At 43.8% G+C, this 144,179-nt stretch overlaps 2 protein-coding genes across 3 annotated transcripts in view; both read right to left on the bottom strand.

Annotated features, from left to right (window-relative positions):
• Positions 1-9,335, bottom strand: part of LOC309569088 (SLAM family member 9-like) — a gene marked incomplete at its 3' end in the record, with an annotated part of 23,886 nt that extends 14,551 nt beyond the window's left edge. Inside the window, exon 1 of the mRNA XM_082274852.1 lies at positions 9,267-9,335. Within this exon, the coding sequence (XP_082130978.1) occupies positions 9,267-9,315 (49 nt within the window). The 5' untranslated portion in view covers positions 9,316-9,335. The remainder of the gene's footprint in view (positions 1-9,266) is intronic.
• A 25,810-nt stretch (positions 9,336-35,145) lies between these two features.
• On the bottom strand, positions 35,146-107,502 carry LOC309569708 (SLAM family member 9-like). Of its 2 annotated transcripts, XM_082275670.1 has the most exons (3): positions 107,190-107,502; positions 44,908-45,171; positions 35,146-35,500 (listed from the first exon to the last, which is right to left on the bottom strand). In XM_082275670.1, the coding sequence occupies exons 1-3, from the start codon at positions 107,497-107,499 to the stop codon at positions 35,355-35,357; spliced, it is 720 nt and encodes a 239-aa protein (XP_082131796.1). In that variant the 5' UTR covers positions 107,500-107,502; the 3' UTR covers positions 35,146-35,354. The 2 variants fall into 2 exon arrangements, 1 of the variants encoding a protein (XP_082131796.1); XR_014226092.1 differs by lacking the exons at positions 35,146-35,500; positions 44,908-45,171 and adding an exon at positions 103,229-103,486.
• Between the last annotated feature and the right edge of the window lie 36,677 nt (positions 107,503-144,179).

Consider the following 144,179-nt stretch of genomic DNA (forward strand, 5'->3'; position numbering starts at 1 on the left):
TTGGCTCTCAAGTCAGTGACAGGCGAGTGACGTACCCATACGTCGCTCTGCCTGGCCGGGGCTGACCGCCGCAGTATATAGTCGTGCGGCGGTCGGCAACCGGTTAAGCCAACAGAATGTAATGTGATTGACTTGCTCTCCAAACATGTCTTCCTACCTACATGTTTGTCTAAATAAATATAATTTTCCATCCGGCTTCAACAGTCAAAATGTTACTGAAACCCGTGAGTTTTGGGGTTACCCTTACAACTGTCATCAGGAGGTGACAAGGATGGGACATTATTGTCTATGTATGGGTGTAAAGCATAGTGGATAGAAGAGACTATATTGATTTAAATAGAACCTAAGGCAAAACTTTTTCTCATTTTGGGGAGAGTAAGAGAGGGTATATAACCCCTGTCAGTTTTTTGTCATCTGTGTCACATTGGGGGAGATATACTTACACTTCTTGTTCCATAGCCGCAAGAGGAAGTGAGAAGAAATCCCTCTAAAGTGAGGGAATCTCTGGTTGTCACCAGAACTAGTATTGGAAGATTTTCCTATTCCTATTCTGGTTGTAAGCAGGGGCTTCCAAAGGGTTATGTTTTTTTTTTCTGCTGTGTTGGCACATGTTCTGCCATCATCTGAGTCAACTGTGCTATTGTTCAGCTAAACTGTTACAATTTTATTGTGTGTACTGTGTCCTTAGGTTGATCTGCTAGGTTGGTGGATCTGGGAGGTATTGGTTAGCATTGCTGGCCACGGTTTCCTGCCATTTTTCTGAGATCCACCTCCCTTTGCAGGTCATCCCAGGGCCATCTTACCGAATGGGCAGGCTGGGCAGTTGCCCGGTGTGCCCCGCTTACCCGGTGGGCCCCACCTCCCAAGCGACCCAGCCAAGCATTAGTCCTGATTCCCCTGTGCATCTCGCCGCTGAACTTAGCAGGTGGCATGCGACTGTCGGCCCTGCACTGCTGTCAGGCCACTTGGGCCATGGAGGGGGAGCCCACAACTGTCCGCCTCCATGGGAACAGGCACACACAGGACAGTTGAGTCTGACTCCCTTCCCTGTGTGTGTTCCCCGGACCCAGCCGCCCAACTTGGAAGCTGTCATTGGCCTGGCACTGCTGTACCAATAAATATCGCCTTATCGATAATTTGCATTTTTATTCTTGTGGGTTATTGTGTAGGCAGGGCACTGCATTGCCCGGGGGCCTATAATGCTCTTAAGATGGCACTGCGTCATCCCATAAGTAGAGGCTTTTCAGTGCACCTAGAGCAGCCTTTTTCAGGTTTCTTCAGGGGTGCCTTGGCAAAATGCCTAAAAAATAATCAAAAATTGTATACCAGCCAGCAGGTGGATGAAGCTTGCCTTTTAGTTACACAAAGCCACAGGTTTTCATTATGCACCATTACGACTTTCTAGACAGTGTGATTCTAACAACCAATGACATCATCAGTTAATAAGGAGGATGTCTGTTGCCTCCACAGCATCCTTGTTTGACCCTCCTCTGCCCATCTTCCTCTGCACCGGGGTGACAATAGTTGACTGATGGAGAGAAATTGAGTGGGAAGAGAAACATTGGAATACTAGTCAGTGCCAGTGTGCAAAAGTTTATTTGCTTTAGAAGAATAGAACACCTCGAACGTTAGTGTCCTCGTGTGGATGTTGCTGCATTGTGTAAAGCTTTTAGAATAGATTTTACATTTTAAACTGGGGCGCCTTGAGACTGTCCATAACTTTAAAGGGTGCCTTGAGATTGAAGGAAACAATAAAAATGACATAAATTTTTCCCCTAGTTTGTAGACGCGATAACTTTTGCGCAAACCAATCAAATTACTCTTATTGCGATTTTTTTTTTTACCAAAAATATGTAGCAGAACACAAATTGGGCTAAAATGTTAAAAAATTTTGATTTTTAAATTATTGTTATTGGGAATGTTATATAGCTCTATTTGTAGGAAAAAAAGGACATCAATTTTATTTGGGTACAGCGTCGCACAACCGCGCAATTGTCAGTTAAAATGCCGAATCGCAATAAATCGCCTGGTCATTAAGGGGCCAAATCCTTCCGCTCCAGAACTGGTTAATGTTGATTTCACATGACTGCAGCTTGCTGCCTAAGCTTAGGCATTAGTGAGTGCAATTCCACTGTGTCCCCACTAGGGTGTCCCAAGCCCCGCCCACATGGGGTCCACCTAAAATGTGGGATTTTCTTTTAGGTATAGGTTAGGTTAAAGTGGCCATGGATTAGAACACCTATTAGGTTTTTATTGTGGTCTGTGCCCCCATTAGGGAGATTCCCCCCTCTCTATTTGTCAAGTTTACCATGACTAAGGCACCCCAGATGTAATTATCACACTTAACATAACCGTTATCCCAAAATCCCAACCCCTTACCTAAACTTCCTGCAGTAAATAAGCAGACACTGTTATTGGAGTAAAATTGGCCAAAATGGCCATTTATTAACCAGTAACAAAATATATATAACACATTCCTTAGAATAGTATAAAAAGCCGGACCTTCGACCTATCACCATCCCTGCTGAAGAAGTCTACGCCCACTTGACGTAACGCGTACGGGGGATTGGTCAATTGGTCCTATGGCTGTCAACCAAGAAGGAACCAGGCACCATTCAGCACGCTGCACGCTCTGCAATCGTTATGCCTGTTACTTTTGGATACAATGTAAGTGCAATATCTTTGAGTGAATAAAGTTCAACTATTGCAACAGAGAGCACTAGATTTCCCCTTTCTATTTATATGTCTTGGGACGGATTTGGAAACGAGTGTGAGCTGTACCCTCTGCAGTATATGATTGCTACTTATATCTGTGCTGACAAGGGCTGGAGGCTGTGGTCCTGTTGTATATTGGAACAACATATGCTGTGTACCGTGGAGATTGTTTATGCTTTTAGACAGTGGTGGGATTCAAAAATTTTAGTAACCAGTTCCAACTTTCCCAGCAGAATGACCAGCGTGCCCCCTTTCAATGCACAGTGACCAGCGTGCCCCCTTTCAATGCACAGTGACCATCGTGCGCCCTTTCAATGCACAGTGACCAGCGTGCCCCCTTTCAATGCAGAGAGACCAGCGTGCCCTCTTTCAATGCACAGTGACCAGCGTGCCCCCTTTCAATGCACAGTGACCACCGTGCCCCCCTTTCAATGCAGAGAGACCAGCGTGCCTCCTTTCAATGCACAGTGACCAGCATGCCCCCCTTTCAATGCAGAGAGACCAGCGTGCCCCCTTTCAAAGCACAGTGACCAGCGCTGCGTGCCCCCCTTTCAATGCACAGTGACCAGCGTGCCCCCCTTTCAATGCAGAGAGACCAGCATGCCCCCTTTCAATGCAGAGAGACCAGCATACCCCCTTTCAATGCACAGTGACCACAGCATTGCCCCCAATCATTGCAGAGTGCCAGCCACAGCATTGCCCCCAATGATTGCAGAGTGCCAGCCACAGCATTGCCCCCAATCATTGCAGAGTGCCAGCCACAGCATTGCCCCCAATGATTGCAGAGTGCCAGCCACAGCATTGCCCCCAATGATTGCAGAGTGCCAGACACAGCATTGCCCCTAATGATTGTAGCGTGCCAGCCACAGCATTGCCCCCAATTATTGCAGAGTGCCAGCCACAGCATTGCTCCCAATGATTGCAGAGTGCAAGCCACAGCATTGCCCCCAATGATTGCAGAGTGCCAGCCACAGCATTGCCCTCAATGATTGCAGAGTGCCAGCCACAGCATTGCCCTCAATGATTGCAGAGTGCCAGCCACAGCATTGCCCCCAATGATTGCAGAGTGCCAGCCACTGCATTGCCCCCAATGATTGCAGAGTGCCAGCCACAGCATTGCCCCCAATGATTCCAGAGTGCCAGCCACAGCATTGCCCCTAATGATTGCAGAGTGCCAGCCACAGCATTGCCCCCAATGATTCCAGAGTGCCAGCCACAGCATTGCCCCTAATGATTGCAGAGTGCCAGCAACAGCATTGCCCCCCCAATGATTGCAGAGTGCCAGCCACAGCATTGCCCCCAATCATTGCAGAGTGCCAGCCACAGCATTGCCCCAAATTGCAGAGTGCCAGCCACAGCATTGCCCCAAATTGCAGAGTGCCAGCCACAGCATTGCCCCCAATTGCAGAGTGCCAGCCACAGCATTGCCCCCAATTGCAGAGTGCCAGCCACAGCATTGCCCCCAATTGCAGAGTGCCAGCCACAGCATTGCCCCCAATTGCAGAGTGCCAGCCACAGCATTGCCCCCAATGATTGCAGAGTGCCAGCCACAGCATTGCCCCCAATGATTGCAGAGTGCCAGACACAGCATTGCCCCTAATGATTGTAGCGTGCCAGCCACAGCATTGCCCCCAATTATTGCAGAGTGCCAGCCACAGCATTGCTCCCAATGATTGCAGAGTGCAAGCCACAGCATTGCCCCCAATGATTGCAGAGTGCCAGCCACAGCATTGCCCTCAATGATTGCAGAGTGCCAGCCACAGCATTGCCCTCAATGATTGCAGAGTGCCAGCCACAGCATTGCCCCCAATGATTGCAGAGTGCCAGCCACTGCATTGCCCCCAATGATTGCAGAGTGCCAGCCACAGCATTGCCCCCAATGATTCCAGAGTGCCAGCCACAGCATTGCCCCTAATGATTGCAGAGTGCCAGCCACAGCATTGCCCCCAATGATTCCAGAGTGCCAGCCACAGCATTGCCCCTAATGATTGCAGAGTGCCAGCAACAGCATTGCCCCCCCAATGATTGCAGAGTGCCAGCCACAGCATTGCCCCCAATCATTGCAGAGTGCCAGCCACAGCATTGCCCCAAATTGCAGAGTGCCAGCCACAGCATTGCCCCAAATTGCAGAGTGCCAGCAACAGCATTGCCCCCAATTGCAGAGTGCCAGCCACAGCATTGCCCCCAATTGCAGAGTGCCAGCCACAGCATTGCCCCCAATTGCAGAGTGCCAGCCACAGCATTGCCCCCAATTGCAGAGTGCCAGCGATCCCCCCGCGAGACCCATGCACTTACCTCAGGGACGGTCTCGCAGTCGCAGCTTCTCTTGCCCCCAATGATTGCAGAGTGCCAGCCACAGCATTTCCCCCAATGATTGCAGAGTGCCAGCCACAGCATTGCCCCAAATGATTGCAGAGTGCCAGCCACAGCATTGCCCCTAATGATTGCAGAGTGCCAGCCACAGCATTGCCCCCCCCAATGATTGCAGAGTGCCAGCCACATAATTGCCCCCAATCATTGCAGAGTGCTAGCCACAGCATTGCCCCCAATCATTGCAGAGTGCCAGCCACAGCATTGCCCCCAATCATTGCAGAGTGCCAGCCACAGCATTGCCCCCAATTGCAGAGTGCCAGCCACAGCATTGCCCCAAATTGCAGAGTGCCAGCCACAGCATTGCCACCAATTGCAGAGTGCCAGCCACAGCATTGCCCCCAATTGCAGAGTGCCAGCCACAGCATTGCCCCAAATTGCAGAGTGCCAGCCACAGCATTGCCCCCAATTGCAGAGTGCCAGCCACAGCATTGCCCCCAATTGCAGAGTGCCAGCCACAGCATTGCCCCCAATTGCAGAGTGCCAGCGATCCCCCCGCGAGACCCATGCACTTACCTCACGGACGGTCTCGCAGTCGCAGCTTCTCTTCAGTCCCCGGGTCCCCGCGTCTCCGAGTCCTCAGTCCTCCCGTGGCGCCTCCTCCTCGTCCAAAGGCACGGTGTTTGCCTTTCGGCCAATCAGGAAGCGGGAGGACCCGCTCCCTGATTGGCCAGGAGGAGGATCCGTGTGACAATAGCGAATTCTCAGTCGCTATTGTCACAGAATGGGCGGGTCGGGGCGCACTGCTCCGCTCTGCGGCTGCGCGGTCCGAGCGCGGGACATTCAATTTTACTGTGCGTCCTTAGACGCGCAGAGGGATTCAGCCGGTTCTGTGAACTTGCAGAAAGTTAGTAACCGGTTCTATGGAACTGGTGCGAACCGGCTGAATCCCACCACTGCTTTTAGTTCTTGAGGTGAGAGGCAGATAATGCTTGATGGTGGGAATTTATGAGCACCGGAGTCACACCTGTTGTCATTTCACCGGATCACAAGTGGACTTTATTTATTTAAAAAAAATGTTTTCCCGTCTGTTTACCCTTTATCACCTCAAATTATGAACTGTCTCTTTTACTTATGAATTGGTTTTAATATTTTTTTATTATATATGTATCAATATTGGTTTAAAGTGATTTTACCTAAAGATTGTTATCCAAAATTATTTGGATTCATTAGACTGCGCTACACTATTTTTTATTAAGGAACCAAAATGATATAATAAAAGATAACATAAGGTTGCCGATCTTTGGAAGCCCCAAATATCAAGTACCATTTTTGTATCTGTATAACTCTTAACTGAGAACGACCTCAACACACAGCAGATACCTCCCAATTTAAACTACCAGGTAACCCATCTATTAACTGGCATTCCCCAGGTGACTCCATACCTTAGATGGGTCCCTCAGCTAATAAGCACAGCAGGTTTTACCAAAAACACCTCCAAAGACCCCAACCGCCAAATCTGAAAAACAAGCGCATTATACAGAAATCCCAATGTAGGGGCGGGCGGGCGGGAACGATTCCACACTGTTTTGATGCCCCGGGACTACAGGTCAGCTAACTCCCCCCTCTTCGGCCCCTCCCCAGCAACTAACAGGGGCTAATAGGGGAGAACCCACATGATGTTCATTTATTTTTAACCCCTTCTAGGCCAATTCCACTGCTGGCCCAGTCATGCTCGCCCTGCACTTATTCTTTTGTTGTTTTGCTCCGAGCTGTACTTTATCATTGAAAAGTGAAAGTAAAAGGAAATACCGCTTTTTTGGGTTGTCCGCAGAAGAATAGAGGGGAAATCTTCCAATGAGGACACTAGTTCTGGTAAAAACTAAAAAAAAAGTTTTGTCTTTAATTTTACTTTAACCCCTTTGTGCCAGGGCCTCCTGACCTTTTAGGAGGTTTCAGATGCCGGGAGCGGTGGGGTGGGGTTTATGGTCATGTGACCGCTGTGATTGGCGATCACATGATTGGAAAGCTCCCAACCGCAAGAAGCAATTGGGAGCTTTCTGTTAGCCGCTGGTAACTGTACCGGGAGCGTAGAGGCCATGCACTCTCGGCACGGCTGTGTCGGCTAATTTTTACGCAAATATGCGTCCGCTCGGCGCCAAGGCCTACCCACCGAGAGGTTGCATTATTGTGTACTGCCAGCGCCTAGGAGTTAAGCAGACAACATACATAACCTGTACATTGACCTGTTAGCACGAAAGAAAACCTGCGAGACATTCTGCTTATTTAGCAAATACAGCGATGGCTTGGTTTATTTTCATACAAATACAATTCTGATCATTTAAAACATTAAGCAATTAAACTTTGAAATAACATCACCTGTAAAAATCCCATGTAGCACCCTCCTAGGTAGGTGCTAGAGAGAGAGTATAGTTTTTGGCTCTGTCTGCCTATCAGAGGAGCAGCAGGCTAATCTATATTGCTTTCTGCCTAGCAGAGAGCAGGATCTGTGAGTTAGGTCTGCTCAGTGTGCTCAGTGTGTGATTCATTGGGTCTAGAGAGTGTTTCACACTGGTCCAATAGGGAGGCATGTTGGAGAGTGGGAGGAAACCTGACCAATGGGTACACAGGCTTTGATACAGTCCCAGTGATTGGTAGAGACTGGCTGTCTTAGTGTATTGTGGGATACTGTATAAAAGCCAGGAGCACATGTGCTGCAGGGTCTTTGACTGGAGAACAGAGTCCCAGAGGGAGGGTGGCGGCTGTCTCCTCCTCTGTAGCAGTGGCACGTGGTCATAGGCATTCGGCCTTGGGAACCAGAGGAACGGAGCTGAACCCAGGGTTCCAGGAGCTGACTGAGTGGCGAGACACTGGAGACCCTAGAAAAACAGTATCATGAGTACAGAGGATCATGTCAAGGGGCCTGACCTGAGGGGAGCACCCCAAAAGTAGGATAGTCAGTGGACAGGTGTTAGCAGTCCAGAAAGGGGATACTAAGGAGAGTGTCCCAAAGATAAATGTAGTTCATCAAGTCTTCTGGCAAGAGACTTAAACACAAATCTACCTAAGTGGCACGGTGGATCAGCAGCCTGGCTGCTTCTTCAGATAGGAGTCCTCACTACTTGTGAATAGTTTAATCTGGAGTATCCCACTTTCTCTTACGTCCTATGACAGTCGCTGCCCATCCATATTAGCCTTCACTAGTGGGTAATGGCGCCCTCTGCAGGAGTAAGCTAGGCAGTTAGAAATGTTAATAAAAACTTTTCTATACTTGGAAACACCTCTAGGGGGCTGACCCCAGCCATTATCCTGATCCAGTTACCACTGGTCCTCAGTTTTATGCTGCCTAGCGTTAGGAGTAGGCTAGCTCTTCCTGGCCGGGACCTAGCGTCTCGGTTTTTCTTAGTTTTTTTCCCACAATGTGTGCTTTTTCTTCTGAAAATAGGTTTTTATTTCTCTCACTATCACTAGTTAGTCTGGGACTTTTTCCTGGAGGACTACAAGTGACTGCAGAGCTGGGCCTCGTACTGGGTAATATAGATCTATATGAAGTCCCAGCCTGCCAACGAGTGTCGCAGGTTACTGGTGCGCCCAGGCCTCGCAATGACAGTGCCCCTTCTCCCATCCCTATTTAAAATAAAACACCAAAAACAACTACATACCCCTGGACTTATCATTGACTGAGCCAAGAAGTAAAGCGTTAATCTGTGAATGCCAGTATTGCTAAAGGTAACCCAGGGGGACCCGAGAGTGTATTATCCAGCAGTCCTCAAGGGGGCAGTGTTATACACAGAAATTTAACTATATCTCTCGGCCAACCTTTATTCTTCAGTTTTGGATATAGTGGGGAAGGAATAGACCCTCTATCAAGTTTTGATTGCTTTCTCCATTGGAGAGATTCACCTTCTCTATTTGAATTGGGGACCATTGTCACCGAAAAAGAAGTGATGGGAAATCCAAAATTATAGACTTGTCCCCAGAACAAGAGGTGAGGGGGATTCCTTCAATAGGGACACCTGTTCTGCTGACAACTGTCTAAGTAAATCATCCTCACTTTGGGAGATTTCTACTAACTTTCCACTTGTGTCTCAAGGACAGAAAATACAAAATAATTTCCCTGATGGTACACAGACAGCAAAAATAAACTGACAGGGGCTTTAACCCTTTCCTACTCTATCTAAAAAAAAAGTTTTGGCTATACATAATGATGCTGTTAAAGAAATTATTGAAGTCGTTCTTACATGTCTGGAGGTTCGACAGCACAAGGATCCAGAAGTAGAAACGAGACATCTTCTTTCTTTGGGTCAAATGGTCAAAGTCAGAGGACGTCTCACAGATTTATCTATGCTGTACATCCTCTATAAGCCACAGGAAGTATATGTGAGCAAGAACGAGAAAAGAGAAGTTTTTTATTTAGAAATATTAGTTTAGCTGTGAAGGATATCGTAGGTCTGATATTCTAAAGTATGAAGCGAAAGGAAGCCATCTTACCGTATTTTCCGGCGTATAAGACGACTGGGCGTATAAGACGACCCACTAATTTTCAAGTTAAAACATAGGTTTTGGGCTATACTCGCCGTATAAGACTACCGCCCTTCCGAAGCAAGTCAACACCATTGAAAAACATCCGATTTCTAATAGATCTCCAAGGTAGCCCAAGTACTGTAATACACGTAATCTCTCATAATATCTCCAAGGTACCCTAAGTATAAGTATTACCAGTAGATGTAATCTCAAGACGCTGGCTGTGCGGGAATCCTGTACCGGTATACCGTAGCTTCGGCTACATAGAGTATACCGCGCTGAGCCAATCACAGTGAGCGATGTATTCTATTATTGAATGCAAAGCCTTCTCGGATTGGCAAAGTCAGAGAGGCGGGCTGATGTTACTCCGCCAATCCGAGCAGGCTTTGCATTCAATAATAGAATACATCGATCTCCCTGATTGGCTCAGCGTGGTACACTGTATGTAGCTGAAGCTATGGTACATAACGGTATCCCGGTACAGGATTCCCACACAGCCAGCATCTTGAGAGATTACATCTACCGGTAATACTTATACTTAGGTTACCTTGGAGATATTATACTCAGCATATAAGACGACCCCCCATTTTTGGGGGATTTTTTTGAGGTTCAAAAGTAGTCTTATACGCCAGAAAATACAGTACTTTAGTAAATCAGGTCTGTTGCCTTCAAAGCCATTTCATCCCTGTAAGCTGGGGAACAGGTAGCAGGTGCAAAGCTCCCTGGGATGAGCAGTCTTTCAGGCACAGATACCAAATCCACTGAGGGAGTGACAAACAGTGCAGTGTTTATTGGTGCTATATACAAGTTTATAAACAGGTGCTGTACAGTGCTTTAAGGAAAACAGGCAGGAATAATAATAATAAACAAAAGCCTACCCGTGTCCCGGTGCTTACTACACACAATGCAGTCCCTAACTAACATAGACCGAGCAAGCCTACAGCTTGTCAGCTTCCAAAGACACACACTGACAGTGTTACCAACCTTCTGCTCTCCTAGACAAACATTGTCTGTGTTCCCAGGCTGAGAGAGCACTGCTGTCTGTCTCAGGTGAGATTAAATTTGCCTGGTGAAGAGGACGAAGATCCGAACTGGATCTTGGCTCCGAGATCCCTAAAGGTATACGAGAGATGCCTGGGTGATGTATAAACCCCGAACAGGACTTTTCCTGGCTCTCTCTGGGACACTCTGCTACATCCCCTTAATGTTTGCAGTACTCTTTTTCTTCTGAATTTACACTGAATATTTAAAAAAATGCATTTCATGATATAAAAATTAATTACAGAGCTGTGTTTATTTGTGTCTTTTATATCTGTCTGGAATTCAGATTTAAGATGAAGTAATTTGTCTTTACGTTTTATGTAAATACGGATATACAGGAGTTTGGTGGTTGGAGAAATCCACATCAATGAGGACATAATAAAATTGTTTAGAAAGTCAGGTGCTCCTCATTTCTCTAGGTGATGGAAGTGTTCTGGTTAGTGATGGTGTTGGCAGAAGTGAAGTCCTTACAAAAGGTTATGGTTGAATGGCTGAGGCTTGGACCAAACAAGATCACCTCATCTAAGGGAACCAGATTTGAGGATAGATGATAAGACTTGAGAAATGGTGTCCAGATGCAATGAATTTTATGATGGTGTGGTGGTCAGGATGTGGGAACCACATCAGGGGGATTAGGAATATTATGATGCAATAGAGGAGGAGGAGCATAAGGAAAGCTTTTCCAAATGTATACAGTTTTGTTATTTCATCTTTTATACCAATAATGATTCCATTAGCCCCCATTCACACTACCGCGACTTGTCAGCCTGACAAGTCGCGGTCCCTCGCGGTCCATTGACTGCTACAGGACCCGTTCTAATAGGAGCGACACAAGTCGCTCTGACTTAGAAAAAGGGTCCTGTACTACTTCGGGGCGACCTCGGAGCGACTTGCATAGACATTCATTATATGAAGTCCATGCAAGTCGCGCCGAAGTCGCGGTGCACGGGACTTCACAAGTCGCCCCCTAAGTAGTACAGAGTTGTGCCGCGCTAGTGTGAATGGGCTCTTAATCAGAATGACTTTGCTTTTTTTTATCAATACAAACCTGTTCAATACACAACACAATTGTCATTAGAGTTGGAGACACCAACATCACCAGTGCTGAAAAGGAAAGATACTTTGTTCTCCATATTCTCCACCACCAAGCCTGGATCTTCTTAACTGACCATTGCCACCCTGCTATCCTGCCGTAAATTCAGAAACTTGGCAATTGCGCTGCTAAGAATATATGTTTGAAAACATCTGAATTCCATGTAGACCAGGCATGTCCAACCTGCGGCCCAAGGGCCGCATGCAGCCCGGGACCGCAGGCAATGCGGCCCACTGCCCCCTGACAATTATTTTTTTTTTTGCTGGGGAGAGGAAGGAAGTCGAGTCAGGGGCACAGCCACAGTGGCTTTCACCTAACTGTAGACAGAGGCTGCCTCGGAGGGGAGGGAAGGGGGAGCGCTGCCTGATTAAAAGCAGATCGGGGATCTACTGCTTACCCAGGGGCCGCTGTCATACGAAGCCCCGCTTCCTGGACCGGCTCCTACGATAGACAGGGGGGGGGGGCGGCACAGGAAGGACGTGGCGGCGTTTTATTACTTACAGTATATATCTTAATATAGTATATATTGTATATGCGGCCCTATAAAATGTATCTACACTCAGTGTGGCCCAGAGAAGCTTAAAGGTTGGACACCCATGATGTAGACTGATTGCCTTTATTTGCAGGCCCATCCACTACTAATATTGATATGCTTCAGCAGTCTACTGTTTTTCCATGCCAGTCCTATTATACCCAATCTATTTCCCTGCATCTGGACTCTCCGACATAAGTGTCATTAGATGGCTACTGTGACAAACAAGCATGCCCTAACATAAAATACCATTGAAGTAGAACTATAGGCAAACCTTTTTTTTTTTTTGCCATCTCTGTCCCATTGCGGAGATTTCCCTTCACTTCCTGTCCCATAGCCAAACAGGAAGCAAGAGAAAATCCCTGCAAATTAGGAACTAGAACTAGTGTCTCCATTGGAAGACTTCTACTCTATTACTTTTTGGTGGACGACCCAAAACGTTGTATTTTCTTTTACTTTCAATTTTAATGATAATGGTGGTAAGTAGAGATAGGCTCGGGTGTGTTCGAGATTCTAGTCCCAACCCACCTGCCTGATCCAGCCAGGAAGCGGACACTGCACACCGCTAATCACAGGCAGTGAGACATTTCCCGGTCGGTGCACCTGCGGCCTGGGAAAAGTTTCAATGCCAGTGATTAGCGGTGTGCTGTGTCCGCTTCCTGTTGGGATCAGGCAGGTGGGTTGGGGCTAGGATCCCAAACACGCCCGAGCCCAACTCTAATCGTAAGCAGAAGAAATAGGGAGGGAAAATCTCCCTAATGGGGGCACAGACAGCAATAAAAATGAACAAGCGTTCTAATCTCTCCCCACTCCATCCAAAACTAAATAAAAAATAGGTTTTGCCTTTAGTTATACTTTAAGATAGCAACTCAATTTGTAGATCTTTCAAACTGCTGGACAGACATTCACTTTCACTAGAAGAAGTTTCCGGAGCAAACCCTCACAATCCCTCAGTAGAATATTATTCTTCTCATTCCTGTTTATATCAGCTTTTAACTTGATGTTGCTGAGTGCTGTTCTAAATCATGTTCTAAATTACATCGTTACTGATTTTCACGCTAGGGGATCTATTTCCAAATGGTTTTTTTCCAGCAGTATCCAGCTGGATAATGTGTGAACCTTGGGTGAAAGCTATGTGAATCTTGGGTAAAAACTTTTATAAATAGCCAGTGATGTTAGCACTAAGTCAAGTGTTCTCATTTTCTAGAAACATGATGGGATTTGGTTGTGTGACGGTGTTCACCGTCACTGGAATTTAAGGACAGATGGGTGATGGTTTGGATTGCTTCATATTTGTCAGCAAGGTCTCCATGTAAAAATATTGAGATTTGTTCCCATTTGCCATGAGGTCCCTGACCAGGAAGTACAACTCCTAATATGGTCATTCCAGGAAGTTCAATGAGGAGACTGACTGTCTAACAATGTTACTTTTGTCTGAGGTGGCTTTCCATTCACCTATTGTCGGGTGTGCTAATGAACCCACCTGTTGTCTGCTAAGGGATGTATTGACACTCAGAGTAATGTGTATTATGGAACCATTGTTCTGTGTCTGGCTATTATGTACATTGATTGTCCCCTGGGGCTTTCTGTCTCATTACACATAACAGTCCTTCTAAACAAGCTAACGGGCCAATCCCTGCTGACTCATTTTCAAGTCCTCATTTGCATGGCTAAGGAGGACCTGAATGTACTGTGCAATTGACCAATGGGAAAGCGGTTGTTGGGGGCAGGATGTTCCAAATTCTGTATAAAAGTGTACTGTGTACTTCCAATAAATTGTCTTCCTGTTTGAACTTACATACAGCCTGATTGGTGTTTGTTCTAATGGATTCCGAACGGCACATAGCTGTAGTTCGGATCCCGGAGCCTTGGTTGACCCAACCATCAGACGTTGCGATCTGCATGCTGACTCACTAGAAACAGAGGAGTATCGGGAGAGCGGAAGAGAGCGAGCAAGGGTCTGGTCACAGGTTGTTATATGCAGTACACTATCTTTTTTCAAACCAGCACTAAAATGTTTGAATGATCAATTAATTTTTACACTGTTAGCACAGATGGCGCCACCATGGAACTCTACGGTTCCTACACAGTTATCCAAAAAATATCTCATAAAATTGATCTATTTTATTAACAATGCATTTAATATTCCATGAATAAAACATAGGGCTGGTACATATATCAATATCATACTGCAATATGTAGTAGCAGCAAGTACTAACACTTATTCCACATGGACCCAGTTTTCTTACTTTTGCATAATGTTGGGGTCAGTTTAGAACTCTGATAAGTTTTATAGGCATAAAAGCCTACTTCTTCAGGAGATTTGGAAGGTAGCAGGGTAGACTTTCCTGCCAGCAGGTTCTTAACCACTTAAGCCCCGGAAGATTTTACCCCCTTCCTGACCAGGGCCTATTTTGCGATTCGGCACTGCGTGACTTTAATGGACAATTGCGCGGTCATGCGACGTTGTACCCAAATTAAATTGATGTCCTTTTTTTTCCACAAACAGAGCTTTCTTTTGGTGGTATTTGATCACCTGTGCGATTTTTTGATCATGCGCTATAAACAAAAAAAGAGCGACAATTTTGCAAAAATAACAATATTTTTCACATTTTTTTATATGAAATCCCCCCCCAAAAAAATGTAAAAATCAAAATTTTTAACATTTTATGCCAATTTGTTTTCTGCTACATATGTTTGGTAAAAAAAATCGCAAAAAGCGTATTTTGATTGGTTTGCGCAAAAGTTATTGCGTTTACTAACTAAGGGAAAGATTTTTTGTCATTTTTATTGTTTTTTTTTTAACGAGTAATGGCGGCGATCTGCGTTTTTTTTTTTTTGCGGGACTGCGACATTGCGGCGGACAGATCGGACCCTTGACTGACATTTTTGACACTTTTGGGGTTACCAGTGACATTACTACAGTAATCAGTGCTATACATATGCACTGTTAATGTAAAAATGACACTGGGAGGGAAGGGGTTAACTTTATTGGAGAGGGAGGGGTTAAGTGTGTCCCTAGGGGCGTGCTTCTAACTGTGATTGGATGTGGCTGTGTGTGTAACAACAGAGATCAACTGTCCTACATAGCAGGACCGTATGATCTGTGCTGTTACAGAGGGGGGAATGACAGGCGGCTGTGTTTACATTAGCCGCCTGCCTTTCTCCCGCTGTATCCAACGATCGTAAGTGACCGGCGGACATCGGGTCCACCGGTCACACGCGCGGGCAGCATAGTGAACGAGCGGGGGCGGGAGCACGCCTCCGGCGGCGCGCGCTCTCCCCCTATTGGCTCCCAGGCTAGTGACGTACCGGTACGTCACTTTGCCTGGGAGGGGTTGACCGCCACCGTATATAGTCGGGCGGCGGGCGGCAAGTGGTTAACATGGACTAAGGGTGGCCAAAAGTGCAGAGATCTTGGTGGAATTTAGTCCCTAATACAACAAGATAGTGAGAGCAAAAATGTGCCCATGGGACTTTTTGGAGTTGCGCCAAGAAAAAAGTTAATACCACTTTACATGAACTTCTAAATCTTTTACATAGTTACATAGTCTGGTTGAAAAAAGACACAAGTCCATCTAGTTCAACCAATAAAAGGAAAAAAATGTACAATCCTATATACACAATCCCATACCCACAGTTCATCTAGAGGAAGCCAAAAAAAAACAACAAATTTTATTGGGTCAAGTTAAAAACTGACACGATGAACAATACATAGGTCATGATTTAAAAAATATAAGCAGCATTGCAGAGATAGGCAGGTAGGTACATGTTGGACTATATCTCATCATGTTCCGTGAAGCAATGTTCACTTCAGGAGATTCAAATTCAGTATATCAACATAAAAATCTGGGGGGTAACAAGATCCAGAGGCTTGTTCACAGATAGTGCAAAGGCATAGCGGGGCATCCAAGGTGTCCAGGTCCAGGTATGTAGGAAAGTAGGGCGGGCCAACCAGCCGGGGTGCACAGGGAGTCCCAGGGGTCCCAGGAAGACAGGGCCAAAGTAGATAATGGACGTGAGAACCTGTAGTACAAGCAATAGCTGAGAAGTGGCATCAAAATGGTGTGTCAGGACTCAGAAGCCCAAGGGAAAATGTAAGTGCCTTTTTCCTCTCCCTATCTCCCTTCCTCTCCCTGGAGTATTCTGAGTATTCTGTCCAGTTCTGATTGCCGGTCCTCAGGAGGGATGTGTTGGAGCTGGAGAGAGTCCAGAGAAGGGCAACTAAACTGATTAGGGGATTGGAGGACCTTAATTATGAAGAGCGTCTGCAATCGCTTGATTTATTCTCCCTGGAGAAGAGACGTCTGAGGGGGGACATGATAGCAATTTATAAATATCTCAATGGGGATCTCAGCTTAGAAAAAAAGCTGTTCAGTCGAAAGGGATTGCATGAGGACTCGAGGGCATACAATGCGATTAGAGGAGAAGCGTTTTAACCTCAGGCAACGTGGGGGTTTCTTTACTGTTAGGGCTACAAGATTGTGGAATTCTCTACCACAAGATGTGGTTTCTGCGGGAAGTATGGTTGCTTTCAAAAGACTCTTAGATGTACATCTCAAGGATCAGAACATTCAGGGGTATGAGAGATGATTACAGCCACACACACCTACACAGGTTAAACTGGATGGACTATTGTCTTTATTCAACCTCACCTACTATGTAACTATGTAACTATGTAAGGTTTGAACATGAATCTATCATTTGGATCAGCAGAGCAAGAATGTTAAATTGGATTTTAACTGTGGAGATTTTTATTGTGTTGATGTTTATAATAAAAAAAAAACCTTAAATTGTACTTCAATGCAATAGGGATATCACTGATGTACCTTTGGTGGCTAACAACCTTTGGAAAAAACGTATTAGGCAGACTTAAGCCTCGTACACACGCAACAAATTTCCGCCGACCGGTCGTCCATCTTTTGTCCAGAGTGGTGTCTGTTGGTTGGAATGTGCTCTAGACTGCACACGAATTTTCCCGCACGACAGAATTCTACTTCAGAAGTGATGTCATGTGTTGGATTGCTTTCTATGTGTTCTTTCATCTCTGAGCATGCCTAGTCTTGCTCATAAGATTTTTCCCCATTGAAATCTGTACTAATGAGACGAAAATCGGACTTGTTTTGATGGTCGACAAAAATTATATAGCCTGCACACCAGGATTTTTTCGGCCGAGTCGGTTGTCGGAAGCACCATACTAACAAGCCGAAAATCGGCACATCGGTCGTCGGACGAAACATTCCCGGCCGAATTTCTTCTCGTGTGTACGGGGCTTAAGTCACAGAGGCGAGGACCAGTAAGTGGGTAAAAATATACTAGTCACTGGAAAACAGCAGGTGTCACAATTCTAACACATTATCCTCAGTCAAGCAAGAGGAGCAATAGTTTGATTTTTCATGGCACGGCACCCTCTGTACATACCCAAAATGTGTTCACAAAGCCAAGGCTGTTCTAGCTAAAACCTCCAAAGCATTGTCCTAAAAATGTCAGTTCTAGGGACTGCACAGCCTCCTTTTCTATTATAAGTAATATGAATAAGTCATCTTTCACTTTGTATTTTAGAGAGTGCTGTTTAATAGACATGGCATTGACTGGCATTCCAATACCCCTTAATATGAATCTCCTCTTTACATACAGGTAAAGTGCAACACAAAACCATCAGATATTCCCTACAGTTAGTACTGAGCCCAGTGTACAGTCTTTAGATAACGTCTGTCCTTGGACGTTGTGCGATCACCTCAGTCTTCATGTGATGGATGAATATACAGCAGGAGTTTAGCAGGACACAGGCAGATATCACCAAACGTATGAGATTCACCCTGGTATAATCTGCCATTGGTGTGTTTTTGGTGTTCAATCCTAAATTGAAGGTAGAAGAAAAGGTTATAAAGCTTTATCAAATGTATAATTACTTTCTCCTGTGTTATATGAACTATTCTAGTCAGACCCAAAGTAAATAGTTAACCACTTGCCGACCGCTGCAAGTACTGCGGCGGTCAGCCCCGGCCAGGCAAAGTGACGTACCGGTACATCACTAGCCTGTCAATCGCTTGTGAGCCAATAGCGGGCGAGCGCGCTCCCGCTGAGGCGCGCACCCGCCCCGGCTCGTTCCCTAACAAGTCAGTGCGTGTGACCGGCGGACCCGATGTCCGCCGATCACTCGCGATCGTTTGCCGGGAAGGGAGAAAGGCAGGCGGCTAATGTAAACAAGCCGCCTGTCATTCTCACGGTATGCCACAATTTAGCCGCAGCGTCCCGCCGCCTCGGTGGATCAAACTTGTGGTATTTACTGGTCGATATCTCTGGAACCGTAGGTGGCAAGGACCTGAAACTCGGTGGGCCGGGGGGTCTAGACCTCCTCTAGGTCTGGTAAAAATCTGGGGTCTGTGAACGCGACTGGTCCAGAGATCAACCTTCTGGAAGTCATCTAGGAGGCTGTGCTTCAAGGCACCCGGTGGCTCTGCCTTTCTGGGTCCAAAAAAGAGTCAAAGTCCAGGTGCATCCTGGGATTGATCATAAAAGCCAAGGGCACATGTGACAGGACATCTTTGGCGGGAGCAGAGTCCCAGGAGGAGGGTGGCGGCTGTCTCTCCTTCTGTATGCTGGGGAAAGTGGTCAAAGGCAGTCGGGCTAGTGAGCCAGGTGAGGAGCTGAGCCATAGAGGTCCTAGAGAAGCTGACAGTGGAGCTGAAGGCAGAGCTACCTGGGAAAAACAGTGTCTGTGAGTACCAGGGGGCTTGCCAAGGGGTCTGCCAAGGAAGGGAGACATTGACTGTTCGAGGTTCGGCTGAATTTAGAACTTTTTGCTGAAAAAGTTCGGAATTCGGCAACCAGAACCGACCAAAATGCAATGGGACAGGAAATGGGCTTTAAAAGCCTGTGATTGGACCAGAACCATTAGTAAAAGCCAATTGAGGGGGCAGGAGAATGCTAGGAATGTGATTGGAGTGACTAGGGGGTCCCAAGACCAATCATTAGTGAATACGCCCCCCAGTATATAAGATAGCCCCGGCAAATTCCTAGCATTGTAATACAGGGACGTGGAAGAGAGTTGAAGCAGTTCTGTTAAATGTGCTTCAAAAGTGTCATTTAGCATTTATTAGTGTGAGGAAAGGGATATCTAGTGTAGTTAGAGTGCTCCTTTACACTTTAGTTAGATGCAAAAAAATTGTTTCTGTAGGGAAAGTGTTAAGTGCCAGGGTGACCGTAATGTAGCGTAGGGTGAACTGACACTGATTGCTATGGCAGGGTGACCAAACCCTTCCATATCAGGGTGACCGCTATAGAGAAAACATTGTTTCTCTTAAGTCACATTCAGAACACTAATATGGCTTCTCACCGGTCAGCTTGCTTTTTGGCTGCAGGCGTTGATAGGGATTTTTTGAGGACATGTTTGGAGTCAGGCATGACATCTGAACATGTGTATAGGGGGTATATATACACACCCATGTATGTATATATACACCTAGACATATATAGGTGTGATAGTAGCAGAAATATATGCTTGCGCTAATTAAATAATTAACATTAATATGGCTCTGCTCCTATAACACCTACATATGTGTAAGTGTAAAATACATATAAGGGTGTGTGTACATATATACCCCTATACAGAAGTTCAGATGTTTTGCCTGCCTCCAAAGAACCCAAAAAAATTACCAAAAAAAAAAGCTAGCGCCAAAAAAAAAAAAAAAAAAACGCCCAGGTGTGTTGTTGCAGGCATTTTTTTGGAGGCAGGCAAAACATCTGAACTTCTGCATAGGGGTATATATGTACACACACCCTTATATGTATTTTACACTTACACATATATAGGTGTTATAGGAGCGGAGCCATATTAATGGTAATTATTTAATTAGCGCAAGCATATATTTCTGCTACTATCACACCTATATATGTCTAGGTGTATATATACATATAAGTATGTGTGTATATATACCCGTATACACAAGTTCAGATGTTTTGCCTGCCTCCAAAGAACCCAAAAAAATGCCCAAAAAACGCTAGCGCCAAAAAAAAAAAAACGCCTAGGTGTGTTGTTGCAGCCATTTTTTGGGGGTTTTTGGAGGCAGGCAAAAAATCTGAACTTGTGTATAGTGGTATATATACACACATACTTGTATGTATTTTTACACTTACATATACTGTATATAGGTGTTATAGGAGCGGAGCCATATTAATGTTAATTATTTAATTAGCGCAAGCATATATTTCTGCTACTATCACACCTATATATGTCTAGGTGTATATATACATATAAGTATGTGTGTATATAAATCCGTATACACAAGTTCAGATGTTTTGCCTGCCTCCAAAGAACCCAAAAAAATGCCCAAAAAACGCTAGCGCCAAAAAAAAAAAAAACGCTCAGGTGTGTTGTTGCAGGCATTTTTTTGGGGTTTTTGGAGGCAGGCAAAACATCTGAACTTGTGTATAGTGGTATATATACACACATACTTGTATGTATTTTTACACTTACATATATATAGGTGTGAAAATAGCAAAGCCATATCCCTGTTCTATAAGTGACATAATACAAACAATCTTTTTTTCTGGTTCTGGACATGCTACAGAGCTGAAACTTCACAGGTACACTTTTTAGACCCCACAGACACTAAATCCAAAGTCAAAATCAAAAAATCCCATTTTTTTATTTTTTTTTATTTTTTCAATAATTGGCTCTCTAAAGAACTAGAACTTTTTTTTGTGTGATTAATAGTCCCTGGGGCATGACCCAGAACCCTAGGCACTTTTTAGGGGCATTTATTGGGTTTTAGGGCTTCAAAATTGTGTTTTTTGATTACCGAAGTTCGGGTCCCATTGATTTCAATGGGGTTCTGAAATCCGGGCAGAACTTTCGGGAAGTTCGGATGTACTGGCCGAACCGAAATTTTGAAAAGTTTGATCATCCCTAATGAAGAAGTGGGAAGAGCGAGAATGAGGAAATGTGAGCTTTCAAGAGAACCTATCAGTTTGCAAATTTTGGAAAAAGTGATGGATAGTCTTTGAAGTCTCAGTCAACACTAATAGCTATGGTGGGCCTCTAACATATGAAGGTGATAATAGATGCCCCAAGCTGGTATGAAGGAAGAAAAGATGTTCTGGAGACATTGGTCACACAACCATGTAACACAAGGAGACTGTTATTGGGTTAGGTTGGGTTGGGTTGAATGTCATACAAACCGACTGATAATATTTCACTTAGAAACAGAAAATTATCTTTAACTTTTTAGAAATGAAGAGTCTTGGAGACACTCTCACCTCTCTCGCAGTATCTCCAGGGTTGCACAGCTTTGGAGACATTACTGACCGGATTTTCTGCGGTACATATATAGGTGAAGGTGACATTACTGGGAGGTACAAACACAACGCTCTGTGTCCTGGTAATGTCACCGCTGTTTACACTCTTCCAGGTGATGGTCACATTTCTTCCATTTACTGAACACGTCAAGATGACCTCACATGTCTTATTATCGGTCACATTGGAGCTGATGGTGACATTTTAGTCTCTCCAGATTTTAGTCTCTCCACTATTGCAACTCCTGATTCCCATTGCAAGACAAGAGCTCCACCCACAACTACAAAACTCAGCATTTAACAAGCCCGCCCCTGCAGAACCCTACTGCCCACCAACTGCTCCCCTATAAGCTGCAAAGACAGGGTATTTACAGATGTCACAGCTGCAGCAAGTGCAATCCCCCTGCATCGCTTGATGGTGAGTACCAACCGCTGAAGGTGACCCATTCATCCAGTGGGGCTGCACCGCAAGCAACTCCTCAAACCATGTGCAATGCAAGTGTTTGTAGCACAATGGTTTAGGCTTGTAAGGGTTAAACAGGAGATGACGAGGCAACATCTTCACCACTTGTAAAATGCCCTCTGAAGAGCGATCCACAATTAATAACTTTTTAGAGGGCTAATGATAGTGTAAACAAGTCCTTAGATAGGAGCCAAAGTCACTGCAATAGAAATTTTAGTTTTGGTGAAATACTGTACAAGGGTTAAATATTTCTATACAGTCCTTGCGGATTCCTCATCAGAACACTGAGAGTACACCAGGTGATTATATTGAACCAGACCCCCCCCCCATTCAGAATCAGTATCCAAAGGACATGGTGACACAGACATGTAGGGATCTATGTAGGAATCTGCTACAATGTTTACTTTACCACTTACTGATCGCCCACAATACATTTACTGCGGGTGGGCGGGGGAAAAATGTTAGAAAAAAAATGTAATAAAATAGTTTTTTTTCAGTTTGTTTAACATACTGTCACCAGTCAGTATCCCTGATCACCACCACATCAGTCATTTGATAACACTGTACTGCACTGGTGACAGTATGTAAAATAAAATGTAAATATATATATATATATATATATATATATATATATATATTTTTTTTTTTTATTTTATTTCTTCATTTTCCAAAAAATGTGACAAAAAATTACAACCTCAAAAACTGTGATTTTTTTTTTTTTTGTAAACTGCTTTAATATTCACGGCAGGAGGTGGTTGGGGAACATGTGTGTCCCTAATCCCCCTGTGACTAATGAACCCTGAAATTATGTATAATATGTCACTTCTGGGTTCAGAACTATCATTCGCCGACTACTGTAGCCAAGGAAGCAGCTAATCAAGCATTTTCTGTGCTTGAATAGCTGCAGTGGAGAGCGGGTTATTACACCTCTTATATCTACATAAAGACTACCTGTCACCTGCCCCCTGGTTAGCCCCCCTGTGATAGTAAAAAAAGGTTAAACAAAGGAAGAAAATTAAAAAGTGTTAAAAAAAACTAATTATAATATAAAAAAAATCAAAAGCACCTCCCAGTACCCCAATGCCAACATAAGGCGCATACACATATACACTATATTACTGGTCCAAATCATTTGGTAGAGGGGGGATTATGGTATGGGGTTGTTTTTCAGGGGTTGGGCTCGTCCCCTTAGTTCCAGTGAAGGGAACTCTGAAGGCGTCATCATACTAAGACATTTTGGACGATTTCCTGCTCCCAACTTCATCCCAAAGGTGTTCTATCAGGTTGAGATCAGGACGCTGTGCAAACCAGTCAAGTTCCTCCACCCCAAACTCGCTCACCCATGTCTTTATGGACCTTGCTTTGTGCACTGGTCCAAATCATTTGGTGTGGGGTTGATTTTCAGGGTTTGGGCTCGGCCCCTTAGTTCCAGTGATGGGAACTCTTAAGGCATCAGTATACCAAAACAGTTCCTCCACCCTAAACTTGCTCATCCATGTCTTTATGGACCTTGCTTTGTGCACTGGTCCAAATCATTGGGTGGAGGGAGGATTATGGTGTAGGGTGTTTATCAGGGGTTGGGCTTGGTCCCTTAGTTCAAGTGAAGGGATCTCCTAAGGTGTCAGCATACCAACACATTTTGGACAATTTCATGCTCCCAACTTTGTGGGAAGAGTTTGGGGATGGCCCCTTCCTGTTCCAAAATGACTGCGCACCAGTGCATAAAGCAAGGTCCATAAAGACATGGATGAACGAGTTTGGGGTGGAGGAACGTGACTTGTCTTGACCTCAAACCGATAGAACACTTTTGGGATGAATTAGAGCGCAGACTGCGAGCCAGGCCTTATCATCCAACGTCGGTGCCTGACCTCACAAATTTTAATAATAACAGGTTATAAAAGTTGACACCAAATAAAGGAAAACTTTATTTTGTACACAACCCCTGTAAGAACCTGCTTACACCTTTAAGTATTCAGAGATTTATCATAGAGATCCCACACATTACAAAGACAGCCAGATTCCATTGATACTTACTAAACACGGTGAGCTGATATTCGCAGATCTTTATCTCTGAATCTATGAGGATATTTGCTTCATAGGTCCCTTGGTCTTCCAGTCTTATTTGGTTTATTATTAAGGAACCGTTAGGTGTGCTGCTAAATCTTCCTCCATGCTGGTAATCTAGAATATCAGCGGATTCTCCCGGTATTGTTCTGGCTATAGCCACTTTTTTAAAAGAAAACCAAAATATGTAGCTGGCCTCAGTGTGATGGACATTTAGTATAACAGCTCCTCCTACAGCGCCATTTACATCTCTCTCTCCACACGGTGCCTCATTCATCACATCTGATGAAAAATTAGAGTTGAATTAAGCGATAAAGGGGGAAAAAAAATGAATCACACTCATAATATGGAAAGTTAGAGGGATCTACCTTTGCCAGGGGGTGACATGGATGGGGCATTGTCAAGTATTTGTTATGTCGGGGTGTAAGTCACAGAATAAGCCATACCAGTGGTGGCTGGTGAATATTCATTCGCTATTGTCACACAACTGGGTGGGCTCAGGGCGCAGTGCTCTGCGCCCCGAGCCTGCCCTTTTCATGAAGACTATTAGAGCCTCTGGCTTTAATCCCGTGCTTCAAAAAAAAAAAACTCCATTGGAATCCATGCGTTCGCCCTGCATGTAGATTAGGGGGCCGGATGCATGGCTAGGGGGGGCAGCGCCCCTGCGCCCGAAATGGACCTGCAAGTCTTCTTCTACTTTTGTTCATTAATCATTCAGTTATACTGCGGTAGGGCAGCCCTCCTGCGCGAAACGATGTAGACCTACGTTGGTCGTGCACCTGCAGCTAGGGGGCGAGCGCGCGCCGCCGGCAGCGCAATCCCGCCCCCACTCGTCAGCGGGGACTCCGATGCACGGGGCAGGTGGCTCCAATTGCCGCCTGACACCCTCGATCGTTCCCTGCTGAGAGAGGACGGTCGGCTGTTGTAAACCGTTCTTCTCCCTGGAATGATCACAGAGCGCCTGTGATCCTTCTATATAGAACACAGGTCTCTATGGTCATTTCACAAGCCACGCCCCTATATAGTTAGAAACATTCCCCTAGGTACATATTTAACCCCTTGATCACTTACTGTGTTAACCCCTTCCCTGCCAGTGTCATTATTACAGTAACAGTGCATATTTTTAGTACTGATTACTGTAGTAATGTCACTGGTCCCCCCAAAAGTGTCAAAAATGTCAGTTAGAGGTCCGATTTGTCCGCCGCAATGTCGCAATCCCGCTAAAAATCGCAGATCGCCGCCACTAGTTAAAAAAAAAACAATAAAAATTACATAAATCTTTCCCGTAGTTTGTAGACACGATAACTTTTGAGCAAACCAAACAAAATACGCTTATTGTGATTTTTTTTTACCAAAAAATATGTAGCAGAAAACAAATTTGCCTAAAATTTTAAAAAATTTTGATTTTAAATTTTTACATTTTGGGAATGTTATATATAAGAATGTGAAAAATATTGTTTTTTTTTTTCAGAATTGTCGCTCTTTTTCTGTTTATAGAGCAAAAAATAAAAATCGCACAGGTGATCAAATACCACCAAAAGAAAGCTCTATCTGCGGAGGGGGGGGGGGGAAGGACATTGATTTTATTTGGGTACAGCATCGCATGACCGCGCAATTGTCCATTAAAATAACTCAGTGCTGAATCGCAAAATATGGCCTGGTTATTAAGGGGGGAAAATCTTCCGGTCCAGAAGTCGTTAAAACATAAAAATCAGTAAATGGAATCTCGTGTGATAGTCAAAGTAATATATTCAATTTATGATAGAAAAAAAATGATGAAATCCTTACAGTTCTGAAGAGTCGACAACACAGCGATCCAGAGGTAGACCCAAGACATTTTGTTTCTATGTGCCAATGGTCAGTAGCCAGCGCAGGCTGATCTATCTCATACATCCTGCCACAGGAAGTCTATGACATGTCATCGGAGGAAAATAATATTCTACAGTTAAAATATTGTTTTTTGAGTGCCAAAAGACCACAATGGGGTTTATTTACAAAGAGTGGAGAGGGCAAAATGAGTCACAATTCTACAGCGAAACCACTCACTTTCTAAGTTTTATTGCTAAACCTTAATGAAACAAGCAGGTAGCTGATTGGTTTCTAGTAGTGATCGACCGATATAATTTTTTTTAATGCCGATACCGATATTTTGGTCATCGGAAATCAGTATCGGACAATATTTTCAGGCATTTAAAAATTGTTTCATTTATTTATTTATTTATTTTTTACAGTTACTCTTGTGGAGGGATGTGGAGGTCTAAAAGACCCCAAACCCCTCCTCTGCACTTAGAAGCATTCAAAACGCCAAGTTTGGCTGTTTTGAATGCTGTCATTTTTTTTAATCGGGTGCAGAGTACCCGGAAGTGATGTCATGACATCACTTCTGGGTTTTTACACGGAGACCCGATCAGAGCCGAATGCGGCTTTGATCGGGTCTTCTCTCCGGTGGCCATGCAGGCTCTTTGCCCGGGTCTCCCGGTGGGAAGAGAGACCCAGGCGAGCCGCAGAAGGCGGCAGGAGGGGGGGGACATCCCCTCCCGCTCCTTGTAATGACAGCCGCATTGGTTGTCATTACAAGACAGCCGACCGTTGGCTATGGACGCCGGTACCGGGGTGATGCCTCTAGCTGCAGGCATTACTCCGGTAAAAACACTCTCCTGGAATATCAGCAATATCGGTAACCTCAGGGGCCGAGTCCGATATATCGGGGAAAGTGCATATTGGCCCCCGATATATCGATGGTGCCGATAATCGTCGATCCCTAGTTTCTAGGCAGAATTGTGACTAATTTTGTCCTCTCTAGCTTTAGTAAATAAACCCCCATTGGTCTTTTTTACCTAAAAATGAAGAAAAGTCCACCTTGGTAACATTCGTAAGACTCCTTTCACATTTCACATTTCACATTTCTGCGAATTGGGATCTGACTTGTGAGACCTCAAGTCTCAGGAGATTTGAAAGTCAATGTATGTCTATGAGAGTCGTGTCTACTGATACTACTGAATTCGCTACAACTTCAGAGTGGTTTCCGCCCTCCTTTGGTCGGACTTGATGCAACTTTGGTCCAGAGAATGTAAAGTCAGATCAAAGTTGGCGTCTCACAAGTGTCAAAGAAGCCCAACTCAAAACAATTGCCCATGATTCAATTTTATTTCCCGAACTTTCGAAGAAAATCATTGTAAAGATCCTCTAGTAATGCTCATGCACTCTGCAGTGTAGTTGAATATCATGGGAAATGTAGTTCCAAAACATCTGGGGTGTCAAGGTTTGCCATCACTGCCCTAGGCAAAACCTATTTTTTCCCAAATTGGCTCCGCCCCTGACTCCACCCATCCACTCCACCCATCAACAGGGAGGTAGAGAGAGACAGTGGGGAGAGAGAGAGAGTGGAGCTGAGAGAAAGAGTGAAGCTGAGAGAGATATTGGGGTGAGAGAAACAGTGGGGCTAAGGGAGAGAGGGGGGATGAGAGAAGGAGGTTATTGGGGTGAGAAAAAGATTGGGGCCAAGAAAGAGAGGAGGGTTGAGAGAGAGAGAGAGAGAGGGGGGGCTGAGACAGTGGTGGTGAAAGAGGGGGGCCAGAGAGAGAGAGGGGGGTGAGAGAGACAGTGGAGGTGAGAGAGATGGGGCTGAGCTAGGGAGGGAAGAGAGAAGGCTGAGAGGGGGAGGGCTGAGAGAGAGGGGGGTGAGAGAGAGGGGGTTTAGAGAAAGGGGGCTTAGAGAGGGAGGGCTGAGAGAAGGGGGACTGAGAGAGGGGGGCTAGAGAGAGAGAGGTGGGATGAAAGAATGAGAGTGGCTGAGAGAGACAGTGGGGTGGGAGAGGAGGGCTGAGAGAGATAGTGGGGGTGGGAGTGGGGGCAATAGAAAGAGGGGGAATGAGAGAGAGGGGCTTAGAGAGGAGGGCTGAGAGAGGGAGGGCTGGGGAGTGTTGAGAGAGGGGGGCTGAGCTAGGGAGGGAGGAGGGAAGGCTGAGAGGGGGAGGGCTGAGAGAGAGGGAGGGTTGAGAGAGAGGGAGGGTTGAGAGAGAGGGAGGCTGAGAGAGAGGGAGGCCTTAGTGAGGGAGGGCTTAGAGAGAGGGGGGCTGAGATAGGGAGGCTTGAGAGAGGGAGGACTGAGATAGACAGGGGCTGAGAGAGGGGGGGCTGAGAGGGAGGGGGGATGAGAGACAGGGAGGGGCTGAGAGAGAAGTGGGTCTGTAAGACGAGGGACTGAGAGAGAGGGAGGTCTGAGAGAGAGGGGACTGAGATAGGGAGGTCTGCGAGAGGAAGGGCTGAGAGGGAGGGGAGCTGAGAGAGGAGGACTGAGAGAGAGGAGGGCTGAGATAGGGAGGTATGCGAGAGGGAGGGCTGAGAGGGAGGGGAGCTGAGAGAGGAGGACTGAGAGAGAGGAGGGCTGAGATAGGGAGGTATGCGAGAGGGAGGGCTGAGAGAGAGGGGGGTTGAGAGAGGAGGAGGGGCTGATAGAGGAGGGCTGAGAGAGAGTGGGGTTTGAGGGAGGGGGTTTAATGAGGGGGGGGGGGGCTGAGCAAGGGAGGGAAGAGAGAGGGCTGAGGGGGGGGGGGCTGAGAGAGAGGGTGGTTTGAAAGGGGGTGCTGAGATAGAAAGAGAGAGGAGTGAGGGAGGAAATAAGAGACACTCCTAGCCCTGTCCCTATCTGCAGTCCCTCCACTATCCCATTGTCCAAGTCTCTGTATGCACATCTGCAGGCAAGGTCTGTGAATGATGACCGTACCTATCATATTGCCAGTCTGTCTCTTTCTTGATCTGCTTTGATCCTTCCAGCAGCCTATGCCTCCAATCCGTCCTCTGTGCCCCCTGTCAGCCTGGGCTCTAGGCCTCACGTAAGATGCGCCCGCTGCCTCTCGCCTCTTCTTTGGGCAGAGTCAGGGGGCGAGGTCAAGGAGGAGACGATGGAGCTCTTCTCTCGAGTCCTGGGCTCTCGCTGATCACTGTGCAAACAAAGAAGTTGGACCGCACTTGGAAAACGTGAAATCAAAGAAGTTTTGCTTTATTCCTCATACCGAATCCATACAGACAGTGCATAAAGAGACATGACAGGTTGACGCGTTTCACGATATAGATAATCGCTTACTTATAACCACACGTCTGTCATGTCTCTTTATGCACTGTCTGTATGGATTCGGTATGAGGAATAAAGCAAAACTTCTATTCGAATAAAAGATGGTTATATTCTTCCTATTTTATTCTATTCTTTTTTCATTCTATTCTATTCTATTCTGTTCTTTTATTTTCTATTCTATTTTGTTCGGTTTTACTCTATAGTATTCTACTCTATTATTTTCTGTTATATTTTTTTCTGTTCTATTATATATATTTTTTTCTATTCTATTCCTTTATCTTCGTTTCTATTTTATTGTCTTTGGAAATTCGAAAACAAATCAAAAATTCGAAAACTTTTCCAATTTCAAATTTGAAAACTTTTCGAATTCAAAAAATATTCAAAATTAATTAGAAAACGAAGCGAATTCGAATTCAGAATATTCAAATCGATTCGAATATGAATAACCTAAACTAATTCTGAAAACGAATCAAATGGATTAAACAAATTTAACTGAACTAATTTATGCAAATAACAAATCTAAACAAAATTATACAATTTTTTTAGTTCTGTACATGTCTAGAACTGAGACATTTTGTTTGTCCAGGTCGAAGATTTAAGTCGATGATTAGTGAACAGCTCAGGCTGATCTATATCATACATCCAGTATGTCTCATTTCTAGACATGTACAGAACGAAAAAAATTGTATAGTTTTGTTTAGATTCGGTATTTGCATAAATTTGTTTAGTTAAATTTGTTTAATCCATTTGATTCGTTTTCGGAATTCGTTTAGGTTATTCATATTCAAATGGATTTTAATATTCGGAATTCGAATTCGCTTCGTTTTCTAATTAATTTCGAATATTTTTCGAATTCGAAAAATTTTTCAAATTTGAAATTGGAAAATTTTTCAAATTTGAAATTGGAAAAGTTTTCAAATTTGAAATTGGAAAAGTTTTCAAATTTGAAATTGGAAAAGTTTTCAAATTTGAAATTGGAAAAGTTTTCAAATTTGAAAAGTTTCGATTTGTTTTCGAATTTCCAAAGACAATAAAATAGAAACGAAGATAAAGGAATAGAATAGAAAAAAAAAATATGTAATAGAACAGAAAAGAATATAGCAGAAAATAATAGAGTAAAACTGAACAAAATAGAATAGAAAATAAAAGAACAGAATAGAATAGAGTGAAAAAAGAATATAATAAAATACACAGGAGGATTGTGAGAGCTCAGCATTAAAATTGGAAAGTTCTATACTGTATGTACTGTCTTCTATTTTCTTTTGTCTAGTATTGTGTGATGGGAAGAGGCACATAGATCGAATTTACTAAAAAGTAACGATCCATTCCCTACAATGCAATTTTATTTCCTGATCTTTTGCAGTGCAGACTCTGGTAATCTACCCACCTCTGTACTACTAGTGGTTTGTTCATTTCATGTGTCTTGTGTGGTGCTTTGCTAATTGTATTTTTTACTCTCATAGTTACATAATTACATAGTAGGTGAGGTTGAATAAAGACAATAGTCCATCCAGTTCAACCTGTGTAGGTGTGTGTGGCCGTAATCATCTCTCATACCCCTGAATGTTCTGATCCTTGAGATGTAAGTCTAAGAGTCTTTTGAAAGCCACCATACTTCCCGCAGAAACCACCTCTTGTGGTAGAGAATTCCACAATCCTGTAGCCCTAACAGTAAAGAACCCCCCTCGTTGCCTGCGGTTAAAACGCTTCTCCTTTAATCGCATTGTATGTCCTCGAGTCCTCATGCAATCCTTTCGACTGAATAGTTTTTTTTCTATGCTGAGATCACCATTGAGATATTTATAAATTGCTATCATGTCCCCCCTCAGGCGTCTCTTCTCCAGGGAGAATAAATCAAGCGATTGTAGACGCTCTTCATAATTAAGGTCCTCCAATCCCCTAATCAGTTTAGTTGCCCTTCTCTGGACTCTCTCCAGCTCCAACACATCCCATCTGAGGACTGGCGACCAGAACTGGACAGAATACTCCAGATGCGGTTGGACCAGAGTTTTATAAAGTGGAAGGATTATAGTTTTATCTCTGGAATACATCCCTTTCTTTATGCATGCTAATATTCTGCTGGCTTTGGCAGCTGCCGCTTGACATTGCATGCTATTGCCTAGTCTATCCTCTACCAAGACTCCCAGATCTTTCTCCATTTTTGATTCCCCCTCAATTTAAAAATATTAGTAAATAAAATAATAACATAGAAAACTGCCAAGAAATTGGCATACAGTGCATCCGGAAAGTATTTACAGCGCTTGACTTTTTTTTATTTTTAATATATTTGCAAAGATTTCAAACAAACTTCTTTCACGTTGTCACAGAGTGGCAGAAGTGGGGGACTTGAGTCACATGACTTGACTTAAGTTAGACTTAAAGCGGAGTTCCACCCATTTTAATAGGTTGGATTACATAGATGTATGTAATCCCCCCTTTTTTTTTTTTGCTAGTAAATACCTTAATTTCTGCTTTATTCCTCCTCTCCTCACTTCCGGGTCCGATCGGCGATGACGTCATTCGGCGATTCGCAGTGTGTGCTGGGATGTATTCCATTCCATAAATCTCGCAGGATCTGAGCTGTACTGAGCCGTGCCTGCCCCGCCTCCGCCCCGCCTCCTCTCAGTGAGTTGTACTGTATGCATTGTATTCAGGCCATTCTCTGCCCCGCCTCCGCCCCGCCTCCTCTCAGTGAGTTGTACTGTATGCATTGTATTCAGGCCGTTCTCTGCCCCGCCTCCGCCCCGCCTCCTCTCAGTTAGTTGTACTGTATGCATTGTATTCAGGCCGTTCTCCGCCCCACCTCCGCCCCGCCTCCTCTCAGTGAGCGAGGACTGAAAGCATTATATCCTTACTGAGCTCACTGAGAGGAGGCGGGGCAGAGCAGGTCCTGAATACAATGCATACAGTACAACTCACTGAGAGGAGGCGGGGCGGAGGTGGGGCGGAGGCGGGGCGGAGGCAGGGCAGGTCACGGCCTGAATACACACAGTACAGATCAGCTCCTGGGTAATACTGCGAGATTTCTGGAATGGAATACATCCCAGCACACACTGCGAATCGCCGAATGACGTCATCGCCGATCGGACCCGGAAGTGAGGAGAGGAGGAATAAAGCAGAAATTAAGGTATTTACTAGCAAAAAAAAAAAAAAAAAGTTTCCATTGGTAAAAGTCGTTTTAAAGGGGATTACATAGATCTAAAGTTACGAAAATGGGTGGAACTCCATTTTAAGTCACCAGTTTCAGGACTTGAGACTTGCTTGACTAAAATTAATAAAAAGACTCGACTTGACTTGGACTTGGTATTCATGACTTGAGACTTGCCTTTGACTTGAGACATATGACTCGAAATGACTTTACTTTTTTAAGTTATTAAATATTTGCATTTTCTCAAGATGTGGTAAAGCAAAATCAATGTGCCTGTTATGTTTCTGACACCACAGTCACTTAAAACACCTCGGTGTGTTCTGATTTTTAGGACACTGGCTGTTTAACAATGGAAATACTTAACATGTTTTTAGTGACTGTGGTGTTGATGACCGAACGAAGGATTTTGAGCTGTTTGGGCATTCAAAGTGTTTCTTTAATATGCCAAGAAAAAAGCACTAAGCAGTTTTGTTAATGTTGAAAATAAAACAAAACCTTTCATGACCACTGACTTTTAACTGATTTAAAGGTGAAAATTGGGGTAGATCGGTATTTTGACTTGATTTGTGACTTGACCAAAATAAATGACTTGACTTGACTTGCTTGACTTCTAGCAGGGACTCGACTTGACTTGCTTGCTTTTTGCCATAGTAACTTGGGACTTGCTTGAGACTTGAAGGTTAATGCCCCATACACACGTGCAGATTATCTGCAGACTTTTGTCTGCAGACTTACCTTTTCTATGTAGTGCAAGGGCCTGCCGGATTGCATACAAATTGAAAGTGTTTAGGTTTGACCTCATATTATATGGTTTTGGTAAGTCTGCAGACAAAAGTCTGCAGATAATCTGCACGTGTGTATGGGCATAAGACTTGAGACTTGTTTGTGACTTGCACATGTGTGACTTAAGCCTCGTACACACGCAACGATTATCGGCCGACTGATCGGCCGTCTTTTGTCCAGTGTTGTTCTGTTGGTTGGAATGGGCTCTAGACTGCACACAAATTTTCTCGGCCAACAAAAATCAACTTCAGAAGTGATGTCATGTGATGGTTTACTTTCCGTGTGTTTTTTCTTCTCTTAGCATGCCCAGACTTGCTCATCTGATTTTTGTCTGCCGAAATCTGTACTGACTGACGGAAAATCGGCCGTTCTGTTGATGGCCAACAAAAATTTTATAGCACGCACACCAGATTTTGTTCGGCCGAAAAGTCGGAGTCGGTTGTCGGAAGCATCATACTAACAAGCCGACAATCGGCCGATCGGACGTTGGCCGAAAATTCACGGCCAACAATCGTTGCGTGTTTACGAGGCATTACTCCCATGTGTGCAGAGTGGGGCTCGGGGTTACCGCATTTGGTACCGAAAGTTAACCCTGGGCCACACTCAGGAATACCGCCAGGGAGGTTAAACAAGAACTGGAATGTTTGAGTAATCTGTAACTTTGTGGTATCCATTTTACCCATTTTGGCTCTGGTATGAGTTGGTAAATGGATGAAACATATAACTTTTGTACATGACGTAAGGATGGTCTTACTGCTACTGTTCTAAAAATATGGAAAAAAATATAAACAGACCATAAATAGTTTATGTACCACTGGAAGTGTGACCAGGGCGTACTTACCAACATATTCATCCCAGTCCCCTGGACGCTGTAACCCCAACCCACAGCCCACATTTGATATGCCCACCTTCCACATCGTCCCCTTCAGATCATGCCTAATTTCTGGGCAGACCCCTCAGATCACATATACTTCTGAGTGGTTCTGGCCCTTTTAATGCAGAATCTGCCCATTTGCAACTGTGATCCCCTCCATTGTTACCTTTTTTCGAGTTACTGTGCATGCTCTAGACTCAAAATTGAGCAATGCTGCGAAGTGGGACTGTCCCAGCAAATCCAGGACAGTTGCCATTTGCTAGGGGTGTGTAGGTTTATGTGTTTTGTTTAAAATACAGTACTTGAAGCACAAAAACGCATCCCTCATTCTTATATATAAAAAAAAAATTGGGAGCTATACATCTGAAATAACAAAGACACGACTGTATATAGGAATAAAGACACAGTTACGGTCAACAGGACTTGAACATGGCTTTATTAGCTTAACAAGCAGAATGAGCAATGGCAACAACTTCAACAACTTTGATGATTGTCAGACCATGTAAACAGACTTATGAAGCAGTGCAAGGTACGGGTGGGGGGGGGGGGGGGGGGGACTAGGGAGGACCGGTGAGGGGCCCCATTTCTAAAACTGGTCATTTGGAAACAACAGGTCCTGGGGTTCTATCATGTTAACATAAGTCATGAAAGATGGATCTGAAATTCTCAGTGGTTTTAGAACACAACTTAAGGTTTGGCAGTGAAACCAGACCTGGAAGGAGTTTCTCCAAATCACTGGAGTTTAAAGCTTGAAGCCCTTTGTATATACTAAATATACCTACAACGTAAGGACTGTTCCAGCATCAGCAACACCCACTGCCGTTCTGAACTAGAACAGCTTTAGCTTGCACTTCTACATGGGCATATCACTGATGAGTCCTTGATGGCTATCAGGCCACATAAACTTATGAAGAAGACTTAGGTATGGAGGCATTGGGAAGGACATATAAAGGACCCCAAATCTAAAAACTGACTTGTGATTTGGAAATTGCCAGTCCTTCATTTCTATGTTAGCATGGGAAGAAGGATTTGAATTCTTTAGATGTTTTAGAGTGTACTGCCAAGTTGGCTAACAAAACAAAATGGGCTTTCTCTAAATAATTGCCTGGTGTTTTTAAGGCATGGCACCCCCTGTACATACCCCAAATGCCAAATGCCGAGGTTGTTCCAGCTACATCCACCAAGGTTATATACTACAAATTACAGCCATTTGAGTGGCACAGCCTCCTAATATCTCTTGGGTGATCTCAATGCATGGTCTTGTAGGAAAGACAGTTTAGATTCCTATTCCAGTGAGTTTTATATATGGACATAACATTGCCTGGCACCCCAATGCCCCTCAGTGGGACTTGATCTCTTCACTTATGGGTAAACAAACCCAACCACCCAACAAACAGATATTCCTTGTAGTAAGCATTGGACAGAATGGATGGTCTTCAGATGGTGTCTGTCCTTGGACGTTGTGTGATCACCTCCGTCTTCATATGATGGATGAATATACAGCAGGTGATCAGCAGGACACAGACAGATATCACCAGACGTATGAGATTCACCATGGTATAATCTTCCATTGGTGTGTTTTCTGAAATTAGAAGAGGTCATATAGTGTTATTATACTGTAAATGCATTCAGTTTTCCTGTGTTCTACCAACCATTCCAGTCATACCAAAAAAAATGTAACTAGTAGAAGGGTTTGCATGACCAAGTCAGGTTACAGAAAAAGCTTTCCTTAACAAAAATATGGATCTGGCCATTGCTGAACTCCTTCTGAAGATGTCAATTTCCTTGCTGCTCCATGTTTAGTAAAGCCTCGTACACACGCACCGATCGTTGGCCGTGAATTTTCGGCCAACGTCCGAACGGCCGATTGTCGGCTTGTTAGTATGATGCTTCCGACAACCGACTCCGACTTTTCGGCCGAACAAAATCTGGTGTGCATGCTATAAAATTTTTGTTGGCTGTCAACAGAACGGCCGATTGTTCCTCAGTCAGTACAGATTTCGGCAGACAAAAATCAGATGAGCAAGACTGGGCATGCTCAGAGAAGAAAAAACACACGGAAAGTAAACCATCACATGACATCACTTCTGAAGTTGGTTTTTGTTGGCCGAAAAAATTTGTGTGCAGTGTAGAGCACATTTCAACCAACACAACAACACTGGACAAAAGACGGCCGATCGGTCGGCCAACAATCGGTGCGTGTGTACGAGGCTTTCGTTTTAACTTTGATGGAGAGTGCGTTCAATCAAAGTGGACCTCTTAGTAACTTTACAAGTCTGTTGGAATAAAATACCTAGGTATCACACATACCGCAACAATATTTTGTTTTATAAAAGCTATAACTTTTCTGATTAAGAAGTTTGCCTTGAGCTTTAATCGGGGTGCCTTTGCCTATCTTGGGATGATGTGATTAGTCTGCTGTGGGCAGAAGAAATAATTATCTTAGTCTCTCCTGCCCCAGTGAACATTTGTATCAGGCTTTCTCAAGCAGGGTTCCATGGAACCCTATATTTCTAACAGATTTTCTAGGCGTTCCTTAAAATGTGACTGATCGATCTCTGATGATGCCTACATAGTTTTTTGGTCTGATCTATATAGTTAAAATATACAAAACTTTACAAAGTTAACAAAACAGAGAAAATGAAGACACTTTCCATAGGATATAGTACCCCTGGATGATGTTCACTCTCACCTCAGACTACGACACTCTCATGAAAACCTAGATCAAAATCAGTCGGCCATTTTATTACCTTTGGTCATTCTAAAACACTTGTTTTAGAAGTTCCCCCTCCTTACCTTCCACTCTTCTATTCTAACTACACTTCCTCTTGTTATTTTCCTTTTCTAGAATTTAAGAAACTCTGGTACTTTGGTGCATTTTTATTTACCGCTTCACAACAACTAAGTAAATCTATTTCATAAATAATAGGTCATTTTCGAGACGAGATTGAATTGAGAATAGAGGGTTGGTTGCTCTCAATCTCCTTATGTTTAGCTTGTTTATAAACATGTACCTTTGTATGATATGCTGATAAACTTACTTTGTTCTTCTTGTTCATTGAAACAATGTTCATCTATCAATGTTTATACATTTACCTATGTTATGTTTTGATAGACTTTTTAATAAACTTTTAGACTCGGTTCACACTAGCGCGACTTGTCAGGCGACTTGGTCGTCTGACAAGTCGTGGTGGGTCGCCTGCCATTGATTAGCACAGGACCCGTTCTAATAGGAGCGACACAAGTCGCTCCGACTTAGAAAAAGAGTCCTGTACTACTTTGGGGCGACCTGGAGGCGACTTGCATTGACTTCAATGATATGAAGTCCGTGCATGTCGCGCCGAGGTCGCGGTGCACTCTGTGCTCCGCGACTTCACAGGTCGCCCCAGCAAGTAGCGTCGCCCCTGTGTGAGCAGGGTCTTATTGTGAAAAAAAAAAACAAAACAAAATAAAAATAATGATGTAAGTCCACTTTAAATACATAAAATGAGCAACAATCCCAATCTCATGAAATGAGAGCAACAGCCCCAATCCAATAGAATGTCATCCTTTGTGACAGCAATAGGAATGTGACAGGTTCTCTAAATGGAGGGATTTGTGGTCTTTAAGACCCCAAATCCATCTTCTGCTCTTAAAAGCATTCAAAACACCAAGACCAGTTTTTTTGAATACTTTAGATTTTTTAAAAATGGCACCAATGACATCCAAGTAAACCGGAAGTGATGTCATGTCATCGCTTTCAGGTTACCATCACGAACAGCCAATCCCAGCTATTGCTTGGCTGTCTGACCAGCACCGGCTGGTTAGTGTAAGCACCGGCTGGTCGCTCAGGTCTCCCGGTGGGATGGGAGAGCCAAAGCAAGCTGCGGAAAGCAGTGAGAGAAGGGGGGGGGGGGGGCGTCTGCAGGCATCATCCCGGGATAACCACTGAAAGTCCAGCGATGTACAGGTACCTCACTGGTCATTAAGTAGTTACAGTGTCTGCAAGGTGGACTTTCTGACCACCACTGTAAGGGGATATTCTTCTCACTGATCATTTTAGAAGGGGTTCCCTGAGATCTGAAAATTATTTTAAGGGTTCCTTTGGGGCAGTGCTTTAGGTGGCCCAAAAGAGGTACCGGTACTCTTCTAAAGGGGGGGCAATTGAGGGTGCAGATGTCCAAAATGAGTGTACTGGTATGCTAAGGCGCACGGAGAGGTGGCGGTATGCTCAAGAGCCATATTTGGAAGTGGCGGTATTGAGTACCAGTGCATACCGGGCCACTTAAAGCACTGCTTTGGGGTAAAAAGGTTGAGAAAGGCTGGTTTAGACTGTACTTTGTGGTTTTGTAGCAAGTTACAAGGCAAGAGCCTGCAGCAGAGCTAAAACTGGGATTTACATGACTGTGTCATCTCTGTGCTGGTATCTCAGTCCAGAAAGTAGGTAGTGACCCTGGATGATGCCTGATCAAAGAAGGTGCCCTTTTTCCAGAGAGAAAAGTAGATGAAGGCACTGCCAAGGGGAATGCTGTAATCTCTGTGCGATGTAATAAATATCAATAAGTGTTACTCAACATCTTTTACAGTGCATGCTACTCATTTCTGATGATAGGTCCTTTTCATAATGGCAGAGTCGGTGCTAGACTATTTTGCACCCTAGGCAAGACCAGCTCCTTGCAACCCCCCCCCCCCAAAAAAAAAAAAATTGTACACATTGCCCCCCTTCCTGTACATAATGCCTCCCCTTTCCCCCTTTTCTCCCCTTCCTGTATACACTGCCCCCTTTAATCCTACACCCCCCCCTTCCTGCGCACACTGCCCTTCTTTAATGCTACACCACCCTTCCTGCACACACTGCCCCCCCTTTAACCCTTCACCCCCTTCATATACACACTGCCCCCCTTTAATCCTACACCCCCTTCATTTACACACTGCCCCCCCCTTAACCCTACACATCCCTTCATAAACAAAGTTCCCCCCTTTAACCCTACACACCCCTTCTTGTACACACTGCCCCTTCCCCCTTCCTTCACACACTGCCCTTCTTTAATGCTAAACCCCCTTCCTGCACACACTGCCCACCTTTAACCCTACACCCCCCTTCCTGCACACACTGCCCACCTTTAACCCTGCACACCCCATCATATACAAAGTGCCCCCCTCTCTAGAGGTGACCTCCCCTGGGGATGAGGAAGTGACAGGAGAGGAATGGGGCACTGGCCATAGCTGCGCCCTAGGGGTGGCAGTGCGCCCTAGGCGGCCGCCTAGTTTGCCTAGTGGTAGCACCGGCCCTGCATAATGGTGTTGTGGTAGATGAAATTAGCGGAGGTTCGCCAAGGTGCTATAAAAACCAGCAAGTGTTTGGGAAGGATGCCATATCAGGTTTGCAAACACTAATTACTGGTCAATACTGCTGGTATGGCTCTTTGATAGAAAATCTGTTGGCTTTTTAAAAAGTGACAGGTTTTCTTGAAAGCTCAAGCCTCCATGACTAATACTCATTTTTCTCATGCTTCCCTGCTGCTTCATTCATCCATCAATGCTTTCAGAAAAAAATGTAAGGGTGATCATGTGACCTTCTCCCCAGTGGCGGAGCTAGACTTTTAAAACAGGGGTGGCAAAGGGGTGGCTAGGTATTATTTTGGGGGGTCAATATACAAAGTGTAATTTAGTGTCAGATTCGTCCACCGCAATGTCGCAGTCCCTCTAATGATCGCTGCCATTACTAGTAAAGACAGGATACAGGTGGTGGTGATCAGAGGATACAGACAGGATACAGGTTTGCCCCCAATGATTATTGCAGAGTGCCACAGCAATGCCCCCAATGATTATTGCAGAGTGAGACAGCAATGCCCCCAATGATTATTGCAGAGTGCGACAGCAATGCCCCCAATGATTATTGCAGAGTGCGACAGCAATGCCCCCAATGATTATTGCAGAGTGCGACAGCAATGCCCCCAATGATTATTGCAGAGTGAGACAGCCTTGCCCCCAATGATTATTGCAGAGTGAGACAGCAATGCCCCCAATGATTATTGCAGAGTGCGACAGCAATGCCCCCAATGATTATTGCAGAGTGAGACAGCCTTGCCCCCAATGATTATTGCAGTGAGACAGCAATGCCCCCAATGATTATTGCAGAGTGCGACAGCAATGCCCCCAATGATTATTGCAGAGTGAGACAGCCTTGCCCCCAATGATTATTGCAGAGTGCGACAGCAATGCCCCCAATGATTATTGCAGTGAGACAGCCTTGCCCCCAACAGTGGCGGAGCTAGACTTTTAAAACAGGGGTGGCAAAGGGGTGGCAAGATATTATTTTGGGGGGTCAATATACAAAGTGTCATTTAGTGTCAGATTTGTTCACCGCAATGTCGCAGTCCCTCTAATAATCGCTGATCCCTGTCATTACTAGTAAAAACAATTAAAAAATAAAAAGTTCCATAGTTTGTAGATGTAATAACTTTTTTGCAAACCAATCAAAATACACTTAGGATTTTTTACAAAAAATATGTGGCAGAATAAATACATACAGGTGACGGACAGAGCATGCGGACAGGATACAGCATGCGGACAGGATACAGCATGCGGACAGGATACAGCATGCGGACAGGATACAGCATGCGGACAGGATGCAGTGCCAAACTGCACCCCCCCCCCCCCAGGTGTAAAGAAAGATTTAGTGTCATTTCAAAACAAGAAAATACTTAAAACAGCAGCCAATTTACGCAATAATAATCCACAGCATTCGCATCAGTTTCTGCAACAATGATCCCCAGCAATGGTGCTAGCTTATTTAATAACCCCCAGCATTGATGGCAGTGACTGCGATCCCCATGTGAACTGGCTGCAGTGGTTAACTCTCTGGGAGGTTAATTAACCACTTGAGCTCTAGAAGATTTTACCCCCGTCATGCAACGCTGTACCCAAATAAAATGTATGTCATTTTTTTACAAAAAAAAAAGCTTTCTTTTGAGGGTATTTGCATACCACTGGTGTGTGTTAGCTTTTATTATGTGAATGAAAAAAGAAAAAAACAATTTTGAAAAAAAAAATATTTTTTACTTTCTGCTATAAAACATCCAATAAAAAAAAAAAAAAAATTCTTCCATAATTTAGACCAAAATGAAATCTTTAGTAAAAAAAAAATAAGTGTATATTAATGTGTTTGTGTGAAAGCTAAAATGCCTACAAATGAGATATATAATGGATTTTTTTTATATATACTAGAAATGGTGGTGATCAGCAACTTAGGGTCCTTTCACATTGTCCGCATCCGCTGACGGAGTCCGTTCTACTCAGTGGGGAACGATCCGCCGATCCCCGCTGAGCAGGCGGATGACCGCTCCGTCTCCGCTCTGTGCTTAGAGACAGAGGTGTCAGATCCCCGCTGTCCTTTATGGGGGAATCGGATGAGAATGGACCGTCTGTCCATTCTCATCCGATCCCATCCGATCCGCTGTCCGAAAAACGTACAGGTGGATCTGATCAGATCATTCTTGTGAAAGGACCCTAATAGTGGGACTGTGATCGTGACACGGGCCTGACACTTTGTGGGAACTAACTAACTGCCACATCACCAGTGACACTTATACAGTGATAATACTATACACCGTCACTGTACTAATGACACTGGCTAAGAAGGGGTTAACATCTAGGGGAAATCAAGGGGCTAATTGTGTGCCTAACAATGTGTAACGTGTGCTGCTTTTTACTACCAATCGATTTGTTTATTTTCTCTGCTTTGCAGGGAAAAGAAAGAAAAAGCGATCATTCCCTCTGTAAAGAGCCCTGTATTGATTGTCAACACAGAGCTCTGGGCTGTGATTTGACACAGCCGATCAGCAGGTCTCAGCCGTGAATCATTGGCTGAGATCTGTTGACAGTCTCTTGCTGTGTCAAATCACAGGGGAGTAGGTGGGTGGGGGCATGTGCCAGAAACCTTGAAACAGGCAGGGACGTACGCCTGTAGCTGCTACCCCATCACAGTACATATACTGCGACGGGTCAGCAAGTGGTTAATTGCCAATGATATTTGTAATATGCAGCATGAGGAGGTCATTCATTTCCACTGGTCATTGATGCATTAGTGACCGACCAGTGGCAGTAAATTAACCCCTTTGTGCTGCATTAGTGGCACCAATGTTAGTGTTAACACTGACACTGGTGCCACTAATGCAGCAAATAGGGGTTAATTAACAGCCACTGGTCGGTCACTAATGCATCAATGACCAGTGGAAATGAATGACCTCCTCATGCTGCATATTACAAATATCATTAACAATGGACCTCCCCACAGCCTCAGTCTCTCTCTCCCCAAGCCCCCCCCCAATCCTAAGAGCCTTAGTTGTGACTTAGTATTGCTTAGTTGTGCCTTACTAACTGGGCTCCTCCTTGCGCTCCTCTGGCAGCACACTCTTCTCCTCTGAGTCCTCTCTCCCCCATCCTGCCGGCGCCAGCATCTCAGTGACGTCACGTCAGGGGGGAGTGTCTTTGCTGACAGGGAAGGACTCTGCTGTTCTAGGCTTGTGCCGAGTGCAGGAGCGCACTCGACACATCGTTGCAGGCTTGCAGCTACATAGCGGATGGTGTGTAGTGTAGTCATCCACACACACACAGTGTACTCTGCGGACTGCGAGCATTTCACCTGCGCCCCCCCTCCTCTAGTAAATGGTACCGCCCAGGGCGCTCCCCTGTGATTCCTCCGCTCCGCCTCCCTCCCACTGCCTACCAGCTCTCCATCCGCCTCCCTCCGAAGCTCCCGTACGGCGATCCCCTGTGATTCCTCCGCTGAGGCGCTGCCATGCACCCACCCACCCAGGATCGGGGTGGCAACAGGGGTGGCAAGGACTTCTTCTGGGGTGGCAATTGCCACCCCAGCTAACCCTCTGGCTCCACCACTGGTCTAGGTGCCTAAATGCATTGAGTTGCTGCCACGTTCAGGGCTTTTTTTCAGCAGGAACCCAGTTTCGTCACCTCCAGCGCTCAGCGTTTGTAATAGCAAGGAGTGTGGGGTGTGTTGGAGGGTGTCTTGATGCTGACTACTTGGGGATCTATTGTCACTGGTAGGGATCTGGTATTGTGTGATGGTCTATTGTTGCTGCTAGTGGATCTATTGTTGCTGGGGGGTCTTATTTTGTTGGTAGGGATCTCCTGTTGATGTAGAGGTCTATTGTTGGCTGATCTATTGATACTGGTTGCTGGGAGAGCCGTTGTTGCTACTGTAGGGGGGGTCTAATGTTGCTGGGGTGGATCTTTTGCTGCTGGGTGAGATATTTTGTTGTGCGTGGGAGGTGGGTAGGGGTGGAACCAAGGGACAGTGTTTAGAGGTGGATAGTGGATGGAAACAAGGGGTGACTCAGAAAGGGGGGGGGGGTTCCCTGCACCTATTCTCTGAGAAAAAAAGCCCTGGTTAGGATGATAAGCACTTGAACACGTGTACCTAATAAAGTGGTCGGTGAGTATATATACACAGCTCCACTGGACAAATAAAGAGCTGAGTAGAGTGGGAATTAATGAGAACCTGTCACCTTGCAGATTTGAGGGGAAAGTGATAGTTTTCAAGGTCTCAATGTTAATAGCTATGGTTGGCCTCCAACAGACAAAGCTGATAATAAATGACCCAAACTGGTATGAAAGAGGAACAGAAGTTCAGGAGACATTAGTCACACAATTTATGCAGCACCATGAGATTCTAGGGTAAGGTTGGGTTGGGTTGGGTTGGATGTCATATAAACAAGTTGACAGTATCCCACTTAACCACTTGCTGTCTGCTCACTAGAGCTGTACTGCGGCAAAGTGGCTGTTGCAGGTCTGGCGACGTAGACCTACGTCGGCAGACACTCTCCCTTCTCGGCGGCGCGCGCGCACCACCGGAGGCTCGCTCCCGCTGTATTCAGTCACAGCAGAAGTCGGGCCAGAGGAGGAGCAGTGGCGATCGCCGCTGCTCTTTCCCGATCGTCGGGGAATCGAGTCTGGAGATCTGCCCGCTTGTGTAAACACAAGCGGGCGGATCTCCTAAGTGACAGACAGTGACAGATTGCAGGATTCAGCATAGCCGAACCTGCGATCTGTCCTTGTGTCACTCAGTCCCCTCCCCCCACACACGTCAGTAAGCACCAGGCATACATTAACCCCTCCCTCTCCAATAAAATTAACCCCTTCCCTGCCAGTGTCATTTTTACAGTAACAGTGCATATGTATAGCACTGATTACTGTAGTAATGTCACTGGTACCCCCAAAAGTGTCAAAAATGTCAGTCAAGGGTCCGATCTGTCCGCCGCAATGTCGCAGTCCCGCAAAAAAAAAATCGCAGACTGCCGCCATTACTCGTTAAAAAAAAAACACCAAAAATGACAGAAATCTTTCCCTTAGTTAGTAAACGCAATAACTTTTGCGCAAACCAATCAAAATACGCTTATTGCAATTTTTTTTTACCAAAAATATGTAGCAGAAAACAAATCGGCCTAAAATGATAAAAAATTTAGATTTTTACATTTTTTTGGGGGGAATTTCATATAAAAAAATGTGAAACATATTGTTATTTTTTCAAAATTGTCACTCTTTTTTTGTTTATAGCGCAAAAAGTAAATATCGCACAGGTGATCAAATACCACCAAAAGAAAGCTCTGTTTGTGGGAAAAAAAGGACGTAAATTTCGTTTGGGTACGGCGTCGCACGACCGCGCAATTGTCAGTTAAAGTCGCACAGTGCCGAATCGCAAAAAGTGGCCTGGACGTAAGACAGCAAAATGCTCCGGTGGTAAAGTGGTTAATAGCTATGGTTGGCCTCCAACAGACAAAGCTGATAATACATGACCCAAACTAGTATAAAAGAGGAACAGAAGTTCAGGAGACATTAGTCACACAATTTATGCAGCACCATGAGATTCTAGGGTAAGGTTGGGTTGGGTTGGGTTGGATGTCATATGAACAAGTTGACAGTATCCCACTTAAATACAAAAACTGACTTTAGCTTCATCCTTACAGACATGAAGAGTCTTGTAGACACTCTTACCTCCCTTGCAGTATTCCCAGGGGTGCACATTCTTCAAGACCTTACTGACCGGATTTTCTGCGGTACATATATAGGTGAAGTTGAAATTACCGGGAGGTACAAACACAACGTTCCGTGTCCCGGTAATGTCACTGCTGTTTACACTCCTCCAGGTGATGGACACATTGCTTCGATTTACTGAACACGTCAAGATGACGTCACATGTCTTATTATCGGTCACATTGGAACTGATGGTGACATCCTCAACCGTTAAGTTACCTGGTAGGAAGAAGAATCCAGTGTAAAATTTTAGGACTCTTTATAGGGAAAAAAATGCAGCTCAAGGTCCCCAGTACAAGGCAAGAGCTCCACCCACATCTACAAAACTCAGCATTCAACATCCCTGCCCTCGAAGAACCCTCTGCTCATTTACATGCACATCCGGTATTAAGCACAGAGGGACACTGAATTAAAGGAACTTCTGTTCTATATTGTGGTACCACAGATAGCTTCACACACCACCAGTGATGAACAATTAGGGAGGATCCGCCATCAGCAAAATATTAATCTTCTGGGATGATTCAATCATGATCTCTAATCCAAGGTTCTAACCAGGCCCAACCTTGCCTAAAGTGGTTATAAACCATTACCTGTACAAATTTGTGGCAGTTTTGAATTGTAAGTCTGTTAACCACTTGCCGACCGCTCACTGAGCTGGTACTGCGGCAAAGTGGCTCGTTATCGTCTGGCGACGTAGACCTACATCACCAGACACTCCCCTCTCTCGGCGGCGCGCGCGCGCCGCCGGAGACTCTCTCCCGCTGTATTCAGACACAGCGGGAGTCGGGCCAGGGGAGGAGAGGCGGTGATCACCGCCGCTCTTCCCCGATCGTCGGGGATCGAGTGAGGAGATCCGCCCGCTTGTGTAAACAAAGCGGGCGGATCTCCTATGTCAGTGGTTCCCAACTCCGGTCCTCAGGGACCACTAACAGGCCAGATTTTAAGTATTACCTTGGGGAGATGCAGACTAGAGTAATACAATCACTGAGCAACAAATTATATCACCTGGGATGTATTTCAGTTATCTTGCAAACCTGGCCTGTTAGTGGGCCCTGAGGACCAGGGTTGAGGACCACTGCCCTATGTGACAGACAGGGACAGATCACAGGATTCAGCATAGCTGAACCTGCGATCTGTGTCTGTGTCACACAATCCCCTCCCCCCACACACGTCAGTAAGCATGAGGCATACATATAACCCCTTGATCACCAATAAAGTTAACCCCTTCCCTGCCAGTGTCATTATTACAGTAACAGTGCATATTTATAGCACTGATTACTGTAGTAATGTCACTGGTACCCCCAAAAGTGTCAAAAATGTCATGTAAGTGGTAGACTCCGCGCTTAGGAATAATTTGGAATATGTATAGGCTGCAGCCTCCCTATATTATAGTCAAAGACTATATCAAATGTAAAGGGGTGGAAAAGGGTATGGCGCTGCCAACTATGAGTAGGTGAATGGACGTGGGATACCTCAAAAAATTGGTAAAGTATGAAGAGGAAATGTATAACAATAAATCAACTGATTAAAGATAAAAAAATAATAAATAAATAATAAATACAGTAACAGTGGCATATTTTTAGCACTGATTACTGTAGTAATGTCACTGGTCCCCCCCCCAAAAGTGTCAAAAATGTCAGTTAGGGGTCCAAACTGTCCGCCGCAATGTCGCAGTCCTGCAAAAAAAAAAAAAACGCAGATCGCCGCCATTACTAGTAAAAAAAAAAAATAAACAATAAAAATGACAAATCTTTCCCGTAGTTAGTAAACGCGATAACTTTTGCGCAAACCAATCAAAATACGCTTATTGGGATTTTTTTTTAACAAAAATATGTAGCAGAAAACAAATTCACCTACAATGTTAAAAAATGTAGATTTTTAAATTTTTTTTGGGGAATATTATTATTTTTTGGTAAAAAAAAAAATCGCAATAAACGTATTTTGATTGGTTTGCGCAAAAGTTACTAACTACAGGAAAGATTTGCCATTTTTATTGGTTTTTTTTTTCACTAGTAATGGCGGCGATCTGCGATTTTTTGCGGGACTGTGACCTTGCGGCGGACAGATCGGACCCCTAACTGATATTTTTGACACTTTTGGGGGGACCAGTGACATTACTACAGTAATCAGTGCTAAAAATATGCACTGTTACTGTAATAATGACACTGGCAGGGAAGGGGTTAACGCAGTTGGTGATCAAAGGGTTAAATGTGTGCCTCATGCTTACTGCCGTATGTGGGGGGAGGGGGTTCTGTGACACAGACACAGATCCATAGGTGTGCGCAGCCTATTGCATTAGGGTGTGCACCCCAAAGTTTAAATACACATGCATGTGTTTGCCTACATGTACATGGCCCCGATACATTACTCTCCCTGCTGGCAAAGTTAAATAGAGCAGAGCAGGTCCGAGGGAGATCTTTCCCTGCCTTAATGAATACTTCTGTTCAGTTTTTACAGAAGAAAAAGAAGGAGAAGGACCTCCACTTGAAAGGATGACTAATGAATCGTTTGATGCATGTGTCTTTACAGAGGAAGACGTTCTAAGATTGCTGTCTAAAGTGAAGACAAATAAGTCACAGGGTCCTGATGAGATACACCCAAAATTATTAAAAGAGCTTAGTGGTGAGCTGGCCAAACCATTAACAGATTTATTTAACCAATCATTAGTAACAGGAGTCGTCCCGGAAGATTGGAAATTGGCAAATGTCGTGCCCATTCACAAGAAAGGTAGTAGGGAGGAATCGAGCAACTATAGACCAGTGAGTCTGACATCAATAGTAGGCAAATTAATGGAAACCCTATTAAAGGATAGGATTGTGGAACATCTTAAATCCCATGGATTGCAAGATGAAAAACAACATGGGTTTACTTCAGGGAGATCATGTCAAACAAATCTTATAGATTTTTTTGACTGGGTGATTAAAATAATAGACGGTGGAGGTGCAGTAGCCATTGCATATCTAGATTTTAGTAAGGCTTTTGACACTGTCCCACATAGAAGACTTATCAATAAACTGCAGTCATTGAGCATGGACTCCCATATTGTTGAGTGGATTAGGCAGTGGCTGAGTGATAGACAACAGAGGGTTGTAGTCAATGGAGAACATTCAGAACAAGCTCAGGTTACCAGTGGGGTACCTCAGGGATCTGTACTGGGACCAATTTTGTTTAATATCTTCATAAGTGATATTACAAAAGGCCTCGATGGTAAGGTTTGTCTTTTTGCTGATGACACAAAGATATGTAACAGGGTTGATGTTCCTGGAGGGAAACGCCAAATGGAAAAGGATTTAGGAAAACTAGAAGAATGGTCAGAACTCTGGCAACTGAAATTTAATGTGGATAAGTGCAAGATAATGCACCTGGGGCGTAAAAACCCAAGGGCAGAATATAGAATATTTGACACAGTCCTGACCTCAGTATCTGAGGAAAGGGATTTAGGAGTAATTATTTCAGAAGACTTAAAGGTGGGAAGACAATGTAATAGAGCAGCACGAAATGCCAGCAGAATGCTTGGATGTATAGGGAGAGGTATAAGCAGTAGAAAGAGAGAAGTGCTTATGCCGCTGTACAGAACACTGGTGAGACCTCACTTGGAGTATTGTGCGCAGTACTGGAGGCCATATCTCCAGAAGGATATAGATACTCTAGAGAGAGTCCAGAGAAGAGCTACTAAACTAGTACATGGATTGCAGGAAAAAACTTACCAGGAAAGATTAAAGGACCTTAACATGTATAGCTTGGAAGAAAGAAGAGACAGAGGGGATATGATAGAAACTTTTAAATACATAAAGGGAATCAACTCGGTAAAGGAGGAGAGCATATTTAAAAGAAGAAAAACTACCACAAGAGGACACAGTTTTAAATTAGAGGGGCAAAGGTTTAAAAGTAATATGAGGAAGTATTACTTTACTGAGAGAGTAGTGGATGCATGGAATAACCTTCCTGCAGAAGTGGTAGCTGCAAATACAGTGAAGGAGTTTAAGCATGCATGGGATAGGCATAAGGCTATCCTTCATATAAGATAGGGCCAGGGACTATTCATATGATTTAGATATATTGGGCATACTAGATGGGCCAAATGGTTCTTATCTGCCGACACATTCTATGTTTCTATGTTTCTATGTTTCCCATCTCCTCACTGGCAAACAGAGCGATAATGCTAATGTGCCCTAGGTGATTAGGGTGTGCCCAGGCACACCCGGCACACCCTGTGCGCGCGCCTATGCACAGATCGCAGGTTCAGCTATGCTGAATCCTGTAATCTGTCCCTGCCGTCACATAGAGATCCTAAAAGCAAAAAGAACAAAAAAGGGCGCACCGACCTAGCGCATTATCCTCAATATAGGCTTTATTCAAATGACATTAAAAATGGCTACTCACAGACGTAGATAAAAGTAAAACGTATCAAGCTAGATTGCTCAAAAGTCCGTGTTTAGTCCATATAATTGTCCATGATGAGATGACTGACGCGTTTCGAGGCCTAGCCTCTTCCTCAGAGCCACCTTACAGTCACATAGAGATCCGCCCGCTTTGTTTAGTCAAGCAGGTGGATTTTATCACTCTTTCCCCGACGATCGGAGAAGAGAGACGGTGATCACCGCCTCTCCTCCTCCGGCAGCTGAGCCAGGTAGGAGTCCAGCGACGTAGGTCTACGTCGCTGGACCCAGGGCTGCCACCTTGCTGCTCCATAAAGAGGATCTGTCATACTTATTTATATTACAAGGGATGATTCCTTGTAATAGGAATAAAAGTTTTAAAAATTAAAAATAAAAATAAAATAAAAAAAGGGACAGTGTAAAAAAAAAAAAAATTTAAAGCGTCCCCATCCCTCCATGCTCGCGCGCAGAAGCGAATACATACTTAAAGCGGAGTTCCACCCAAAAGTGTAACTTCCGCTTTAGGTATTCTAACCCCCTGACATGCCACATTTGGCATGTCATTTTTTTGGGGGGGGGGAGCGGGTAACTAGTTTTGACAGGTACCCGCTCCCACTTCCGCTTGGAGCGCCGCGGCGCCCTGAACGGAAGTTCTCCTCTCCCCCTCCCTCCCAGCAATCTTCTGGGACATGTCAGAGGTCCCAGAAGATTGCCGGCCAATCAAGACGCTCAGCGCAACTCGCGCATGCGCAGTGGGTACCCGGCTGTGAAGCCGCAAACTGTCACAGCCGGGTGCCTACAGCAGTGATGCCGGCGCCGCCGAGACCAGAGGGAGAGGATCGAGGCTTCGGGCGGCCGCATCTCTGGACCGTTGGACAGGTGAGTGAAATGGCTGGAACTCCGCTTTAAGTCGTGCACGCATATGTAAACGGTATTCACACCACACATGTGAGGTATCACAGGGAGAGCAATAATTCTAGCACTAGACCTCCTCTGTAACTCTATACAGGTAACCTGTAAAGGCGTTTAAAGCAACTCCTATTGAGATTTGTAAGTTCCGTAGTTTGTCACTATTCCATGAGCCTGCGCAATTATAAAGCATGACATGTTAGATATCCATTTACTCTGTGTATCATCTTTTACATTTTACAAAAAAATTGGGGTATATTTTGTGTTTTGTTTTTATTCATTAAAATGTATTTTTACCCAAAAAAATTGCAATTTGCAAAACCACTGCGCAAATACCGTGTGACACAAAACATTGCAACGATTGCCATTTTATTCCCTAGGGTCTCTGCTATTTTATTCCTTATGGCCTCTGTCATTTTATTCCCTAGGGCAGGGGTCAGGAACCCATGGCTGGCGAGCCAGACGTGGCTCTTTTGATGGCTGCATCTGGCTCGCAGACAAATCTTTAATAAAGGGGGTCGTGTCCGGGACGTGACTCAATCCAGTGCCATCCGCGTAGCTGTGCCCGGTGCCAAGGAGGTTTCTGCACCCATCGACGGTACACTTTGGGGGCTACCCACTTCTACCCTCAGTTCGTCTCTGGGTGACCGGATTGCAGCGCTACGGACCCCACGGCCTACTCGCGGTACCGCCGGTGTCTCGTGTGCTGTGCATCTGAGGGCCTTGGTAATCACCGCCTGGTAAGATCTGCCATCCGCTCCCTGTGCCCCGACAGACACGATCTCCTTCCCCTCTGAGACCCGGGGACCCACGGGAGCTGCCTCTCACATCCATTTCTGAGGCCTTCAGCGGCCGGCCGCCATTTTCTCAGGGCCTATACTCACCTCCATCACCTCCATCACCTCCATCACTCGCAGGCCTGCAGGCGCTTCACCACTCCAACCTCATTGCATTACCTGCCTGCTCTGCTCTCTTCCCGACCGGACTCCAGGCACTTTCACACGGCTCCATCTATTCACTGTATAGCTGCGGGCCATGAATATGAATATTAAATAAAGGTTCCCGACCCCTGAAATATAGTGTATGGCTCTCACGGAATTACATTTGAAAATATTTGGTGTTCATGGCTCTCTCAGCCAAAAAGATTCCCAACCCCCTGCCCTAGGGTCTCTGCTAAAAAAAAAAAAAAAAAATGTATAATGTTTTGGGGCTCTGAGTAATTTTCTAGCAAAAAATACAGATTTGTAACTTGTAAACAAAAAGTGCCAGAAAAAGCCTGGTCTACAAGTGGTTATTGCCCATTGATAGCATTATTCATATCAGTCCAAATGCTCTTACTTGTATTAAAAAATAAAAATCTATCCATCAGAGACGTAACTAGAACCTTCAGGGCCCCGGTGCAAGAAACCATGAAGGGCCCCCTGGACCCCAGGCCGGGGCCCTTCCCTTCAAGCCTGGGGCTCTTCCCACTGATCCTGGGGCCCTTTACTCTTGTTGCGGGGCCCTTTATTACAGTCCCGCAGTGAGACCCTTTCACAAGTTCTGCAGTGGGCCCCCTTCCTGCCATCTTGGGGCCTCCCCATGGTGGTGGAATGCCAGGGCCCGGTCGCAAGTGTGACCTTTGCAATCCTGGAAGTTCACCCACTGGTGTCAGCAGTTTTTATTTTTTGGACTTTTAATTGTATTATTTTTTTTATCATTTTTTTTTTTTTTACAATGTGACTGACTATGACTCTGTCCATTCAGATAAGGAAGAAGCTGGTAAATTACATATTTACCGACTCCTTCCTGATTCTCTACTGTGACACATCCCCTGCAGCAGCTGGCAGGAGAGGGGAGGGAGCACACTGGGGGGGAGACCAGGGGAGCACACAGGGGCCCAGAGACAGCAGAACACAAGTGAACTGGATAGGAGGAGTGGCGGGGGCAGCATACAGAGGAACCAATCTCCAAACAAAAAAGGAGGACAGTGATTTCTCTACATGCTGCCCCCGCCACCCCTCCTCCCTTCCATCCAGGTGTACAGGGGAGCCGCACAGGCCCCCTGGAGCATGGGGCCCGGTTGCAAATGCAACCCCTGCAACCCCTGTAGTTACGCCCTTGCTATCCATCAGTGCTCCATATAAGTTTCAAGAGATCTCAGAGATTTGACCACACATTAGAAAGACAACCAAATTCCAGTGTTACTTACTGAACACCATGAGCTGATACTCGCAGATCTTTCTGTCCCGACTTCTGGGTAAGCCTGCTCGGTAGGTCCCTTGGTCTTCCTCTCTTAGCTCAGTTATTGTTAAGGAAAGGTCAGATGTGTTGCTTAGTCTTCCTTTATACCGGTCATCCAGAATTTCAGTTGGTTTTCCCCGGATTGTTCTTGCAAAAGCTTTTATTTTTCTTTCAAAAGTCCATTTAATTTCTGCTAACTCAGTGTCGTTGAAACGTAGGGTGATAGCTTCTCCTACAGCGCCAATTACATTTTCTTTTGCACAGGGTTCCTTGCTCATTACATCTGACAAGAGTCAACATGGGCTTAGTCAATACAAGGAACAATATTTGTCATCATAATCCTCATCATTATGGAGATTTAGAGGTGACCACTGTTGCGAGGAGGTGAGATTGATGGGGTCTTATCATATAGTGCACGGGTCTCAAAACTTTTTAAGCAAGGGGCCGGTTTACTGCCCTTCAGGCTTTAGGGGGGCCAGACTGTGGCCATTGGTAGTAGAAAATGCCCCGGTATCAGTACCTCATCATTGGTTTTAATGAGAGGAATAGTGCCCAGGAATGGTGTCAGTATGGGAATGAATACAGGTGTGTAAGGGATTCCACCTTCTCATATCCCAGTAGGGGGAATGATGCCCCATCACTGTTGTCAGTTGGTGGAATAATGCCCCAAGGGCCAGATAAAAGCAAGCAAAGGGCCACATCTGGCCCCCGGGCCGCCATTTGGAGATCACTGATATAGTGGTTGCATCTGGGTATACAGTATATAGCACAGCACATATGCAGGTGACTACACCAAGTGGACACAACCTAGACTGTACATTGCCCTGTTTTTGGCAAAACAAAGCAAAGAGAGTTTTGAGTTCATCAACTGACTATCTTCTCAACCAGGGTTCAATAGAACCCTAGGGTTCCTTCACAGGATGCTAGGTGTTCCTTCATCAATGAGCAACTTCTGCCTCTCAGGTAAGATCCCACTAAAACCATTGGTCTTTTTAGCTATTAGTAAGGGGGTAATTCTTCCCAATGGTCACAAGTATAAGGAGTATTCTTCCCACTGACCATCACACTAATGTATCGTTAGTTGTAGATATAGCCATTTTTAGCAAGGGGTTCCCTGAGGCCGGAACTTTATTTCAAGGTTTCCTCTGTGTTGAAAGGTTATTAAAAGAGTGTTCTAGACCAAGGGTCTCCAAGCCTTCTAAACAAAAGGCCAGTTTACTGTCCTTTAAACTTTATGGTGGCCAGGCTGTCATCAATGTGGGGGGGAATTTGCCCCAGCGTAGGGAGGAGGAAAAACCTTTACATAGTGCCTATGGTGATTAGGAGGCGGAATAGTGGCCCATCATTGGTATTTGTACAAGTGATAGTATCCCATTTGTTTTCAGTTCAAAAAATAGTGCCCAATTGTTTATCTTGGTGGGAAGAAAAGTGCCCCATCATTGGTGTCAGTGGGAGGAATAGTGCCCCAACATTGGTGTCAGTGGGAGGAATAGTGCCCCATCATTGGTGTCAGTGGGAGGAATAGTGCCCCAACATTGGTGTCAGTGGGAGGAATAGTCCCCCATCATTGGTGTCAGTGGGAGGAATAGTCCCCCATCATTGGTGTCAGTGAGAGGAATAGTGCTCCACCATTGGTGTCAGTGGAAGATGTCCCATTGTTGGTGTTAGTGGAAGGAGTAATCATCTATCACTGGTGTCAGTGGGAGGAATACTGGCCCACTGTTGGGGTCAGTGGGAGGAAAAGTGCCCCATCACTTGTGTCAGTGGGAGAAATAGTGCCCCAATCATTGGTGTCAGTGGAAGATGTCCCATTGTTGGTGTTAGTGGAAGAAGTAATCCTCTATCACTGGTGTCAGTGGGAGGAATACTGACATACTGTTGGAGTCAGTGGGAGGAAAAGTGCCCCATCATTGGTGTCAGTGGGAGGAGTAGTGCCCCATCATTGGTGTCAGTGGGAGGAATAGTGCCCCATCATTGGTGTCAGTGGGAAGAAAAGTGCCCCATCATTGGTGTCAGTGGGAGGAATAGTGTCCCATCATTGGTGTCAGTGGGAGGAATAGTGCCCCATCATTGGTGTCAGTGGGAGGAATAGTGCCCCATCATTGGTGTCAGTAGAAGATGTCCCATTGTTGGTGTTAGTGGAAGGAGTAATCCTCTATCACTGGTGTCAGTGGGAGGAATACTGACCCACTGTTGGTGTCAGTGGGAGAAATAGTGCCCCATCATTGGTGTCAGTGGAAAAAAAAGTGCACAATCATTTATATCAGTGGGAGGAGTGATGCCCAATCATTGGTGACAGTGGAAGGAATAGTGCTTCACCATTGGTGTCAGTGGAAGATGTCCCATTGTTGGTGTTAGTGGAAGGAGTAATCCTCTATCACCGGTGTCAGTGGGAGGAATACTGGCCCACTGTTGGGGTCAGTGGGAGGAAAAGTGCCCCATCATTTGTGTCAGTGGGAAAAATAGTGCCCCAATCATTGGTGTCAGTGGAAGATGTCCCATTGTTGGTGTTAGTGGAAGAAGTAATCCTCTATCACTGGTGTCAGTGGGAGGAATACTGACATACTGTTGGTGTCAGTGGGAGGAAAAGTGCCCCATCATTGGTGTCAGTGGGAGGAGTAGTGCCCCATCATTGGTGTCAGTGACAGTGGGAGGAATAGTGCCCCATCATTGGTGTCAGTGGGAAGAAAAGTGCCCCATCATTGGTGTCAGTGGGAGGAGTAGTGCCCCATCATTGGTGTCAGTGGGAGGAATAGTGCCCCATCATTGGTGTCAGTGGGAGGAAAAGTGCCCCATCATTGGTGTCAGTGGGAGGAATAGTGTCCCATCATTGGTGTCAGTGGGAGGAATAGTGCCCCATCATTGGTGTCAGTAGAAGATGTCCCATTGTTGGTGTTAGTGGAAGGAGTAATCCTCTATCACTGGTGTCAGTGGGAGGAATACTGACCCACTGTTGGTGTCAGTGGGAGAAATAGTGCCCCATCATTGGTGTCAGTGGAAAAAAAAAAGTGCACAATCATTTATATCAGTGGGAGGAGTGATGCCCCATCATTAGTGACAGTGGAAGGAAGTTGTTCTTCATTGTTCGTGTTAGTGAAAGTAATACTGACTCTATTGATGTCCGTGAAAGGCATGGTGCCTCATTGTTAGTGTCAGTGAGAAGAAAAGTGCCTCATATCAGTGGGAGGAACAGTATTCCCAAGGGCTGGATAAAGGTAAGCAAAGGGCCACATCAGGCCCCCCCCCCCCCCCCGGGCCCCAATTTGGAGACCACTGTTCTAGACTCTAGAGGACTTAGGAAATGGTGGGGCTTCCAGTAGCTACAAAGAAAGCCTGCTAGAAATTCTATTTAGTCCCCAACAATAGCCGTGACTTTGTTTCATCTGCAAGTAACCACTTGCCGCCAAATCACGTATCTGGCACTGGTACTGTTTTTTAGAGCTGACGGTTGGCTCTCTTGTAATAGCAACTGAAGCCTTCCGAGGCTCACCTGGGTTCTCCCGTCCCACCGGGTGACTTGACTACTAGCCGGCACATCCGCCGGCTAGTTGGAGACCCATACAAAGCCGGAATCGACTTTGATTGGGTCTCCGCTTTTGTAACCCAGATGCGATGACATGACATCACTTCCGGTTTACCGATATCTCAACGGCACCTTTTTTCGAAAAATCGAAAGTATTAAAAAAATGCCGATCTCGCTGTTTTGAATGCTTTCAAGTGCAAAGGAGGGATTTGACCATAGATCCCTCCATAAACAGTACCAGTTACATGCCTATTGCTGTCACAAGGATGTTTAAATTCCTTTTGACAGCAATAAAAGTGAAAAAATAAATAAATAAATAAAAATAAAAAAAATTGAAAGCAACAGGGAAAAAAAAAACTAAACATTTAATATTTAACCACTTGCCGACCAGCCACCGCAGGTCGGCAGGTTCCTGCAAATCACACCCATTCGCTAGCGGGGAAGCTGATCCGCAGGGCCGGAGGCTGCGATTGCCGCTGGGCACCCACGATCGCTCCCCGTGGAGAGAGAATGGCGGTTTAAAAAATGCTGCTCAGATGTGACATAAATGTGACATAAAAATTGCAAAACACACCAATTTATTCTCTAGGGCCTCTACTTTAAAAAAAAAATGTTTAGGGGTTCTTAGTAATTTTTTGGCAAAAAAAAAAAAAGAAAAATGATTTTCACATGCAAAAAAGTAGTTAACCACTTTAACCCCGCCCACCGTACATTTACTGCGGCACTCAGCTGCTGCTGGGCAAAGCAACATAGGGCTACGTCACTCGCTCAGGAGACTGTAGGGGGCAAGCGCGCGCCGCCGGCAGCACGCTCCCGCCCCCGCTCATTCCCTGAAGAGCCAGCGTGCGTGACCGGCGGCTCCGATGGCCGCCAGCCACTCGCAATCTCCTGCAGCAGAGGGAGAAAGACAGACGGCTGATGTAAACACAACCGTCTGTCCTTCTCCCTGCAGTGATCCCAGAGGCTATGCGATCCTGCTATGTAGGATCACATGTCTCTGTGGTTACATCACAAGCCACCCCCCCCTGACAGTTAGAATCACGCCCCTAGGGACACACTTAACCTCTTGATCACCAGTAAAGTTAACCCCTTCCCTGCCAGTGTCATTTTTACAGTAACAGTGCATATTTATAGCACTGATTACTGTAGTAATGTCACTGGTACCCCCAAAAGTGTCAAAAATGTCAGTTAGGGGTCCGATCTGTCCGCCGTAATGTCGCAGTCCTGCAAAAAAATCGCTGATCACTGCCATTACTAGTAAAAAAAAAAAAAAAAAAAATAAATAAAAATGACATACAATAAATCTTTTCCCCTAGTTTGTAACTTTTGCGCAAACCAATCAAAATACGCTTATTGCGATTTTTATTACCAAAAATATGTAGCAGAAAACCAATTGGCCTAAAAAGATGAAAAATTTGATTTTTTTAATTATTTTTTTTTGGGGGGGGGGGGACGTTATATAGCAGAAAGTGAAAAATATATTTATTTATTTTTTCAGAATTGTCGCTCTTTTTTTGTTTTCTGCGCAAAAAATAAAAATCGCAGAGATGATCAAATACCACCAAAAGAAAGCTCTATTTGTGGGGGGAAAAAAGGACATCAATTTTATTTGGGTACAGCGTTGCACGACCGCGCAATTTTGCCTTAAATTAACACAGTGCCGAATCACAAAAAAATGACATAAATCTTTCCCGTAGTTGGTAAACGCAAACCCATCAAGATACGCCTTTTGTGATTTTTTTTTTTACAAAAAATATGTAGCAGAAAACAAATTGGCCTAAAATGTTAAAAAATCTAGATTTTTACATTTTTTTTTTTTTGAGAATTTCATATGAAAGAATGTGAAAAATATTGTTTTTTTTTCTTAAAAATTGTCGCTCTTTTTTCGTTTATAGTGCAAAAAAATAAAAATTGCACAGGTGATCAAATACCACCAAAAGAAAGCTCTGTTTGTGGGGGAAAAAAAAGACGTCAATTTTGTTTGGGTACAGCGTCACACGACCGCGCAATTGTCCGTTAAAGTCACGCAGTGCCGAATCGCAAAATACCCCATGGTCAGGAAGGGGGTAAAATCTCCTGGGGCTTAAGTGGTTAACTGACAATTGCGCAGTCATGCAACGCTGTACTCAAACCAAATTTATGTCGTTTTTTTTTCCCACAAACAGAGCTTTCTTTCGGTGGTATTTGATCACCTCTGTGCTTTTTATTTTTCGCGATTTTAATAAAAAAAGAGCGAAAATTTTGCAAATAATTGACATTTTCTACTTTGACAGTTAAAAAATATCCAATATCTTCATCTTTTGTCATATATTTAGGCCAAAATGTATTTAGCTACATGTCTTTGACAAACAAATTCTCAATGAGCGTATTTTTAACCATTGAGCAGCCAAATCCTCCGGGGCTAAAGTGGTTAAAAAAAAAAAAATGTTTGGGGGTTCTAAGTAATTTTTTGGCAAAAAAAAAAAATGATTTTCACATGCAAAAAAGTAGTTAAAAAAAATGTTTGGGTGTTCTAAGTAATTTTTTGGCAAAAAAAAAAAAAAAAATGATTTTCACATGCAAAAAAGTAGTTAAAAAAATGTTTGGGGATTCTAAGTAATTTTTTGGCAAAAAAAAAAAAAATGATTTTCGCATGCAAAAAAGTAGTTAAAAAAATGTTTGGGGATTCTAAGTAATTTTTTGGCAAAAAAAAAAAAATGATTTTCACGTGCAAAAAAGTAGTTAAAAAAAATGTTTGGGGATTCTAAGTAATTTTTTGGCAAAAAAAAAAAAAAATGATTTTCACATGCAAAAAAGTAGTTAAAAAAAATGTTTGGGGATTCTAAGTAATTTTTTGGCAAAAAAAAAAATGATTCACATGCAAAAAAGTAGTTAAAAAAAATGTTTGGGTGTTCTAAGTAATTTTTTGGCAAAAAAAAAAAAAAATGATTCACATGCAAAAAAGTAGTTAATATTTAGCACCTAAACCCTGAAATTGTATCACCTGTAAAAGAAAAAGGCATTAATGCTATCATTATAGAAAAAAGTAACAATATTCTTACAGGTCTGAAGATTCAGCATTGCAACGATCCAGAGGTAACAATGGGACATCTCGTTTCTTCGTGTCAATTGTTTCAATAGTAAAGCAGACAGATGACAATCTGATCTATATTGTATATTCTGTATCGGATACAGGAAGTTAAGAGCCCCAGACATAGGAGATGTGTTGTATTGATAAATATTAGTTTGGTTTTGAGGGATGGAAGAGAACGTCTTAGTTGTGGTTAAAAGTTAAAAGAATTTTAGCAGATTTTTTTTTTTTTTTGTCATTTTAGTAAAAAAAGTTGAATTTCCTGGACTTTTATGGTTGTACAGTTACTCTGGTGATCTCCGCACCTCCCTGCTACTACTAGTCTTATGTGTGTGTGTTATGTAACGGTATCAGCCAAATGATCAGACCAGTGGTGATGTGCAATTTCTACTTTACTTAACAACGTAGATTACACAGGAGAGCATGTGAACAGGGGTTTGCAGTACAAAACAGCAATATGAGGAAGGGAGAAACATTCATAAAACATGTGAAAACAATTCTATTGCAGTTCTAGTAATGGCCACTAGATGGCAGCAGAGTGTTCTGAGTTCAGTTTACTGATAGGATAAAGAACTGAAGATTTCTCACGTGTTCCAAGAGATTGATCGTTCATTCAGCAGACTGTGAGCTGAGGGGATTTCCTGCTGGCACAGACTTCACACAGGCGCTGCTGATGCTGACTTTGGTCAGGACCAACCCACTGCTTGGACAGCTTCTCCACGTGGACTGTAACAGAGTCCTCTCCAGTGACTGGGGCTTGGATAGATGCTGCGTGCTCTTGTGCTCACTGCTGGTGGCCCGCACACCAGACTTGGCAGATATCGACCCAGCACCTGGGGACAGCTCACTTGCCCAGTCACTGCTGTCCCATCAGGCAGGATCTCTCTGAGCACAGGAAGCTGGGCGGAGCTGGCATTTATACTCCCTGGGCGTGTCCTGGAACTCAGGGGATGCTGGGAGCCCAGAGGATTGTGGGGAATTGAGTTAAAGGGACTTGCACCTGCATCTGGATAAAGGGGCACACCACTACATGTGGACTGATAGAAGGGAAGGGTGGCTGCGATGGATCTACGGGAAAGTGATTTTATCTTCAAACTTACCAGTTCAATGTTAGTGCGGTTTTATTTGTTTATTAAAAATTAATAAAACTTTTATGTAAAAAAAAAAAATGTATGGGTGGACCCTGTTCTAGTTCTAGACTGCAACCTCTCTGATAGCGAAAAAGGAAGCGCTTATCGTGCGGAAATTTCTTGGATGTGTACTAAGGTGCCCCAGTACAAAATTTCATCTCACTTGAAGGATTTTTAAAAATTTTTTTTTTTTTTTTTTTTTTTTTTCTTTTCTGTTACTATGCTGTATACATTGTTTTTTAAGTGGATATGGAATCTTTAAGGGTGATTTCCTGGAACACTAGAGGTTTGAATTCCCCACAGAAACGCTCTTTAGTGTTTCAATATTTAAAAGCGTTTAAGCCCCACATATGTGTCCTGCAGGAGACTCACTTGTTGGGTACTCGAACGCTGGCTCTTAAGAAACCGTGGGTTGGGCATCATTACCACTCTACGTTTTCTACGTATTCTCGGGGAGTCAGCGTTCTTATCCACAAGTCTCTACCATTCAGACTAATGGGTCTCTTCTCGGACCCGGATGGACGATTTGTTTTACTCAATCTGCAGATATCATCTTTTACTTTATTGCTGGTAGGGTTATATATACCTCCGCCGGCCTCAATCAGGCTGTTATATAAAATTTTTAAAGAAATTGCAAAATTTGAGAATGATAATATACTCATTGTGGGTGATTTTAATATGGTCCCAGATCCGAACATGGATAGAATGACTGGAGATTCTTCCTCTAGATCGGATCTCACTGAATGGGCTGAGATCTATGGGTTGACAGACCTATGGCGTTGGCACCATCCCCATGCTAGGGAATATACCTGCCACTCCGCCACTTATAAAACCTTTTCTCGAATTGACTTAATGTTTGCAAGTGGGTCATTACTATCTCGGGTCCGGGAGATTCGGGTTCTTCCTCGAGGGATATCCGACCACGCCCCACTTCTCTTAAAAATGGAATTATCTGGTAACCCCTCTCATAGATTATGGCGCTTATCCAGATATTGGATCGCTGATTCTGATATAAACCCTTTAGTCGAACCCCAGATAGCGGCCTTTTGGGAGATAAATCCGGGCACGTCATCAGTGGCCATGGTCTGGGAAGCTTTTAAGGTTTGTACCCGGGGGTATTATCAGACAGCTATTGGGAAGATCCAACGATATAGGCGAACAAATCTATTGCAAAAAGAAAAGGAAGCTAGAGATATGGAAAATCTATATGTCCAAACTAGAGACCCCACTCACTATACACGATCTCAATCCTTGACTAAGGAGGTAATGGGAATACGAACAGCCCTTACACAGAAAAAACTGCTCTCTCAAGCCCAACATATTTTTGTACATGGCGAGTATAACGGTAAAATGCTGGCGCAAATTTCTAGGGAACAGACAAGTGGGTATAGTATAGCACATATTCAGGATCAATCAGGCACTCTTCACTCTAATCCAGAAACTATTAATCACAACTTCACTGATTATTACCGAGCCCTATATAATACTAAGGTTAATTATTCAGGAGATGAACTCGATCATTATCTACAGGCAGTGGACTTTCCAGTCTTAACTGATAGAGATAGGGCCAAACTAGACGCCCCTATGACTCTTTTGGAGATCCAGGAAGTGGTGGCCTCCCTAAAACCCGATAAGACACCAGGACCGGATGGAATTCCTGTTGAATTCTATAAGGCACATATGGACCTTTTGGGCCCATATTTATTAGCCACTCTTCTAGGATCTCTAAAGGATGGGGAACTCCCTAAAACAATGAGCGAAGCGGTTATTGTTGTGATCCCTAAACCAGGGAAGGACCCATCACTATGTTCATCATACAGACCTATCTCTTTATTAAATGTTGATGGGAAGATCCTTTCAAAAGTCTTAGCCAATCGACTTAATAGTGTTATTACAGGATTGATCCATCCTGACCAAACTGGATTCATACCTGAGCGGGGTACTGATATCAATATCCGGAGATTGTTCACACATATGGCCTTGGCGTCGGGGGGAGGAACAGGTGTGGTCGCCTCCCTCGACGCCGAGAAAGCATTCGATTCTGTTGAGTGGCCATTTCTCTGGAAAATCTTATCTAGCTTCGGGTTTGGCCCTAATTTCGTCTCATGGATTAAGCTTCTCTATGAGAACCCTACAGCTAGAGTTCGTACTAATACATCTCTATCGGATAAATTCCCTCTATTGAGGGGTACCCGACAGGGATGTCCGTTATCCCCAGCCTTGTTTGCCTTGGCTTTGGAGCCGCTAGCGATTATGTTGCGGGCGGACCCACAAGTCCGAGGCATTAAGGTGGGGGTCATTGAAGAGAAGTTGTCTTTATATGCAGACGACACCTTGATTTATTTGGCGGATGCATCCACATCATTACATAAGGCCTTACAATTATTTGACATCTTTGGCCGTTTTTCAGGTATAAATATTAATTGGTCTAAGTCCGTCCTTTTTCCACTACACCCATCGATATCTTTAATTGACACACATACTCCGTTGAAATGGGTACAGGATATGGTGTACTTAGGCATCAAAGTGGGTCCAACACTGGAGGTATATCAGCAAAATAACATTGACCCTTTAGTTTTACAATTAAATAAAAAGTGCGCGTCTTGGCGCATGCTTCCCTTGTCCCCCGTTGGCAGAATTAACTTAATAAAAATGAACTATCTTCCGAAATTTCTGTATTTCTTCCGTAACTCCCCCATTGATATGACTAGAACCTTTTTTTCGAGATTAGAAAGTATTATAACAACTTTTGTATGGGCCGGGCGTACTCCACGAGTCGCAAGACGCACGCTATACCTTCCTCTTGCAAGAGGAGGATTAGCGCTTCCTAACTTTAAATTGTATTTTTGGGCGGCCGTCCTGGTGACGGTCCGGTGGTGGTTCTCTCAGCCCAAAACTAATTCTGCAGTTACACTAGAAGCAGCACTATTGGGTTCATATGCGGCCCTTAGTAATCTTGTTTTTCGGGGGGAACAGGCACATCCTCAAATAACCAGTCTGATGAAGACTGTCCTGCGGATATGGACTCGGGCGCGGGTGATATATAACACACCATTGCATATATCCCCCCACACTCCGTTGTGGGGTAATCCTAATTTAAAACATTTATATCATCTCCCTGATCCACAGTTATGGGCTGCTAGAGGGATTGTGACTATGAAACATGTTATTAAAGATGGAAGACTTCAAGGCTTTAATGCTCTTCAGTCCACCCATTCATTACCTTCCACCATGGGGTTTCGTTACCGCCAGCTTAGTCATGCTATGCGGGCTCAGTTCCATGGCCCTGTTGTCCTGGAATCAGACCCCTTGGAGAAAATGTTAACTTTTAAGGTAATAGGGAAATCTCTCTCTGCTATATACTCCATACTCTCAACAGATCATAGTCAGTCCCTTGAGAAAACCTATAATAAATGGAAGGAGGACATTCCAGATCTGACTATTGAAGAGTGGGAGGATTCTGTTAATAATTATATCCCCTCAATGATAGCGGCTAGGGACAGATTTATACAACTCAAATTCTTACATAGAGCATATTATACGCCACAACGTCTTGCCAGGATATTCCCCACGAAAGATCCTTTGTGCATTAGATGTGGGCATGAAATAGGTACATTCTTACATGTTGTTTGGTCGTGCCCTGACCTGGCAACTTTTTGGAAAGAAGTGACGGACACTATTGGCGAAATCTTTGACATTATGATTCCTTTGGACCCAAAGGTAACTTTATTGAGTAACCTTACAGAACTGGCTGGGGATAAATATGCTAAAATGTGCATTACATATACCCTGTTTTATGCCAGGAGAGAAATCCTTTTGCGATGGAAGTTACCCGAACCTCCCACCCGATTATCCTGGATAGTTGCCATTTCTAAGACACTCCCATTCTACCGTTTTACATACGGTAGTAGGAACTGTCCAAAAAAATTCGATAAAGTCTGGTCAGCCTGGATCGACGCTGTAGGTGAGCTAAAGTCACCGGTTCCATAATGATATAAGTAGGTTCTTATTATTATAATTAAGAATTTCCCTTTTTTTTTTTTTTTTTTTTTTTTTTTTTTTTTTTTCTTCTCCTTCTCTCCTTGTTTCTAAACTGGTTTATTGACATTCCCCTTCCCTCCCTCTCCCTAAGAATTATTTTTTTTTTTTTTTTTTTTTTTTTTTTTTTTTTTTTTTTTTTTTTTTTGTGTGTGTGTTAGTAGGTACGGATAAAACTATTCCTTGTGCAGAGTAATGTATTGTATTGGAATGTTTGTGATGTTTATATGTGTAACAATAAAATAAAAAAATTTAACTGTTAAAAAAAAAAAATATTTAACCACTTCAATACGGGACACTTTTACCCCCTGCCTGCCCAGGCCAATTTTCAGATTTCAGCGCTGTCACACTTTGAACGAGAATTACACAGGCATGCAATAACTGTACCCAAAAGCTTTCTTTTGGTGGTTATCATCACTGTTTTTTTATTGTTTGCTAAATAAATGAAAAAATACCCAAAAGTTAAAAAAAAAAAAAAAGTATAGTGTGGGTGGAGCCTGTTCTAGTTCTAGACTGCAACCTCTCTGATAGCGAAAAAGGAAGCGCTTATAGGGCAGAAATTTCTTGGATGTGTACTAAGGTGCCCCAGTACAAAATTTCATCTCACTTGAAGGATTTTGTAAAATATTTAATCACTTCGATACGGGGCACTTTTACCCCCTGCCTGCCCAGGCCAATTTTCAGATTTCAGCGCTGTCACACTTTGAACGAGAATTACACAGGCATGCAATAACTGTACCCAAAAGCTTTCTTTTGGTGGTTATCATCACTGTTTTTTTTATTGTTTGCTAAATAAATGAAAAAATACCCAAAAGTTAAAAAAAAAAAAAAATGTTCTTCTTAGTTTCTGTTATAAATCTTAGCAAATAAGTAATTTTTCTTCCTCACTGATGTGCACTGATGAGGCTGCACTGATGGGCACAGATGGGACTGCACCAATGGGTACTGGTTAGGCTGCACTGATAGGCACGAATGAGGTTGCACTGATGGACACTAATAAAGGGGGCATTGATCTGCACTGATGAGGCTGCACTGATGGGCACAGATGGGACTGCACCAATGGGTACTGGTTAGGCTGCACTGATAGGCACGAATGAGGTTGCACTGATGGACACTAATAAAGGGAGCATTGATCTGCACTAATGAGGCTGCACTGATGGGCACAGATGGGACTGCACCAATGGGAACTGGTTAGGCTGCCGAGCAGCTTCTCAGCCGCAATGGTTGTCATTACAAGACAGCCGACCGTCGGCTATGGACACCGGTACCGGGGTGATGCCTCTAGCTGCAGGCATCACTCTGGTACAGCACTTTCCCGAAATAACGGCAACCTCAGATATATCGGGGAAAGTGCATATCGGCCCCCGGTATATCGGTGGTGCCGATAATCGGTCAATCCCTAGTGCGTATATATTCTCCCTGTAAAGGAGCCACAGCTCATGTGGATGCTGATCCGATCAAGGTGGGATAGCCCCTCCGGCAGGGAGACGGGGGAGATGTCCTCCTTTGTAATCAGCGGAGGAGGGGTTGATTGTTCTGGCCTGCTCAATGTCTTATGGGCTGCTACTCTGAATACTTCCCCTGTATTTCTAGAGAATTCTAGACTCATAGTGGGAGGAAGAACAGTGTCAGGGATCATGAATCAGACTGAGACAGAAAATTCAGTAAAAATCACACATTTAAATGTATTAGTAAAAATAGTACAGATGAGAAACATGGTCAAAACATAAGCCAGGCTTCGAAAGACAAAACGGGTAATCAGGGAGCCAGAAATTAGCGTAGTCGGAAGCAGAAGGTTGGGATCAGGAACCAGAAGAGAGGTCAGCCGGGCAAAGTCTTTAACAGGAACACTTCAGAGACAGTTAGGATATGTTGACCAGGCGAAGGCACGAAAGGAATGAACAAGGCAGTTTAAAGTGGAGTTCCACCCTAATTTTATACTTACCTCCATCTTCTCGCTCCGGGTCACCTGAAAAAGAAATGGATAATCGCATTTTTTTTTTTTTTTTACTTACCTCGTAGCGAAGAAAATATACTTACCTTACTTCCTTCTTCCTCCTTCCTCGTCACTTCCTGGCTCTGCAATGATTCCTGGGAGCTGAACGTCATCGCTCCCAGGAATCATTGCGCCTGCACCGGCCCCGACGTCAGTTCCGGGGCACGCGCGTCATCCCCTTCTAAACAGCTTCTGGGCATGCCTAGAAGCTGTGGAGCGATGACGCGCGCGACCCGGAAGTGACGGCAGGGCCGGCGCAGGGCATCGCGGGACCGAAGAAGGCGGAAGAGGACGCGGAAGAGGATTTCACTGGCTTCAAGCTGCTCACATCTGAGATGGCAGCGCTGGACAAGACGTTTTCAAGGTAAGTATTTGTCCTAACAGGTAAGTGCAACCCAGGACAGATCAGAGGCTAGCCATTGTGGAATGCACTAGCCCTGACTGTCCCGGGGGTATTTAAAAAAAAAAAAAATTCCAGGGGGGAACTCCGCTTTAAATAGCAAGAAGGGGCAGGCTGTAGGCTGTAGGCTGAACTGATGAGGCAGAAAATGGTAACTAGGTGAGTCACTGTGCAAACAACAAGTTGCTGCTAATTAACCAACAGCTGAGCAGCCTTGAGCACTGAGAAGAGAGCTGCTAAAAGCCCAACCCTGCCCTGACAAACAGAGTGGGCACAAACTCCAAACAGTTGCTCTCCTGCGTTTAGGTGTCTTTGGCGGTGTCTTTAGGTGTCTCCCTTGAAATGCATCAGCCAACCTATATAGATGTCATCTGACCTCCTTGCAGCATTGGAGCAATAGTCCATGTCCTGGAGGACTGTATATCCATACAGTGCTTTGATATGCGTGTTGAATACTTGCGTTTGTGAGTTTGATGAATGACAATGTTTGTTCTACTTTTCAATAAATGCTTAATGGAGTTGCACTAGGTCAGTGCAATTCTCTTGTTTTTTGTTATCCAAACAGAGTGGACAGCCTGAATGCCAGAGGGGAATCCAGCCAATCCCTGAGGAAAGGTGGGAGGGTGCCCAGTAGGTGGCTACATAAATAGTCTGGGACCTGAGGCAGAGGGAGAGAGTTCCTTAGTCCAGTCCTGCTGGAGGACACCCCTGTGCGGTTGCTCTGTCCCTGGTGCAGGGTTATTGGAGGTGCCCACTAGAAGACATTGAGGTCCCAGCAGGAGCCTTAGCTGGGTTGCCTTTTTGCACAGCTTAGCCTTGGAATCGGTAGAAGCTCACTGGAGAACGCCAGGAGATAATTGGGGGAGAAGTGTCCAGACTGTCCTGTGGTGGTGTGAGTCTGTGTCTCCCTCAGTAAAGAGTAACCAGTAGATATCAGAAGGAGGCAACCGATGATCCTGTGGCAATGTGAATAGATGGCCCAAGTGCTGGAAGTTAGTGACTGTGTGTAGCTTTTGGTCCTTTGGGAGAAGTCATAGTCTCCCGTCAGCATTAGAGATTCTGTGGGACTTTTTATGCAGCTCATGAAAATTGAGAAAAGTTCTCAGAGAGGTTAGCTCACCAGTTTTGGGGTATCGTATGCTTCCTTCCCCCTATCCAAGTTCACTGTTACATTAGAAGACATCCCTAGACTATATATTCAAACCAAAGAGTGAGACAGTAGAGGAAATGTTGTGCGCATGGCTGTGTGCACTCTAACTGGGGTAAAGGAACCAAGTTCACCAGCGGCTCCATCTTATATCCAACCCCTATAGTGTTTCAGCAATATGAGGACATGGAGGAGGAGGAAGGGAGTAATTAACCACTGTGTATACACCCATATGTGGGACTCTATAGTCACATGGGTTGCATAGATAAGAAAAAAGAAGGAAATGAAGAGGTTAGAAGGGAACTGAAACTGGAGCACGCTCAGTAGATGTCAACAGCTGGTCTACACAATCTCAGGCTGCAGCGGGGACGCAGACAAGGAGGAAGGGACAGTGAACAGGATCAACCAGGATTTTTGCAGTTTACAGAAAACAAATGCTCTAGTGGATGAGTGAGCCCCTTGAACCCCTTGCCTATTAGCCCAGAAAACAGGAAAGTTTGACTTGACAGACTCGGTTCCCTTTGAGTTTAATGGGGTTTAGCAGCCAAAGTTCTTTGACAAACTACACCCAAATCAAACCCAAGACAGTTTGACTCATCCCTAGTCCTGACTATGTTTAAAATATTATAAAGGCATGTGACGGCAATTCCTGATAGTTAACCAGTTCTGGACTGGAAGGATTTGCCCCCATAATGACCAGGCTATTTTTGGCAATTCGGCACTGCGTTAATTTAACGGAAAATGATGCGATTGTGCGACACTGTACCCAAATAAAATTAATGTCCTTTTTTTTCCCCACAAATAGAGCTTTATTTTGGTGGTATTTAATCACCTCTGCGATTTTTATTTTTTGCGCTATAAACAAAAAAAAGACAGACAATTCTGAAAAAAAAAAAAAAAACAGTATTTTTCACTTTCTGCTATATAACATTCCAAAAAAAAAATAAATAAAATGTTTTCATCCTTGTAGGCCAATTTGTATTCTGCTACATATTTTTGATTAAAAAGAAAATCGCAATAAGTGTATTTTGATTGGTTTGCGCAATAACATAAAAAAAAAAAAAAGAACGAAAATAAAATGTTTCATCCTTGTAGGCCAATTGGTATTCTGCTACATATTTTTGATTAAAAAGAAAATCGCAATAAGCGTATTTTGATTGGTTTGCGCAAAAGTTATTGCGTCTACAAGCTAGGGGAAAGATTTATGTCATTTATATATATATATATATATATTTTTTTACTAGTAATGGCGGCGATCTGCGATTTTTAGCGGGACTGCGCCATTGCGGCAGACAGATCGGACCCCTAACTGACATTTTTGTCTATGGATAGCATAAAAAAAAAAAAAAAATTCCAGTATACAGTATCTCACAAAAGTAAGTACACCCCTCACATTTTTGTAAATATTTTATTCTATCTTTTCATGTGACAACACTGAAGAAATGACACTTTGCTACAATGTAAAGTAGTGAGTGTACAGCTTGTATAACAGTGTAAATTTGCTGTCCCCTCAAAATAACTCAACACACAGCCATTAATGTCTAAACCGCTGGCAACAAAAGTGAGTACTAGTGATAATAAAAAAATTGTCTATGGATAGCATAAAAAAAAAAAAACATTTTTTGTCTATGGATAAAAAAAAAAAAAATTTTTTTCTATGGATAGCATAAAAAAAACATTTTTTGTCTATGGATAAAAAAAAAAATGTTTTTTTTTCTATGGGTAGCACAAAAAAAAAACATTTTTTGTCTATGGATAAAAAATGGGTAGCACTAAAAAATAAAGGAAAAAGAAAAAAAACATATTTTGTCTGGATAGCATAAAAGAAAAAGTTTTTTGTCTATGGATAGCATTAAATTCTTTTTTTTTTTTTTTTTTTGTCTATGGATAGCATGAAAAAAAAAATAAATAAAAAATTTGTCTATGGATAGCATAAAGAAAACAAATTTTTTTTTTTGCAAGACAAATATCACTAAAAGAAAGTTTACGGGCTAAACAACTAAACAAACAGATATTCCATGTAGTGAGCAGTGAGCCCAATGTATGGTCTTCAGGTGACGTCTGTCCTTGGATGTTGTGTGATCACTTCGGTCTTCATGTGATGGATGAATATACAGCAGGAGATCAGGAGGACACATCCAGAGATCACCAGACGTATGAGATTCACCATGGTGTAATCTGTGAAATGAAAGTAAAAAAAATGATTTAGAACCGTATTAAATATATATTACCCACTTAAGGACCAGCCGCCATGTATATACTGCCGCAAAGTGGCGCTATTGCGCAAAACGACATACCTGTACGTTGTTTTGTTCAATGGCCACTAGATGGTGCAATTGCGCTGCCGGAGGATGTCAATCAACGGGTCCGGTGGCCCCAATGTCCGCCGGCCACCTGCGGATCATCCCCGGGAGAGGAAGAACGGCGGTCTGCCTACGTAAACAAGGAACATCGCCATCCTGCAAGGGGACAAGATGGAGATCTTGTGTTCCTGCTAAGGAACCAGTATTTCTGTCTTCCCCCAATCAGTGCAACCCCCCCCCCCAACAGTTAGAAAGCACCCCCAGGGACACTCTTAACCCTTTCATCCCCCCTGATGTTAACCCCTTCCCAGCCAGTGTCATTAGTACAGTAACAGTGCATATTTTTTTTAGCACTGATCACTGTATTGGTGTCACTGGTCCCCAAAAAGTGTCAAAAGTGTCAGTTGGATGTCTAATTTGCAAATGTTGCAGTCCTGCCAAAAATCGCTGATCGCCGCCATTACTGTTAAAATAAATTAAAAATCCATATAAATATTGCATCGTGTGTCGGTCCCGCTATAAGTCCCTGATCACCGCCATTACTGGTAAAAAAAAAATAAATAAATAAAAATATCCCCTAGTTTGTAGACTCGATAACATTTGCGCAAATCAATCAATAAACACTTAGTGGGATTTTTTTTTTTTTTTAACAAAAATATGTAGCAGAATACAAATTGGCCTAAATTGATGAAAAAAATAGATTTTTTCTTTTTAAAAAAATTTTAATGGCTGTGTTTTATAGCAGAAATAAAAAAAAAAAAAAAATATATATATATATATATTTTCAAAATTGTCGTTTTTTTTTTTTGTATAAAGCGCAAAAAAATTAAACCGCAGAGGTGAGCAAATACCTCCAAAAGAAAGCTCTATTTGTGGGGAAAAATAGGACATCGATTTTATTTGGGTACAGCGTCGCACGACCGCGCAATTGTCAGTTAACGTTACACAGTGCCGTATCGCAAAAAGGGTAAAACCTTCCGGTCCAGAAGTGCCTGTAAGGGGGGGGGGGGTAAAACCTTCCGGTCCAGAAGTTGCTAATGTTCTCAAGTGTGAAAAATAGTGCAAATACACCTCCACACCTGTGCACAGGATTAACAAATTAAATTATCGGAAAATATATAACAAACAAAGTAAAATTAATACTAATTGAAAATAAATAATAATTAATAGTATTTATACTAATTAAAAAAATAAATAATAATTAATAATATTTATACTAATTGAAAATTAATAATATTTAATAATATTTATATTGATTATTCTATTGAGCAGCCCGTCTGCAAAACAAATAAATTGTCTAAAGATGATTATAAAGCAGATAGACCGCTCTCAAAAAACATACAAAAATGCAAAACTACATTAAACATATCCAATGTGGGAAAAGTGCTCATAAAAGTCCCATAAAGTAAATTAACCACTTCTGGACCGGAAGGATTTGCCCCCTTAATGACCAGACCATTTCTTTGCGATTTGGCACTGCGTTACTGTAACGGAAAATTGCGTGGTCATGCGACGCTGTACCCAAATGTTATTGATGTCCTTTTTTCCCTACAAATAGAGCTTTCTTTTGGTGGTATTTGATTACCTCTGCGATTTTTATTATTTGCGCTGTAAACAAAAAAAAGAGCGACAATTCTGAAAAAAAAAAAAAATAAATATTTCTCACATTCTGCTATATAACAATCCCCCCCCCCCCCCCCCAAAAAAAAATTAAAAGATCAAATTTTTCATCATTTTAGGCCAATTTGTTTTCTGCTACATATTTGTGGTAAAAGAAAATCGCAATAAGCGTATTTTGATTGGTTTGTGCAAAAGTTAGCGCGTCTAAAAACTAGGGGAAAGATTTATGTCATTTTTATTTATTTATTTACTACTAATGACGGCGATCTGCGATTTTTTGCGGGACTGCGACATTACGGCGGACAGATCGGACCCCTGACATTTTTTACACTTTTGGGGGGACCAGTGACATTACTACAGTAATCAGTGCTATAAATATGCACTGTCACTGTAATAATGACACTGGCAGGGAAGGGGTTAACACAGTGGGTGATCAAGGGGTTAAATGTGAGCCTAGGGGGTGTTTCTAACTGTGGGGGGGCGTGGCTTGTGAAATGACCATAGAGACATGTGATCCTATATAGAAGGATCACAGTCACTCTGTGATCATTCCAGGGAGAAAAACAGTCAGCTGTGTTTACAGCAGCCGACCGTCCTTCTCTCTCAGCGGGGAGCGATCGCGGGTGTCAGGAGGCAATCGGAGCCTCCTGCCCCGTGCATTAAAATCCCCGCTGACGAGTGGGGGGCGGGAGGGCCGCCCTGCCGCAGTATAACTGCAGCGGGCGGTCCCGAATCGGTTAAATCAGTATTTGTTGCTAGAAAATTACTTGTAACCCCTAAGCATTATTATACATTTTTTTAGCAGAGATCCTAGGGAATAAAATTGCGATTGTTGCAATTTTTTTTTTTTTGTCACACAGTATTTGCGCAGTGGTTTTTCAAACACAATGTGTTCGCTCCTGCGCGCGAGCATGGAGGGGTGGGGGCTCTTTAATTTTTTTTTTAATTATTATTTATTTAACCACTTGCCGACCGCCGCACGACTATCTACGGCGGCGGTCAGCCCCTCACAGGCAAAGTGACGTAGGTCTACGTCGCTCGCCTGTGAGGGTTTAGGGAGCGAGCGCGCGCCGCCGGAGGCGCGCTCCCGCTCCCGCGTGGTCACGGACCCCCCCGCGCGTGTGACCGGCGGACCCGATCGCCGCCGGCCACTCTGCGATCGGCGGGGGAGAGGGAGAAAGTCAGGCAGCTTGTGTAAACAAGCTGCCTGTCATTCTCCTCTCTGTATGAGAGATGATCACATGGATCTACTATGTAGATCCATTGATCACTCTGCATACAGTTGAAGCCACAGCCAATCACAGTTAGAATCACGCCCCTAGGGACACACACAGCCCCTCCCTCTCAAATAAAGTTAACCCCTTCACTACCAGTGTATTTTTACAGTAACAGTGCATATGTATAGCACTGATTACTGTAGAAATGTCACTGGTAACCCCAAAAGTGTCAAAAATGTCAGTCAAGGGTCCGATCTGTCCGCCGCAATGTCGCAGTACCGCAAAAAAAATCGCAGATCGCCGCCATTACGCGTTAAAAAAAAAAACAACAAAAATGACAAAAATCTTTCCCTTTGTTAGTAAACGCAATAACTTTTGCGCAAACCAATCAAAATACGCTTTTTGCGATTTTTTTTACCAAACATAGGTAGCATAAAACAAATTGGCCGAAAATATTAAAAAATTTTGATTTTTACATTTTTTTTTGGGGGAATTTCATATAAAAAAAAAGGGAAAAATATTGCTATTTTTGCAAAATTGACGCTCTTTTTTTGTTTATAGCGCGTGATCAAAAAATCGCACAGGTGATCAAATACCGCCAAAAGAAAGCTCTGTTTGTGGGAAAAAAAGGACGCCAAATTCGTTTAGGTACAGTGTCGCACGACCGCGCAATTGTCCGTTAAAGTCACGCAGTGCCGAATCGCAAAATAGCCTCTGGTCGTTTAGCAGCCAAATCCTCCGGGGCTTAAGTGGTTAACTTTTTTTTTATTGGTATTTTTATACTTTTCCTTTCATTTTCTATTATCACTTTTATTCCTATTACAAAGAAATGTAAACATCCTTTGCAATAGAGATAAGGATGATAGGTCCTCTTTATGGAGAGATCTGAGAACAAAAAAAACCCAAATCTCTCCTTTAACTTTAAAGGAAAAAGATCAAAAAATAAAAAAAACATTTTTGATCTGTGGCTTAAAAAAAAAAAAAAAGATTTTCCTCCAGCCTGGATCGGGAAGTGACGTTATGACGTCGTTCCGGTCCTCCAAGGCCATAGAGTTGATCAAAGAGTGTTAACTCTTTCATCGCCTATGGGAGCAGCCGGTCGCACCACCAGATCGTTTCTCGGGCATCACAGTCTTAGTCTTTAAGGTTCAATATTGAGTTGGCCCACCCTTTGCAGCTATAACAGCTTTAACCCTTCTGGGAAGGCTGTCCGCAAGGTTTAGGAGTGTGTCTGTGGGAATGTTTGACCATTCTTCCAGAAGCGCATTTGTGAGGTCAGGCACTGATGTTGGATTAGAAGCCCTGGCTCGCAATCTCCACTCTAATTCATCCCAAACGTGTTCTATCGGGTTGAGGTCAGGACTCTGTGCAGGCCAGTCAAGTTCCTCCACCCCAAACTCCCTCATCCATGTCTTTATGGACCTTGCATTGTGCACTGGTCCAAATCATTTGGTGGAGGGGGAATTATGGTGTGGGGTTGTTTTTCAGGGGTTGGGCTTGGTCCCTTAGTTCCATTGAAGGGAACTATTAAGGAGTCAGCATACCAAGACAGTTCCTCCACCCCAAACTCACTCATCCATGCCTTTATGGACCTTGCTTTGTGCACTGGTGTGCAGTCAAGTTGGAACAGGAAGGGGCCATCCCCAAACTGTTCCCACAAAGTTGGGAGCATGAAATTGTCCAAAATGTCTTGGTATGCTGACGCCTTAAGAGTTCCCTTCACTGGAACTAAGGGGCCAACCCCAAACCCCACACCATAATCCACCCTCCACCAAACTTTACACTTGGCACAGTGCAGTCAGGCAAGTATCATTCTCCTGGCAACTGCCAAACCCAGACATGTCCATCGGATTCCCTGCCAAAGATTCGTCACTCTAGAGAACACGTCCAGAGTCCAATGGTGGAGTGCTTTACACCACTGCATCCGACTCTTTGCATTGCACTTGGTGATGTAAGGCTTGGATGCAGCTTCTTGACCATGGAAACCCATTCCATGAAGCTCTCTACGCACTGTTGTTGTGCTAATCTGAAGGCCACTCGAAGTTTGGAGGTCGGTAGCCATTGACTCTGCAAACAGTTGGCGACTTCTGTGCACTGTAAGTTTCAGCATGCGCTGACCCCGCTCTGTCATTTTTTACGTTGCCTACCATTTCATGGCTGAGTTGCTATTGTTCCCAGTTGCACCAACTTTGTTATAAGACCACTAACAGTTGACCGTGGAATATTTAGTAGCTAATTATTTAATAGGTGGACTTATTGCACAGGTGGCAACCTACCACACTTGAATTCACTGAGCTCCTGAGAGTGACCCATTCTTCCACAAATGTTTGTAGAAGCAAGCTGCATGTCTAGGTGTTATACACCTGTGGCCATGGATGTGACCCAAACAACCTGAATCCAATGATTTGGAGGAGGTGTCCAAATACTTTTGGCAATATAGTGTAGCTTTAACAGGTTAATGTGTTTTGAGGCCATCTTTAAAATAATATGTGGCGATCCTGCCAAGAAGGTCTTTGTTAAGCCGCTTCCTGTTAAGGGATGACAACTGTCAGCCCATTGTGCTCTTGCGTTGTCACCCTGTTACATGCACCCCTTAATGGAGACTACAAGTGAACATAATGACACACATCATGCCAGCCTGGTTTACTGTTGTCCCTATCAGGAAACCAATCCAGAGCAATGATGTGCACTCAAGTACATGTCTGTCCCGGTGAGAGATGATGTTGCCCACTCGCTTCCTGGTTAGCTTTGATAGTAAACACGGGCATGTTATATAGCCAGTCAGGCTGAAAAAAGACACGAGTCCATCTGGCTCAACCAATAAAAAACAAAAACCAGTAAAGAAAAACCAACCATACAATCCCATAACCACAATCCCATACCCGCAGTTGATCCAGAGGAAGGCGAAAAACCCCAGCAAAGCATGATCCAATTTGCTACAGCAGGGGGGAAAAATTCCTTCCTGATCCCCCGAGAGGCAATCGGATATTCCCTGGATCAACTTTATCTATAAATATTAGTACCCAGTTATATTATGTACACCTAGGAAAGAATCCAGGCCTTTTTTAAAGCAATCTAGTGAGATGGCCAGAACCACCTCTGGAGGGAGTCTATTCCATATTTTCACAGCTCTTACGGTGAAGAAACCTTTCCATATTTGAAGATGAAATCTGTTTTCCTCTAGACGTAAAGAGTGCCCCCTTATCCTCTGTGTTGACCTTAAAGTGAATACCTCAACTTCACTATATGGACCCCCCTATGGATTTATACATGGTGATCATATCCCTCCTCATCTCCTCTTCTCAAGAGAGAATAAATTCAGTTCCTCTAATCTCTCCTCATAGCTGAGCTCCTGCATGCCTCTTATCAGTTTGGTTGCCCTTCTCCCTACTTTCTCCATTTCCCCGATATCCTTTTTGAGAACTGGTGCCCAAAACTGAACTGCATATTCCAGATGAGGTCTTTCTAATGATTTGCGGCAAAATTATATCTCTCTTTGGAGTCCATGCTTGCTTTGGAAACTGCAGCTTGGCATTTCATGCTATTATAAAGGCTTATGATCTACCAGAACATCCAGATCCTTCTCCGCTATGGATTCCCCCAGTTCTACTCCACCTAGTATGTATGATGCATGCTGTGACAAACGCCTATTTGCTGGGACGTTCGCCAGGGGCTACTGGAGGTGTGTGGAGGCCAGACTCCTGCCCACGGACTATGGGCCTTGGCTTGTAGGGGAGTGCACCTTTGTGTGGGGGTATATGCTGGAGGACCGTGGGAGTAGTGTTGCTTTGGACTCAAATCCATGTCACCCCCAGATACAGACTCAACTGGGTTAAATGTTACAGGCCTAAAGCTGCCTGTTGCAGCAGAGGACTTTTCCACACATTGAGAGACTAAAGAGATGCTAATGACGTCAAACTCAGCTATTGTCTACGGTGGGGATGTGTATTGACATTTATAATAAGGTGTGTTGAAAATGGAGACGGGCAGTCTGAGATCCTATGTCTTCTGCTTCCATCTGTTTAGAGGTGGAGCATGTTCACACTTCTAGGAATGCATATTCGGCTATGTTTTGGGCTTGTTGTTTGTTGAGTTAATTATGATAATGTTGCAGTCTCATTCACCTATTGTCTCTTTCCAGATGACCAAGGTATGTTGACTATGTTCTGTACGCAATTGTATTTGCATATGATAATGAAATCAAACACATGAGACTGTATATATTGGAAGTGAGTTGTTGAATAAAGTGTCTTTTGTTTTACCCTTCATCGAGCTTAGGCTGATGTTTGGGGGGGGGAATTGAGGGGCCAGGTCACTGCATCACGTGAGATTCTGGAGACCAAAGACAGAAATACTTTGTCCAAGTATTGGGGATCTGTTACACGTGCATATTCTTAGCCCCCAAGTGTATAACTTTACATTTATCAACATTAAACCTCATTTGCCACATAGTTGCCCAATGAAACCGTGCATTGAGGTCAGCTTGTAAGTTGGAGACATCCTGTAAGGAAGTTATTCCAATGCATAGCTTGGTGTCATCTGCAAAGTCTGAAATGGTACTTTTAATCCCAGACCCTATATAATGTGTTACCTCTGGTGCTGAGTAGAAATCTGCAGAAGACTGACATGGCTCCCGAAGGCCATTTTGGGACAGTCTGTGTCTGAATGGGCAAAGTGCTCTCCTGGGACTTGCCTAGCCATCTTAACCAAAGGAGCAATCCTCAAGCACACTGCATATGTAGGCCCTGCATACTAAATGACCTTGTTAAAGAACTGCGAAAGGGCCTTGCTGTCTATACATACACTTTGGAAATACCATTGTATTTTTGGATTGTTTGTTATTCATTATATAAACCAAAAACAGATGTTTTGCCTGGTCCCTACATCTTAATTTTTCAATAAAAATACATTTTCCAAAAAAATCACTGCCATGCAGCTAGCCCCCCACACGTAGACATGTGCCGTCACTGCATGGGTTAACTGCTCGTTTTGTCCAGGGGTCTATAGAGAGGCTATACCCACCCAATCCTTAGATCCTCCAGAAAACAGTGATCCCCTACATCCAGACTGTTCCTGCCGTCCTAATGTCTAGAGCAGGTCTATGAGCGTGATGACGTCAGGAACAGTCCACTGCAACCGCTAGACCACTGAGAGGCAGGAGCAGCAGGGACTGGTCTTGCACTCGAAGTATTGGCAGATTAGATAAGTATATCTCCCCTCTCCTCACCCCTAGACAAAAATGAGCAATTAGCCCATGCAGTGCGGGAACAGCCCCACTGCATGGGGCAAAAAAGCTTCCTGGAATTCTTTTTTAAGCTCACCATTCTGACAGAAGTCCAGTGGTATGACGGTTCTGGAGACACTGACAACTGGATGTGAAACTGTACAGGTCCAGCTGGAGTTGGGGTACGGGTCTGCCACCTGTATCTTCGACATCTTCCTAACAGTATTGGTCATAAAATTGTTCCAAGAGATTGACACGTCTTTTTGATCAACGGCGCATGTTAAAGTCACATTACAGGTTCCATTGCGTGTGACGTTGTGATAAATCCTGATGTCCCCATCCGACAGTTTACCTGCAAAAACAAAAAAAAAAATGGGATGTCCCAGAAATGGAACCCAGAATTCCTCAGTTTTCGAAACCGGAAAACGTATGTTGGCCAAATGTGAGAAGAACTACCGAGACCTACCTATTTTTTATTAGACATCACCCATTGCAAGACCAAATCAAGCAGCAACAAGAGCATGGGGATGTTAGCCCGGGGGGGGGGGGGGTTCCAAGAGTAGGGATATGGCTACTAATTGGAATAGGAATAGGGTACATTTTGTTAAAAGTTTAATTCTCATTAAATATTTTCTTATCATGTACTTTGTAGTATGTCTTGACCTTATGTATAGTCAGCAGGGCAAAATTGTGAGACTAGCCCTAAAGACATGCCTGGAGCTTGAAGGAAATTATAAGCATAGGGCATACATGACAAGGTGGAAGGAAAACCAGGCAGTAGGGGGTTAAATTAGTTGTTGGGATATGAGTGGTCAGGACTCTTACCTTATTGGCAGAGCAGACAAGGTCATGGGGAGGAGCAGGAGATAGAGTAGTTGGAGGGGAGGAGTGAAGGGTCTTCACTTGCAGACTGGAGATCATAGGAGAAACGTCCCTCCCACTCGCCCTGGTGATGCCGTTTTCTGTTGTTCTGCTATGGAGGTTGGATGTTGGGGTCCTTGACGAGGGTCCAAAACATGGTGTGGAATGATAACATGGCGGGACCCATCTCAGGCATAGAGTCCTATGGTTGGACCGATTCAGTCTAGACCTACCGGATAGTGTAAGGGGGTAGGGGTCTGTGGTCAGTTAGGATAGTCCTCGAGGCGGTGTTTTGGTGGCTGGGGATAGAATCTAATTTAATGGTACCACAGACCCCAAAGTTGTGGGAAATGGTATCGTCAAGGATCTGCAACCATTCTTTGATCTGGATTGGTTTTACTGTTTTATGTTATTTATGGTTTTGTTTAATAAAAGGCCGAACCGGCATTTAATCCCAATGCCGAGTTAGTGTTGTCATTTAAAGGTAAAGGGGCTGGTGTTGGGTACTGATCCAGGTAATATGGTTAAACAGGTGGGATCTGAACCACCCTAGTGATGCTAATGCAAATATTAGTAATGTACTTTTTTAAGCTGTAACTGTAAAGGGAGTCACACAAGATTTAATGACAGTGGAAGCGAGCCGCTGGGTGGCTCGCATGCGTGCCCCCTACCCAGAACTGTCGGATCATGCATATATATACGTGATCAGTAAGTAAAACTGCTATAGGGCGGCCTAGAAGCGGTTAAATGCTTTTATTGTTTGCCGTGAAATGAACCCGTGTACATCGCTTGGTGTGCAATAAAGATAATCAGTGTGGATTCATTTTCCAAGACTGATTTAAGTTCTCTTATTTTGACACGCTAATTCTTTAAAGTTCTAAAAGCCAAAAAGCCAATATGTATAATGTGTTGGCAGTGGCGGCTGGTGCTCCATGGGCCAGGGAGGATGGCAGATGGACCACACCATACCCTCCCCCCACCTGGACCCCACTGGCCCGCGTACCTTCCCCCCCCCCCGTCGCCGGCTCACTCACCCTGGACATGTGGAGGGCAGGCAGCAGCGGCGGCGGCGGCTTCCCCCTCAGTCTCCTGCGTCTCCTCCCTCCTCCTCCTTGGTAAATGGCATGGCTTCTCCTTTCGGCCAATCGGGAAACAGGTTGGCCAGGAGAAGGATCCGTGTGACAATAGCGAATATTCATTCGCTATTGTCACACAACTGGGTGGGCTCAGGGTGCAGTGCTCTGCGCCCTGAACCTACCCTTTTTTTAAGCCTATTAGAGCCTCTGGCTCTAATCGCATGCTTAAAAAAAAAAAACCCATTGGAATCCATGCACCTGGCGCCCTGCATGTAGTTTAGGGGGGCGGGCGCATTGATAGGGGGGGTGCCACCCCTTTGCCCCCAATGGAAGGGCCGCCACTGTGTGTTGGTCTGCTTGTCCTTGAAATCGAACATCAAAAGGAAGGATGTTGTTAACTTAATGCATTTCATTCATTTTGCCTGTGCATGATGTTGGGGTATCTGCAGAGCTCAGCCTAATATTCATTCGCTATTGTCACACAACTGGGTGGGCTCGGGGCGCAGTGCTCTGCGCCCCGAGCCCACCCTTTTTTGAAGCCTATTAGAGCCTCTGGCTCTAATCGCGTGCTTAAAAAAAAAACCCCATTGGAATCCATGCGTCCGGCGCCCTGCATGTAGATTAGGGGGGCTGGATGCATGGATGGGGGGGCGGCACCCCTGAGCCCGAAATGGACGGGCCGCCACTGACCCATACAAAAAAACCCATTGGAATCCATGCGCCTGACGCCCTACATATAGTTTAGGGGGACGGGCGCATTGATGGGGGGGCACCACCCCTGTGCCCCCAATGGAAGGGCCGCCACTGTGTGTCGGTCTGCTTGTCTAACATCAAAAGGAAGGATGTTGTTAACTGGATGCATTTCATTAATTTTGCCTGTGCATGATGTTGGGGTATCTACAGGGCTGCTGTTAGAAATCATGGCTGACAAGGCCCCTCAACCTAGTCTGGGTGGGTGTGTGGGTGCAAGTGTATGACCCCCAAACATGGCTCCAGATGCATGAATAAACCACTCATTCACGTGGTCAGAGTACCCCTGTGAATGAGCCCTAGTTATATTTTTACAATTTTTTTTACAATTTCTTTTATTTTTTACATAATGAATAGCCTAGGAGGGGGGTGTAATATCAGGGGTCTAAACAGATCCCCGATTTCTCACCTTTGAGACAGAGAAAGTGGTTGATGACACAAATCCCCAATCTTTTCTCTGCACCCCCAGCTACAGCAGAATGAATGAACAGGAAGCACTCTGTACTGAGACTCCCTGTTCATTCACAAATTGAAGCATAGTAAACACGGGGGAGGGGGGCAGGGGGACCAAGGCTGTGGATGAAAGGGGATCCTGGACTGGAGAGGGGGGTGATCAGAGTGGTGGGGGGGGGGGGGCATTCCTTGAAACTGATCCCCATGTGGCTCCTTCTGCAGCAGTCAGTGGGAGGAAGAGGAGGAGATGCCAGCTATGCTGCAGTGAGGGGAAACTGCCTGCACCAAGAAGCTGCCCCGGTCCCCCTCTTAAACTGATGGGGCCCATACAGGAGGACTAGTGCTACCCCCTTAGCAGCAGCCCTGGGTATCTAGAGCAGAAGAGGGGCTCTAAGCAAAACTGAGTACACTGTTCTATCATAGAACAGTGTACTCAGTTTTGCTTAGATGGAATACTCCCAATAACACATAATTACACCATAACTACATGATCAATCAGCCCTTCTCTGCCTATTTAACATGGAGGAACCCTTGAAATAACTTTCCAGTCTCAAGGAACTCCTGCTCATGATTACCAAATCTACAGATCATTGCACATTTGTGTGATGGTCAGTGGGGAGAATACTCCTTACATTTGTGGCCAGTGGGGAGAATACTCCTTACATTTGTGGCCACTGGATATAAAACCCTTCCCATAGATAGCTGAAAACATAATTGCTGCCAGTGATTACTTATCTGGGAGACAGAATTTTACTGTTTAAGGAACCCACAACCACCACTGGAGGAACCCAGGTTCAGAAAGGTTGCTTTAAATAATAATCAGATCCCATAATTCTATATATAGAGAGATAATACGCAATGACTTACTGTATACGGTGAGGTTATAGATCTGATTGCACTGTTCTTCATTAACAAAATGTATGGCGGCTGCAAACTCTCATTGGTCATCTTTGGTCAACTTTGTGATGATTAGTGATCCGTTTGTTCCATTGTAGAGTCTGTTTTTAAACGGACGGGACTTCACTTCTATAGATCCATGGGGCTTGGTCATGGCAATAAGGGTTTTCCTGAAGACCCAATAAATTTCTATCACTCCAGGCTTGTCAACTCGTAGAAGAATGTCTTCTGATTCCTGGCTGACCACTTGTTTTATTTCTCCACATTGATTAGAACACAACACATCTGAGAATGAGTGGAAGAATTAGATAGATAGATAGATAGATAGATAGATAGATAGATAGATAGATAGATAGATAGATAGATAGATAGATAGATAGATAGATAGATAGATAGATAGATAGATAGATGGATGGATAGATGGATGGATGGATGGATGGATGGATGGATGGATGGATGGATAGATAGATAGATAGATAGATAGATAGATAGATAGATAGATAGATAGATAGATCCACACTTACATTTGTAGAGAGATGCCACTAGAAGCAGCCAGCAGTACGGAGACATTTCTGATGTTATATTTTGCTTCCTCATTCTTTATAACTGTACAGCTCAGCTATTTTTAGTTTTAACTATTTAAAATGTTGGGGAACTGAGAAAAAAAAAAAAATCCAAAATATAATGGGAACTACCAGGAAGAACATGCTATGGCTCAGTCTTCTATTGGCCACTGAATTAGGAGGAGCACATTTGTGATATTATCTCACTTTGATATTTATGTCACACTTTGATTTGGCACTTGTGTATAAGAATTTGTACCTAATCTAATTAGCAAGCCTTTCAATAAAGGCTGCCAGGGCCGCTGATAGGGGGGGGGGGGGGGCACCGATCCTCTTGTAGGGGCCCGAGAACACGGGGGGGGGGGGGGGAATTAGTGACAGATGACAATTGTGTCTCTCTTCTTCCAGCAGATGAAAGCTGCTCTCCCCCTCTACCTGCTGCCAGCTTTCAGCTGCTAGAGGAAGAGAGACACAATTGTCATCTGTTAATAATCCCCCTCCCTGTGTGGGTTGGTTATCTCTGTAACTTTGTTTCTCTCCCTGCAGTTCTTCCTATACTCCTTGTCCCAGCCTGTATATTTTTTCATCTCTCTATCCCTTTGCTCTGTCTTCCTGACACAGTCATGGCTGAATGGGGGGGGGGGGGGGGGTAGAATTTACTGTTACCCCGGTTCCAAAGCTGCCTGTTACCTTGTCCCAGTGCAGTTTAGTGTGCCTTATGTAGCTGGGCTTCCCACTTCTCTCCCCCAGACTGCATCCTGACCTGTGCAACTTTTCTTTTACTCCCCTATACTCTCAGTTCCCTCTGCAAACCCATGTATCCACTCCTTCTATTTACTCATTTACTGACTAATCTGGCAGGACCACCAACGCATGTGCACTGCAGTGTTAATGGATGGCATACCATTCATTAAGAGAGCTGTGCTGTGACAATGACCTCCATGCGCGCGCATGTGAGTTACATCATCGCAGTTTGACCAAACGACTGGAGCCCAAGAACCCAGAGAGAAGACCAGACAAAGATGGAATCCCTCCCAGTAGAGACAGAACATCACTGGGGGGATCTGTTTTTTAGGTAAGTCTGTCATAATAATAATTCACCAAAGAACGCCCCCCCCCCACCCTTCCCAATAGGGTTGTTAAAAAAAAATTAAAGCGCCCCGCCCCCGTTAGCTCGTGCGCAGAAGCGAATGCACCTGCAAGTCCTGCCCACACATGTAAACGGTGTTCAAACCACACATGTGAGGTAGCGCCGCGATCGTTAGAGCGAGAGCGATAATTTGAGCCCTAGACCTCCTCTGTAACTCTAAGCTGGCAACCTGTAGAAATTTTTAAAATGTCATCTATGAGGCTTTTTAAGCACCAATGTTTGTCGCCATTCCGCGAGCGTGTGCAATTTAAAAGCATGACACGTTGGGCATCTATTTACTCAGTCTAACAATATCTTTCACATTATAGAAAAAATTGGGCTAACTTTACTGTTTTCTTGTTTTATAACTTGAAAAAGTGAATTTTTTTCTCAAAAAATTGCGTTTGTAAGAACGCTGCACAAATACGGTGTGATAAAAAATATTGCAAAAATCTCCATTTTATTCTCTATGCGAAAATTTAAGGTTCCCCTAAATTGGGACTTTTCAGGCACAAAAGATAGGAAAAATAGATAAATAATATAAATATTATATTTATATAATCCCTATTATCTATTATCTAATATCTATTAGGGATGTGGCACAATAGGCTTTAGGTCTTCAGCACACTCTCCATTTTATTCTCTAGGGTCTCTGCTAAAAATAAATAAATAAATAAATAAAAAAAAAAAAAAATAATATATATATATATATATATATATATATATATATATATATATATAAATATATATAAATATATATATATATATATATATATATATATATATAATGTTTGGGGGTTCTTTTTTTTCTTTTTTTTACTTTGTTTTTTTATTTGCATATAAAAATTTACAAGAATATTTCCCAAAAATGGGATTTCACATATACACATTAATTTATATAGAAAAGCAATATTCAAATGCTGTAAATCCATAATATTTTCCCCTTTTCTTCCACTCCCTCCCGGAGTTCCTCCCCTCCCTGCCTATGACTTCCGTCCTCCAACATTTCTCTAAGGTAGACATGCTTAATTATTTATTTCAATATATTTAGTTGATTTTTTAAAATCTATCCATTTTCCCCATTTTCCTTTCATATTTATTGGAGTCTCCTCTTGTGTATTGCATATATATTCCATATTAAAGTTTGGGGGTTCTAAGTAGGGATCGACAGATTATTGGCAAGGCCGATATATCGAGGGCCGATATTGACTTTTGCCGATACAGTAAACCCCCGTTATATCGCGGTTCAGTTTTTGCGGTCCTGGTATTTTGCGTTTTTTTTCTGTAAGACCTATTAATATTATTTTACTAATTAAATCATTGTTGATTAAATATTTTTGTGTTTTCCATTGCTCTTGCTCTGTCTCTCAGTATCTTTTATGTGTTTAAATGAGTTTCTATTGTTTTAAAAGTGTGTTTAAAGACCTTAAAATGCTTTTAAGACCCCCTTCACACTGGGGCGACGCTACTTGCCGGAGCGACCTCACAGGTCGCGGTGCGCATATCATTGAAGTCAATGCAGGTCGCTCCAGGTCGCCCCAAAGAAGCTCCGGACCCTTTTTCTAAGTCGGAGCGACTTGTGTCGCTCCTATTAGAACGGGTCCACAGCTTCTGTTTGGCAGGCGACCTACGGCCTGACAGGTCGCCCCAGTGTTAAAGGGGTCTAAGGCTCCATGTACACGGGACGTTGTTAAAAGTCCCTTTGAATGCTGGAATTTTTAGGACGTTTGAAACATCCGTTAGGTTGCGTTTGCACCCGCGTTTAGCGGGCGTTTGCGTTTAGAACCTTTCCTAGAGGTCAAAAAAATGATTCCCCTTTAAAATGGAAAAACGTGAACGCTAAACGCGGGTCATCGCGTTCAGTCGCGTTCGGCCGCGTTTGGTAGCGTTTTTGCGTTTGAAACGCCGGGAAACACGCGTTCGAACGCAAATAATTGCGTTCCAAAAAACGTCCCTGAACTCAACTGCCTGCAAATGACTGTAAACGACCCTGTGTACATGAACAGATAAGATAACATGTAGATGGGTTCAGGGGCTTCTGAAAAAAAACGCCCAACTGCTCCTAAACGGCCATTTACAACGTCCCGTGTACATGGAGCCTAAAATTACAGTGACAGTTATAAAAAAAAAAAAAAACTTGGGTGTATTTAAATAGGGTCTTTCTATTTCGTGGATTTTCACTTTTCGCGGGTGGGTCCGGAACCTAACCCCCGCGATGGAGGGGGGTTACTGTATATCTGTATCTGCCCCGGAACTGGCCGATATTCCAAATATTGCTCATGTAAGGGTAAAATGATGTCACATAGAATAATTCCGTTTACATATGTCACGATCTGATCGGGTCTCCATGTAAAAACCTGGAAGTGATGTCACTCCACCAAGTGATAAAAATAAAAAATATATATATTTTTTTTTAAATGTACGAAAATATCGGCCCATATCGGCCGATAATGATATGCAATGGCCAAAATATTGGTATCGGCAACGAAAAACCGATATACTGTAGATCGATCACGAGTTCTACGTAATTTTATAGCCAAAATTTTGGCAAAATTTCTGGTTTTAACTTGTAAACAACAAGTGTCAGAGAAAGGCTCAGTCCAGAAGTGGTTAGGCTATCAGATTCAGTAAATGGAATTTTCTGTGATAGACAAAGTGATAAATAAAATCAATTTAGAAACAAATGAGGACATCCTTACAGTTTTGAAGAGTTAACGACACAACGATCCAGAGGTAGACCCAAGACATCTTGGTTCTCTGTGCCGAACGGCCAATGGGCAGCTCAGACTGATCTATATCATACATCAGGTATAAGACACAGGAAGTCTTTAAGTGCTCAGCGTAAAAAAAAAAAGATGTTCTATTTTTATTATTAGCTGTTCCGCCATGCAATCTTATTTCCTGAACTTCTGTGGTGCACCCCCAGAGCAGCAATGTTGTAATGCCCCACCTAGCTGCTACTACCAATCGGCGTGTCCATTTTATTCCTTATGTGTCTTTAAAGACAATAATTGTAGGGTGCTATGATCATTTATAATTTTCATTGTCAATTTAATAAACATTGACATTTAACCACTTACCGACCGCCCGCCGCAGTTATACCCCCCCCCCCCCCTGCGCGAACCGACGTAGGTATACGTTGGTTGCGTGCCTGCAGCTAGGGGGCGAGCGCGCACTGCCGGCAGCACACTCCCGCCCCCACTCAGCAGCGGGGACTCCGATGCACGGGGCAGGCGGCTCCGATTGCCGTCTGACACCCGCGATCGTTTCCCGCTAAGAGAGAAGGACGGTCGGCTGTTGTAAACACATCTGACCGTTCTTCTCTCTGAAATGATCACAGAGCGCCTGTGATCCTTCTATATAGGATCACAGGTCTCTGTGATCATTTCACAAGCCCCGCCCCCATACAGTTAGAAACACGCCCCCAGGTACACATTTAACCCCTTGATCACTTACTGTGTTAACCCCTTCCCTGCCAGTGTCTTTATTACAGTAACAAACAACAGTATATTACAGTATTAAACAAAGCCGCCTGTCATTCTCCCTGATGTAACAGCAGAGATCATACGATCCTGCTATGTAGGATCGTATGTCTCTGTGGTTACATCACTAGCCACACCCCTTTACAGTTAGAAACACGCCCCTAGGGTCACATTTAACCCCTTGATCACTTACTGTGTTAACCCCTTCCCTGCCAGTGTCATTATTACAGCATATTTTTAGCACTGATTACTGTAGTAATGTCACTGGTCCCCCCCCAAAAGTGTCAAAAATGTCAGTTAGGGGTCCGATCTGTCCGCCGCAATGTCGCCATCCCGCTAAAAATCGCAGATCGCCGCCATTACTAGTTAAAAAAGAAAAACAATAAAAATGACATAAATCTTTCCCGTAGTTAGTAGACGCAATAAATTTTGCGCAAACCAATCAAAATACGCTTACTGAGATTTTTTTTTTTACCAAAAATATGTAGCAGAAAACTAATTGGACTAAAATGTTAAAAAAAAAAAAAAAATATTTTTTTTTTTTTTTTTCGGGAATGTTATATAGCAGAATGTGAAAAATATTGTTTTTTTTTTTCAGAATTGTCGCTATTTTTTTGTTTATAGCGCAAAAAATAAAAATCGCACAGGTGATCAAATACCACCAAAATAAATCTCTGTTTGTGGGAAAAAAAGGACATCAATTTTATTTGGGTACAGCGTCGCACGGCCGCGCAACTGTCCATTAAAATAACGCAGTGCCGAATCGCAAAATATGGCCTGGTCATTAAGGGGGGCAAATCCTTCCGGGCCAGAAGTGGTTAATAAATAAGTAAAATATAAAGATATGAAAGAATGCCATGGAAAACTTCAAAATAGGGTTTAATTCTCTACTGATGTCCTAAAGAAGAGAAAACCTTCTGACCTGTAAAGTAAAGGCATATGGATACTAGCACATTATGTGACACTTACCTGCAAATTAAGCTCTCGTTGTCACCACTGGAGGCCGCATCCATCTTCATTCGTCTTCCTTCTGGGCAGGGCCATCTTTAAGGCAGGGCAAAAGGGGCAGCTGCCCCAGGCCCAGTCATTGTTGTCAGGCCCAAAGCAGCTGCCCCGTTGAGCCCGGGCTTCCTGTAAAATAGTTGATAACTAAATTCGGGTTGGCCCAAGAAAAATTTTGTCCAGGGTCTGATCAATATTAAAGACGGCCCTGCTTCCGGGTCCGCGGACTCCGACTGTGTGACTGGCCAGTTCCGCGTGATGTCACTCATGCACTCGGAAGCCACCGGTCAACTGCTGGTATAGGATTGTGTATATGGGCTTGTATGGTTGGGTTTTCATTATTTTTATTTAGTTTTTTTTTATTGGTTGGGCCAGATGGACTTGAGTCTTTTTTCAACCTGAACACCATGTAACTATGAAGAAACGGCCCAGGTGGCAGAGCGCATGCGCCAATGGCGCCATCAGCTGCATATACAGTAAATATCTCCTAAACGGTGCATGTTACCTATAGGTAAGCCTTATTATAGGCCTACCTATAAGTCCAAATAATCAATGGAAGTTTATTTCCTCTTTAATCTAGAGAGAATATAAAGATTTTTCATGTAATTTGTGGCTGTTTTAGGCACAAAACCTGAGAATATTTGTGTGAACTTGTGTTAAACCCAAAACATCATTTCTTTTTTGGACTTCACTGGACACAGAGCCATATGCATTACCATATGGGTTATACGCCACCTTCAGGTGAATGGACACTGGCAACCAATCGGACAGGAAATCCCCCTATAAAACCCCTCCTACACAGGAAGTTCCTCAGTTGGTGATCATCCAGGGTGGAGTCTCTCCATCCTGACCATCAAAGGTGATGGTCAGGGTGGAGAGACTCTCCACACTTTTTTTATGTTTTCTTAAAGAAGAAGAAAGAGGATTATGCTACAAACCCCCGATCAAAGATCTCTGAATCTAATGGCGCTTTTCCACTGCATGGAACCGAACGGTTTGGCTCGCTTTTGCGCTTTTCCACTGCATGGTACCGCATGGTACGGTGTTGGAACGGTTCGGTACGGCGGCCCTTTTCCACTGCATGGAACCGAACGGTACGGCTTGCTTAAACAGTACCACCTCGGTTGTGGTTCCAAGAGGGCCGTACCGGTACCATATCCCACAATCCTTTGCATGCAGCCTTGACTGTTTGTCACTACTAGCCACTGATTGGTCAGAGAATAGTTGTTCTCCCACCCACCTACTATTAGTGGAAAAGCAAACCGTACCAAAGCATACCGAACCGTTCCAACACCGTACCATGCGGTACCATGCAGTGGAAAAGCAAACCGAGCCAAGCAGGGCCAAGCAGGGCCGAGTGGAGATGAGTGGAGCCGAGCCGGTACTTGCAGTGCAAAAGTGCCATAAGGGGGTTAGAAATCAGATCCATCCAAAAAAGTCAAAGACTAAAAGGATGGTACCTAAGCCTCGGGAAAGCAGATACGAGGTTTTGCCTGTAATGTTGTCCTTCTTAGGCACTGGACCCCAGGATCCGGGCCCTTGGTAATACCAATCCCAAAGGTGCTCCAGCAGGGTGCTCTACAAGTCCAAGGGAGTGGCCCCTCGAAAACAAGGGGACCCAGTCCTTGAAGGTCAGCAAGTGACAAAGCTCTGGCAGGGTAATCTACAGGTCCAAGGGAGTGGCCCCTCAAAAGCAAGGGGACCCAGTCCTTGAAGGTCGACAAGTGACAAAGCTCCAGTACGGTGCTCTACAGGTCCAAGGGAGTGGCCCCTCAAAAACAAGGGGATCCAGTCCTTGAAGGACGGCAAGCGACAAAGCTCCGGCAGGGTTCTCTACAGTTCCAAGGGAGTGGCCCCTCAAAAACAAGGGGATCCAGTCCTTGAAGGACGGCAAGCGACAAAGCTCCAGTAGGGTGCTCTACAGGTCCAAGGAAGTGGCCTCTCAAAAACAAGAAGACCCTGTCCTTGAAGGTCGGCAAGTGACAAAGCTCTGGCAGGGTTCTCTACAGTTCCAAGGGAGTGGCCCCTCAAAAACAAGGGGACCCAGTCCTTGAAGGTCGACAAGTGACAAAGCTCCAGTAGGGAGCTTTCTAACTGTGGGGGGGATGGGCTTGCTGCATGAACACAGAGACCACCTCCATACACTCCACACTCCTCTCCTGCACATACTACCCACCCCCATCTTTTAAATGCAGCCAAAGCATTAATCCCAAAATATTGGAAACAGTCTACAGTTCCCTCGATATCTCAATGGTTGCGGGCAGTCGACCGTACTTATTACCTGGAAGACATGACACTGGATCTTCGTGGTCAGGCATATCTGGCACGTAAGATTTGGTCTTGTTGGTTAACATTTACCCACACTAATACATACGCTTCATATATGGTTGAGGCCTCTCTAGGTTAGAACGTCAAGACTGGTGAACCACCAAGGGTTCCCCCTTTTCCCTTCCCTTTCCCTTTTCTTTTTTTCCCCCAGCTCTCTTTTTTCCATCTTTTTCTTCTCCCTTTTCTCTTTCTTCTCCTTATATTGGAGAGCCCCCGCTTAAACAAATTAGACAAAAATGCTTAACAATCCCAGAAATCTTGATTCCTGTAGGTATATTAAACCGTATGTTTGTGCGTTTGTTTTAGTTATGATGTGTAGGGATTGCCAAAATGTATACAGCCTGGGGAGACCCTCCTTTTCTTTCCTTTTTTTTTAATGCCTGTATAACCTGTATATAACTCAATAAAAAACATATTAAATACTACCCACCCCCATACACTCCGCACTCCTCTCCTGCACATACTACCCACCTCCATACACTCTATATTCCTCTCCTGCACATACTACCCACCGCCATACACTCCTTTCCTGCACATACTACCCACCTCCTTACACTCTGCACTCCTCTCCTGCACATACCACCCACATCCATACACTCCACACTCCTCTCCTGCACATACCACCCACCACCATACACTTCACCCTGTACATTCCCTATTTAACATTACTGCATTCTGCACTATGTAAGTCAACCACACTCTATTAAACCACACCCCCTTTGAGCCAAGCTCAATATTTAGCACAATTGAAGCCACACCCACACTTCGCAATGCGCGCTGCATTTTTTTTATCCCTGCCTGGGGCCCACTTTTTATCTTGCACATGGGCCCATGATACACCCCTAGCTTTAGGTCTACCAAATCCCTCAGCCGATGCTCTCACCACCGGATGGTTTAACCTTCAGTAACCATGTCTGTAAGAATCCATGGCCCTGCCCCCCCACCACAGAAATTACTCCATCTCAGTGCCCCTTACTTATCATTACACTCTCCCAGGCCACAGTGTAATATTGACTATAAAAGAGAAGAAGGCTAATAGCACAAACATGTAAAAATACAACATTTAATTCTAAAATCATTGCACTTACAATCCTCAGGATATATACAGAGGTAAAACAAAGTTTCAATCTGGCCACGGGACACAACAGCCGACCCTGGCACCATGACAACAAAGATCTGACTCCACCCAACGTGTTTCCCCGTAACAGGTGTCCTCTGGGATTGGAGAGTAGAGCTGGGATGTCGGAATCTCCTCTTAAAGTGGACGTAACACCAGAAAATACAGAGTATCTACAAAGTCAGGACTTTGAATAGAATAGAAAAAAAAAATAGAATAGAAAATAAAGGAATAGAATCGAAAAGAATAGAATAAAACAGAATGGCGTAAAGCACAATAGAACATAAAAGAATAGAACAGAAAAAAAAAAACATAAAACAACAGGATTGAATACAGTAGAATAGTATAGAAAAAATAGAATAGAATAAAATAGAACAAATAAAACTGTCTTCTGAAATCCAAATTTCGGAAGATGGTTATATTCATTTTATTTTATTTTATTCTAATATATTCAGTTTTTTTTCTATTCTGTTCTATTCTATTCTTTTATTTTCTATTCCATATTATTATTATTAATATTAATATTATATTATATTATTATTATTATTATTATTATTATTATTATATTATATAAATATTATATTCATTAATTGTATTATTATATTATTTTTATTATATTCTATCATAATCTTTTATTTTATTTTCTATGTTCTATTCCTTTATGTCCTATTCTTTTTGGTTCTGTTTTATTCTATACTATTTTATTCTATTATTTTCTATTCTATTCTTTCATTTTCTGATTTGTTCTATTATTTTTTTTTCAATTCTGTTCTATTCTTTTCTTTTATTTTATATTCTGTTTTATTCTATTATTTTCTATTCTATTTCATTTTTTAATATTCTATTCTATTCTATTTTATTCTACCCAGCAGCCGAAGTAGAAATGATTATCCTATTTCTCTTTTATACCTTACTGTATTTATTATAATACATTTCCATTTCAAATTCATTTTTGAATTCGGATAATTTTGATTTGAAAAATAACGAATATACAAAACAAATTTGTTCACATCTCTAGTGCTGAACTATAGCAACTTTAGCTTTCTGGTGATAGCTGAATGGCTATCATGAGGCTTCGGGGAAGACTAATGAAGGGCCCCTAATCTATTTGGAAACTGAAAGTCCTTCCGTCCTCCCCTCTGTGTTCGCATGTAAACAAGGGTTTGAATTCCCAATCAGTTTTAGAATGTAAGGCAAAGTTGGCTCAGAACTCCAAATGGTCTTTCTCTAAATAAGTGCTTGGTGTTTTCAGGTGTGGCACCCTCTGTACATACCCTGAATGAATGCCCAATGCCAGGGCTGCTCCACCTACATCCTTTAAATTGATACACTACAAATTCTAGATCTTTGAGTTGCACGACTTCCTTTTATCTGGAAGATGACCTCCAAACATGATCTTGCAGGAAGGACAGTTCAGGTTCCTTCTCCAGTGAGTATTGATATGATAGACATAACATTTCCGAACATCCTAATGTACATAAATGTGAGTCCATCTCTTCTTCATCTACAGGTAAGGCATGTGATGGGAGTCACTCTGGTTGAGGGGGTCCGTGGAACCCAGCTTACCTTAGAGAGGTTGTGAAATCCCTCTCTCAGCTCCCTGGACCCCTCTTATGTGTAAGTCACCCTGTGACTTAGGGGCACAGGGTGACCAAGAAATTGATGGACAGCTACTTGATGGACACTGAGAATATGGTTTGGATTACTTCAAATGGGACAGTAATATTTATCAACCATATATCTCAAGAAATATATGAAGACTATTCCTGGTCTGTTTGATTCTAAACATGTTCCTTGAAAGAGCTGGTCACATTGGCCTCTGTTCCATGTTCTTCAATGTATGGGAGGGACAGTCTGTTACTGGTGGTCTCTTCCTATCGTCTGTGTATTGAGGTGTTATGTGTTTTCTGTTAAGCATGTCTGTCCCATTGTTGATTGTTAATTACCTCACCTATTGTTTCTGTCCAGATGGCTAGGTAGTTAGCTCAGGTTAATTATGTTTCTGTATACAATTTCATCTGCATATGATAATGTAATCAGGCTCACCTGACCTGTGTGTGGTATATATTGTGTGTGAGTCTGTTCAATAAATGTTCCAGATCTTATACAAGCTATTCTCGGCTAGTTTTGTATTAGGGCAGCTAAAATATCTGATATCTATGTTCAAGACTGAAGGAAGCGGTATTCTGACAGAAGCCGACAAGCACATTGTGGGATCGCGGTTCCGTTACAAGGCATAACTAAACAAACAGTTATTCCTTGCAGTAAGCACTGAGCCCAATGTATGGTCTTCAGATGTCGTCTGTCCTTGGACGTTGTGTGATCACTTCAGTCTTCATGTGATGGATGAATATACAGCAGGAGATCAGGAGGACACATCCAGAAATAACCAGACGTATGAGATTCACCATGGTATAATCTGCCACCTGTGTGTGCTCAACTCCTGAAATAAAAGTAGAAGTATATTAAAGGTTATATAGGCCTACTTAATTTATATTCACTTTCTCTTGTATTACATCAATTGTTCTAGGTCATAGGTGCTCAACCTGTGGTCCTTGGAGCCCTTTGATGTGGCCCTCAACCTCAAACTAGGGAAGCGCACTTCTATTATATCCCACGGGTTTGTCGTGGTTTCTAAATACAGGAGTTTTGGTGCGATTTCAGAAAGTGCACCACACCCGCAAGATAAAATAGAAGTCTACGGCAAAGCGCACCTAACCCGTAGGAAAGCCCTAGGTGCACTAGGTAAACCGTAGCTCATCAGTGTGAAAGCAGCCATACAGGGGGCTCAGCACAGTAAGGACTTGTTTACATTTGCAGTTTTGGGGAGCGGTAAAACCCCATACCTAAAATGTGTTTTTCCGACACACCCCCAACCCCTGGCGTAGCGTCAGTGGTCGCAATGGTGACCCTCATCCCATGCTCCAGGATGCCCACTCTGAATGCTGGCTTCTCTTTCTCCTCCTGCAAGCATTCAGTGGCTGCAGGAGGAAAATGTTAATTATGATATTCAAAATAAATAAAAAAATGTAAAACCATTCATCATGACTTGACACCGGTTACCTAATCACTTAAGTGGCCCTCACTGTTCAAAAGATTAAGCACCCCTGTTCTAGGCAAACCCAAAGAAAGTAGCTGAACATGAGGCTTGCATTATCAGTGAGGGGTCACAGGAAACCATTCCTTACAAAGAAATGGATGCCATTGCTGACCTCCGTCTGAAGTTGCCAATTTCCTGGCTGCACATTGCTCAGGTTTTGTTCATGTTATATGAGCTTGAAAATGGTTTGGTAGCACTGGTTACTGGTGTGGCTCTTTGTCCTGAATTGACAAAGTAACAGGTTCTCTTGAACACTCACCCTTCCATCTACTAATTCTGCCTTTGCTATCCTTCACCACCTCTCCATTCCTCCCTCAAATCCCACAGTTATACTGTGAAAGGGCAATCATGTGACCTCCTCTCTTCCTGCAAGGATGCAGTGCTGAGGCTAAAGACCTCCTCTCTTCCTCTGAGGATGCAGTGCTGAGGCTAAAGTCCTCCTCTCTTCCTCTGAGGATGCAGTGCTGAGGCTAAAGTCCTCCTCTCTTCCTCTGAGGATGCAGTGCTGAGGCTAAAGACCTCCTCTCTTTCCCTGAGGATGCAGCGCTGAGGCTAAAGACCTCCTCTCTTCCTCTGAAGTTGCAGTGCTGAGGCTAAAGTCCTCCTCTCTTCCTCTGAGGATGCAGTGCTGAGGCTAAAGACCTCCTCTCTTCCTCTGAGAATGCAGTGCTGGGGCAAAAGACCTCCTCTCTTCCTCTGAAGTTGCAGTGCTGAGGCTAAAGATCTCCTCTCTTCCTCTGAAGTTGCAGTGCTGAGGCTAAAGACCTCCTCTCTTCCTTTGAGAATGCAGTCCTGGGGCTAAAGACCTCCTCTCTTCCTCTGAAGTTGCAGTGCTGAGCTAAAGACCTCCTCTCTTCCTCTGAGGATGCAGTGCTGAGGCTAAAGATCTCCTCTCTTCCTCTGAAGTTGCAGTGCTGAGGCTAAAGACCTCCTCTCTTCCTTTGAGAATGCAGTCCTGGGGCTAAAGACCTCCTCTCTTCCTCTGAAGTTGCAGTGCTGAGCTAAAGACCTCCTCTCTTCCTCTGAGAATGCAGTCCTGGGACTAAAGACCTCCTCTCTTCCTCTGAAGTTGCAGTGCTGAGGCTAAAGTCCTCCTTTCTTCCTCTGAGGATGCAGTGCTGAGGCTAAAGACCTCCTCTGTTACTCTGAGAATGCAGTGCTGGGGCTAAATACCCCCTCTCTTCCTCTGAAGTTGCAGTGCTGAGCTTAAGACCCCCTCTCTTCCTCTGAGGATGCAGTGCTGAGGCTAAAGTGGCCAGTCACCATTCCTGCATACTGTGTATGAGGGGATCTTGTGACCTTCTCCTTTCCTCAGAGGATGCATTGCTGAAATGACCAATCACCATCCCTGAACCCTGTCATGTAACAGAGAGAAGAAGGCCATTAACCCTCTGTAAGTTTTGACATTGACCGACACAGAGCTTACAAAGAATTTGTATGAATGGCTGTGATGGAGAAACAGAGGGGTGGAGGAGCACTGCAAAGGGTAATATCAATGGTTGGAGAGGTGAAAGTGTGAGCTTTCCGGAGAACTTTTCACTTTACCCTAATTGGCAAACTGACACATTGGGGTTGATTTACTAAACCTGGAGCATTCAGAATCTGGTGCAACTGTGCATGGTAGCCAATCATCTTCTAACTTCAGCTTGTTCAATTGAGCTTTGACAATAAAACCTGAAGGCTGATTGGTTACTGTAAGGGCACCCCCTTAAAGCGGAGTTCCGGGCACAGAAGTCATTTTTTACTAAACATACCCCCGGGACAGTCAGGGCTAGCACATTCCACAATGGCTAGCCTCTGATCTGTCCCGGTTCGCACTTACCTTTTAGAAGAAATACTTACTTATAAAATTTCTTCCACAGCGTTTCCATCTCTCTTGTGGGCAGCTGAAGCCGGCGCGGTCCTCTTCTGTGTCTTCTTCCGCGTCTTCTTGTCCCAGAATGCGCTGCACCGGCCCCTCTCGTCACTTCCGGCGCCGCATTCCTCCACAGCTTCTGGGCATGCCCAGAAGCTGTTTAGCAGGGGAATGCGGCGTCGCCCGGAAATGACGAGCGGGGCCGGTGCCGTCGCATTGATTCCTGGGAGCGATGACGTTCAGCTCCCAGGAATCATAGCGAAACAGGAAGTGACGGGGTGAGCCGTGGCTCCGAGGGAGGAAGTACTCTGAGGTGAGTATCTTCGATCTTCAATTACAAGGTAAGTAAACAAAAAAAAAAATAACTACCCAATTCCTTTTCAGGTGAGGTCTACCTAGCGGAGGGGCACAAAAAAAGAATATCGTTTTTGTGCCCGGAACTCCGCTTTAACATTGGATTTAGCTTGTTCTTTGCTATGGCTTATTTCAATAAACTTATGTAGAAACAATAAAGCTTCTACAGAAAAAGAGGAACTTGCTTAAGAAATTTACCTGGCACTATGCTCAGAGCTTTCTAAAGAAAAAAATGAGGAACTAGCTTAGTGGAATAGTTTATGTTCTAATATTGCATTATTTAGGATGCCTTTAAGTATGCTCATGAAAAAAAATGTGTATGCTCTTATAAGTGTATTTTTATGATTGGATGATGAATATGTTTGGGGCACATAGACCACACCCGAAAAAAAGGGGTCTGTCCCCTTTTGTTGGTAAACTATAGATGAATATTCTCTATTGGTTTAATGGAAATATTGCCCGGTCATATCCTGCTTTTTATACTTTACTTAAAGCAGAGTTCTGGCCTCAAAAATGTTTTTTTCAATAAAAATACCCCCGGGACAGTCAGGGCTAGTGCATTTCAGCAATGATAGCCTCTGAACTGTCCCCGGGTTCACTTACCTTTTAGAAGAAATACTTACCTTGAATATGTCTTGTCCAGCGCTGCCATCTCAGGTGTGGGCAGCTGATGCCAAAGCCTCCTCTTCGGTGTCCTCTTCGGTGACGTCAGAGTCCCAGAATGCCCTGCACCGGCCCTGCTCGTCACTTCCGGGGCAGGAGCGTCATCCCTGCACAGCTTCTGGGCATGCCCAGAAGCTGTTCAGAAGGGAATAACGCGCCTGAACCGGAAGTGACGAGCAGGGCTGGTGCAGGTGCATTGACTCTTGGGAGCGATGACGTTCGGCTCCCAGGAGTCATCGCAAGCCGGAAGTGACAAGCAGGGCCGGTGCAGGCGCAATGACTCTTGGGAGCGATGACGTTCGGCTCCCAGGAGTCAATGCAAGCCGGAAGTGACGAGCGGGTCCGGTGCAGGTGCATTGACTCTTGGGATCGATGACGTTCGGCTCCCAGGAGTCAATGCAAGCCGGAAGTGATGAGCGGGTCCGGTGCAGGCGCAATGACTCTTGGGAGTGATGACGTTCGGCTCCCAGGAGTCAATACAAGCCGGAAGTGACGAGCGGATCCGGTGCAGGCGCTTTGACTCTTGGGAGCGATGACGTTCGGCCCCCAGGAGTCGATGCAAGCAGGAAGAGACGGCACAGGCCGCGGCCGAAGAGGGAGGAAGAGGAAGGAAGGTAAGTATATTTTCTTTAATAACAAGGTAAGTAAATCAGAAAAAAAAATTGAAATTATCCAACTCTTTTTCAGTGACAGTGCAGCAAGCGGATCGTGTAAAGTCGATTTTGAGGCCGGAACTCCGCTTTAAGATGCTGAAAAGAGGAAATAAAATAAGTAATGCTTTCATGACATTCTGTGTTTGTGTCTGAGTGCATTGCTTCCGAAGCTTCATGTCTGGGAGTGGGGAATGGAGGGTGCCGGCACAGGTTAGTATAGATAAGGTAGATAAGGAATAAATCCCTTAGGTAGGGATGTACCGGTAAGTCATTAGATATATTAGAATTTTCCTTTAGTTACTATGAAGAACTGCACCAGATTTTGCTCTCTCTAATTTTAGTAAATTAGTGTGATCGAAGGTCCCGACATTAATAGCTTTCCCGAGAACCTTTCACTTTACTCCTAATTGGCAAACTGATGTATACTCTTGAAGGTCCTTGTCAGCAGCATGTAACACTCCTGCTCCTCATTCCAGCACCATGGTTTTGGCTGTGGCATTCTCCTTATCTGTCAGTCCAACTGTAAGGTGATTGATGTGGTCAGTCTCTGGGTGGAGACCAAACCTGATTTAAGCCAGCCAAGCCTGCAGTCTGATGCTTGTGATATTGTGTTTCTTACACGTGCTCCAAGCTAGCTGTTTGTCTGCCCTGCTCTACTAGATTGGTTTTCCGCATTGACAACAACCTCAGATCAGATATCAACTACTCTCTGAACTCTGCCTGCCTTTTGACCACGGATCGGATTCTGACAATTGCCGAACCTTGTTTGCCCTGTACCTGGACTGTCATGGAATCACTCGGACAGTCTGCCAACCTGGAAGTACCTGTTTGCTGTGCTCAGTTTGTGCATGCCCCGGCGTGGTAGCCAGGTGCTACAGCATTGTGCACAAGTCCTGGGGGCAACCGAGTACTGGTAGGCGTGCTTGCCTTATGAGAAAGGGGGCTGCTATAAGGGGAAGAACACAGAAGCCAGATATAGTGTCTGGACCAAGCGTTAGGACTAAGTGTGGCAATCCCTACATTAAAGCGGTTATATCCCCAAAGAAAAAAAAACCTGCAGGACAATGGCATAATGTGCTAGTATGCATCGCATACTAGCACATTATGAAATACTTACCTTAGAACGAAGCCCCGACACGGTCGCCTGGACACCTCTGAGGCAGCTGTCATCTTCCCTCTGCGTCTCTTCCGGGTTCGGTGGCTCCGGCACTGTGAGTGGCCGGAGCCGCGATGATGTCTCTCCCGCGCATGCACGTGGGAGTTCACTTTTTGGCAAGGAGCCAGCAAGGAGCTCTGAAGGTCAAGATACGCTGGACCTTGAGAGCGCATGTGCCGCTGGTGTCAGCGGCTGCATGCAGGGTGAATATCTCCTAATCCGTGCAGGTTTAGGAGATATTAATTTTACTTACAGGTAAGCCTTATTATAGGCTTACCTGTAGGTAAAAGGTAAAAAGCGGAGTATACTACCACTTTATTGCTGTGATTGGTCTCTAAAAGACAATGCTGATAAATACTTTCCCAGAACTGGTATGAAAGCAGAAATATTAGTAAACACAAAAGCTTTACACCACAAAGACACTGGGGTAGGAGCAGAGCCGGGACAGGGGCTGGGCAGGAGGGGCGGCTGCCCTGGGCACTATGGTATCATAAAGAAATTGTGGGAGGGGATTTGTGTTGAGAGGGGGAATGTGAGGGTGACGGGGGGAGGAATAGTTCTAGAAGGGGAAATATGGGGAGGCTTGCTAGGATTGGTGATTTGGGGAGATTTGTGTTGGAAGGAGGGAAGAAGATTTGTGCTAGGAGCGGGGATTTGGGGGGTTTGTGCTATAAAAGGTGATATGGTGGTGGTAGTGGTGGTGGTGGTGGGGGGGGGGGGTGGATTTGTGTTAGGAGGCAGTGCCGGGACAAGGCCATCCAGTGCCCAGGGCAAAGTTGCCAAACTACGTCACTCCCTTCCCTTAGGCTAAGTTCACATGTAGGCGTTTTTGGGGCGTTTTTCTGCTCTAGGATCAGCTCAAAAGCCCAACAAGAAAAATCCTATTCATTTCAATGGCCCCCTGTTCACATCTTAGCGTTATGACGTTTTAAGCAAAATGCCCAACGCTCAAAAAAATACAAGAACTTCTTTTTGGGCAGATTACAGGCCTTTTTATTTTTTCCCATTGGTCACTTGTCAACCTTAAAACGCCTGTAAAAATGCCTGTAAAACGCCTGAAAAAACGTCTGTAAATAGCAACGCCAAGATGTGAATGTAGCCTCAGGGTTAGGGTCAGGGCACTCACATACCTACAATAAACCATTGCACCCAGGGCAGCCGCTCCTACTGCCCACCCCTTGTCTGGGCCCTACCAGTTAGGGACATTTTTTTGAAGGGGATTTGTGTTAGTAGGGATAATTGGGGGGTAATTGTGCTAGGTAGGGAAATCCAGTGGGGGGGGGGGGGGGGGACTTGTGCTAGGATGGGGGATTGGAGGAGTTTGAGCTGGAAGAGTGGGGGGATTTGGAGTGGGGGAAAATGATTTGCGCTTGCAGTGGAAATTTGAGATGTAAAGGATTTGTGCTAGGAGGGTTTTTTTTGGGGGTGGGGGGGGGGGGGGTGCTGGTTTACATATGGCGAGAGAAAGAAGATTTGAAGCTGTGAGGCAAAGATTTTTGCTGGGATGGGGGATTTCAGGAGGGGCAGATTTTTGCTGGAAAGAGGGGGAATTTATGTTTAGGGTCAGGGTGCGCATGCAGATTAGTGCTCCATTTTACTTTTTTTGGGGGGAGGGGAGAGTTTTGCTGACACATATTGTTCATACATCTTGGAAGGGGGAGAGATGGGTGCACACAATTTGGCCTGTGAGCCCTGGGCTCTAGATGACCCTGTCCACCACTGAGTAGGAGGACATACAGTACAAACAAGTCAACAGTATCTCAAATAGACTGGCAATTTGATTGACGGACACCGCTCCAGTAGGCGTCCAATGACGAAACGCATAGGGAGGAACTGTGCGTCAACGTCATTTCCGGTCTGCAGTCGTCCGTAGGTGGAATGCGGAAGCTCCCCGGCGCTGCTTACTACACGCTGAATCGATCGGCTACTTTCCTTACTGTGAGTTGCTACTACTTTCCTTGTGATTTACCAAGTATATACTGCACCATGGGGCCCCTATGTTTTTACACTCAGATGGGACCCGCATGTTTGTGAAGACCTCCAGGAGATACATCTGTGAGTCTATTAACCGCTTTACCACCGCCCACAGTAATATTACTGCAGCAGAGTGGCTCGTTATCGTCTGACGACGTAGTACTACGTCGTCAGACACTCCCCCTTCTGGGCGGCGCTTGCGCGCTGCCGGAGGCGCGCTCCCGCTGTTTTCATTCACATCGGGAGTCGGGCCAGGGGAGGAGCAGCGGCGATCGACGCTGCTCTGCCCCGATCGCCGGGGATCTAGTGTGGAGATCCGCCCGCCTGTGTAAACACAAGCGGGCGGATCTCCATAGTGACAGGGAGTGACAGATCGGACTGTTCAGCATAGCTGGACATCCGATCTGTCCATGACTCACTCAGTCACCTCCCCCCCTACACGTCAGTAAGCACCAGGCATACATTAACCCCTCCCTCTCCAATAAAATTAACCCCTTCCCTGCCAGTGTCATTTTTACAGTAACAGTGCATATATATAGCACTGATTACTGTAGTAATGTCACTGGTACCCCCAAAAGTGTCAAAAATGTCAGTCAAGGGTCCGATCTGTCCGCCGCAATGTCGCAGTCCTGCAAAAAAAATCGCAGATCGCCGCCATTACGCGTTAAAAAAAAACACACCAAAAATGACAGAAATCTTTCCCTTTGTTAGTAAACGCAATAACTTTTGCGCAAACCAATCAAAATACGCTTATTGCGATTTTTTTTTTACCAAACATAGGTAGCAGAAAACAAATTGGCCAAAAATTTTTAAAAAAATTGGTTTTTACATCTCTTTTGGGGGGAATTTCATATAAAAAAATGTTAAAAATATTGTTATTTTTTCAAAATAAACGCTCTTTTTTTGTTTATAGCGCAAAAAGTAAAAATCGCACAGGTGATCAAATACCACCAAAAGAAAGCTCTGTTTGTGGGAAAAAAAGGACGTAAATTTCGTTTGGGTACGGCGTCGCACGACCGCGCAATTGTCAGTTGAAGTCGCACAGCGCCGAATCGCAAAAAGTGGCCTGGACGGAAGACAGCAAAATCCTCCGGTGGTAAAGTGGTTAAGGACCCCTCTGGCTGATAGCTAATTGCTGGTATTTCCTTTGAAGGGTGAGTGCGACCCCTAGTGGACTAATTGGAACGCAGGCACTCGATTCTTTATCACAAGCACTTTGCTCACTTGAATTCAGCACACGCTTGTATTTTTTTTACCCAATATTTATTGATTTTTAATCACTATCACCTTAAAATAAATATCTTTCACCAGCACTTTGTGGTTTTTAACCTACCCAGCCATAATTTATCCGCACGGCTTTTTATTGATAAATACACTTTGCACTGGCACTTATTCTTTGCACTAATTTATAGTTGGACACATCATAGTCCCATTTTAGAAGGTAGCGCCGATTCCAACCACCTCCCCCCATCTCCTATAGTATCTCAACTATATACAGACATTTCTTGTCGGCAGAAGAAGGCAAAGCGGGGATCCATCTCAGTCACAAGTAGAAAAATTAGGTAAATTCTTGTATGTATGTAACAATTATTTTGTTTATGGTGCTTTTCTCCCTAAAAATGTACTGAATAGTTGAATTAAGCTTTAACTTTTGGAAAATAAAGAGACATGTATATGTAGTTACCTCTCTTGCAGTATCTCCAGGGTTGCACAGCTTTGGAGACATTACTGACCGGATTTTCTGCGGTACATATATAGGTGAAGGTGACATTACTGGGAGGTACAAACACAACGTTCTGAGTCCCGGTAATGTCACCGCTGTTTACACTCCTCCAGGTGACGGTCACATTGCTTCCATTTACTGAACATGCCAAGATGACCTCACATGTCTTATTATCGGTCACATTGGAGCTGATGGTGACATCCTCAGCCGTTAAGTTACCTGGTGGGAAGAAATCAGTAACATTGTAGACATCTCTCTGGAAAAGTATGAAAACTCTTTAAAAAAAATTGTGAAGGATCTTTTTTTGTTTTTAACCACTTTACCACCGGAGGATTTTTGCTGTCTTCCGTCCAGGCCACTTTTTGCGATTCGGCGCTGTGCGACTTCAACTGACAATTGCGCGGTCGTGCGACGCCGTACCCAAACGAAATTTACGTCCTTTTTTTCCCACAAATAGAGCTTTCTTTTGGTGGTATTTGATCACCTGTGCGATTTTTACTTTTTGCGCTATAAACAAAAAAAGAGCGTTTATTTTGAAAAAATAACAATATTTTTAACATTTTTTTATATGAAATTCCCCCCAAAAAAAGATGTAAAAAACAATTTTTTTAAAAATTTTTGGCCAATTTGTTTTCTGCTACATATGTTTGGTAAAAAAAAATCGCAATAAGCGTATTTTGATTGGTTTGCGCAAAAGTTATTGCGTTTACTAACTACGGGAAAGATTTCTGTCATTTTTGGTGTTTTTTTTTTAACGCGTAATGGCGGCGATCTGCGATTTTTTTTGCAGGACTGCGACATTGCGGCGGACAGATCGGACCCTTGACTGACTTTTTTGACACTTTTGGGGGTACCAGTGACATTACTGCAGTAATCAGTGCTATATATATGCACTGTTACTGTAAAAATGACACTGGCAGGGAAGGGGTTAATTTTATTGGAGAGGGAGGGGTTAATGTATGCCTGGTGCTTACTGACGTGTGGGGGGGGGGGGGTGACTGAGTGAGTCATGGACAGATCGGATGTCCAGCTATGCTGAACACTCCGATCTGTCACTCCCTGTCACTATGGAGATCCGCCCGCTGTGTTTACACACAGCGGGCGGATCTCCAGACTCGATCCCTGACGATCGGGTAAGATCCTCCCCTGGCCCGACTCCCGCTGTGAATGAAAACAGCGGGAGCGCGCCTCCGGCGGCGCGCAAGCGCCGCCCAGAAGGGGGAGTGTCTGACGACGTTAATACTACGTCGTCAGACGATAACGAGCCACTCTGCCGCAGTAGTATTACTGTGAGCAGACGTAAAGTGGTTAAATAACAAAGATGTAACACTTACCTGCTCTGTGTAATGGTTTTGCACAGAGCAGCCCAGATCCTCCTCTTCAGGAGTTCCTCGCCGGTGCTCCTGGCTCTTCCGAATGCCCCCATTGCAAGCTGCTTCCTAGGGGTGATACTCCTGTAGGCACAATCCTAAGCCACACTGTGTGCATCTATTGACACATGCAGTGCGGCTCGGCCCCGCCCACCACTCACCTCATCACTGGGTTTGATTGACAGCAGCGGAAGCCAATGGCTCCCTCTGCTTTCACTGAGTCCGGTGAGGAGGGAGAGAGAGATCAGGCTCAGGTAAGTATTTAGGAAGGGGGGGAGCTGCACCTAAAGGATTTTTACTACAATGCAGGGAATGCAATTAGGGGAAAAAAAACAAAACATTAGGTTTTATAACTTTCTCCCAGTGCTACAAAATAACTTTCCTGTAATTATAGATTATATAAAATCCATGAATCTAATTTCTTTTTGGAAGCCAATATTATTAAAACACTAAATTGGACAATCAAAGGGCCACTAGGGCCCTCCGGCTTTTTAAATGGAAATTGCAGTTTGAAGGGTATACATTAATATGGCTCTGTATGAATTAATACATGATAAAATATATATCTTTTTAGCAGTTTAAGTATTTTATTTGACTTCTTATCGGCCTTTGAATTCCCGGTACAGCAGAGCTAAGACCGGGAAAGCAAAACGCCAATCAGTTGTGGTCCATGGCTCATTTGGTAACAAGGGACCAAATGTTTAGACACAGCGGAAGTCGGGCCGGAGGAGGAGAGGTGGCGATCGCCGACTCTCTTCCCCGATCGTCTGGGAAAGTGCGAGAAGATCCGCCTGCTTGTGTAAACAAAGCAGGCGTATCTTCTCTGTGACAGGCAGGGACAGATCACAGGATTCAGCATAGCTGAACCTGCGATCTGTGTCTGTGTCACACAACCCCCTCCCCCCACACACGTCAGTAAGCATGAGGCATACATTTAACCCCTTGATCACCCACAGGGTTAACCCCTTCCCTGCCAGTGTCATTATTACAGTGACAGTGCATATTTTTAGCACTGATTACTGTAGTAATGTCACTGGTCCCCCCAAAAGTGTCAAAAATGTCAGTTAGGGGTCCGATCTGTCCGTCGCAATGTCGCAGTCCCGCAAAAAAAAATTGCAGATCGCCACCATTACTAGTAAAATAAATAAAGATAAACAATAAAAATGAGAAACCTTTCCCGTAGTTAGTAAACGCGATAACTTTTGCGCAAACCAACGCTTATTGTGATTTTTTTTACCAAAAATATGTAGCAGAAAACAAATTGGCCTAAAAATATAAAAAAAAATTTGATTTGTAAATGTATTTGGGTAATGTTATATAGCAGAATGTAAAAAATATTGTTTTTTTTTTTTTTCAAAATTGTCGCTCTTTTTTTCAAAAATTAAGAATTGCACAGGTGATCAAATACCACCAAAAGAAAGCTCTGTTTGTGGGGAAAAAAAAGGACATCAATTTAATTTGGGTACAGCGTCGCACGACCGCGCAATTGTCCGTTAAAGCAACGCAGTGCTGATTTGCAAAATATGGCCTGGTCAGGAATCAGGTAAAATCTTCTGGTCTTAAAATGGTTAAAAATACACTCATTGAGAATTTTCTTGTCAAAGACATGTAGCTAAATACATTTTGGCCTAAATATATGACAAAAGATGAATATATTGGATATTTTTTCACTGTCAATTAGAAAATGTAAATTTTTCGCAAATTTTTGCTCTTTTTTTATTAATATCGCAAAAAATGAAAAGCGCAGAGGTGATCAAATACCACCAAAAGAAAGCTCTGTTTGTGGGAAATAAGGACGTAAATTTAGTTTGGGCACGGCGTTGCATGACCACGCAATTGTCAGTTAAATTCGCGCAGTGCCAAGTTGCAAAAAGTGGCCTGGACGTAAAGCAGGAAAATCCTCCGGTGGTAAAGTAGTTAAGAGACACTGAGGGGGGGATTTACTAAAACTGGAGTACTCAGATTCTGGTGCAGCTGTGCATGGTAGCCAGTCAGCTTCTAACTTCAGCTTGTTCAATTATTTTTGACAATAAGGCCTCTTTCACACCGGCGCTGCGCCCAACAGAGTCCGTTCTGCCCAGCGGGGGATCGATCCGCCGATCCCCGCTTAGCAGGCGTATGGCAGCTCTGTCTCTGCTCTGTGTGCAGAGTAGGTCCCGGTGTCCTCTATGGGGGAATCGGATGAGAACGGACCGCCTGTCCATTTTCATCCAATCCTATCCGATCCGATCCGCTGGACGGATGAAAAATAGGGTTTCCATTCGTCTGGATTTCACAGACAGGATCTTAATGGAGAGCAGCGGGTGTCAGTGAAGATGTCACCGCTGACATCCGCTGCCGCATAGGGATTTATTGAGCATCCGATCAGGTCCGCCTGAAAAACTTACAGGCGGATCGGATCGCCCATGTGAAAGGGGCCTTAAACCTGGAAACTGATTGGCTGCCATGCACAGCTACACCAGACTTTGCACTCTCCAGGTTTAGTAAATCAACCCCTGTAAATCTGGTCCCATTCCTTGTGTTAAATCAGTATTGCTAAAGACTATACTTACTGAACACTGTGAGATGGAAGTCGCAGCTCCTTCTCTCTCTAGCTAAGATGATTTTTGCATTATAGGTCCCTTGGTCTTCCAGTCTTAGCTCAGGTATTATTAAGAATCCATCAGATGTGCTGCTCAGTCTTCCTTCATACTCAGTATCATCAATTTCAATTGGTCCTCCTGGTCTTGTTGTGGCGATAGCACCCATTATTTTATCAAAAGTCCAACTCATTCTTCTGACCCCAGTGTAGGGGACATGGAGGGTGACAGCTCCTCCCACAGCGCCAATTACATTTCTGTCCACACAGGGGTCCTCACTCATCACATCTGATAAAGAAGAAGAAGATTTGGTGTGAGCAGTCACCAACCATTATATCTTATTACATTTCATTATACGTAGCTCCTCTATTGGATTGGACAGACCTTCGCTCCTCATACATCAATAAGCCTTGGCCGCCCATGATGGTGGCCTGGTTTCCTTCCTTGGACCACTTTTGGTCGGTCCTGACCACTGCAGACCGGGAACATCCAACAAGAGATGAGGTTTTGGAGTCATTCTAACCCGGTTGTCTTGAACTTACAATTTGGAGGCACAAGAGAAGTATGGACCGCACTGCGACATTGAAGGTAAATTGTAGACTTTATTGAATAAAACCATATTTTGATGATATTGCAAACATCATAGACAAAACAGACAACAGGAAGAAGCAGTTATTGTTGTCTGATTTGTCCATGATGTTTGCAATATCATCAAAATATGGTTTTATTCAATAAAGTCTACAATTTACCTTCAATGTCGCAGTGCGGTCCATACTTCTCTTGTGCCTGGATGTTGCTCAGACCGCGGACTGGGAGTGCTCCCTGAATTTTGAAGGTTTAATTATTTTCACTTGAGCGGCCATTTTCCGACTGCTGTTTAACTTACAATTTGGCTCTTGTCGAAGCCGCTCAAATCCTTACTATTGTCCATTTTTTTATGCTTTCAACACATCAACTTCAGGGACAACATGTTCACTTGCTTCCTAATATATCCCACCCACTTTTAGATAGCATTGTAATGAGATAATCAATGTTATTCACTTTACCTGTCAGTGGTCATTATAATATGGACAATAAGTATATATATTTATACCAGAGGATTGAATCACCCTTTATCTTTTTCAATATGGATCCTCTCCTCTCCTTTCCTATCCCCTCTATACTCCTCTCTCCTCTCCTCTCCTCTCCTCTCCTCTCCTCTCCTCTCTCCTCTTTTCTCCTCTCCTCTCCTTGCTCCTCTTCTCTCCTCTCCTCACTCCTCTCCTCTCCCTTCCTGTCTACTCTCTCCCCTTTCTCCTCTCCTCTCCCATCTCTACTCTCCCCCATCTCCCCTCCTGTCTACTCTCTCCTTTCTCTCATCTCCTCTCCCATCTCTCCTCTCCTCTCTGATCTCTCCTCTCCCCCCTCTGTCTACTCTCTCCTTTCTCCTCTCCTCTCCCATCTCTCCTCTCCTCTCCCATCTGTCCTCTCCTCTCCTATCTCTACTCTCCTCTGCTCTCCCCCCTCTCCCCTCCTGTCTACTCTCTCCCCTCTCTCCTTTCCTCTCCTCTCCCATCTCTCCTCTCCTCTCCCCCCTCTCCACTCCTGTCTTCTCTCTCTCCTCTCTCCTCTGCTCTCCTCTCCTCTCCTCTCCTCTCCTCTCCTCTCCTCTCCTCTCCTCTCCTCTTCTCTTCTCTTCTCTTCTCTTCTCTTCTCTTCTCTTCTCTTCTCTTCTCTTCTCTTCTCTTCTCTTCTCTTCTCTTCTCTTCTCTTCTCTTCTCTCCCCTTCCTGTCTACTCTCTGCTTTCTCTCCTCTCCTCTCCCATCTCTCCTCTCCTCTCCCCTCCTGTCTACTCTCTCCTTTCTCTCCTCTCCTCTCCCATCTCTCCTCTCCTCTCCCCCCTCTCCCCTCCTGTCTACTCTCTCCTTTCTCTCCTCTCCTTACCCATCTCTCCTCTCCTTTCCTCTCCTCTCCCATCTCTCCTCTCTTCTCACCCCTCTCCCTTCCTGTCTACTCTCTCCCCTTTCTCCTCTCCTCTACTCTCCTCTCCTCTACCCCCTCTCCCCTCCTGTCTTCTCTCTCCTCTCTCCTCTCCTTTCCTCTTCTCTCCTCTCCTCTACCCCCCCTCCCCTCCTGTCTTCTCTCTCCTCTCCTCTCTTCTCTTCTCCTCTCCTTTCCTCTTCTCTCCTCTCCCCTCTCTCCTCTCCTCTCCTCTCCTCTCCTCTCCTCTCCTCTCCTGTCTTCTCTCTCCTCTCCTCTCCTGTCTTCTCTCTCCTCTCCTCTCCTCTCCTCTCCTGTCTTCTCTCTCCTCTCCTATCCTATCCAGGGCCTCCTAAATTCTTCCATGCCTCAACAGTAAAAAAAAAAAACAAAAAAAAAAAACATATATACTCACACAATGAAATAAAATATGTATTGCTATGCTGGAAGGCTCTGGATGGGGCCTGGATGTCACTGTGGGAAGGATGAAGGTTCTGGGAGAGATTAGAAGACTCCGCAGTTTGATGGTCCTGTAGGGGACGAGGTTTCTGGAAGGAACAGAGGGCAACTCTGGGGAATGAGGTCTCTGTAGGAGGCTGGGGGATTTGCAGGGGCACTGTGGGAGACTGTTAAAGGTTTGGGGCATTATTGGGGATGGGCAGGCGTCTTTGTAGCAAGCTAGGAGGCACTGCAGGGGGCTGGGAGTTCTATATGGGGTTGAACAGCACTGTTAAAGCTAAGGTCTTTCAGGGAGCCTGGGAGGATTGTGTCCCATTATGGGAGGTTGGGTGGACTTATGAGAAAAATAAGGCACTATGGCAGGGGATCTTCAGCTGGTTGAGGAGAAGGGCCATGGCCCAGCAGTGATAGAGAACCACTGCTATAAAAAACACCAAAAAGTGTCTTGCAACTCCACTGCATCCATCACATGATGATCTAAACTTGTATTGTACGTTGCATCATGCATAATTTCATCTACATTCTGTAGCACTCTCCTAGGTAGGTGCTAGTAGGTAAACTATAGTTTGCTCCATCTGCTTATCAGGGGAGCCTGATCAGTAGTCAGGCCTGTTGCATGTGTCCATGTGTGATCCATCTGGGCTGAGGGAATGTCCCCACTGTATCCAATAAGGGAGCCTGTTGGACAGTGGAGGAAACCGAGCCAGTGCAACACAGGCTTTGTAACTATCCCAGCGGGTTGTCACAAACAGTGGTGCATCCTGGGATATGTTAAAAAAGCCAAGGACACATGTGACAGGGTGTCTTTGGGCGGGAAGCCAGGTCCCAGGAGGAGGGTGACGGCTGTCTCTCCTCCTGTCTGTATGGAAGATGGTCACAGGCAGTCGGCCTGGTGAGCTAGAGGTGTGGTGCGGATCTGGGAGGTCTAGTGCAGTGGTCCTCAACTCCGGTCCTCGGGGCCCACTAACAGGCCAGTTTTTAAGTATTACCTTGGGGAGATGCAGACTAGAATACTGCAATCACTGAGCAGCAAATGAGATCACCTGAGATGTAATTTAGTTATCTTGCAAACCTGGCCTGTTAGTGGGCCCCGAGGACCGGAGTTGAGGACCACTGGTCTAGTGGATGCTGACAAGGGAGTTGAAGGCAGAAGCAACCCAGGGAAAAACAATGTCCGTGAGTACCGGGAAGCTTGGCGGGGGTCTGCCCAGGAAGGTGACCACTCCAGTAGAGTGTCAGTGGACAGGAGGTCAACACACACAGCAAGAGAGAAAGGGGGTGCCAAGTTAGACCCTGAAGAGTAACCTAAACAGGAGTTCAGATTCTTCATCTTCACTTCAGTGGCAAAATGAAGCAGCGGCCTTACCGCACACACTACAGTTGGTTGTCCTCAGGATTGTGCATAGTTCTAATCGGAGTATCCCACTCATCCCTTCTCTCATCCCAGTTCTTTTTTGTTGTTTTTTTTTTTTTTTTTTTCCCCCAGTCCTGAATAAAACATAAAAACCAACTTCCCTTGGACTGATCATTGACCAAGCCAAGGACTTTAAATAATATTTGTCTGCTATCAGTTGCTAAGGGTAACCCAGAGGAATCCAGAAGGTGCAATTCTCATCCTTATTTCCACAATGGTCAAATGCACATTGAGTGATTCCTGAGGATCACAGAGCCTCTAATCCGGATGAATCTTTGTAGCCAAAATCGCCCATCAACATCCAAGATAGGGAACATAAGAATCAACTAATTCCCAGAATTTGCTAACAAGATTTCCCCCCGTAGATTTCAATATGATTTTCCGCTAGGTTTGGGTTCATCAAATTTTAAACAGTATTTGCAAACCCATCATCATATCGAACCCAGACAGATTCACTCATCGCTACCCACTGAGATCTAAAACTATAGAAAAAAGAACAATATTTGTGAACAATAATCTCATAATTCGGGGACCTAGAGGTGGTCACTCTTTTGGCCTGATGGAGACATGGATGGGAAATGAGCACACTGTGGTTATGTCCATGGGCATCCGCAGGTAGGGGCAGGGGGGGGCAAATGCCCCCCCCCCCCCCGGAATCTCAACTTCCCCTTTCAAGTGGTTAACCCACTTTATACCATTCTGTCTGGTCTGTTTTATAATCCCGCGTGCCCGTGTATGTTTTTAAAAAATGAAGCCGTTCTTTACCAGTTTTCAGAGGACCGAGCACCTGTCACGTGACCCATCAGCTCTCTCCTCTCCCTGTCTGACAGCTGCCTGGTGGGGCAAAGGATTCCTCACTGATGTCACTCGGGAGGGGAGGAGGAGAGAGGCGGCGGGTCACATGAGGGGCGAGTGGCGCTCTGAAAACTTGTAAAGAATGGCTTATTTTTATAAAACACAGACACAGGGGCACACAGGATTATTAAACAGACTGTAGACAGGATATGAAACTTTAAATAAAACTACAGCAGCAGGAGGGGAGGGGATGGTGGGCACTGACACAGGAGCAGACAGGCAGGGAGGGAGGGGGGAGAGAGGACAGAGGAGGACAGGTGGGCTGCAGATGATGGAGGCACGTAAACTGACCACAGTGTCAGGGCTCAGCAGCCATGGCATACCGTGGTCAGTTTACACGGAGGATATAGCCAGGCAGGATCAGCCAAGTATTTTAGGTGATAGAAGGCACCAAATTACACAGCAAAGCACTGTGCTGTATAACATGCTTTAAGGGAACTGGATCATTTTTTTTTTTTAGGTTAACAAATGCTTTAAAAATAAATGCTGCTGTTTGCTCTTTAAAAATAAATACTCAAAAAATAAGTATAATGACTAAGCCCCTCCCCTTCATGACATTGTTAAAAAGGGACATAGCATGGGTGATCTTAAAATGATGCCCCCCCCTTGAAAAAAGTTCTGCGGACGCCCATGGTTATGTCTGGGTGTATAGAGCACAGCAGATGTAAGAGACGATACAAAGCAGACAAGATAAGAAATAACCCGTACATATCCTTGCGTTGGAGAATTTTCAATGCAGGAATCCGTATATATATTAGAAATTTCAGATGCAAAAAACAAAGCCATCAAGCAAATCTACTAAAATAGAGCTATGGCTTTGCGTCATCAACAATTAATATTCTGTTACTCTTGTTCATTACTCAATAAAAATCAGTAAGTGGTATCTCCTGTGATAGATAAATTATTATAGAAACAAATGAGGGAATCCTTACATTTCTGAAAAGTCGACAACAGAACAATCCAGAGGTAGAAATGAGACATCTTGTTTCTCCGTGTCGAATGTTTAAGTCAATGGTCAGTGGACACCTCAGGCTGATCTATATCATACATCCGCTATAAGACACAGGAAGTCTGTGGGAACTCAGCATTAAAAAAAGGGAAGTTTTATATGTATAAATATTTGGCTAGTGTAGAGCGGTGGAAGATGGCGCCATAGCTCTAATTTATTAAAATATGATATGATGGTCCTTTGCCTTCAATGCAATTTTAGTTCCTGAACTTTTTGCAGTGCAGACTTGGAGTCGTAAAGTTCCTCTGGTAATTTCTGCAACTCACTGCTACCAATAGGAGTGTGTCCATTAACAGCAGGCTCACACCATATGCAGCCCAGTGGGTTTTTATTATGCATCAATAATGCATGGACATTGTTTAACATGGATTCCAATGGTGTTCACTAGGGATAGACCGATTATCGGCAAGGCCGATATGCACTTTCACCGATATATCGGTATCGGCCCAGGAACTGGCCGATGTTGCCGATATTTTTGTGATGTCATTCTGCTTTCTTAGGCCGCCTCCCTCGCCTTGGATAGCCTCGCCTGGAGTCGAGACTAGTCTCACGGGAGTGTATCACAGCCATACACCCACCCACAGCAGCCCGGTGCCAGGCTCTATACTGTTATGGACTGGGTAATGTGTTAGGATCTATACTGGTACAGACTGGGTAATGTGTTAGGATCTATACTGGTATGGACTGGGTAATGTGTTAGGATCTATACTGGTATGGACTGGGTAATGTGTTAGGATCTATACTGGTATGGACTGGGTAATGTGTTAGGATCTGTACTGGTATGGACTGGGTAATGTGTTAGGATCTATACTGGTATGGACTGGGTAATGTGTTAGGATCTATACTGGTATGGACTGGGTAATGTGTTAGGATCTGTACTGGTATGGACTGGGTAATGTGTTAGGATCTATACTGGTATGGACTGGGTAATGTGTTAGGATCTATACTGGTATGGACTGGGTAATGTGTTAGGATCTATACTGGTATGAACTGGGTAATGTGCTAGGATCTATACTGGTATGGACTGGATAATGTGTTAGGATCTATACTGGTATGGACTGGGTAATGTGTTAGGATCTATACTGGTATGGACTGGGTAATGTGTTAGGATCTATACTGGTATGGACTGGGTAATGTGTTAGGAAGGAAAGGATGCCACATTGTTTTATGTAAATGAAAATGATCACCCTACAGAGGGCTGAATTCAAAGACAGGTGAATAAAGTGTGAAATGTGCTCAGATGTGACCATACAAAAAAATGTAATATGTAAATATAAATAAAGTGTTAGGTGTAAATAAGTACGATAAAACCTAATTATACCAGATAGTATAATCATACTTATTTACACCTTGCACTTTATTTATATTTCCATATTACATTTTTTCTATGGTCACACCTGAGCACATTTCACACTTTAGAATTGCAGGGAATTGTGATGAGAATTTTAAACTTTAGGCAGAAGTAGTGCAGCTGAATGGGAGAATTATTCCAACTCTGCTACTTTGGCCTCAAGTATAAAATTCCCTTTTCAATTTCCTGTAATTCTCTCTTTATGAAGTAGACCCTATAATCTGATAAGTAGGCGGAGATTAATTATGCGGAGTGGGCGGAGCTTCGGGGAAGTGGGTGTGGTACGTAATTGATAGCTGTGCTGCAAAGTGTCCCTGGAAATTTTTTTCAAATGTTGGCAACTATGCCTGCACCAGTCAGCCACAGGCACTGTAGCAGCGAGCCAGCCACATACAAGCCCTGTCCCAGCCAGCCACAGGCACTGTACCGGCCAGCCAGTCACCCACAGGCCCTGTACCAGCCAGCCACAGGCACTGTACCAGCCAGCCAGCCACCCACAGGCCCTGTACCAGCCAGCCACCCACCACAGGGTGCCAGCCAGCCACCCACCCACCACAGGGAGCCAGCAAGACAGCCACCCACCACAGGGTGCCAGCAAGCCAGCTATTAAGCATTAAACAAAAATTAACATGTTCAGTACCAGATTTGTGTCAAAAATGATCTTTATTTTTCAAAACTTCAAATGTACAAAATATCGGCCCATATTGGCTGATACCGATATATTGTGACCAAAATATTGGTATCGGCCCTGATAAAACCATATCGGTCTATCCCTAATGTTCACAATAGTGCAGTTAACAAAAGTAGAACATATTGCATTTTTTCCAGTATTGCACATGATAAAACACAACAAAAACACACCAGAACACACATGTCCCAAACTGTCCTCAACTGGAATTAAGAAAAAAGAGAGGGGAAAGAACACACTGGATCGCATGAAAAATGTGCATGCATGTGGGGAGTGGCAATGTGGTGCGGTGGCAGTAATCACTCAGTCCAGGTACAGAAAACAGAACTTGTATTAAAGTTAAAGTTCGACAATTCACAACAAGCCCGATGGGAAGGCATCCGACCGGGAACACTCATAGAATGCAACAGCGATGAAAAAATAAAAATCGCACAGGTGATCAAATACCACTGAAAGAAACCTCTATTTGTGGGAAAAAGGACATCAATTGTATTTGGGTACAGCATCGCACGACCGCTCAATTGTCCGTTAAAATAACGCAGTACTGAATCTCAAAAAAATGTCCTGGTCATGAAGTACGTTTCAGGAATTCTAAAATTCCCCCTGCATCACGGCTTGAATGTGAGTGGACTAGAAGCAAACTGGATTTTAATGGTATTTCCTCCAGTATGATTACAAGCACAGATCTTTTGAGCAGTTGGTTTGGCCAGTGCTTATAATTACATGTTGACAGCATTAAAGTCCTGCAAAAGGTTGTATTTGGAGGGCTGCAGACTGGCACAAACAAGGTCACCTGATCAAGGTGAATCATATTGGGGGATAGGTAATGACAGTACAAATAACACCTGAGAAATTCCTCTGGTTAATGTAACAATGAGAGTAAAATGGAAAACGGATAAAAAATGGATGAAAAACGGATGAAAAATGGATGAAAAACGGAGGAAAAATGGATGAAAAACGGATGGAAAAACAGATAAAAAATGGACGAAAAACAGATAAAAAATGTATAAAAAACAGATGGAAAACGGATAAAAAAATGGATGAAAAACGGATGAAAAATTGATGAAAAACGGATGAAAAATGGATGAAAAACTGATGAAAAACTGATGAAAAACGGATGAAAAATGGATGAAAAACGGATGAAAAATGGATGAAAAACGGATGAAAAACAGATAAAAAATGGATGAAAAACGGATGAAAAATTGATAAAAAACGGATGGAAAACGGATGAAAAACAGATAAAAAAAAATGGATGAAAAACGGATGAAAAATGGATGAAAAACTGATGAAAAACGGATAAAAATGGATGAAAAATGGATGAAAAATGAATGAAAAACGGATGAAAAACGGATAGAAAACGGATAGAAAACGGATATAAAATGGATGAAAAATAGATGAAAAATGGATGAAAAAAACGGATGGAAAACGGATGAAAAACTGATAAAAAATGGATGAAAAACGGATGAAAAATGGATGAAAAACGGATGAAAAATGGATGAAAAACGGATAAAAAATGGATGAAACACGGATGAAAAATGGATGAAAAACGGATGAAAAATGGATGGAAAATGGATGAAAAATGGATGAAAAACGGATAGAAAACGGATGAAAAACGGATTAAAAATGGATGAAAAAAAGATGAAAAATGGATGAAAAACGGATGAAAAACGACTTTTTAGGCGACTTGTCAGCCTGACAAGTCGCGCTCACTCGCGGTCCATTGACTGCTACAGGACCCGTTCTAATAGGAGCGACACAAGTCACTCTGACTTAGAAAAAGGGTCCTGTACTACTACCCTGGCCCACCCCATTCATTCATTGGATTTCAGTTCTGTCAATCATGGAGGTTCATGTTTCATGGTGCTGCCTGCATGCAAATACAGCATGCCCAAGAACTCCCACTGCTGCAGATTGATACACATGTTTACGTAACTTCCACCAGGAGCTCTTAGACTCGATTCACACTAGCGCGACTTGTCAGGCGACTTGTCAGCCTGACAAGTCGCGCTCCCTCGCGGTCCATTGACTGCTACAGGACCCGTTCTAATAGGAGCGACACAAGTCGCTCCGACTTAGAAAAAGGGTCCGGTACTACTTTGGGGCGACCTCGGACCGACTTGCATAGACTTCCATTATGCCAAGTCCGTGCAAGTCGCTCCGAAGTCGTGGCGCATGGGAATGCACAAGTTGCCCCCGAAGTAGTATAGAGTCGTACCGACCCAGTGTTAACCAAGTCTAAGATGTTAAAAAATGTTAGTCATATTATCATTTATTTAAAAATAAATCATTCTATGAACATTACCATAAGGAAAGAAAAAAATGGTTCCTCTGGTATCAATGGTTCCGTTCGAACTTCACTGTATAATCTAATTTGGTCACTAGATGGCGGACTTGAACATTTCTCTTATTACTAGCTAAGTGGTGAGAATATGGGTCTACGGCATTATGCTTTACACCTTCCTGTATTGTAGATGTTATGTGATATTTGAGATAAAATGATCTGGATGAATATTGGTAATTGATTCCTCCAAAGCAATACCTGTTACACGTGTTATGCAAACCTGCTTATTGTTTTCCCCTGTTGTATGACAAAAATTGCAATAAAAACTATTTGAAATGAAAAATGACACATAAAATTGAAATTGCATGCACCTGTCGCACAAGTGCAGAAAAATTAGGCCTTGGGTGTTGGTGGTGCCCAAAACCAAAAACATTGTCGGAAGCTAGCATTATGAAGATTAAGGAATAGGATAAGCAGCATATGCAGTCTTCAAGGGATGGCAGACACCTTGCAAATTCAATCAGTTACATCAGGGGCTTGATAGCTGGACTGATTCATTTTAGTAAAGGCCCGTACACACGTACCGATCGTCGGCATACAAACGTCGGTGGACGAAGGATCTGCCGATTGTACGCGTGTTAGTATGGTGCCTCCGACAGATGTCTGCGCACAATCCGCGGACAAAAGTCTTTCTTGCAAACATGAAAATTTTTGTATGCCGACACCAGAACGGACGATTGTTCGCCTGTCAGTACAGAATTCGGCCGACACACAGCTACAAATCCCAACACGCATGATCAAACCAAATGAGTTCCCGGAAGAATTTTCTCTAGTAAACTCAACATTTTATTCAGAAAGAACTTTCGGCTCGCGGAAGTCCAAGAAATAGGTGAAATGCGGAGCACATGCTCATCTTGATAAATGTGAGAAGAAGGAAGATGCTGCTCATAATGCCATACTTTTCTAATAAAAAGGCATGTGTTCTGGTATGATGAAGATAATGTTTGTCTATTCTATCTGTTCTATCAAATTTTATAATTAAATAATTTGAACTCTTCACCATTATTTTTGTATTTTCACACCAAAGATCTAACTATTGATATGACCCTTTATTCTTGTATGAATTAATGTCTAAAACATATTTTTCAGGTTATGCACAATATTAAACATGTTAACAAATTCAGATAGGCCATTTTTTATTTTCATTTTCTTTATTTTTTGGATCTCAGCAAAAAAAAACCAAAGCAAACATCAATACTTTCCGTATAATAAACTAAACATAAAAAAGGTCCATTTGGACAAAATTAAACTAGAAACTGGCAAACAGGGGTAAAATAAATAATAGGGGGTTACAAAAATTAAAGTTGCTGGTAACTGTAATCAGGTTGCCATGAGGGCAGGTTTGGATCCTGCTGGCCATATTGCCACTGGCCATGTGGCATTTGGCGAGGTGGTGGGTGTTGTGGAGGTGGAGGTGGAGGTGGAGGGCACGGGTGCTCCTGGCATGCATGGCTGTGCTCAGTAAGTATGCCGTTTTCAGCCTTTTGCAGCACATCGAGTATGATTTTTCTGGCATACTGACACTGCCTGAGGTCCACCTTATCCAAAATTTTTGCCGTCATGTTGCCGAAGGACTCATTGGCCTCCGGTTTCCGACGTAGGGCTATGGTGGCCTCCTGGATAAACTCGTCGGTGATGTCATCCACGTGCTTCCTCTTTTGCCTCCGTTTGGCAGGAGGAGGTGGTGGTGGAAAAAGTTCCACAGGCTCCTCAGGCTCCACAGGCTCCCCAGGCTCCTGGCTGCAACCTGGCTCCTCCTCAGTGACACTTCCCTGTTGATGAAATGAACAATTGATTAGAATGTTATAGTGTATATAAAAAGTCATGTTTGTTATATTATTGTGAACAAATAGCAGACTTTACATACAGTGGCGTATCTAGGGTCTCCAGTGCCCTTGTTGAGGAGCTGTATTTGGCAACAACCCCCCCCCCCCAAGATCAATGTAAAACTGTAACCCACCCCCCCAAAAAAAAATTAAAGGGCATTAAAAGTTTCTAATTTGCCCCTTGTTTGCCCAGTGTAGAGCTCTCTAGTGGGCAATCATTGTCTCAGGTGTGAAAAAGAAAGAGAGGGTTGAGAGATAGAGAGAGGGAGAGAAAGAGGGGGTGTGAGAGAGAGAGGAGGGGGTTGCAGAGAGAGAGGGGCCTGAACTTGCAGAGGGCTTGATGTAGGGCATTGAGGGTGAAGCAGTGCAGGGAAACAGGAATAAGGGAGCCACCTGCCTTGCTGACCCACAGTGAGAGACCAGAGACATGGAAGCAAGGATGGATGGATCATTTGCAGGAGCTGTTAGTTTTGTATTAAAAAAGGTTGAGCCAGAGGAATGCTGAGGCTACAGCAGTGTTTGTTAGGACCAGAGGTGTGCTGGGGATGCAGCAGTGTTTGTAAGACCGGAGGGGTGCTGGGGATGCAGTGAGAGGCAGTCTCAGTCTCCTGGTCTTTTGGCTCAGCTGCTCTCAATGTTTTACACCTGCATGAAGCTGCTCTCAATGTTTTACACCTGCATGAAGCAGCTCTCAATGTTTTACACCTGCATGAATCCGCCTGCAAACTGGGGGTTCTGGGGTGTGCAGGCTGAGTGGATTGTTAAAATAAACAATAAAACAATGCCAATGTTTTTGTGACCCACCCCCCTTGGCCTGCGCCCCTGGCGGTTGCCTGTCATGCCAACCCCTTGCTATGCCCGTTTACATAAAGGGTCAATTATGGTTTAGCTTATAATTTTGTTACATGATTACATTTTAGCAGACAATATATTGTGAAATGCCATACCTGAGTAAAACTCTCCTCCAGGAAATCCTCATCCTGGCTTGGATCAACCGACACTGAGCCCTCTGCCGAAGTAGAAGGCAGTGTTGAAATTGACGGCCTGGATTCCATGGTGTCTGCCAGGAACCGCATGTTATCATAGTACCACAGCCGTGGTACATATACATTCCGTGCCCCTGCTCCAGACTGGGTGGACTCCTCTATTTTTTTTAACTCCCGCCTGTAGGCAGTGCGAATACTGTTTATTTTTTTGCGGATATAAGTAAAATTTGCCCCAGGACAGACGGGCTTGTAGAAGGCCACCAAATGTTCCATGGCCTGTTTTCTGAGTTTTCTATTTTTATAATCTGCGGACTTGACTTGCCACAAACACGGGAGTTGCCTGAATTCATCAATGAAACTGATGAGAAAGTTGTGGGTGGTGAAATTGTCCACCATATTGCAGGACAGTATATGCCTGCAAGACACAAAACAACACAAAACATATTAAAATAGCATGTATTTTGGCACATAATAAAGATATTCCTAATAAAAGCTGTATAGGGCCCAAAACACACACTTTCTATTAAAAGAGTCGTACCTTTGTTTGTGGGGAAAAGTCGTGATTCGCCGCTCGATCGTGCTCCAACTCTCGATATGTCCGCTAGCGAATCGTCGGCCGAACGATCTGGCGTCCTTTAAATACAGCGCAGGCGTCAACTCCTCCTCCAGTGGCGGGCTTGTGCAGGGGTGTGTACGTGCCGAAGATCAGGCCTACATGCGACACTCACACCTGAAGCAGAGGAACAATCTTTTAATCAAGAAGAATGTCTGAAAGATCTCAGAGTTCATCAAGTGGGGGCCGAAGTGATTGGGCCACCCGAAAATCAAGGGCTACACCCATGTCAAAGCCAGAAATGGTGGAGATGGTCTCCATTTTAGAAAAAATGGATTATGATGGCAAGTTGGCTAATTACGAGCGGTCCAATGCCAGGAAAGATGGCATCATGGACAAGGTGGTGGCCTGTTTGGTCAAAAAATTCGGTGTCGAGCGATCGAAAGATCAGATTCGGAAACGGTGGTCTGACCTCAAACACCGTGAGCAGGATCAGCTTTCCCAAATCCATCGGATTTTGAAAAAAAGTAAGTTTTATTTTTTCTTTATTTTTTTAATCATGCAATATGTTTTTTATAATTTTGTGTATGTTGTATTAACATGTCTAGATTATAATGTCTATGTAAAAAGTTAGATTACTCATTTTAGTTGTCATGTCGTGATTTGATCGATCTATTGTTGATGTTTTAGTATATGACATTAAAAGTCAGGAAGCCATAGTTAAAAATATATGTATTGTGTTGCAACGAACGTTCTTTCCTGCACGAATCTTCTCAGCAAACATTCCTATTAATCACAGATTATTATTCAAACCTTTAAATAGGAGAAAAACGTAAACTCCGTGCCAAACTATGGGAAAGGAGGAGGAGAGGTCTGGCAGCTCCATCGGCAGTTGCCGAACAAGATGAGGACATGGGCACAGAAGGTGGCACAGATTCCACTAAAGGTAATTGGTTCCTATGCACTGTCAAACATTAATGTACCATATTTTTCGTAGATAACCATGTACATGTCTTCATATTTGTTACTAAAAGAGCTATCAAGCAGGGCACCATGTCCTAACAAATGTACCTCTTGTGACTTTTATGATATGGCCAATGTTTTGTATTATGTAGATGAAGACATTATTCCGGAAATAATCCTGGTGGAGCCAACAAGTGATGAGACACCAGAGCAACAAGAAGGTTGGTAGTCACAGATTTTTGTGTAGTGGGATCATAGAAATATGTGTATTTGCAATGATTGTTTAACCTTATATTCTTGTATTCCCTTACAAATTTACATTGCAGATGTTGCATCATGCCAGGATGTGGCATCCCCAGCCAGGTCAGAACCCCGATCTCCTGGCAACTTGCCAAGCAGCATGGAAGCCAGTTCCGAAACTGTGGAGGAACCAGGACCAAGTGTCAGAGAGCCAGTTGTGTGCCCACGTAGGTTTTTGCAGAATGATTTTTATCAGTGTTATTTTTAGCCTCCAATTTACAACACTAGTTCCCTATGGGAGCCTCTTTATTTGAATGGAAGTCGCACCCTAAGTCGGATCAGGATGCTCTGACTTGCGGGGCCACTTGCGTTGTGAAGATTTTTGAGGGGGAACTACACCAAAAAATTGAACAACCCACCGTGGGTGTCCCCCCAAGTTCACAACCAGGCCTTTTGTGTGTGGTATTGAGTTTGAGGGTATGCCCACAACAAAAAGACAGCGTGGGTTACCCCCAAAACCCCTACCAGACCCTTATACAAGCATGCAGCTTGTCAGGCCAGGAAAGAGAACGAGCAAGCGGACCAAACACCCCCTGGACCACAGCAGGACACATGCCCTCAACATGGGGGGGTTTTGTTGCTTTGGGCCAGGGGGCCTCTGCACCGCACACCCAAAAGCACCTTACTCCCATGTAGAGGAGGACAAGAGCCTCATCCCCACAACCCTTTCTGGTGGTTTTGGGGGGTCATGCGGCCAGGGGGTTCCTAGGACTTTGGAAGCAACCTTTAACAAAGGGTGGCCCCCAGATCCCAGACCCCAATCACTATGTGAATGGGTATGGGGTACATAGTACCCCTACACATTAACCACATAAATGGAAGTGTATGTGAATAACGACAGGAGACGTTTATGAAATGTTCTTAAAGATCTTCATCCGGTCTTCTCCACTCTGCTCTTTGGATCTTCTCCTCTCCAGTCTTCTGCTGTCCAATCTTCTGCTCTTATGTTGTCTGCTCTTTTGCCCTAGGCTCTTCTTCTTCCTCCTGTCCTCCTCCAATGCTGTTGCCGTGCATTCTGCCCTTCTCTGGTCTCTGCATCTTAATATATATACATTACAACCATGCCCTCACAATGACGTCATCATGCGTTCACACCCCTAATGAATATATAGTAAGCTCAGGAGACCGGCAGAATCATCAGCAACAGCATTGGAGGAGGTCAGGAGGAAGATGAAGAGCCTAGGGCAAAAGAGCATAAGAACAGGGTAGGTATTAACTCGAGAGGAATTTAAAGATTACCTGCACACCAAATGTTTCTATATTATGACCTCATGTAGGTGATTCACATTGACTCCGTTGTATTTTATTTTCCAGATCATGTATTACATACTTGCACATTGGCCAAATTGACCCGTGAGGCTCTTCAATGCTGCTCAGACCTCGAGCAAATAAAAGAGACTGCAACGGCATTGCAAGGAAAGATGCGTGATTTTGTGGACATGCTTGCCAAATTTTAAAAAAAATTATTTAAAAATTTTTTACTGTTTGTATTGGGATGTTCCCATTTTTATATAATATTTTATGCCAGTTTTATGACACTCAGATGTTAAAGAGTGTACCCAAGTTTGGGAAAAGCACTTTCCAACACCCTAACCCTAACCCTAACCCTAACCCTAACCCTGTGAATGTTTGATACTAAAACATTTTTACATTCAACAATGTGTGTTCAATTCTTTATTAGACTTTCGTTGGGGGGTCGAGGTCTAAAGCTGTGTAAAGAAGCACTAAATGTATGATGGCTGTCCTATTCACATATTTACATGTTAATGAAAGCATTTTGGACACTGCCATATGCAAGTTGCTGGAGGTGTCAATGAAATGTTAAAGATACCCCCAGTTTTAACGCATATCACAGTGCGATCTGACATTTCACACAGGATCGGATCACACAAGTTTGAACGACTGTGCGATCCTATCCTGATGCGGCTGAATAAATGCATCATGTGCGACTTTTGTGCGAGTGCAGTGCAAATTGAGCCATACAAACTGTATAGCTGATTTTCGCATGAACATCTGATCGCATGTAATAAAGGAGCAGTGCGCTACGATATTACATGCCATCAGATGTGCAGTGTGAATTGAGACATACACTTTGTATGGCTACATTCGCACTGAACACGCATACAAGTCGCACATGACCCTTTATTTCTGATGTATCTGGATTGGATCGCACAGTGCTTAACACTTGTGGAATACAATCCTGTGGAAAAAGTAAGTGGCGGGTCACCCTTATGCAATGCTGGAAGGCTGCAAAGTCGCAGACTTCCCGCATCGCATAAGTGTGACTCAACACTCAAGGTACTAGCAGTCCTAGGATTCAATATGGCATTGATATTGCCAGTAGCAATCAGTGTAGGGAGATCAGTGTAATCTATAGTGTATTGCTTGTTCGTTGCTCTAGTTCACTTTCCATTACCTATATATATATAACACTTTGAGATGAACAATGATCAAGTTTCACATAACACTGACATATCCTAACATTGGTGGGCAGTGAGAAGGATGTCATAAATGAACACAACATAACAGGTGTAGGTACTTTGTTAATACCCTAATGTATTATCTGAAATATATAGTATGGGCAACTTCTGGACAATGAACACCAATATAAGGTGACATTAGATGAACCTTGGGTGTGACCTAGTTCTCAATGTGACAGGGTTTGTGTACATTTTGTGGGGTGCAGAAGGCCCTTGTATTTACACCACTGGCTAAAAAATAACACATGGCCATCATCACTTTGGATCAGCTGGTGAGAGACTACAGTCAAGAAACACACTGATGAATGTATTAACCCTTCCAAAGTCACACATATATAACACATGATTAACCCAAATAATTGTGTTTGGCATATGTGCCCAAATGATTATAATCCACAATACAGAATCATTGCAATTTTTGTTTAATGTGTTGAAAAATAATATATCTCTGACATTTATCTTGTGTGTCCAATCTTTAACAAGATTAATGTGTTTGTGACAGTGATTGCTGCCAAGACACAGCTCCTCTCCCCACGAAATAGTCCAGATATTCCTGGCGGATCTGACGGGCCCTGTGTGATGCCAATGCTGACCGTCCAACTTCCATTGACGGCATGGACTCCACTTGGTTAGAAGGTTGGGCCTCTCCACTTGTACCTGGCATAGCAGGGTCAGTATCCAGTTGCTGCAATACATAATTTTGTGCATTCCTGCGTAGGAAGTTGTGCAAAATGCAGCAACACAAGACCACATTATCCACTTTGTACAGTGCCAGGTTTATGGACGTCAGGAATATCCGGAACCGGTTGGCCATTATCCCGAAGGCATTCTCCACAACTCTGCGAGCTCTGGACAACCGGTAGTTGTAAATCCTTTGGTCTGGGGTGAGGTTCCTCTGAGGGTAGGGCTTCATGAGATGCTCCCCAAGCGCAAAAGCCTCATCTGCGATAAACACAAAGCTCATACCCTCAACAGTTTGCTCCCTGGATGGCAGGTTCAGAGTGCCGTTCTTTAGACGACGAGCGAACTCCGTCTGATCAATAACTCCCCCATCCGAATTGCGGCCATTTTTGCCAATATCCAAAAAAATAAACTCATAGTTTGCATTAACTATGGCTAGCATGACTATACTAAAAAAACCTTTATAATTATAATAAAATGTGCCGGAATTCGGAGGGGGGACAATGCGGACGTGCTTCCCATCAATAGCACCCCCACAATTGGGAAAATTCCACTTCTCCAGAAATTGATCAGAAATCTCCAGCCATTGCTCTGCGTTTGAAGGAAACTGTGGGGAAAAAATAAAAAAAATAAAATTAGTGCTTGAGCACATCACATTATTAATTACACACACAGTTGTCTGTTAAATGCTTATGCAACTTGCTAAAAAAATATACAACAGGAAGGCAAAGGTTTGGATATGGGGATGTAACATCTACATACATTTATTTTCAACCTCCTATTGTTCTTATATTGTAAAGGGCCATACACACTAGAAGATTCTCTGAAGACTTTTTCGTGCAGATTTACCTTTTCTATGTAGTGCAAGGGCCTACCAGATTGCATAGGATTTGAAAGTGTTTGTTGGACCTCATATTATTTGGTTTTGGTAAATCGGAAGGATAAATTGTTCTGACAATCTTCTAGTGTGTATGGCCCATTATACTCACCAGCTAGAGCTGAGATTTACAAACTACGGCCATCCAGCTGTTGCAGAACTACACATCCCATGAGGCCTTGTAATTCTCTGACATTCACAGACATGACTAGGCATGATGGAAATTGAAGTTCGTGAACAACTGGTGGGCCATAGTTTGAAGACCTCTGAACTTGAGCTTTGGTATATGCTGACTTTGAGATTTAGCATGTGGGTGGGGGATGGGTAAGTAAAACTGGGCATTTATACATCAATAAGGGCTTGTGGTCAGTGAAGGTTTTAACATCATTACATAAACATACAGAATCATAGGTGGGAATGGATGGACTGATGTATTTTAGATAAATCATTAACTAGGTACTAAAACATTGGCCAAGGAATAATTGTTTGAGGGAAAGCAATAAAATGACCCAAATTCAAAATACTGTTAACAGGCAATGCGTTTAGGGACACATAGGAGAGAATGGTGGGGTGGTTAGTGGGTAATTTTACAAATGGTTAAAGATAATCTACATCTTTACTACTATGTGCATGCGGACAGAGGGTAGTTTACAAATAATGGCCTGTGTCAATTGCTGTACATCCAAAAACATCATAATTCGGGTGAAACTAGTAATACATGTAATGTAATGTAAAAAATCAAACATACCTTGATATAGTCCTTCTGCAAGACCTTGATGATGGCAGAGCAGGTCTCAGGGATGATGATACCAAGAGCTTGGGGGGAGATGCCTGTGGTGAACTTCAGATCCTGCAGGCTTCTCCCTGTTGCAAGATACCTCAACGTCGCAATTAACCTTTGCTCAGGAGTAATTGCAAGCCGCATACAAGTATCCTGCTTCAGAATATAGGGGGACACCAGGGCAAGAAGACGGTAAAAGATGGGATCCGTCATCCTCAAATAATTCCTGAAGTCATCAGGATTATTTTCCTGGAGCTCCCTCAGCAAGGACATATGAGAAAATTGATCACGGTTAAGCAACCAATTTTTCGTCCAGGAGGTCCGCTTCTTCTTCCTATTGCTCGTACGTCGTCTCAGAGCCAAAACTCCAACACTAACGACAGCAACGGACGAATTCACGGTCGCCATAATAAATTCTCGAACGATGTCTCGGAAAATAGCGAAATGTCGTCAACCAAACAAATGCTACCGAAATCAGCGCGAGATGCCCAGAAGGGTCACGGCCAAACACTCACTTCCTCTTTTGTAGCGGCGAACGTGCGTGGAACGTAGTGACGTCATTTTCTGTCGGAAGACAAATGTCCTGGGCAAGTTTAGAGCACTTTTCAACAGACAAACAACAAACACACCAGCCGCGAACATTTGTAGGACGTTCTGTCGGCCGACGATCGGTACGTGTGTACGGGGCTTAACAGTCAGCTGGTCATCGGAGTCTGTGGATAGACGCACTCTTTTGTCCATCATAAAACCTCCAGCAGCACTGAATGTCCGATCAGAAAGCACGCTGGAAGCAGGACGGGCCAGTAGCTCCACTGCATATTGAGCAAGTTCTGGACAGTGGTCCATCCTCGTGACCCAGTAACCCAGTGGATGCTCAGTTGAAAAGGTCTCCAAGTCTGCTCTTGCCCCTAGATAATCCTGCCCCATATGATGGAAATGCTGCCGGTGGTTGCTCAAACCCAACAGCCCTGGGTGCTGAGGACTAAAGAATTGGTTAAACGCATCGGTCAGCCGGCCACCTTCTCCACCTCTCCTCCTTTGGCTGAATGATGCCTCGGGAACACGTCCAGAGAATGTTAACCTCCCAGTGTCTGGAAAGGTGTTACAAAAATTTTTCTTCAAGGCGTCCCCAAGATGTTTCCTCCTCTGCTCCCTCTGTGAAGGCAGGATGAGCTCTGCAACTTTACCCTTGTAACGTGGATCAAGAAGGGTTGCCAACCAGTAATAATCCCTCTCCTTGATACCACTAATCCTCTGGTCCTTTTGCAGGCTTTGCAGAATCAGGGAGCCCATACAGCGTAAGTTTGAGGAGGCATGAGCTTCTGAGTCCTCTGGGTCAGTAAGGATAACATTGTCAGGAGCAACCTCTTCCCAGCCACGTGCAACTCCTGGGGTTTCTGGGAAATGACTACCATCCCTCGAAGACTGCTGTATGTTATCCTCTTCATCCATGCTGCCACAATCCTCCTCCTCTTCCTCCTCTTGCTCTTGTGTGTTTTGTCTCCCCGCAAGAAAGACATCTGCATGAAGGAGTCAAGTTCCTCCACCCCAAACTTGCTCATCCATGTCTTTATGGACCTTGCTTTGTACAAATTTTTTTTTTGTAATCTGTTCTCATTTGCTCTACTATAGTACATTCTTTTATTTTCTATTCTATTATATTTCTATTTTATTCTGTTCTTTAATTTTCTGTTCTATTTTGTTCTGTTTTACTTCATTCTTTTCTATTCAATCCAGGGCTTTTTTTGTAATGGCAAGAGGTGCTGAAGTGCTGAAGTGTACTAGATGGTCTATTGATGCTGGCTGCTAGGGTATCTGTAGTTGCTGGGGGGAGTCTATTGTTGCAGGTGGGGGTTTATTTTTGCTAGGAGGGATCTTCTGTTGGGGGGGAGACCTGTTATTGTCTGGCTACTGGAGAGTCTATTAACGCTGGCTGCTCAGTGATGTATTGTTGCTGGTAGACAAATCCTCTTGGGGGTGTATTTTTGCTGTGGGCAGGGTCTATTGTTGCTGGGGTGGATCTATTGTTGCTGGGGTTATTTTGTTGCAGGGGGGTCTATTGTTGCTGGGTTTTTTTTTTGTTGCAGAGGGGGTCTATTGTTGTTGGGGTGGATCTATTGTTGCAGGGAGGGGTCTATTGTTGCTGGGGTGAATCTAGTGCCGCTGGCAGACAAATCCTCTTGGGGTGTATTTTTTCTGGGGTGGATCTATTTTTTGCGGGAGGGCTAAGGTTGCAGGGGGATATTTTGTTGTGGGTGAGACTATTGTTGTTGGGGGAGGGCTATTGTTGTTTGCTACAGGGAATCTATTTTACTGTTTTTCTTGTTATCATTACCAAATTCAATACAAAACACCACAACACAATATTTGATTCTGTATTTTTTTAAAAAGGGGCGTCACTGGGAAGGGCATAGGGGGTGGAACCAAGGAACGTTGCTCGGTGGTGGGTAGGGGGCTGAGACAAAGTTATTTAGAGGGAGGGAGTGCCTTCACCTATTCCCTGAGAAAAAAAAAAAAGCCCTGATTCTATCTCTTTATTTTCTATTCTATTTTTTTCTATTCTTTTATTTTGTATTTTGTTCTGTTTTGCTCTAGTATATGATAGTCTTTTTTTCTCTATTCTATTCTTTTCTATTCTATTCCTTTATTTTCCATTCTATTTTATTCAAAAATTCAAATTCAAATACTTTGAACAGTTTTTGAATAGTTTCCAATTCATATATTTTGTTTAGTTATTAGATTTGTTGAAATTCATTACTATTGTAATTCAGAAACTCGGATACATCCGAACTTCTAAACAACGAAAAATGAATCCAACTTTGAATTCAGAACGAAACAAACTGCACATGTCTAGTTGTCACCAGAACAGGAATATAGGAAAAAGCTTCAAATTGGGGACACTAGTTCTGGTGACAACAGGGATTCTTTCACTTTGAAGGGATTTTTTCCTCTCACTTCCTGTTTTGGTTATGGGACAAAAAACATGCATGTAAAACTCAAAGTAAAAAGTGCACTTAAGGGTATGCTTTAGTCCACCCCCCAAAGAGGTAGGACCTCTCCCTGAGCCCCTCGGGGTGGACATAGGGTACAACTGGTCCACCTAGCCAGAAGGCCTGGTAGACCCCGTTCTTCTTCTTGATCAGCCGAAGCCGACCTTTGAATACTAGGTGAAGAGGCTCTCCCTAAGAAAGACCCCTCAAGGGCAGGGGACGAAGGAACCAGAAGGCCACACATCCTTCCCCTGGAGGTCAAGGCAAATCCAAGGACTCACACCTTTCATCCGAGTGAGGAAAAAAAAACACACATAAAAGTGAAAGAGTGGCAAACAGTGGAGAAAAATACATTTAAATAAATAAGTGGCCATGCAATAGTGCACTGGCCAGGCCCTGAGGCATGGAAGACAAAAATTGCCCCAGACTTAGCCCTAAAAGGTGCAGTGCAGAAAAAGTGTTTGGAGCTGTGACCATGTGCTGGTTCACACTGTGAGGTCCCACACCCACGTTTTACTAAGAGCACCCTTAGGGCAACCACTCCCAGGGGTGCGCAGACACCCCAGACTCTGTGCCTTCCCAGACCATGGCCATACATGGTAGATCCACTCAAATCAGGAGGAACTGGGCCCAATCAGTTTTCCCGGGGGAATTACTCCTGTGTCCGGAAAGCCTCAGTTTCTGTTCCAGCCGGTACTAGCCTTCAGAGCCTCCATCACACAGACAGAGACACTATATAGCTAGTCATTCCAGCCCCATCCAGGCCTGAACAACAGCACAGCACCCCTACTGGTCATTTATAGGAACAGATACTACACTTGATCTTAGCCAAAAGGCCGAGAAGAGATTCAAACCATCTTAGCCAAAAGGCTTAACCTTAATGTCAAAATAGAACAAGCATGTACGGAGCTGAATGTAATCATTAGGGCAGAAAAAAATCCTCTGATTTCACTGCACACAGTGAGCTTCTCACAATGTGCATTAGAAGCTCCAGCAAGTTAGATGGAGCCCTGTCTCATTTCCTGGCTGGAGAACATCCAACATCATCTAGCCGTTTCCTTCACGGCCTTATTGTCCCTGGCCCACCCCATTCATTCATTGGATTTCAGTTCTGTCAATCATGGAGGTTCATGTTTCATGGTGCCGCCTGCATGCAAATACAGCATGCCCAAGAACTCCCACTCCTCTAGATTGATACACATGTTTACGTGACTTCCACCAAGAGCTCTTAGACTCGATTCACACTAGCGCGACTTGTCAGGCGACTTGTCAGCCTGACAAGTCGCGCTCCCTTGCGGTCCATTGACTGCTACAGGACCCGTTCTAATAGGAGCGACACAAGTCGCTCCGACTTAGAAAAAGGGTCCTGTACTACTTCGGGGTGACCTTGGAGCGACTTGCATAGACTTCCATTATGTGAAGTCCATGCAAGTCGCTCTGAAGTCGTGGTGCATGGGAATGCACAAGTTGCCCCCGAAGTAGTACAGAGTAATGCCGCCCCAGTGTGAACCGAGTCTTAAGAGGAGTACTGAGGCAGGGTGCTGTGATGTTTTCAGAAAGATATAGACAGCCCCTTGCCAGCCCATTCCACCAGCCATTATTGGCCCACATTGCATTGAGAAACACAGGGACCCATTGATGATGTTTCTGGGTCCAAAATAAGGTACTGAATGTAATAAAAACTGAAAAGTTTTATTTAAAAAAACATGTTCATATGCAACGAAAGAAGGAAACATTGAAGGCAAAATATAAGCTTTTAGGTAAGTACCAAAAATATTTTTTCTAGTTGTGGATAGAGCATTGAGAGTTAAGAATTTCTGTTGGGTTTTCATTGCTGTCCCCACTAGGGGGGATTCATCCTCTCCATCTGTCCTGGTGACCATTATCTGTGTATTGATTGGTGATGGTTTAGGCTTTACTGCAGCGTAGTAGACAGTTGGTCATAGTTGGGTAAGTATTGATTGGTGATGGTATAGACTTTACTGCAGTGTAGTAGACAGTTGGTCATAGTTGGGTAAGTATTGATTGGTGATGGTATAGGCTTTACTGCAGCGTAGTAGACAGTTGGTCATAGTTGGGTAAGTATTGATTAGTGATGGTATAGGCTTTACTGCAGCGTAGTTGACAGTTGGTCATAGTTGGGTAAGTATTGATTGGTGATGGTAAAGGCTTTACTGCAGCGTAGTTGACAGTTGGTCATAGTTGGGTAAGTATTGATTAGTGATGGTATAGGCTTTACTGCAGCGTAGTAGACAATTGGTCATAGTTGGGTAAGTATTGATTAGTGATGGTATAGGCTTTACTGCAGCGTAGTGGACAGTTGGTCATAGTTGGGTAAGTATTGATTGGTGATGGTATAGGCTTTACTGCAGCGTAGTTGACAGTTGGTCATAGTTGGGTAAGTATTGATTGGTGATGGTATAGGCTTTACTGCAGCGTAGTTGACAGTTGGTCATAGTTGGGTAAGTATTGATTGGTGATGGTATAGGCTTTACTGCAGCATGGTAGACAGAGAGAGAAAGTGATGGGAAACGCATAATTTTACAATTGCCACCAAAACAGGAGGTGGGGGGAAATCTTCCAATCAAGTCATTTGCTCTGGTGAGAACTTCGTAGGAGGAGATTTAGGTCGGCCATACACAGTTTGAATCTCCTCCTGCTGAACCAGCCGAGATTCAAACCATTAATTGGTAGGCTGAATGTACCAAGTTGATTGATCAGTCAACTTGGGTACAAACAGCCTGCTGGAATCGCATCCGATTATCGCAAGCGACTTCTATAGCTGCTAGTGATAATTACTGTCTTCTCCTGGCAGGGGCGGCTTCCCCCCACCCAACCCCCCCAACGAAAAAAATTGCTCGACAGGATAGATTCCCCTGTCAACACTGACTGTGGAGATGGGGAAATTGTGTGAACTTCTTTCCTGTAACCCGTGGTTGCAGGAAAGGAATTCTCACCGTCTATGGGCTGCCTTAGTCTCACTTTGAAGAGATTTACTCTCACTTCCTGTTGTGTTAGGAAGTAAAAGAAAATCCACCCCAACTGGGAAACGGAAAAACATAACCTGACAAGGGTTTTAATCCCTAAATACTCTATCCAAAATAGAAATGTAATACATACACTTTAATGAATTACAAAAGTAATTTCCTTTGTGTGGTTTCTTCTCTAGCTACAAAACACAGACATTTTTGTGAATTCCAGCGATTCAAATGGCCTCCATGTTGGCCAAGCCAAAGAAGACGTCTGGTGCATATGATGTGGTGGTGTCACGTAATGTCCATTGAGATTGGCCACCAACCCACAGCCATTGAACCACCAGCCGGAATCATGTATATGACTGCAGCTCCTAAATCCTTGATCAGCTATAAAACAGTGCGGAGTGCAGGCATCGTGGGGGGATTCCTTGGTGCTGAAGGCTCTGCCATACTGATTAGATCTTGGGAATGAAGTTCCGTTGAATGCATCTCCTGCAAGAAGAAATATGAGCATAGTAAGGGGTTTGAGTGTTGTCAATAACATTCTTTCAGGAACCTGAACTGGTTTGGTCATATCCTAAACCAGGTGTGTCAAACTCAATTTCATCGTGGGCCACATCAGCATTATGGTTGCCCTCAAAGGGCCGGTTATATCTGTAAGGTTAGATGTCCAGAGCACCCCACTCCCACTTACACCCTTACATGAAATGTCAAGAGCCCCCCACCATCACAAGTCAAGAGTTACCGACCCTTCCTTAAATCACAATTCAGCCCCTTATCTGGTGCTACTGCCAGAAAGAAGATGCGGGTGGATCTGGGAAGAAGAGAGTGCAAGGTCTGGAGGAGGAACAGAGGAAGGCTGGAGTCCACTTACACAGTCTGCTGAATGCTGGGACCAGGGGAGGCAAAGACAAGGTGCTGTTGTGGCTGCATAGAAAGGTGCAGGATCTGTAGGAGGAGTTCTGCCTTCCTCTCTGCTGCAGACTGCTGAGAAGGGGGTGGGCAAAGACAGGCCTTTCTACAGCAGCACAGAGAAGCACAGGATCTGGCAAAGGAGTTCTGTCCTCTACTGCCGACTACTGAGACAAGGTGGGGGCAGAGACAGGGGGGGGTACCGCAAGCTGCAGGAGAGGTGCGAGGGCCACATAAAATGACCTGGGGTGCCGCATTCGGCCCACGGGCCTTGTGTTTGACACCTGTGTCCTAAACCATCAACATATTGAGGAGAAGCTCTTGTTTTATGACGGGTGATAGATGGGTTTTAGTTAAGACCTTAAAATAAAGATCAGCTATTCCACCTTTGGATCAAAACCCAACTTAAAACTTTTCCCCATCCAGTTCTTGCTCCTGCTTCCTTGCAATGCAAGGACCCTAGGTTGTACAAGGTGGGATCACCTCCCCTTACAGATTACACCCCATCCTGAAAGTTTTTATACATTTTAGCTTAAATATGGGTGTCAGGGTAGAGAAAATCTGAACCGGTTTCAAATTTGGGGTTTAAAAAGTTTTTCTTGCAGGATTCTAGTGTCACAATCCATAGGCTTTGGTGTCCTGCAACTAGAGCATGACTCTCAATGTCAGCCTTCAATGTAGCTACAGAGAGTTCTTCACACTGACAGATGTGCTGAAGATAGCCCACATCTCAAAGGCAGGTTGAAACTTGTGGCCAGTAAATTGAGGGCTGCTTTCAATGCTATCAAATATGTCAATAATTAGAGGAACAGGTGGATTTTTTTTCATAGTACATGTATTGCAGGCTCTTTGGATATGCAGGACATTATCAAATATTTTTATGGTAACATTTTCAGCAATCACTATTTTTGGCCATCTAAAATACAGTATTGGTGTCCACGCTAGTCTATGTGATTTGATGACCATTGTCACCAATACTAAAAAAGGTGAGAAATCCTAGAACACCAGAATAGCCATAAGTAGGCCATACAGTATATTACCATAAGTATTGGGACGCCTACCTTTACAGGCACATGAAGTTTAAGGGCATCCCAGTCTTAAGCCTCGTACACACGAGTCAAAAATTAGCAGGGAATTTTCGGCCAACGTCCGATCTGCCGATTTTCGGCTTGTTAGTATGATGCTTCCGACAACCAACTCCGACTTTTCGGCCGAAAAAAATCTGGTGTGCAGACTATAAAATTTTTGTTGGCCGTCAACACAACGGCCGATTTTCGTGCAGTCAGTACAGATTTCGACAGGGTAAAATCTGATGAGCAAGTCTGGGCATGCTCAGTGAAGAAAGAACACAAAGAAAGCAAACCAACACATGACATCACTTCTGAAGTAGAATTTTGTTGGGGGAGAAAATTCGTGTGCAGTCTAGGCACATTCCAACCAACAAAACACAACTCTGGACAAAAGACGGACGATCGGTCGGCTGATAATCGTTGCGTGTGTACGGGGCTTTAGTCCGTAGTGTTCAATATTTAGTTGGCCCAACTTTTGCAGCTATCACAGCTTTAACTCTTCTGGGAAGGCTGTCCACAAGGTGCACGAGGTCAGGCGCTGACGTTGAAGAGAAATCCTGGCTCGCAGTCTGCATTCTAATTCATCCTAAAGGTGTTCTGTCAGGTTGAGGTTAGGACTCTATGCAGGCCAGTAAAGTTCCTCCACCCCAAACTCACTCATCCATGTCTTTATGGACCTTGCTTTGTGCACTGGTGTGCAGTCATGTTGGAACAGGAAGGGGCCATCCCCAAACTGTTCCCACAAAGTTGGGAGCATGAAATTGTCCAAAATGTCTTCTTATGCTGAAACCTTAAGAGTTCCCTTCACTGGAACTAAGGGAACAAGCCCAACCCCTGGAAAAACAACCCCACACCGTAATCCTCCCTCTACCAAATGATTTGGACCAGTGCACAAAGCAAGGTCCATAAAGACACGGATGAGAGAGTTTGGGGTGAAGGAACTTGACTGGCCTGATCAGAGTCCTGACCTCAACCCGATAGGACACCTTTGGGATGAATTAGAGCGGAGATTGCAAGCCAGGTCTTCTAATCCAACATCAGTGTCCGACCTGACAAATGCACTACCGGAAGAATGGTCAAACATTCCCATAGACACATTCCTAAACCTTGTGGACAGCCTTCCCAGAAGAGTTGAATCTATTATAGCTGTAAAGGGTGGGCCAACTCAATATTGAACCCTATGGACTAAGACTGGGATGCCATTAAAGGTCATGTGCATGTAAAGGCAGGCGTCCCAATATTTTTGGTAATATAGTGTATTTCAATGGGAAACCTTGTTCCAGTGACAACTAATAGGAGATTTCCCCTACTTTACATACAGTATATTTTCTCTCACTTCCTCTTGTGTCTGATAGACAGGAAGTGGAAAGGCATCTTTCTAACAACACTAATTACAAAAAAGTAAAAGGAGATTTATTCATTTCCTAATCTATTAAAAAATTTACTTTGGATATACTTTAAACTTTTGCACTTCTGTCCCCAAAATAGATTCAATACTATCAGTTGCAAATTTTTTGCTATCTTTTTTTTTTCCTGCTGATACCATGTTCTTCTTCCATTCCATTTTAACCCAATTGCACCTGAAAGAAGGAAACTGAAGCCTTGGCCACTTACCGGCTGTGCCTGTGTAGTCTCCTACTGTTAGTGGATAGAATTTGGCACTGGGGCCAATGTTGAAGGTGCTATACTCTGCATAGGCTTCTGATCCAGAAAAGCTTGCCAGGTGGATAAATAGTTGACATTCTCTGTTCTTCTGGTTAGTCAGGATGTTCATCTGTTTCAGCCCCAACCAATGCTCACCTGTGTGAATAAAAAAAATATTAATTCTGCTTTACAATACATATGACTAATGAAAAAAATAAAATAGTTGCAAACAAACAGAAAAATAGACACAAAATAGTTTTTTACGTAGAAAAGTAAAGGGCTAGAACCTTCTGTCAGTGTTTTATTTCTGTTTGTCCCTATTGCAGATTCTCCTTCACTTTCCATGACCATGGCCGTAAGTGGAGGACATCTCTTTAACATGGCCTTAGATAGCAGTTAAAACCCAGAATAAATGCTAATCCTTCCACCCAGGGGAGGACTGGGAAGGGGGGCTGGGTGGCAATTGCCCCTTGGGCCACTCTGATGCTGGGTAAAAAGGCCGCACTCAGGGCTGGACAAATGTAGGGGCCAGATACTGTATACAGCTGCCGGTCGCTGCTACACAATGTAATATTTGCAGAGCTGCAGGGGCACGGTATGAGTGTGTAGAGTACGCTCCTGTACCCAGCTGGCACAATACTAACATGGTCACTTCCCTGTCAGGCAGAGTGATCTCCATCCGACAGGAGCTTCCTAGGCCCCGCCTGGCGTGATGTCATGTATTTTTGTTAAATCTCCTTTTTTTTGCTATTAACATTAAATTATGGGTTACCACATTGCATTATGTTTGTCTTGATTCATAACATCAATATCTGTTATGAAACCAGGTGGGCATGGATGGTGAGCTGATTTGATGGTTAATGGGCCACTTTACTGGGCTTGCCCCCCAGGCCTAAGGCTGCCAGCCCTCCCCTGCTTCCACCCCAGATTGGGAGGATTAAGAATCTTTGGCCTGGGGGGCAAACACAACCAACTAACGTTTTTATTCCAAGGATAGATTTCTGCAAACTAAAGAAAGTCTACCACATAGAGTGTGCCATGGTGCTCACACTGATTGGTGGGTATGGTAAAAGTTGAGTGTTCTTAAAGGACATGGTATATTGGGGGACAGCTGTACACATTTTCCAACATTAGCTTTCCTTTGGAAACAGAACATCTCAAAGGAATTTGATGCTGGAAAGCTTATATCTGAGGTTGCGATTCAAGTTTGAATAGGGAGCAGGAAGCTATATTAGCATGTGTCACTGCAGATTGAGCTCTATTTGATGTCTAAATGGTGAAGTATCTACACCTGGGGCCATCAGCCCAACATATCTTATTAGTTGTGGAATTGGGGTGCAAAAACAACCAATTGATGTCTGAATAGTGATGTATCTACATCTGGGGCCACCAGTCCAACATATCTTATCAGTTGTGGAACCCTGGGAGGGGGGCAAAAACAACCAACTGATGTCTGAATGGTGAAGTATCTACACTTGGGGCCACCAGCCCAACATATCTTATTCGTTGTGGAACTGGGGTGCAAAAACAACCAATTGATGTCTGAATGGTGAAGTATCTACAACTGGGGCCACCAGCCCAACATACAGTATCCTATTAGTTGTGGAACTTGGGTGCAAAAACCACCAATTGATGTCTGAATAGGGAAGTATCTGCCCCTGGGGCCACCAACCAACTAAACCAACTGGACAACCAACTAGTCTTTTTTTATTGCAGGGACAGATTTCTGTATACTGAAGGCTGTAGACTGCAGATTGAGCTCCAATTGATGTCTGAATGGTGAAGTATCTACACCTGGGGCCACCAGCCCAACATATCCTATTAATTGTGGAAATAGGATGCAAAAACAACCAATTGATGTCTAAATAGTGAAGTATCTGCCCCTGGGGCCACCAGCCCAACATATCTTATTACTTGTAGTCTGGAGGGGCAAAAACAACCAACTAACCCTTTTATTGCAGGGACAGATTTCTGTAGACTAAAGACTGTAGACTGCAGATCGAGCTCCAATTGATGTCTGAATGGTGAAGTATCTACACTTGGGGTCACCGGCCCAAACATATCCTATTAATTGTGGAACTAGGATGCAAAAACAACCAATTGATGTCTAAATAGTGAAATATCTGCCCCTGGGGCCACCAGTCTAACATATCTTATTACTTGTGGCCTGGGGGGAGCAACCAACTTTTTCTTTTAAATGCAGGGAAATATCTCTGTAGACTGAAGGCTGTAGACTGATAAAGCTCCGATTGATATCTGAATGGTGAAATATCTACACCAGGGGTCACCAGCCCAACATATCCTATTAGCTCTGAGATATGGATGTCCCCATCCCAATCTTTTCCTGTACCCCACTCCATCTAAAACAAACAAAAATATTCACTTTAGCTATATTTATACAGTCAATACAGGTGAATGTTTAACGTTGACATTTCCAAATCCCTGAGCTCCAATTGATGTCTGAAAGGTGAAGTAACCATGTCTGGGGCCACCAGCTCAGCCTAACATATTTTATTACTTGTGGCCTAGGGGGGGGGGGGGGGGGGGGCAAAAAACAACCAACTAGCCCTATTGTTACAGGGACAGATTTCTGTACACTAAAGACTGTAGACTGGAGACCGAGCTCCAATTGATGTCTGAATGGTGAAGTATCTACACCTGGGGCCACCAGCCCAACATATCCTATGATTTCTGAAATATGGATGTCCCCATCCCAATCTTTCCCTGTACCCCCACTCCATCTAATACAAACAGAAAAGTTCACTTTAGCTATATTTATAAAGTCAATACAGGTGAATATTTACCGTTGACATTTCCAAATCCTTCTTCATAGCTGCTCAGTGTTTCATTGAAATATACTCCATCTAACCCATTACGGAGCTGTATAAGAGTCCAACCTCCACTCTCTGTTATATCACAGTATACCTGCAGTTGGAGGACAATGCGTCATAATAGAGTCTTAATGATACCATAAACCAGGTTATATAGTAAAGAAAAGGTACAGACAACATTTAAAAAAAAAAATATATATATATATATATATATATATATGTCAAAACTTGCTGCATATTCTCCCCCAGTTTCTTGATCCTATAAAGTCTCTTTTTTGTCCTCTCTTCCCTTATATCTTCCTTACTTTCCTCCACCTATAAGTCTTTTTCTTTCTTCCTTTCTCACTCCCTCCCAGTGGCGTAGCGTGGGGGACGGGGCCAAGGCCCCGGGCGCAACATTTGGGGAGGGGGCGCATCCCGTGCCAGTGTCACTCTATCAAACTTTAAAAATTCTTCAGAGCATATGACTCCAGCCGCCATCTTCAGGCTAAACAATGGCCCTGTGATTGGGCAAAAATTGTCATGTGCGGCAGCGGGGCTGGCCAATGGCAGAGCCCCGCCTCGCTTCTAGACCCCTGCTTTGCCGTCTGAGTCGCCGTCTTCACCATGTGACAGAGCGGATGGATCATGAAAGCGAAATGCAGGTAAGTCATTTTGCTGCCACTGGCCGGGGGACTAGACACAGTCTGGGGAGGAGGTGTAGTTACCAGTGTAGTGTAGTGAGTAGTAGTTGGTGGTGTAGTGTAGTGGTCAGTGTAGTGTTGTGGTCAGTGTAGTGTAGTGGACAGTGTAGTTGGTCCATGTAGTGTAGTGGACAGTGTAGTGTAGTGGTCGGTATAGTTTAGTGGACAGTGTAGTTGGTCCATGTAGTGTAGTGGTCAGTGTAGTGTAATGTAGTGGACAGTATAGTGGTCAATGTAGTGTAGTGGACAGTGTAGTTGGTCCATGTTGTGTAGTGGACAGTGTAGTGTAGTGGATAGTGTAGTGTAGTGGTCGGTATAGTGTAGTGGACAGTGTAGCGGTCAATGTAGTGTAGTGGACAGTGTAGTTGGTCCATGTAGTGTAGTGGTCAGTGTAGTGTAATGTAGTGGACAGTATAGTGGTCAATGTAGTGTAGTGGACAGTGTAGTTGGCCCATGTTGTGCAGTGGACAGTGTAGTGTAGTGGTCGGTGTAGTGGTCGGTGTAGTGTAGTGGTCAGTGTAGTGTAGTGGTCAGTGTAGTATAGTGGACTGTGTAGTGTAGTGGACAGTGTAGTGTAGTGGTCGGTATAGTGTAGTGGACAGTGTAGTTGGTCCATGTAGTGTAGTGGTCAGTGTAGTGTAATGTAGTGGACAGTGTAGTGGTCAATGTAGTGTAGTGGACAGTGTAGTGGACAGTGTAGTGTAGTGGACAGTGTAGTGGTCAGTGTAGTGTAGTATAGTGGACAGTGTAGTGGGTGGTGTAGTGTAGTGTAGTGGGCAGTGTAGTGTAGTGGGCAGTGTAGTGGTCAGGTAGGAATCAGGTAGGTCAGTGTAAGGGTCAGTGTCGTGGACAGGTAGGTCAGTGTAGAGGTCAGTGTAGTGGCCAGTATAGAAATCAGGTAGGTTAGCGTAGTGGACAGGTAGGTCAGTATAGGAATCAGGCTGGTCAGTACTATTGTAAGAAGGGACTCAGGTAGTGCTAAAAGTCTGCAGGTTAGGGGGCGTAAATTACTTGCCTTGCCCCGGGGGCTGACAACCCACGCTACGCCACTACTCCCTCCCCATAGATCCATCAGGGGGAGCATAACAAGGTCTGAATAGTGTCATGAACCAGCCCATGTAGTATACATTGTATAATAGGTACTTTTTTTTTTTTTTTAAATATATAGAACAGCTTGCTACACATTCTACTTGAAGGTTTCTTGATCCCATTGCTCCCTCTTGACCTGTATCTTTTCCATAAATATATTCAGGATACTAAAATTGGTTTTGGTGTTGTCTTACCTGAAAAGGTTCATCAGATCCATCTGGTTGGATTATATAGACTCCACTAATTGCATTGTTGTTTTCCTGCCATATATCGGAGCAATCAAGTCCTACAAAACAAGATAAAAATGTTACTTCTAACCACTGTTATATTGTATTTTAGCTACAAACCAACTAATTAAAATCTGAAAAAAAGTTAAAGTTTTGCTAGAAAATGACTTAGAACCCTCAAACATTACATATATATATATATATATATATATATATATATATATATATATATATATATATATATATATATATTTATATCTATATCTATATCTAGATATAAATGTATATATATAAATATGTATATATATCTGTCTATCTATCTACCTATCTAATCTATATATATATATATATACACATATATATATATATATATATATATATATATATATAGATATATATCTGTCTATCTATATATATATATATATATATATATATATATATAGATAGATAGATAGATAGATAGATAGATAGATAGATAGATAGATAGATAGATAGATAGATAGATAGATAGATATATTAATATATATATATTTTTTTTTGCAAAGAGAATAAAATGGCGGTCGTTGCTATATTTTTTTTTGTCACACGGTATTTGCGCAGCGGTCTTTCAAACGCAATTTAAAAAAAAATAAAAATACATTTCATTGCATTTCAAAAAAACTAAACAGTAAAGTTAGTTACCATTTTTTTCTATAATGTGAAAGATAATGTTACGCCGATTAAATAGATACCGCAAATGTCATGCTTCAAAGTTGCGCACGCTCGTGGAATGGCGACAAACATTGGTACTTAAAAATCTCCAAAGGCGACGCTTTAAAAATCTCTACAGGTTACCATTTAAGAGCTACACCAAAGGTCTAGGGCTAGAATTGTTGCTCTCGCTCTAACGATCGCGGCGATACCTCACATGTGTGGTTTGAACACCGTGTACATAAGTGGGCACGACTTGCGTTCGCTTCTGTACGCGAGCTCGGAGGGACGGGCACTTTAATTTTTTTTTTTTTCTTATTTATTTTACCTTTTATTATTTATTTTTTATCACTTTTATTCCTATTACAAGGAATGTAACATCCCTTGTAATAGAAATAAGCAGGACAGGACCTCTTTATTGTGAGATCTGGGGTCAAAAAGACCTCAGATCGCACATTTACACTCGCCCTCATTCGACTTCCTGCCTAGGAAGGGAAAGGATCGGATCATTTTCCCCGCTACCGACGGCTCCGGTAAGCAGCGGGAGGGGTGGGGGAGGCATTCCTGCGGCCCATAATAGTGATCCCGCGGCAAATTCGCTGCTGGGACCACTTTTATTAAAAAGAGGACCGCCCACCAAGTAAAAAAATACCAGGGTTATGGCAGCTATCTGCTGCCATAACCCTGGTATTTAATGTCAAAGTGGCAACGTATCTCTGCGGTGGGCGGTCCGAAAGTGGTTAAAATATACATGCAGATTTTTCCAATTTGCAAAGAACCACAAAATTAATTAATTACGATACAGGAAATTAACACAGGATAATCGGACAGATTGACACTTTTTTTTAGCAGCATACACCCTTCCTAATTTTCATAATTTAATATTGATAAATTAATTAAATTATTTTTTTTATTCACAGTTTAATGACATAATAGAATCATTTTATTGCTGTGAACACTAATCACTTTAAAACTGATTTCTTAATAAAATGTACCCCAAATAATATAAAACTGCTGCCTAAAAAATTTAGCATTATTAATGCATGCTTTAATTATGTTAAACAATTATACAGTTTTAAATTCCTTTAAAAAAAATATAAGCTTAAATATAAAAAAAAAAAAAAAAAAAAATAGATTTTAGAAAAGATAGATTATTTATATATTCCTAAAAGGCTTCTTTATTGATCCATAAAATAATATACACATGAGGCTTCCCTTTAACAGAGATTATACTATATTTTAAAAGTTGTGAATCTTCTAAAGCATTCCCAGTTCATTTTAAGCACTTTTTCAAAATAAATTGTTATAATGTATACATAATTATATACTGAGAGAAAATATATATTTTTTTCTTACCTTGTATTATTTCTGCCTGTTCAGTCTATAGTAACAAAAAAAAAAAAAAAAAAAAAAAAAAAAAGATAAAAGGAAAATAATGAAAATGAAAATAATGAAAGTGTTTTTATACTGTTTTAATAAAAAAAATGTTTACAGTATGCTATGACTGCTGAAATATTTAACATTTCAATAAAATATTTTTAATGATTAAATGCTTAAAGCTGCAATAATGTTTTCCTGTATTTTATGAATGTATTTACATGTTTGACTTTAAAATAAAATGTAAATCAGTTATTTACATGTTCGACTAAAAGTAAAATCAGTTTACTTATATGAGAAAGTTAAAAGAGGATTTACAAACCTGTGATAGAATTCCTTGAAAACACAAAGTTATTATTAAAATATAGCCAAAAATCCCATGGTTTGCCATATCTTTAACCTGAAAAAAAAAAAAAAGTAATGGAATATATTTCATGATAAAAAAAAGTTACAAAACTTAGCTAAACAGTAAAGTAAAACTAAAGACAAAACTTTTTTTCTTTTACTTTGGCTTTCACTGAAAAAATTAAACAGGACAAACAGAGAGGGAGAATTTCCCTAATGGGGACAAAAAACAAAAAAAAATACTGACAGGAGTTCCAATTCCTTGCCACTCTATCCAAAAAAAAAAAAAAAAAAGTTTTGTCATTAGTTATATTTTATCCTAACCAACAATATTTTAGAAAAAAAATTAAAATAAACAAACTTATGTTAAAATGAATTCTAGTATCTATCCAAGAAAAAATAAAAAAAGTTTTGTCATTTGCTATATTTTATTCTAACCAACAATATTTTAGAAAAAAAATAAAAAAATAAACTAATGTTAAAATAAATTCTAGCAGCTATCCAAAAAAAAAAAAAAAAGTTTTGTCATTAGTTATATTTTATTCCAACCAATAATATTTTAGAAAAGAAATTTAAAAAACAAACTTGTTAAAATAAATTCTAGCA

The sequence above is a fragment of the Pelophylax lessonae genome (genome assembly GCF_965119305.1).
Source record: "Pelophylax lessonae genome assembly, chromosome: 13".
In the NCBI taxonomy this organism is placed as follows: Eukaryota; Metazoa; Chordata; class Amphibia; order Anura; family Ranidae; genus Pelophylax; species Pelophylax lessonae.

What these genes read in the sequence shown, in the direction of transcription:
- LOC309569708 (XM_082275670.1), bottom strand. Translation starts at nt 107,499, where the DNA reads ATGAGTGAGGACCCCTGTGTGGACAGAAATGTAATTGGCGCTGTGGGA. An exon ending in CTTCCATCTCACAGTGTTCA is followed by an intron (nt 45,172 to 107,189) that starts GTAAGTATAGTC and finishes TCTTCCTACCAG; the next exon opens with GTAACTTAACGGTTGAGGAT. An exon ending in ATACTGCAAGGGAGGTAAGA is followed by an intron (nt 35,501 to 44,907) that starts GTGTCTACAAGA and finishes TTCTAATTTCAG; the next exon opens with AAAACACACCAATGGAAGAT.